Source organism: Schistocerca serialis, chromosome 6 (genome assembly GCF_023864345.2).
Source record: "Schistocerca serialis cubense isolate TAMUIC-IGC-003099 chromosome 6, iqSchSeri2.2, whole genome shotgun sequence".
Taxonomy (NCBI): Eukaryota; Metazoa; Arthropoda; class Insecta; order Orthoptera; family Acrididae; genus Schistocerca; species Schistocerca serialis.
Genome location: NC_064643.1, coordinates 61,013,695 through 61,157,873, shown reverse-complemented (window position 1 = coordinate 61,157,873; position 144,179 = coordinate 61,013,695). Strand labels below are relative to the sequence as shown.

General features: G+C 38.9%; 1 protein-coding gene across 3 annotated transcripts; it reads left to right on the top strand.

Moving 5' to 3' along the window:
* Positions 1-73,530: 73,530 nt before the first annotated feature.
* On the top strand, positions 73,531-143,118 carry LOC126484444 (heterogeneous nuclear ribonucleoprotein K). Of its 3 annotated transcripts, none has more exons than XM_050107963.1 (14): positions 73,531-73,663; positions 111,123-111,187; positions 116,408-116,502; positions 118,708-118,764; positions 119,957-120,000; positions 121,335-121,407; positions 123,408-123,524; positions 127,089-127,217; positions 127,311-127,558; positions 132,877-132,971; positions 133,230-133,336; positions 139,099-139,268; positions 142,055-142,120; positions 142,254-143,118. In XM_050107963.1, the coding sequence occupies exons 3-13, from the start codon at positions 116,410-116,412 to the stop codon at positions 142,086-142,088; spliced, it is 1,167 nt and encodes a 388-aa protein (XP_049963920.1). In that variant the 5' UTR covers positions 73,531-73,663; positions 111,123-111,187; positions 116,408-116,409; the 3' UTR covers positions 142,089-142,120; positions 142,254-143,118. The 3 variants fall into 3 exon arrangements, with proteins under 3 accessions (XP_049963920.1, XP_049963922.1, XP_049963921.1); XM_050107964.1 differs by lacking the exon at positions 73,531-73,663 and adding an exon at positions 110,769-110,822; XM_050107965.1 differs by lacking the exon at positions 111,123-111,187 and having other exon boundaries at positions 73,559-73,663.
* The last annotated feature ends 1,061 nt before the right edge of the window (positions 143,119-144,179 follow it).

Below are 144,179 nucleotides of genomic sequence, written 5' to 3'. Positions count from 1 at the left end.
TGGTATGCCATATAATATGTTCATCACAGCTAGGAGAAGATAGAGTTGTGGACATTATTAACTCAAAGTTTGCATTTTTTTTCCATTGATTTGTGTGCTCAAGATGTTGTACAGTGACTACCAGTTGCATAAATAATAAAGTATTAATAACTTATGAATGAAATATTTTTTTTAAATTTTCCAATTGAATATCTCCATTCATAGCTAATGTGGGTTACCATTATATTTCCCCATACCCTTCATTTTCCAAGTTATTTCTGAGAAACTATTCTGTTCTTGGAAATCTGTTTCTTCTTCTATTTCTGTTATTTTATAACCTGTTGCTTTAAGGTCATATAAATGTTGTATTACATGTTTCAGCAGCATATCTAACTCAGAAATTTTCCTCTTTTGCCTTATGTATAATACAGCAATCTATCTCCATGTTTCAGGCTGGCACTATGTCTTCACTGGTCATATTGATTTTTATTATTTGTTCAGACTGTATGGACACCTGTGTTCCATTCCCTTTACATTTTCGACAAAATGTTATTTTAACTGCACCTTTGACCAATTTGTCTCATGGCTTGTTGTCATTACACAAAATTGTCAAGGCTTCCTCTTTTGGAGCAACAAATAACAATGGACTCCGTGGAGTCCAAATTTGATCATTTAAGTTTTGCAAACTTCTTAACACAATCTTTTGGAATTACCCTTATTGGTTGCAACATCCTAGGTTCACACATTTCATGATCATATGTGGACACTAAAACATTTGCTTATAAATTTTGTGAATGCTATAAATGTCTTCACACAACAGCTGTTTGATACTCAGTTTTGCCTAACACTATGTGGACTCGTCAGTTAATAAAGAATCTTTCTCTGGTCATATGTACATGAATAAACCTTGACTTCCATCAAGGGTAATGCTCTATCAAATTAAACAGTTCATTTTCCTCTAGTGAGGCATTCAGTACATAATATGAGACCAGACATAAACACACAAACCTTCAATCATGCGTATAATATGAGGACTATTCAGAAAGTAGGGAACGTTTCCATCCGACACCTCTAGGCGTGCGCCAATCACATACATTTTGGTATGTGCATGCTTAGCAGCTCAGTCGGCAATCATCTGTGACAGCAGGAACGTCTCTGCGCGTCTGGTTTTTTTGATATTTGAATTTGAAATTTGTGCTGCAATCAAAAATCCCGCCAGTTGTGAGGTGCATTCTGTGATATGGTTTTTGTTGGCAAAAAAGCTAAAACCTATAGAAATTTATTGTGAACTGTGTGAAGTGTATGGAAACAACGTAATGAGTGCATGTTCCATCCGTAATGGTGCATTCGGTTTAAAAATGGTCGAGCCAACATTCATGATGAAGAGAATAGTGGACGCCCAAGCATTGTGACTGACGATCTTCTCACTAGAGTCGGTGAAACGATTCTTGAAAACCATCGCTTCAGAATAACGGAGCTTTTGCTTTCTTTTCCACACATTTCACGGACTTTGTTGTTTGAAATTGTCACTCAAAAGCTAGGCTACCACAAATTTTGTGCATGATGGGTGCCCAAAATGCTTACACAGCACCATAAAGAACAGTGAATGGGGGTAACACTGACATTTCTGGAGGCCTACCACAAACATGGTGATTCATTACTGGATCGGATCATAACCGGTGATGAGACTTGGATGAAACACGTCAATTGCGGGACAAAATTAGTGTCCATGGAGTGGAGACATACAAGGTCCCCCCCAGAAACCAAGAAAATGTTTGCAAACCTTGTCAGCAAGGAAGCTGATGGCGACAGTGTTTTGGGATTTTTGATTTTCTCCAACATGGAGCAACCATAAATTCTGCTCAGTAATCTCAAACTTTCCACAGCCTTAGAAGAGCAGTTCAAAACAAATGCCAAGGAAAGCTGGCTCCAAAATTTTGTTTTTGCATGACAATGCCAGACCTCACATGGCAAACTGCACTAAAGAACTCCTTAATTCATTCAAATGGGAGGTTTTCCCTCATCCACCCTACAGCCCCAGTCTTGCACCAAGCAACTTGCCCTTGTTTTCCAAGATGAAGAACTGGCTTGCAATGCAGTGCTTTGATGATGACACGGAACTCCAGGTGGGCGTGACTCACTGGCTGATGTCCCAGGTGGCAGAATTTTACGACGAAGGTCTTTCAAAGCTTGTCCAACACTATGATAAGTGCCTCAGTGTGTTTGGTGACTATGTGGAAAAGTAGTATGTCAGTCACTCTTTCAGATGTATATGATAAAATGTATATATAATAAAATGTATTTCTTGTACTTAGGTTTTTTAATGCCAAAATGTTACCTACTTTCTGAATAGCCCTCATAACTGGTATCCACTTTGTTCTGTGAGGGTGATTGAGACCTTCTTGTCTTTAATATTATCCTGAATTAAACACAAGTATTTAACTTTTTACACTTGATTAACTATGTGAGGTTCTAGTATTCCTTTTTGTTGACTTACTATGGCAGAAATTAATATTCATATTCCCTTTCTAACTCAGTGTGTATCAATATTAACTGTTCTGTAACAGTAGTGATCTCAGCTAAGGGCTATGTCTTCTCATTAGTGCCATTACCATATTCATTCATGTACATATGGAGCTTTTCCATGTTTTTAACAATCATTTCCTTGTTATGTGCAAGGCTAGCTACTGTACAGTTCAGACTTGTCAAAGTTGCTTTTACATCTTTTACTTGCTCTTCAGTCAACTTAAGCAACTGCCTCTGTTCATTTTCAGTTATATCAATCTTTGATTTGAAATAGAAATCATCCCAGACAATATTTTACCATGGAACTGGGTGTCACTGATCAGTTTCAAAATTCAAATGGCCGTATTTTCAAAAATACAAATATACGAAAGGCGGAAAAAACTGAGAATATCAGTTTCTGCTGTACAATTGAGACAATGTATTTGATTTTTTTAATGAATTATATGTCAAAGGAAAATTATAAATGTGACTGATTAATGTTAACCCGTAAGTGGAGTTACTTTGATACACCCATGTTTTATCACAGAAAACCTTTTTAAGCAACATTTTTCAAAAGTTTGAAAAACTGGTTGGATACCAAAGAAGTTATTACATTTTTAAGAGTTTGGGGGTGACAGTGATCAAGGCAAAAAAGTACTTTTTGAAAAAAATCAACTTTATTACTCTGTCTTACAAACTGCCCAAAATTCTAGTAAGGTTAAACAAAAATCGAAACATCAATCACAGTTTCCTTGAGATCTGATATATCAATTGTAAAAACATAAATAGGAATGAATATTGGTCCTAATCTTAAATCTGTATCTACTGAATATTAATTTTTTAAAAAAAGGGGGGGGGGGGGGGGGGAATTCACCCTCATCTACAGGTTTTGGTAAAAAAGATACAATATCATCATGATCTATTTCACCCTTGTGAATTCTTTTAAATTTTCTTTTATTTTCAGCTGACTTAAAACCTTCAAGTAAGGAATTGTTTCAGTAATTTGGCAAACATATTTGTCACGTCTCGAAAAGTATTTCACTGATAACAATCTGCTTAAAGCACGCCCTGTCTCTTTGTCTTCATATTCCACCGCATCTTTGTCAGGGTCATTTTTATTCAGTTGTATATCTTGAGATTTTCTCACTGTAGACACTTGCAGCTCCAACTTGAGATCAAACCAATTCAACAATGCTTTAGTTTCTATTACTTGGTGATCAGAATCTGCGGTGGTATTCTATTCATCTCTCTGATTTTTACTTTGCTGATTTTCAGATTGAGTTGTTTCTGCTCATGGTGCAATACCCTTTCTTGCAGATTGTTTTTGAAGTGCATCTATGAATTGATTCATTCAAGAAATATGTCAAAAATATCTTCGGTTTCCTGTTATTCAATATGTTCTCTCGGAAAGTGATTAAGAACTTTTTGTGTGTTACAAGGATGAATGCTTTGCACAAAATCTGCTCATGATTTTCTGTTGGAACCTGTAAGTTATGTCTCATAAGAAGAGTTTGGTTTTGGTTGAACTTGATCCATTTTATTGAGACCTTTTGTCAAAAAATTTGGAAATGTGTCCTTGGGAACAGTTGCCAATTTAGCATTTTTCATCTTCCAATTTTACAGCACTTGTCACCAGGCTATTTTCATGGGGCAGAAGAATGTCACATCCAGAGGTTGGCATAGATGCATTGAACGTGGCGTTAAACATACAAAATCAACATTATTTTCACCGCAAAGTTATATAACCACTCTATCTAAATGACAAGAAAGATTATCTCCAATTATAACTTTAAGTTGAGGCAGTCTTTTTGCATGAGGCAAAAAACTGATTACAAACCAATCTCTGAATGTTAATGCATCAATCCAACCACTGGCTGTGCAGTTAAACCATGCTACTGTTGACAAACAAGGCTGTTTGAACTGTAGTGGACTGCATGGAGCTCTCTCTTTCCAGGTGTCATAAAGGTGTAGACTTTTGTTACGGTATAGAATAGTAAAGGCACACCATCAGCAGATCCACAACTTGTTACAAGTGTGGCACTTCTAGAAAAATTCATTCCTTTTTCCAGGTATTTGACACCTCTGCAATATATCCCTATCATCTCCCCTGGATCATTGCTCAAAGCAGACTCATTGTATTGAAAATATTTGAGTGAGGCACATGTAAATTTTATCAAGGTTGTTGAAACATTCTTTGATACTTTCAGGAGATACTACAGCTCAAGCCTATTTGACGTTACTAGCAACCCATTTAGAATACTTGTTTTTGTGACACTTCAGTAGTGAGTATGCACAGCCTTGTCCAGGAAGGTCATTTTTAAATTTAGAAACTGTTCTGCCTTCTTTGTCTAAAAGAAGTTTAGCAAACTTCTGCAAAACCAAGACTGTAAGGGGATAGCCCCACTTAGAACTCTTTGACACAAGCTTTCAATATAGATTTCTCACCATTTTTGGAAAATATTGGCTGAGCTCTCGGTTTCTTTACAAATTTTCCCTGGTATTTATTGAAAACCGTACAGTACAGTATGTTAAATTTTTCAGAAGCTGAATGCAAGGGTATATGACCGTCTGCAATAGTTGTTAAATCTCACTCAAACACCTCTTCATCATAATTTCAATAGGTACAAGCACCTAAAGGCTTTTTCTAGGTTTTTGGCATAGCAATAAAAAAAAAAAAAAAAAAAGAAAGAAAGAAAAAAAAGGGGGGCATCATGTAAAGCAGTCATCATTGCAAATACATTGACAGTTAATGTTAAAAAGGGCGAAACCAGCAAAATTGCTAGGTCAAGGGTTGAGATTGATCAATGATTAAAGAAACCCTATGCCTATGATCAATACCACCCTGTAAAAAAGAAAAACGACCAATGAATGAAATTTTTAAGGTTATAATACAAAACAAGTCTTGTGAATAATTTTTTGTTTCGCATCACACGTTTCTTCAATCTCTTCCTCATCTGCAGAGCTAGATGGCATATAAACTTGTATTATTGTGGTAGGCGTGGGCTTGGTGTCTGTCTAGGCTACAATAATGTGTTCATTCTTCTTTCTCAAGCTAATTAAACACATAGCAACATAAAATATAATTTTTTCTTGCACCAATATTATGAAAAGCAAAGTTGCTACTTACCATATAGCAGTGACGCTGAGTTGCATAGAGCCACATCAAAAGTACTGTCACAAATAAAGCTTTTGGCCATTAAGGCCTTTGTCGACAATAGATGACAGACATGCCCTCAGGGACTCAACATTGATTTGCTGGATACGGCAACCCCGAGGTTCCTGAGCTGGAGATTGGTAAGCTCCGCCAGTCCTGTGTTACCATAAGCTTTGGGCATGCTTCAACGACCACCGTGAGGCATGGCGGTGGAACATTGTGTGTCTCAGGGAACGGAGGTCTTGGCTTGTCCGTCTAGATCGCAATGACAGAATAAACGTCTATAAGAATCCATCAATCTCAAGGTGTGCTGCACACTGATGGGATGCTTGGCTGTTGAGGTGGTACAGTCGTTAGTGGGCAACCACTGGGGAGTCTGCTGCACCTAGTTATATAAAGCTTACTTAGGCACACAGGGCTCTGTCTAGGTGGACTTCTAGTTCCCTAGCTGTTCATGGGACTGAGATGGATCCTTCGAAATCATCTCTTCTTCCTCCCAGGGGAAAGGGTGGGCTGCTGGTAGGTACCAACACCCAAACAAACAAGAGGGCTCATGTAGCCAGTCCTCCAGACTTGGGATTTACACAGACTCTTTCAGGTATGGGTAACAGAGCACATGCCAAATTTAAAAGAACGCAAAATCCCCATGACTGGCAAAGTTTTACAGGAGTTCAAAATATAGCACATACTTCAATGCAAGGTGCTCTGTCTCGGAATCTGGCAGAAAACCTAAAGAGATTCTGCTTATATATAAAGCACACCAGTGGCAAGACACAATCAATACCCTCACTGCGTGATAACAATGGTGAAGTCACTGATAACAGTCCCACTAAAGTAGAGTTATTAAACATGGTTTTCCGAAACACCTTCACCAAAGAAGATGAAGTAACTATTCCTGAATTCCAGTCAAGAACAACTGCCAAGATGAGAAACATAGAAGTAGATATCCGTGGTGTCGCAAAGCAGCTTAAATCACTTAATAAAGGAAAGGCTTCTGGTCCAGAATATATACCAGTCAGGTTCCGCTCAGAGTATGCTGATACAATAGCTCCATATTTAACAATTATATACAACCACTCGCTCATAGAAAGATCTGTACCTAAAGACTGGAAAATTGCTCAAGTCACACCAATACCCAAACAGGGCAATAGGAGAAATCCGCTGAATTAATAATGTCGATTTGCAGTAGGATTTTCGAACATATACCGTATTCGAAGATTATGAAGTACCTCGAAGAAAACGATTTATTGATGCAGTCAGCACGGATTCAGATAATATCGTTCTTGCAAAACACAACTAGCTCTTTATAGTCATGAAGTAATGAGTGCTATCAACAGGGGATGTCAAATTGATTCAATATTTTTAGATTTCCAGAAGGCTTACGACATCATTCCTCACAGGCGTCTTCTAACCAAACTGCGTGCCTATGGAATATCACCTCAGTTGTGCGACTGGATTCATGATTTCTTGTCAGAGAGGTTATGGTTCATAGTAATAGATGGAAAGTCATCAAGTAAAACAGAAGTAGTATCTGGCATTCCTCAAGGAAGTGTTATAGGCCCTCTGTTGCTCCTGAGCTATATTAATGATACAGGAGACAATCTTAGATTGTTCGCTGATGATGCTGTCATTTACCTTCTTGTAAAGTCATCAGATGACCAAAACGAATTGCAAAATGATTTAGATAAAATATCTGTATGGTGCGAAAAGTGGCAATTGACCATGAATAAAGAAAAGTGTGAAGTTATTCACATGAGTACTAAAAGAAACCCACTAAATTTCGATTACACGATAAGTCACACAAATCTGAAGGCTGTAAATTCAACTAAATACTTAGGGATTACAATTACAAATAACCTAAAGTGCAACGATCACATAGATAATGTTGTGGGTAGAGCAAACCAAAGACCGCAATTCATTGGCAGTACACTTCAAAGTTGCAACAGGTCTATTAGAGAGATTGCTTACACCATGCTTGTCTGCCCTATTCTGGAGTACTGCTGTGTGGTGTGGGATCCACATCAGGTAGGACTGACGGATGACATTGAAAAAGTAGAAAAAAGGGTGGCTCATTTTGTATTATCGCGAAATAGGGAAGATAGTGCCACAGACATGATAAGTGAATGGGAGTGGCAATCATTAAAACAAAGGTGTTTTTTCGTTGCGACAGTATCTTCTCATGAAATTTCAATCACCAGTTTATTCTCTAATTGCAAAAACATTCTGTTGGCACTCACTTACATAGGGAGAAATGATCATCATGATAAAATAAGAGAAATCGAGGCTCACACAGAAAAACTTAAGTGCTAGTTTTTCCCGTGTGCTGTTTGAGAATGGAATGGTAGAGAGACATCTTGAAGGAGGCTCATTGAACCCTCTGCCAGGCACTTTATTGTTAATAGCAGAGTAATCACGTAGATGTAGACATAGACATAGATGCATGCTGGTGGCCAGAATGTGTTTCATATAATTCATAAGGAGGGGAGCTTTGAGAAAGTTTCACCTTTTTACATTCAAATAGGATTATGGAGAATTGCTATAACTTTAAAAACTGTCAAGCGCTTGTGGAATGGGACCCTGTTGATCGAAATGTCCAATTCTCAACAGGTCAAGATCATCCAGAAACCTCAGTGCCTCGGGAAGTATGCAATTGGAAGTGAACTGCACAACACCTTAAACTATAGCAAAGGTGTTGTGACTTGCAGGGATCTGGTTAACATTCCCCGAGAAGAACTGAAAGCTGAGTAGTCCTAGGAAGGAATCATAGATGTCCAGAGCATTATGAAATGCGTGGATGGTGACCTTGTGAAATCAGACTCATTTATACTAACTTTCAGCAGCACAAAACTTCCTGAACACATTAAGGTTGGTTTCCTCCCTCTGGGTGTGGCCTTATTTCCCTAACTTGATGCGCTGTTTTACCTGACAGCGCTTTGGGCACACCACTTTGTGTTGTAAGGGGGCTGCAACTTGTGGCAAATATGGCAAGGCCACCCGTGATAGTGTTGGTTCTGCATCTCTTCCAAAGTGTGTCAACTGCTCTGATGATCACCCTGTCTGGAGTAGGGACTGCAGTGTCTTCCCTGAAGAAAGGAAGATATAGGAAATCAAAACAATTAGACTTATTTCATATGGAGAGGCCAAAAAGATCTATAAGGCCATGCAGCCCCCAGCATTTGCTACCTCCTTTGCATCTGGTCTTAAACAACCAGTTCCAAAGACCGATGCTGCTACCCTAACGGAGGTTGCTAGTGTCAGCACTAGCACCTGCATTTGCCCATGCACTTGTTCTTGTACCGATTTCCGTGGGTTTCGAATCTGCACCAGACGGCATGGAACTCGATTACCACTAGAGGTCTCTGCAGTCGCGCCGTAAGCCATGGCTGTGTGTGCTCCTGACCTGAGTCTTACGTGAGGGCACCACTGTGGAGCACATGATCCCAGTGGCCAATAGTGACACATCCTGTTGTGTATTTAGGCGGCTACCTCTCACTCAGCGAGTCAGTCTGGTATTCGTGTTGAGTCGGTTGACGTCTCGCTTACAGACATACTGTTTACGTTGCGTGTGCTTACTACCTGTTTACGGGTGCACGTTGTTTTGATTTTGTGAGGTTATCTCTTGTGACCCCGTTCTTAGTACTTTGTTGTTGATCTTGGTGTCTTGCTCGGTTGTCTATCATTGTGGTTGTCCTTCCATTCCCATTCATCAGTCTTGTTTGCTCGCTGCTGCTCCTGTTAGGTTCTGTGCATTTTTGTCAGCAGAAACCCCGCGAACATTCCTGTTGTGGTTACAACATTTTGGTGATGAGGTAGACGGTAGTCATTGTTAGCATGGAGGCTAAGCTGGTCTGTCTTCTGGAGCAACAGCAGCAGCTCATGTAGCAGCAGCAGCTCCAGTTAGACATCTTACAGCAAATCGATGTGGTTGCTAACGGACAAAGTCGATGCCAGGGACGCACTCCCACAACAGCTTCAGAGTCCTCTGATGTCCGATGCTTTCCCACGTTCGCCGTCATTCCCACTGTTTAATGGTGCTAAAGAAGACTGAGAAACATACTTACATCAGCTGAAACAACATTTCATGGCCTTTCAAGTCACAGATGACCCCCTTGCAGCGGTCGTTGTTTTTGTCTTGGGCCTCCCCAAACAGTCTTTCTTCTCTGCAAGTTGGCACCCTTGTCTGATCCTGTGGTTCTCTCTTTCCAAGAGATATGCCTTTTGCTGACAAACTATTATTCACAGCGCTACCATGTGGTCGCCTCTCGGCTGGAGTTCCATCAGTACCATAAACAGCCTGGTCAATCCTGTCGTTTCTGGGTCACAGACTTGCAGGGTCTCAGCCGTCAATGCGATTTTACATGCACCACTCAGCAGTGTAAGGCTTTGTATGCGGACTCCCTAATCCAGGATGTGGTGATTCTGCAGGATCTGATTCTGAGGTCCATACTGCAGCGTTGAAACTCAATAATCCCTCATTGGAAGAGATTCTCCACATTTCCCACTCATCTGAAATTGCTCAGGCGGCTAATGAGCGTCTCATGGTGTGGCCACAAGTGGCGGTGATCGATGTGTCTCTGCAGGTTCCGCCCTCGCGATGTAGACATGGCCCAGCCAACAGAGGACAGCACCGTTGGGACTCCTCTTTGTCCAACATCTCTATGGCATCAAAGCCTCCGTTCACCCCTCGTCACTGGTTGCATGGCCCACTTTCGTCTTGCCCACAGTGCTTTACCACACACTCTCGAGCTGCTTGCCCCCACCACTGGAAAGCGTGCACACTGTGTGAGGAGGGGGGCCACATCTGATCTGTTTGTCGTAGTCGTTCGACTTGCTCCCATCCTGCCCCTACCTCGCTTCAGGATACACTACATGCTCTGCAATCAGTCGTCCCGCTGGAGGACCCATCAGCATGGAAGCTCTTTCTCATGCTCTGTGTTTTTACTGAAGATGTCAGTTTTCAGGTCGACACTGGGGCCATCGTCTCCCTGTTTAGTATTGTGACATATACCCGCCTGGGCTCCCCTGTGTTGTCACATCCCTCTCGGCGTTTGGTCGCCTATGGCGATGGTTCCGTTCCCCTGCGTGGGCAGTTCGTCGTCCAGGCGACATACAAACTTGTTCCCCGGCTCCGTACCCTATTTGTCGTCGACTTCAAATATTTTTGGCCTGAATGCATTTCAACTGTTTGGTTTTTCAATTTCTGATGAAGTTAAGGTCATTTCCACAGCTGTTCCTTTTCAGGACTTGGACGATCTGTCCTTGACTTTTGCGTCATTGTTTGCAATGGATCTTGGGTGTGCTTCACGTTTTCAGCCACACATCACACTTCGGCCGGATACACAGCCTAGCTTTATCCGGGCCCAACCCATTCCAGTGGCCTTACGGCCAGCAGTCAAACAGGCAGTCAAGCAGGAACTTGATAGGCTCCAGGCTGCTGGCATCCTTGAGCCTGTGACATACAGTGCTTGGGTGACACCATTGGTGGTCATTCGGAAACCCAATGGGTCCCTTTGGCTGTGTGGGGACTTGGGCACTATTGTCAGTGCTCAGTCTTTAGTAGACACTTACCCATTCTCCGACAGGAAGACCTTCTCGCCAAGCTTGCAGGGGGAGAGTACTTCTCTAAGATCGATCTGGCTGAGGCTTACCACCAGTTACCCTTGGATGCCGATTCCCAGAACATCATGGTTATCAACACACCTTTCGGATTATACAAGTACAAGTGCCTTCCATTTGGTGTCCCTTCGGTGCCGGCAATTTTCCAACGGTTCCTGGAGCAGCTTACGCAGCCTATCCCACCCCGCGTGAATTGTCTGGATGACATCTTGGTCACTGGGTGTTCCCGCCAGGAACATTTGCACAACCTCAGTGCCTTATTTCATGCTCTGAAATCTGCAAGTTTATGCTGTCAGCTGGATGAGTGGTTCCCCCCCCCCACGACTGGAAGTGGATGTCAGTCGCCCTTCGGATCACAATGTCGTGGCCATTGAGGCTCTTTCTCGTCCCAAGGACTTATCTGAACTCCAGGTGTTTTTGGGCAAGGTTACTTATTACTTAAAGTTCTTACCCCAAGATGCCTCCAGTGCTCAACCCCTCAATCACTTGCATCGCAAACGGGTGACTTTTGATTGGACTCTTGCCTGTGACCAGGCTTTTCACTGTTTAAAGGTGATGCTGAAGTCCAGCCCTTGCCTTACTCCCTTCTCTCCAGACCGCCCCTTGGTTCGGGCGGCTGATGCGTTGGCATACAGCACTGGGGTAGTCCTCGCACATCGGAATAACGATGGATCCAAACAGCCCATTGCTTATGCATCTAAGATGTTAACCCTGCCACAATGGAACTACTCCCAGATTGAAAAGGAGGCCCTGGCAATAGTGTTCACCGTCCAAAAATTTCACATCTATCTCTTTGGGGAAAAGTTCACCTTCCTGACAGACCATAAACCCTTACTTACACTTTTTGGACCCCACTCTCACCTTCCAGGGAGGACGGCTCAATGTCTCCAGCACTGGGCGTTATTTTTACGGAATTACACTTACACCATCCGGTATAAGCACACCACCACCATGCTAACGTGGACGCTTTGTCACGTCTCCCAGCAGGCCCCGATCCTGTGTTTGACCAACAGGAGGTCCTCTGCTTTCACATTGATTCTGTCTTCAGAGATGCGCTGGATGGTCTGCCTCTTATGGCTGCTCACATTGCCACGGCTAGACACAGAGACCCTATCTTGCGGCAGGTTCTCTGCTACGTGGTCCATGATTGGCCCTCCTATATTACTCGTTGGTTGCAGACTGACTTCAGCCCCTGGTGCCACCTGCCCCACAGGCTCTTTGTGGTCAATGATGTCCTCCTGTTGGCCGCAGAGTTGGATCCCCATCAGGTGGTCATCCCTCTGGATTTTCAACATCAAATGCTCAGTATGTTACACCATGGGCATTGGGGTTTGTCCCGCATGAAAGTTTTGGCTCACCGGCATGTGTATTGTCCCAGCATTGATAGCAATGTTGACTGCCTGGTCAACAGGTGCACTGTGAGTGTGCATCATCAGGCAAGCCCCCCTCAGTCGTTAGCACCCTGGCCTGTGCCTCGCCCACCCTGGGATCGCATCCATCTCAATTTTGTGGGCCCATTTTTGGGGTCCATGTTGTTACTTATCGTTGATGCCTTCTCCAAGTACCCATATGTCGCCCATATGGCATCCACCACCACAGAGGCCACCTCATGGCCCTGGCCCAGGTTCTCACCATTGAGGGCCTGCCCCACACATTGGTCTCTGATAATGGCCCCCACCCAATTTACAGAATCCTTCTTCCATGACTTCAGTCAGGCCAGAGGTATTAAACATATCTGTAGCCCGCCTTTCCACCCTTCTTTCAATGGCACAGTGGAGAGGCTTGTCTGCACATTTAAACAAGAGTTGACAAAGGCAGTCGAAACATCTCCAACTGCATTGGCCCTAACCCTGTTCTTGAGCACATATCACACCACAGCAATTGCCGGGTGTAGTCCGGCGGAGCTCCTCCATGGGCGACAGCCATGGACCCTACTCCACTTGCTGATCCCATCACCCTCCCACCCCAGCTCACTGTCCTCTCAGTGTTACACACCCAGCACTGCCGTATGGACCTGCTTGTACGGAAGCAAGGTGGTTGGACTCCCACCACAGTCGTCGCGCCCCATGGGCAGCGTGTGACATCAGTACAGATGTCAAAAGGGTTGGAGCGCTGCCATCATAACCAGCTCCACCCACGTACCCCCGCAGGACTCCTGCCGCCGCCGCCGCCTCCTCCTACACTACCTCCTTCGGGCACAGACGTGGTCCTCAAGTCACTGCCACTGCCCCCCGGTTGCTGCCTCCCCTTGAGCCTAACGCTGGCACTCCACACCCCTAGGTGGATCAGAGGCTCCCTCCGACACCTTGGCCTCTGGGTCAGCCGTCATGGACACCTCGAATGTCCCTTCCTTTCCAACAGTGGCAGTTGACAAGCCTGGGTCTTCTCCCATCTGCCGACCACAGCGGCACCATCTGGGGCGTTTTCACCCCTATGTGCAAGTTTCAGCATGGAGGGATCTGGTACCATGCGCCACGGGTTTCAGATCCACGACAGACGGCATGGACATCGAAAACTACTAGAGGTTTCTACCCAGTCATGCCATAAGCTGTGGCTGCCCACACTCCTGGCCCGAGTCTAACGTGAGGGCACTACTGTGGAGCACGTGATCCCAGCGGCCAGTAGTGACATATCCTGTTGTATATCGGCTGCCTCTTACTCTGTGAGTCAGTCTGGTACTTGCGTTGAGTCGGTTGATATCTCGCTTACAGATACAGTGTTTACGTTGCATGTGCTTACTTCCCGAATATGAGTGGTCATTGTTTTGATTTTGTGAGGTTATCTCTTGTGACCCCATTCTTAGTACTTTGTTGTTGATCTTGGTGTCTTGCTCAGTTGTCTGTCATGGTGCTTTTCCTTCCATTCCTGTACCTCAATCTTGTTTGTTCATGGGCTGCTCCCATTCGGTTCTGCCGTGTTTTTGTTAGCAACTGTTCCTGTCGCGGTTACAACACTTGTGTTGTTGCAATTCCCTCAAAGTCCACTCCCAAAACATGGACAGATCTGTTGTTGCTGACACTCCAGAGCTCCCTGCTCCCTGTCTGGTCCACCGTCCAGTGCTGCCACTACCTCCGCCACGAGTTTGGCCCCAAAGCCTACCCAGGGCAAAAAATCAAAGGCCAAGCGTCCACCACCACTGGGGTCTGGACGTAATGGGGATGTCCTTCTCTCTGACATCTCTCTTGGCTCCTCAGTAGAACTAATGGAGCTTGATGTTGGACAGGGGCAATTATCTCACCCAAAGACTGAGCCCCTACCCATTATGTGCTCCCCGCCCCATTGCAAAGACAGGGTGAAAGTACAACTCTTGTGATTGATGGCTTCCGTATTACAGTGGAACATTAATGGGTTCAGGACACATGTTGAGGAACTGAAAATCCTAGGAGAGGAACGCCCTCTGTGCCTGTGTTTACGTGAAACATATTTTAAAGCCACTGACTCCCCCGTGCTACATAGCTATATCCTTTACCGGAAGGATGTCCTGACCGGGGACAGGGCCAAGGGGGATGTTGCGGTGTTTGTCAGTGGTGTGCATCATTCCTCTACTCTCCTCTAGCTACCAACCTGCAAGCAGTTGCTGTCGAAATTTATGTGTCAGAGGATTACTGTTTGCTCACTGTATATCCCTCCACAAGATGTGATTAATTCTGGGGCTCTTATAGCTCTTGTGGAACAACTCCCTCGACCTTTTCTTCTCCCGGGAGATTTCAATGCTCACCATGTTCTGTGGGGCTCAACCTCTCCTTGCCCTCGGGGTCGAGTTTGAGAGAGCCTCATGATGTCTCACGAGTTGTGCATCCTCCGACACGGTTGGTCAGCAGGGCTAACTGGACGCTGTTCAGCCAGCTAGCTGTGTTTGAACGTTGCAAAAGTGTCCAGGAATGGGTGGACCATATTACAAAAGTGATCCATGATGCCGCTGACTTATCCATCCCAAAGTCCTCAGGTCATCTTCAGAGGCGACCTGTGCCTTGGTAGATGGATGAGTGCTGTCTTGCCATTCAGAACAGTATGTGGCTCATCGACGATTTAAAAGCTGCCCTACAGCAGACAACCTTATAGCTTTTAGAGTCGTGAGAGCAAATGCCAGACATGTGATTAAGGAGAGCAAGAAAAGATTGTGTCAAGCGTTTCTGGACTTCATCAACTGTTCCACTTGTTCTACGAAAGTATGGGAAGCCATCAGGAGGATTTCTGGCAAGCACAGTTGTTCACCAATAAATAGCTGCAGTGCTGACACAAGGATGTCTCCAAATAGCACCTGGAGACATCGCTCAGACCCTGGCGGAGACCTTTGCACAAACTACTGCAAATGCCAGCCACGATCTGGCGTTTCTTCACTACAGTGAGACTGCCAAGACAAGTAAATTGGACTTTGGTTCCAATGATTCCGAAAGTTACAACTCTCCCTTCTCCATGTGGGAGCTGGAATCAGCCCTGTCTGAGACTCGTGACACGGCACCTGATCACGACAAGATCCGGTACTGCATTCTTAGACATTTGGCAGCAGCACCGACACAAATCCTCCTTGAATGTTTTAATGTTATATGGCAGATGGGTCACTTCCCCAACTCGTGAAGAGAGGCAGTTTTGATGCCTCTCCTCAAACCAAAAAAGGACTGTGTGTCTCCCAGTAGTTGTTGGAGTATCACCTTAACAAGCTGTGTAGAAAAGATTCTGGAGCAAATGGTTAACTGGCATCTGGTCTGGCTATTAGAGACCAGGCAACACCTTAGCTGCTCTGTGTTGATTCCGAAGATTTCGGTCCACTGCTGACAACCTGATTCTTCTCGAGGTGGCTGTTCAGCAGTCTTTCCTATGTAGACATCACTGCATTGAATTATTCTTTGATGTCAGTAAGGCATACGATACTATTTGGCGACACTGTATTCTCACTCAACTGCTCAATGGGGCTTTCGTGGCCATCTCCCCATCTTCATTCGGTTCTTCCTGTCTGAGCTATTTTATGACCCGAGTAGGTGACTTGCTGTCAGATCGTTTCGAGCAGGAGAATGATATCCCTCAGGGCAGTGTTTTAAGTATTACCCTCTTTTCCATAGCCATCAATAGTATCATGTCTACAGTATGGAGTCCAGTACATTGCTCCTTATTTGTAGACGATTTTGCTGTTTTCTGTTCCTCCTCCAGTGTTGCATCAGCAAGTCATCAGTTAGAGGAGTAGGCTGCAAAGACGGGTTTCCGTGTGTGTGTTCATTTTAATCGTTCTCATGGTATTTTTCATTTACCTGCCTTGCATATGAGGAACACTTTCCTAAGTTTTAGAGATGCAGTGTGGTTTCTGGTCCTTATTTTTGACTCCCGATTGTCGTGGTTGCCACACCTGCGAGGCCTGAAAGCCAGAACTCTGCGGGCACTGAATATCTTAAAGTGACTTAGTCACAGGTCTTGGGTGGCAGACAGGGTGCGTCTCCTCCAGTTTTATAGGGCTTTTGTGCATTCACAGCTGGACTATGGGTGCACAGCATGTGGATTGGTGAGGTCTTCCTATTTGGAGATCGTTGATGCTGTCCACCATTAGGGGCTTCGGCTGGCCATGGGTGCTTATCAGACCAGCCCATACCCAGCCTCTGTGCTGAGGCAGGGGAACCCACTTACCATCCGGCGGCAGCTCCTCCTGTTGCACCAAGCGTGTAAGTTTCTTGCAGCTCCAACTTCACCCGCCCACCATATTGCTACTCATCTGCCTCTGAACCGTCGTTTTTCGCACTGTCCCCAAGCCACGATGCCTTTGGGATCCGCATGCAATGTGTGCTGGTGTCTCTCAGTGTGGAGCTCATGCAGCCCCAAATCCAGGGTTTTAACTGGCTGCCACCCTGGTTACTGGAGAGATCCAGAGTGATTTTAGATTTGATGTGGCACAAAAGAGATTGCACACCTGCTTCCGTTTTTAATTCAACATTTTCTGCCATTTCGTCTGAGCACCATGACTATGTAGCAGTTTTTATGGTTGGGTCAATACAGGAAGATTCTGTTGGTTTCTCTGTTGTTTCTCCAGACTATGTCGTCAAGGTCCGACTGCCTCCAGCGTTTACTGCCTTTGATGCAGTATTATCTGCAATCTTGCGGGCACTGGAGCGGATGTGGCTCTCTTCTCGCCCTAAATTTCTTGTCTGTTCCAATTCACTCAGCACCCTTCACTCATTGCAACATTTGTATCCAGCAATTTAAATGGTCCAGACAATCCAGGATGCCCTCCTCCAACTACAATGACTGGGGAAGGTGGTGGCTTTCTGCTGGGTTCCAGGGCATGCCAGCATTGCTGGGAACAAAAGGGCAGATCTCTTCATCCACACGTATTTCAGTGTGCCTTGAGTGGCTGACAAAAGCTCCATTTAGTCAAGCTCACAATGTGTGTGTGGTCCACTTCCTTCCATCCATGTAGACAGGACAAGGTTCTCTCCTTGGATAGGTCACAGTCCTATGACACATGGCTTCTTGCTCCATAGAGAGTAAAACACTCGCACTTGTGAAGTGGAAGTGATACAAAAATAGTAAGGCCAGATAATAGTGAAAATAGTGGCTGGGTCATGACAAGAGTAAACGCTACAGTCTAGCAAAGTGAATACAGTAAGTGTGATGCGTGTGCGACGGAGGAATCAGAGGAAATCCATATAACTATGAATAGGCTTGTGAGAACCCCTGAACTACAATGCACAACAGAAGATATTGTGAATCCTGCAGTGTGGCCTTGCCTTCAATTTCACTGGCCAAAGACTTGGTCCAGGTGCGAGATGATGTATTGGTGTTCTTCGGGTTGAGCATTGGAGCTGAATCTGTTGTATCCAGTCTCTGGACTGGAGGGCATTTTTTTTTTTTTAATTCCTCTCGGAGTAGCACTTGCAACCTACGTCCTCAATTATTTGCTTGATGTATTCCAATCTCTGTCTTCCTCTACAGTTTTTGCCCTCTACAGCTCCCTCTAGTACCATGGAAGTCATTCCCTCATGTCTTAGCAGATGTCCTATCATCCTGTCCCTTCTCCTTGTCAGTGTTTTCCACATATTCCTTTCCTCTCCGATTCTCCGTAGAACCTCCTCGTTCCTTACCTTATCAGTCCACCTAATTTTCAACATTCGTCTATAGCACCACATCTCAAATGCTTCAATTCTCTTCTGCTCCAGTTTTCCCACAGTCCATGTTTCACTACCATACAATGCAGTACTCCAGACGTACATCCTCAGAAATTTCTTCTTCAAATTAAGGCCGGTATTTGATATTAGTAGACTTCTCTTGGCCAGAAATGCCTTTTTTGCCATAGCGAGTCTGCTTTTGATGTCGTCCTTGCTCCGTCCGTCATTGGTTATTTTACTGCCTAGGTAGCAGAATTCCTTAACTTCATTGACTTCGTGACCATCAGTCCTGATGTTAAGTTTCTCGCTGTTCTCATTTCTACTACTTCTCATTACCTTCGTCTTTCTCCGATTTACTCTCAAACCATACTGTGTACCCATTAGACTGTTCATTCCGTTCACCAGATCATTTAATTCTTCTTCACTTTCACTCAGGATAGCAATGTCATCAGCGAATCGTATCATTGATATCCTTTCACCTTGTATTTTAATTCCACTCCTGAACCTTTCTTTTATTTCCGTCATTGCTTCCTCAATGTACAGATTGAAGAGTAGGGGTGAAAGCCTACAGCCTTGTCTTACACCCTTCTTAATACGAGCACTTCGTTCTTGATCGTCCACTCTTATTATTCCCTCTTGGTTGTTGTACATATTGTATAAGACCCGTCTCTCCCTATAGCTTACCCCTACTTTTATCAGAATCTCGAACAGCTTGCACCATTTTATATTGTCGAACGCTTTTTCCAGGTCGACAAATCCTATGAAAGTGTCTTGATTTTTCTTTAGCCTTGCTTCCATTATTAGCCGTAACGTCAGAATTGCCTCTCTCGTCCCTTAACTTTTCCTAAAGCCAAACTGATCGTCACCTAGCGCATTCTCAATTTTCTTTTCCATTCTTCTGTATATTATTCTTGTAAGCAGCTTCGATGCATGAGCTGTTAAGCTGATTGTGCGATAATTCTCGCACTTGTCAGCTCTTGCTGTCTTCGAAATTGTGTGGATGATGCTTTTCCGAAAGTCAGATGGTATATCGCCAGACTCATATATTCTACACACCAACGTGAATAGTCGTTTTGTTGCCCCTTCCCCCAATGATTTTAGAAGTTCTAATGGAATGTTATCTATCCCCTCTGCCTTATTTGACCGTAAGTCCTCCAAAGCTCTTTTAAATTCCGATTCTAATACTGGATCCCCTATCTCCTCTAAATCGACTCCTGTTTCTTCTTCTATCACATCAGACAAATCTTCACCCTCATAGAGGCTTTCAATGTATTCTTTCCACCTATCTGCTCTCTCCTCTGCATTTAACAGTGGAATTCCCGTTGCACTCTTAATGTTACCACCATTGCTTTTAATGTCACCAAAGGTTTTGACTTTCCTGTATGCTGAGTCTGTCCTTCCGACAGTCATGTCTTTTTCGATGTCTTCACATTTTTCCTGCAGCCATTTCGTCTTTGCTTCCCTGCACTTCCTATTTATTTCATTCCTCAGCGACTTGTATCTCTATATTCCTGATTTTCCCGGAACATGTTTGTACTTCCTCCTTTCATCAGTCAACTGAAGTATTTCTTCTGTTACCCATGGTTTCTTTGCAGCTACCTTCTTTGTACCTAAGTTTTCCTTCCCAACTTCTGTGATTGCCCTTTTTAGAGATGTCCATTCCTCTTCAACTGTACTGCCTACTGTGCTATCCCTTGTTGCTGTATCTATAGTGTTAGAGAACTTCAAACGTATCTCGTCATTCCTTAGTACTTCTGTATCCCACTCCTTTGCGAATTGATTCTTCCTGACTAATGTCTTGAACTTCAGCCTACTCTTCATCACTACTATATTGTGATCTGAGTCTATATCTGCTCCTGGGTACGCCTTACAATCCAGTATCTGATTTCGGGATCTCTGTCTGACCATGATGTAATCTAATTGAAATCTTCCCGTATCTCCCGGCCTTTTCCAAGTATACCTCCTCCTCTTGTGATTCTTGAACAGGGTATTCGCTATTACTAGCTGAAACTTGTTACAGAACTCAATTAGTCTTTCTCCTCTTTCATTCCTTGTCCCAAGCCCATATTCTCCTGTAACCTTTTCTTCTACTCCTTCCCCTACAACTGCATTCCAGTCGCTCATGACTATTAGATTTTCATCCCCCTTTACACACTGCATTACCCTTTCAATATCCTCATACACTTTCTCTATCTGTTCATCTTCAGCTTGCGTCATCGGCATGCATACCTGAACTATCATTGTCGGTGTTGGTCTGCTGTCGATTCTGATTAGAACAACCCGGTCACTGAACTGTTCACAGTAACACACCCTCTGCCCTACCTTCCTATTCATAACAAATCCTACACCTGTTATACCATTTTCTGCTGCTGTTGATATTACCCAATATTCATCTGACCAGAAATCCTTGTCTTCCTTCCACTTCACTTCACTGACCCCTACTATATCTAGATTGAGCCTTTGCATTTCCCTTTTCAGATCTTCTAGTTTCCCTATCACGTTCAAGCTTCTGACATTCCATGCCCCGACGTCATCCTTTCATTGGTTATTCCATCTTTTTCTCATGGTAACCTCCCCCTTGGCAGCCCCCTCCCGGAGATCCGAATGGGGGACTATTCCGGAATCTTTTGCCAATGGAGAGATCATAATGACACTTCTTCAATTACAGGCCACATGTCCTGTGGATACACGTTAAGTGTCTTTAATGCAGTGGTTTCCATTGCCTTCTGAATCCTCATGTCGTTGATCATTGCTGATTCTTCCGCCTTTAGGGGCAATTTCCCACCCCTAGGACAAGAGAGTGCCCTGAACCTCTATCCGCTCCTCCGCCCTCTTTGACAAGGCCGTTGGCAGAATGAGGCTGACTTCTTATGCCGGAAGTCTTCGGCGGCCAATGCTGATTATTTATCAAAATTTAGGCAGTGGCAGTGGACTGAAGACGTTTTGATTATGAATCAAAGACGCTACCCCTAGACCACGGGTCATATACAACACCAACTTCAGAAGCCTGGAACGATATTACAGAGGCTGCGTGTGCAGTGCTGGTGCTCACGTAGCACTTGGGTCACTGCGACGGACTCATTAAACAATGAGCTGAGCTGATGCTGGCAATAAGTACAGCAAACAAAGAGATAGCATATGCCGAAAGGACACCTTCTCAGAATTGCCAATGAACCAAAAGCAAGTGAGAAAAACAATTTTTACAACAGGGTGGAAGGACAATTTAGGAAATTTAAAATTTTTCCCCTGTTCACACCATACAGCTTGACAAATGTTAGGATAATTAAATGTTAGCACAACATAGATCTGCAAGTATGTAATATAAGTATATGTGAATGTATTTATGTGTATGAATTTGCAATGGACAAAGAAATGAAGCTTTGTAGATATACTTGTAGTAGCATAAGGGTATTAAAACTCCATTCATGTGCACTAAGTGACCAAACTATGAGTCCCAATGTAAATAAGGCTCCCTAAATAAAGAGTCTTATTTCTGACAGTATACAGTGGGAGGCATTTGTGATGTACCTTTTGCATTTCTTGCTTTTATGTTTTCATTTTCTTTAAAGCCAAAGGGAAAAGGTGAAGCAGTAGCCCAGCATAGAGTCTGCACCTACCGTCATGTATTTTTGATTTTCAAATGATAAAAAAAATATCTTTTTCCTGTGCCTTGGTAAGGGGAAGGACTCGTTCTCTGATATTGAATGAGGGTAGGCAAATGTTATTTTAGAGCGTAATTGGTGATAGACATTTTGATTATGAGAATAAGTGAAAAGTCTGTATTTTTTATGTGTGTCAAGAAATAATACATTCATATTTTGTTTGTGAAAAATTGAGTTATTATTCCAAGTAGTATTGTAATAAGAAGAACTGAAGCCTACCGGTGTACTTCAGAGTTATAATGAAGATCCAATTACCATATCATGGACACGGTCAAGATATTGTAGGTGGATATGGCAATCAGACATAGAATTATTAATTGGTAAGCATAAATCTACAACAAGAGAAAGACTATTTTGTCCATGCAGAACTAATATGAAATCATTTACAGGCATAGCCCAGGTGACTGTGCTTGTCCAAGTGCTGAAAAATTAATCCCATTAATTCCATATATCTAAACATTTTTTTAATTATATTTTTTATTATATTATAATTTCCACGATGCATCCAAAAGGGTCATCAAGGGAGCACGAGAACATACAAGTGAATCAAGGAGAGGAAGAGAAAGAAATGCAAAATAAGATAAAATAGAAGGCATGTTCAATATGTGTGACATTGATATTGTTGGTCCCATCATGGTAACAGATGGGAAAAATATATACTAACATTACAGGAGGCCCTTAAAAAGTTCACTATAGCAGAACTGGTAGAAAAGCAGGATGCAGATACAGGAAAGAAAATAATTCTATGATTTGGGATATCCTTAGTAATACTTAATGACAATGGTAACAATTTTTTTGAGTGACACACTAAAGAAAGTGTGCAGTATGTGAAGGGCTGACAGGGCACAAACCTCCTGCTGTCATTCCCAGTCGAATGGGGGACTGGAAAGACCACACCGATCAATAACAGAATTCATGAGACATTATATCAATAGGGCTCAACCAAATTAGGATGAATGGTTTCCATTCATGGTATTTGTGTACAATACTACACACCACAGCACCAGAAATCGTACACCACATGAGCAATTTTTTGATAAGGCATGTAACATACCTAGTACAGAGCAAAGAGATCCTGCAGGTGTTACTTATAATTATGATGTCTATGTACTCAAATTAAAAGAGAAAATGATACATCTGCACCAGTGTGCCAAGGATTATAATAAACAGTTTAAGGAGAAAAACAAATAGTACTATGATAGACATCAGAATCCAAAAGATTTTAAAGGAAATGATCATGTTCCATTGTACAATGATAGAATTCGAAGGGGCAGAAGTTATAAGCTAGACATGCAGTGATGTGGCATATACACCATAGTACAGACAAAGGACCCAAATGTGGTCATTCATTTAAAGAGAAACGAATTTTTAATGCCAATACGCTAAAGGAGTTTTCCTGAAACATAACCTTCTTTTTTAATTTCATATGAGGAAACTAATGTGAGTGTTGTACCTGGTGAGCTGTATTGCCACAAATGGAAAAGTTCAAGATCTTAGCCAAGAGAAATTTCCTTCATGACTGGCCTTGTATAGGATGGTATTTGCAAAGTACAAATCTACAGTGTGAGCTGAAAAATTGTCAGATACATTAATCAGGGAGAACTAGAGTGAAAGACTGATGAGACAGATACTGACATGTTGTCTGTATGATACTGTAAACAGAAGTCAATAAGTTTGGGAATAAGAGATCAAGAGTGTACATCTGTAGAGAAAGCCTTAGAATGATGCGTCAAAAAGATCTGGTAATTGGAAGGTCTAATTGGACAACTAACAAGACATGAGACACGTAAGAGACGAGATGGGTGAACTTAGTACTGGGGGATGGGGTTACTTTGATTCATGGGGTGACTTTGATAAAAACTTTACAATTTTTTAGAAGTGTAGCTGTTATCTTTCTGAATGCAAATGTACAATTTTGCTTTTTGCATTGGCAGCACTGATAAGTCAGTCTTTGTCACTGCTGCACATATAAACTGATCAATATCAGTGATTTTCATAAAAAAAACTGTGAGTATTCCATTTTAATAACAAAACTAAAGCCATCTGTGATCTCTCTAAGGCTTTTGTCTGTGTAGATTACAAAATACTTGTCAACAAAGCAAGCCACTATGGCATCAGAAGGGCAATGGGGAACTGCTTACAATCTTACCTAAATATAGGAAGCAAAGGGTAGTTATTTATAAGAACTGTGTAGCAGGGAAGGAGGTGGAGTCTGACTGGGGCACTGTACTCCATGGAGTCCTCAGGGATCAGTCCTTGGTCCACTGCTGCTTCTGATTTACATAAATGATTTACCTTTATCATGCAAGACATGCAAGTTTACTATGTTTGCATCTGAAGCCAACAACTTACTTTCAGAACTGTTAACCTGTCAGAGTAAACTCACTAACAATAAACCTGAGCAAAACCAATTACATCCATTGCAGCTGCGATCACAAAGTCCTACAAGACCTTCCTATTTTACATGACAGGCAGCAAATACAAAGTACACTGCAACAAATTCTTAATCTCCTAAGAGACAGTAGGGTCAGGTGGGAACACCATATCCTCCAAACCATAAAACATTTGTCCTCCACTACTCTTGTCATTAGCACAATCTCACAAATTGGAGACATCAGTGTCACAAAATCTACTTTAGTTTGGGTACTTCCACTCCCATCATGTGCTATGGAATTACTTTGAGGCAGTTCATCTTCACCAAAGAAGAGCTTCCAGCAGCAGAAAAAGGTGGCCTAAATAATATGCAGAGTACACCTGAGAACCTCCTGCCATAATCTATTGAAGAAGCTCAGTATACTTACTACATCATCCCAATACATTTACTCAATTATGGGTTTCATTATCAACCATCCTGCCCAGTATGCAACCAATGAAATGTTCCATGATCGAAACACAGAGAGCAAGGCTGACCACTCTGAACTAAAAAATCAAACTCGGTTGCAGAAAGGTGTACAGTACTCCAGTGTTAAAATTCCTAATTCATTGCCAAAATCTATCAAGCATCTATGTAGCAACAAAACATTATTTAAAAATAAAGATACTGGGAATAGGCAAAATAATGTAACCGTGATAATAATGGGATGTTTGTGTTTGATGGTCAACAACGCAGGTAAGACACATGTCGCACTGGACTGTGCATGTAAAGTATGGACTAGGGTTCAGTGCAGATTGTTTATGATTAGTACACACTTCCTATTTGCATTCAGAGCCCAAGGTTGTTGTGCACTGAAATACATAACAGAATTCCAAAGAGGGCAGATTTTGGGGGCCCAATTAGCTGAAGCATCTGTAACTAAGACAACAACGTATTGAATGTTTCAAGAGCAACTGTTTCAACAGTCCTGACAGCCTACACAAAACATGGAAAGACATCATTGTATAAATGTAATAGTGGGTGCAAATCAAAACTAAATGATGGAGATCATCATACGTTTACACAAATTGTGTCAAAGCAACACAAATATGTGTTGGCTAAAGTGTGACTGCAGAGCTCAATAGCCATCTTCAAGACCCTGTATTTATTAACATTGTCTACCGAGAACTCCATAAAGGGAATATTCATAGACTAGTTGCTACACTGAAACCATTGGTGATGACAACCAATGCAAAGAAGTGTAAAATATGGTGTGAAGAGCATAAATCATGGATTGCTGATCAGTGGAAACACGTCAATGGTCCAAAAGTCAACATTTTCATTATTTCCAACATCAGGCTGGGTTTACGTCTGGAGAATACTAAAAGAAACCTACAATCCTGATTGCTTGATTCCAATGTTTAAGCATGGAGGTGGAAGTGTTATAGTCTGAGGAGCCATATCATGGTATTCTGCTGGTCCCATCATTACTCTCAAAGGCTGTGTCACAGCCAACAAGTATATGAAAATTTTAGGTGATCAGGTGCACCCCATATTCACATATTGCTCTCTGACAATGATACCATATTTCAGGATGATAATGCACCTATTCACACAGCCAGGATAGTACAATCATGGTACGAGGGGCATGCAACTGAACAGCAGCACTGTCCATGGACTTGAAAATTGTCGAACCCTTGTTGGTAGTATTGGAGTGCAGTACCCTGAGCAGATTTCCACCTCCCTCATCACTACAGCAGTAGAAGAGGTTCTGATCAAAGAGTAGCATAACATTCCACTGGAGACTATACAATCATTACATGCCAGCATTCCAAGAAGAATCACACGTGTATTACGGGCAATTGAGGATTCAACCCCTTATTAATAATCCAGTCCCAAGTAAGTACAGGTGTTCACATTATTTTGTCTATTCCTGTACATTTACTTGAAAAAGCCTTTTATTTATTAGATGAATTTTTCTACAGAAAACACACACATACACACACACAAAATTTATGCTTCTCTACTTGTTTGTCAGGTTTTAAACACTATGTTTTAATCCTTGTCTTTATCACTTTTCTTATTTTTTCTGTTGTAGTTTTATATTATTATAATGTATTAAGGAATATGCAAGTCTATTTTCATAGAATATAGCAGTTATTTTACAAAAACAGGCATAGGACATAACAGTTACTTTATAAAAACAGTTGCAGTTTGCAGGGAAAGCATAACTGTTTTGTAAAATAACTGTTATGTCTTATGCCTGTTTTTGTAAAGCAACTACTATATTCTATGAAAATACATTTGTATATTATTTAAGTCATTCCACATCCTAACATTTCATTTGCATTAAAGGATCTAAGGGATACATACACAAAATAAAAAATAAACTATTTCAGAGGCTGAAATAACTTTAAGGGTACCAGATTGAATATGAAACGTGCAAGAAAAAAAAAATCAAACAATGGAAAATCCAGGATGGAATGTAACAATACAATGAAAAGGAAAGTTGCTACTCACTATATAGCAGAGATGCTGAGTTGCAGATAGGCACAACAGAAAGACTGTCACAAATAAAGCTTTCGGCCATTAAGGCCTTTGTCAGTAACAGGCGACACACACACACACACACACACACACACACACACACACACACACACACACACACACACAAATGGAGTCTTAGGCAACTGAAACCACACTGTGAGCAGCAGCACCAGTGCATGAGGGGAGTGGTGACTGGGTTGGGGTAAGGAGGAGGCTGAGGCGGGGTTGGGGAGGGATAGTATGGTGGTAGTGGTGGCAGACAGTGAAGTGCTGCAGGTTAAATGGAGGGCAGGGGGAAGTGGAGAGGAGGGGCGAGTATTTTTGTAAAATTTTTCCAATGTAATTCAACATTATTTATGTAATTTTTTGCATGGATTTTTGCTCCTTCCATCTGCATCAATACAGAAAAGTTTCCTTATCCCCAGCCAGACCCCAGTCCCAGTCCCACAAACTGTTCCTATGTTGTTGCTTGGCTCATGGAATCACTCCTAATGGCCTTACCATCAAATTACTCACAATGACCTCAACCTATTCAGATTCTGACAATCCTTAGACCTTACCAACATAGTCCTGCAAAATCATGTCAACCAAACCCAAACCTCTTTACAGCCTAGCCACCCATGGTTGTCGCATCTGCAGTGATGAGCAGTCCCTCTCAAAACATACCGAGGGTTTAAGTAAAGCCTTCACAGTCCATAATTATCCTCCCAACCTTGTACAAAAACAAATCTCCTAGGCCTTACAACCTCTCGACATGCCCTGAAATGAGACATGTCCTGCCCACTATCCTTCCCACCTCTCACACAGTGGTATTCAACCATCTACCCCTGCTCCCACCCCTTACCTCATGGTTCATATCACTGTAATAGACCTAGATGCAAGACCTGTCCCATACATCTTCCCACCACCACCTACTCCAGTCCGGTCACTATCATCATCTATCTCATCAAACACAGGCCTACCTGTGAAACCAGCCATGCGATCTACAAGCTAAGCTGCAACCATTGTGCTGCATTCTATGTGGGCATGACAATGAACAAGCTGTCTGCCCACATGAATAGCCACTGACAAATGGTGGCCAAGAAACAAGTGGACCATCCAGTTGCTGAACAAGCTGCCAAACATGACCTCCTTCATTTCAATGACTGCTTCACAGCCTGTGCCATATGGATCCTTCCCACCAATACCAGCTTTTCTGAATTGCACAGCTGGGAACTTTCCCTGCAATACATACAATGTTCCCATAACCCTCCTGGCCTCAACCTTCATTAATCAATGTCCTCATCCATCCAGCCCCTGCTCTGTTCCCACAGCTACACGGCTGTCGTCCTGCCATCACACCCGGTCTTCTTACTTTTCTTGTTTTCCACTACTTTCCCCCTTCCTCCCCACCTCTCCCCTGCCCTCTGCCCTCCGTCTAACCTGCAGCACTTCATTGTCTGCCACTCCCACTATACTATCTCTCCACCCACCCACTCCAGCCTCCTCCTTACCCTCACCCAGTCGCAACTCCCACCGTGCATTGGTGATGCTGCTTGCAGTGTGGTTTCAGTTGCCTGAGACTGCAGTCGTGTGTAAGTTGCGTTCATGTGAAAGAGTGTGTGAGTGTTTCACCTCTGCTGTCACCGCTGAATCTCCCCCACACGCTAACATCGATGTGATGGTTGAGCAGGTGACTAGCACAATTGTTTCTGTGGCAGAAAACGCGATCACTCTCTCTTTACGGTGCCCAAGGCATAAGGCAGTCCTCTGGTGGTCGCCGGAAGTTGCTGAAGCAATTAAGGAACGTCGGCAAGCTCTACAGTGGCATAACCGGCACCCTTCCCTGGAGCACCTCATAGCCTTTAAATGGCTCCATGTCCGTATTCGCTACCATATCAAACAACGAAAGGAGGAGCGTTGGGAGAGATACATCTCCACCATTGGGTGCCACACGTCACCTTCCCAAGTCTGGGCAAAGATCAAACGTCTTTTCGGGTACCGGGCCCCAACAGCTGTCCCTGTTGTTACCATAAATGGCGAGTTATGTACCAACGCAAACGCGAATGCCGAGCACTTTGCTCGAGCCTCTGCATTGGAGAGTTACCCCACAGCCTTTCACATACTCAAACGGCAGCTGGAAGGGAATGTCCTCTCATTCACTACACACTACAGTGAATCCTATAACGCCCTATTTACAGAGTGGGAGCTCCTCAGTGCCATTGCACATTGCCCCGACACAGCTCCGGGGCCTGATCGCATCCACAGCCAGATGATCAAACACCTCTCGTCTGACTACAAGTGACATCTTCTCATCATCTTCAACCGGATCTGGTGCGATGGCATCTTTCCATCACAGTGGCGGGAGAGCACCATCATTCTGGTGCTCAAACCTGGTAAAAACCCGCTTGATGTTCATAGCTATTGCCCCATCAGCGTCACTAACATTCTTTCTAAGCTTCAGGAATGTATGGTATGTCAGCGGTTGGGTTTGGTCCTGAAGTCATGTGGCTTGCTAGCTCCATGTCAGGGCGGCTTCCGCCAGGCTCGCTCTACCACTGATAATCTTGAGTCCATAGAGTCTGCCATCTGAACAGCCTATTCCAGATGTCAACGCCTGATTGCCGTCTTTTTTGACTTACATAAAGCATGCAACATGACTTGGTGACATCATATCCTTGCCACATTGTATGAGTGGGACTCCGCGGACCACTCCTGATTTTTATCCAAAACTTTCTGCCGGTCTGTACTTTCCATGTCCAAGTTGGTGACTCCCACAGTTCCATCCATATCCAGGAGAATGGAGTCCTGCAGGGCTCTGTATTGGGTGTCTCTCTATTTTTAGTGGCCATTAACGATCTAGTAGCAGCTGTTGGGCCCTCTGTCTCACCTTCTCTGTAAGCAGACAACTTCTGCATTTCGTACTGCTGCTCCAGTACTGCTGGCTGCTGAGTGGCACCTCCAGGGAGCCATCCACAAGGCGCAGTCATGGGCTCTAGCCCACAGCTTCCAGTTTTCAGCCGCAAAGTCGTGTGTCATGCACTTCTGTCACCATCATACCATTCATCTGGAACCCTTCACTTTACCTTAATGATGATCCACTTACTGTAACGGAGACATATCAATTCCTAGGCCTGTTTTTTGATGCTCAATTGACTTGGCTCCCTCATCTTCGTCAGATTAAACAGAAGTGCTGGCAGCACCTCAATGCGCTCCGTTGCCTGAGCAACACCAATTGGGATGCAGATCGCTGTATGCAGCTGCAGCTCTACAGAGCCCTTGTCCAATCCCGAATTGACTATAGGAGTGTCGTGTATGGTTCAGCAGCCCTTCAGAATTGCATTTACTTGACCCTGTGCACCACTGAGGAGTTCTATTAGTGACAGGAGCTTTTAGGACGAGTCCGGTGACCAGCATACTGGTGGAGGCTGGTGTCCTCCACTGCATATCAGACGTGTGCAACTGCTCGCCAGTTATACAGCACACATTCATAGTTCCCCTGAGCATCCCAGTTACTGTCTCCTTTTCCCACCTGTGGCAGTCCATCTCCCGCATCGGCGGCCCAGATCAGGGCTAACGATTGCGGTTTGAGTGCAGCCCTAAGGACTCCGTTAACCCCGCCACTCTCCGCTGTCACTTCCTCTCAATTCTTGACATGTTCCAGGGCTCTGAAGTGGTTTACACTGACATCTCAATGGCCGAAGGTCATGTAGGCTTTGCATATGTTCATGGAGAACATATTGAGCAGCACTCCTTGCCAGTTGGCTGCAGTGTTTCGACTGCAGAGCTGGTGGCCATATCTCGTGCTCTTGAGTACATCCACTCATGCCCTGGCGAGTCATTTCTCTTGTGTACTGACTCATTGAGCAGCCTACAAGCTATCAACCAGTGCTACCCTCGCCACCCTCTGGTAGCGTCCATACAGGAGTCCATCTATGTCTTGGAACAGTTCCGCCATTCCGTGGTGTTTGTGTGGAACTCAGACACGTCGGAATCCCCGGCAACAGACTTGTCGACAGGCTGGCCAAACAGGTGACGTGGAAACCGCTTCTTGAGACAGGCATCTGAAGCTGACCTGCATTCTGTCTTACACGGCAGGGTTTTCCGGCTTTGGGAGACAGAATGGCGTAACAGCATGCACAACAAACTGTGTGTCATTAAGGAGACTATGAATGCGTGGAAGTCTTCCATGCAGGCCTCTCACAGGGAATCAGTTGTCCTCTGCTGGCTCTGCATTGGCCATATGTGGCTAACACATGGTTACCTACTCTGTTGCGAGGACCCACCTCAGTGTCACTGTGGCTCCAAATGACAGTCGTCCACCTCTTGCTGGACTGCCCACTTTTAGCTGCTCTATGGCACACTTTTAACTTTCCCAGCACCCTGCCTTCGGTATTGGATGACAATGCCTCCACAGCAGCTTTAGTTTTATGTTTTATCCCTGAGAGTAGGTTTTATACTTCTATGTAGGTTTTAGCGCATGTCCTTTGTCCTTCTGTGTCCTCCACCCTAGTGCTTTTGGGGTGGAGGTTTTAATGTGTTGCAGAGTGGCTGGCTTTCCCTTTTTATTCTCGTGGTTGGCCAACCACTGTAATCTGCTTTCATGTCTTACTCTCTTCTGTTTCTAGCATCTCTCTGTTGTTTTCTTGTCCTGTTTTGTTCCTTTTAGTGTCCGTTGCCTTCTCTTTGTTCCTGTGGCCTTTCCTTTCTTTCTGTTTTGTGTTATATGTTTCGTCCATTTTATTCTCACACTTGTGACATTGTTTTATTAGGAACAAGGAACTGATGACCTTGTAGTTTGGTCCCTTCTCCCACCTTTAAACCAACCAAGCAACCTTTTACTCATTCATCGTGTTGCACTTCGCACACATACATAAAATGGTTCTTCTTCAAGAATAAAATTTCACATAAAATTGGCAATAGAACACATTTTACATAAACATTGACAATAATAAAGTTGACAAATAAATGTACTATTCACATTCAAATTTCAAATATGGAATCTATGATGTGCACCATCTTACACACTAATATGTAAATCAGAAGGAATCTCGCAATTATTCTGAATATTTGCATTTTCTTTTCTTGTATTGCAGGACCAACCTCCTGCACATTTTTAACTTTACAACTACACATAGAAAATAGTACATTTCATTTTTTGTAGGCATAGGCATTGGCAATAATAAAGTTGACAAATAAATGTACAATTCACATTCACATTTCATATGTGAATTCCATGTTAGGTACCATCTGACACACTAATAAGTAAACAATTATTCTGAATATTTGCATTTTCTTTTCTTGTATTGCAGGACCAACCTCCTGCACGTTTTTAGCTTCACAACTACACATAGAAAATATGTCCCAGCACTACTCACTGCATGGAAAGAAGAGGATTTGATAGGATCTGCTTCAGAGATCATGCTAGTTCTAGGATTGCTACTTGTAGTGCATTGTTAGTGTACTTATTATATCCTTGGCATTTGATAAATCTTCCTACTATGTACAATATTTACAAGTGCGGCTAGTATGGGAAATGTTTTTCCCCTTGACAATCTTGACTTCATCACTCCTCGTAATATTTCACATTCATGTACACATATTTCAGGCTGTATATCTGCCTTACTGGTGCGACAACATACACATGTTTACCTTCATAATGTGTGACCAGTAATTTTACTGTCTTTTTGTCATGTATAATTCCACTCATTCCTGCTAAAGAAGAAGGTGCTTAAGCCAAATGTACTTCTTTTGCTTCTGCATGTGTCAAGAACTTGGTGTAGAAAATATTGTTTCCCTGCATTTTGTGTTCATCCCTTATACAAATGGTAGATTTTCATTTATATTCACGTTACAGTTGCTCAAGCTGTAACAGTTAGTGGCTAAGGAAATAGTTTTCATACTAAGTTGTTTTACATTCTGTTTTATGTGTAGAAAATTAATGTGCTTTGGTGTACGTTAAATATACTGTGTACCTTCGTTACTACTGACTTCACTGTTTCTTCTTTGAGATGTTTGTTTTCACAATTACTTACTGTACATGTATCATCATACTTCGCTTTCCACACTCGTACAGTCATTCATTCTGAGATTTAAAACTATATAATCTATTCTTTCCTATGTCACCTTCGTAGCCTATTCCTAGGTACCCCTGTAATATTCATCTTCATATTCATCACTGTATACCCATACAATTATTCATTAAAAATCTTCCACATAAATCTCCATTTATACCCATGTGTTACCTGAGGGGTTCTCACACTAGCACCACCGACCTATTTATTTCTTCCCACATATATAAATAAACTCGTATTACTCTAATACACTTTCATTCTCTTCCTTGTTTCTCTCCATGTATGACATGTCATGACAAATGTAGATTAATTAATTAACACCTCCAGTTGAATCTAAAAATCTGTCACACTCTCTCTATTTCCTTGTATTACCTGGCAGTGTAATTCATTTATTTTTCCATATTGCTTTTTAAACAAACCGTTCTTATCTCAGTTATTTTGTTTAAGTTCATATAATTACATTGTGTGTGTATTGGTTTGTTTTCTTATTTACTTAGCTTATCTCCCACATGTTGTACGATTCACATTCACAGTTTTATTTTGCTACTTATGGTTTTCCTATAGGTATCATGTAATTAATAGCAACTAACATAAGTGAGTTCAGTAATAGCAAATTTGTGGGTATGTATTCTCCCTGTACATCAAGCTCACTACTTCTAATGTTGTCTGTAAAGAAGTGTAGTTCTATAAGTGCAAAACTGCTCCTCTAACTAAATCTTGTATGATATATTATTTTATAGTTTATGCCTCAGTCACTCCGATTTTCCTGTGTGTATATTTCATTCTGTCTTACTCATCGTTACTTACTTGTGTGCTGTATGTAAGTTACTTAGTTCATAAGTCCTGTGCTAATTGCATTCTTTTAAGTGTACATGTTGTTACTTCTCTTTTAAACTTGTCTTAATCCTGTTGTATAGAGTCGGATAGGTCATTACATGTGTATATTCTCTTCTTCTTTGAATACTTATACTTATTTCTAACTACATACATTCAATATTCTATGTTAAGTTTACAAATTTAATGTATTCTATGCTCCTTATAGTTTACTTGTGCCGATTCGCTCCTTTTCTTAAAGCTACGTATGCTTAACCTAATGATATACTCTTAATATTAGTGCTCTTTCAGTGTAGTCTGCAACTTGGGAACAAATGTCTCTGTTTTGTTTGTGTAACTGATTTACTTCATAGGAATCAGCTGATAGGTACTCCATTTCGTATAATTCCTGTTTTGTCCAGTGGGCTGCGCGCCGAGGTTTGCGTAAATTCTAAAATGGTTTCCATCGCGGTGCACAGTGGGTCGTTGTGCATCTTTAAGGGGACACTGAACTCAACTCTGCATTTTGCATACTCTGCCCCTTAATATCAGCTGTTAGCCGCTTTGCATATAGTTGTTAATGTACTCTCCACCTTAAGCACGGCTGTGCGTCTCAGTACACTTCACTGCTCATAACTCTCGCTTAAAGTCATCACGCTGTGAATTCCTTCCTTTTCCATCACTCTTATTCAAGTTTTTGCACCTGATGTAGTATAACTACATCATCTAATGGTTTATATTCGTTCAATATTGTGTATAGTTGTTTCAGTTCTTATTGTATATTCCATGTTTCCTTAAGAAATATCAAAAGGTTTCCTTTGCTTCTATAGACATATAAGTATTAAGAAAGTACAGTATCAAAATACAAGGAAAATTTCGATTCACTAGATTGTATCTCATTCTTTGTATGTTAGATAGTAGAAGAAAATTGAACATTTCTTATTGGCTAAACAGGATAGTAGAACGGGGAGAGGGTACTGGAAATATGAGTATTGTACCCCTAGCTGGAGAGGAACTGAGCACCAGTCAGTTTACTTGTCAAAAGGTGACAAACCTCCTACCTTCCTGTGTTTTATTGATACAACAGATAAGGAAAGAACGAGACCTGAATTTTCATTTAATAAATTTCTCCAAATTTTTATGTGGATACATGCCTTTTATTTTACAATGTTTTATATTTACCATCAAGTAGACCCAGGATGTGGCTTGTCATCAATGATATATGGACCACCATATAACAATTGCCATTTTTTATTCAGTGCTTTTAACTTTAATGATTTTGGATGAGTTCTTAGTAGAACCTCCTATCCAGTCTGGAATTCTGGTACATTTTTCATTTCCTATCATAAATTCCTTTCCATAATTGAGCTTGCTCTTCCAGTGTTATTAGCACTTGTCATACTTTCTCATCTAAGGCTATGTTTTTGTGCTCTAATTTAGGTATCAGTTTTGTCTATTCACCTAGTTCCACCTTTTCAAACGTAAGTTCGGCCGGCATGTACCCTGTCGCTGTGTGTGATAGGTGATTTACTATATGCTGATAAGGACCCAGGTATTCTGTCCATTTCTTTTTATTCTGTGGTATATATGCCCAGATAAATCTATTAAATTCATGAAAGCATTATTTGACAGGACTTGCTTCTGGGTGGAACTTGGATACTAAAATATGATGTATGTTTTGTGATTTCAAAAATGATTTCCATTGGTCACCTATAAAATTTGTTGCATTATGTTAGTACTGCACAGGGTTTCCCAATGTGTGGTATGTAGTCTTCCAGAATCTGCCTTGTAATTGGTCCAGACCTAACTGTTTTGACTGCGTGTAGCTGGACATACTTACTGAAAGGATCATACAGGGCTACGATGTATTTGACCCCACCATGGGCTTGGGGATATGGTCCAGCAGTGTCAATAGATACAAGATCCCTTGGTTTCTTTGGTATTATTGGGTGTAGTATGTTAAGATGTCTTATTCTGATGCTTGACCTTTTGACAAACCGCACAGCATCTAGACTGATGACCTCGATGTTTGGTCTCTTCCTCCAAACAACCAACCAACCAACCGCACAGCATCTGATAACTTACTCTATACATCACCTCATCTTATGGAAATAACTACATGTAGAAATTTTGGCAGCACACTTTAGCACTCCATCGTGCCCCATGTGTGGTGCATGTGTTGAATTAAGTTGTCCACATATTCCTGCGGTATGCACACACACCACTTATCCATTCGTCGATCTCGTCTGTGAAAAAGGACGCCATTATTTATAATGTAATACTTCTGTAAATGTTCGTGAGTTCTAGACTGAAAAATTTTTTATTACCTTGCTCCATCTTGGGTCTTCTTCCTGCAAGTGTTGCATGTTTTTCCACATTTTGATATAATATGGTTTAAAAGTTCCATCATTTTTAAAAAGTACCTTGAAATCTGATGTTTGTTCTTCTGAGTCACGGAAATCAGTGAGGCTTGGGGTAACTGTGATAGTGCATGTGCCAAAACATTCTGTTCCCCTTTTATGTACACTATTTCAAAATCAAACTCTTGAATATACATATACCATCTTGCTATTCTCTTATGCAACAACTTACACATAAGAAGAAAGGACAAAGCTTGATGATCCCAGTAAACATTAGTATGTTTTCCCCAAAGGTAATACTGAAATTTGTGAATTGCCCAAACTACCGCTAACACTTCTAGCTCAGTTACAGATCTTTCACATTCCGTGAGTGTTCTACTAGCAAAACTGATTATATTGACTTCTTGTTTACCATTCTTTGTTATTATTTGAAACGGACATGCACCAAGCCCCTGATAACAAGCATCAGTGCTCCATATCTGCTGAAAATCATTTTCACATTCTTTTGTCCACAACGAAGTGTGGTTTTTATGCAGTAAGTTTAATAGTGAACTACTGTTCAACAGTTGTTGTGGCAGAATTTTCCTGAAAAATGAGGCCAGTCCCAGAAAACCTTTTAATTGTTTCTTTGTGTAGGGTGTTGGGAAATTGCATATTGTATCAGACATTTAAAGTTAACTGTGACATCGTATTCATCAAATTTTTGAAAAACCTTTCCCAAAATACTTACATATTCATTCCATGTTTAGGTCACAATTAATAGATCATCAGCGTAGAGTGTAACCTGGCTAAGCATTTCTGGTCCAAGTACTCTGTCTAATGCTTCAATAAATACACCAGCGCTCATATTTAATCCAAAAGGTAACACCCTATACTGGGAGCTCCTCCCGATATTTATGAAAGCTGTATACTTTCTACTCTCTTCATGTAATAAAATTTGCCTGTATGGAGTCTTCAAATCGAGGGATGTTAAGTACCTAACGCCTTGAAACTTTAATAGTTGCTCTTCTAAATTCTCTGGCCTTGTTATTATAGGAAAGATGATTTTGTTTATTTCTCTCGTGTCTAACACCAACTGCACTGTTCCATCAGTTTTACCAACTATGAGAATCGGACTGCAGTAAGGTGAAAGCGATGTTTCAATAACCCTCCATCTAATCATATGCTCTATTTCTTGTCTTACTGCCTCTTTCTTTGCCCAAGGAATGCCATATGACGTTCTACAATAGGTTTCATGCAGGTACACTTCCATTTTATACTCATATCCCTTAATAACACTGGGTTGTTTACAAAAAATGCTGATACTTAAAAGAGTAATTTTGTCAATTCACTTCACTGTTCATTGTTAAGACAAGTGGATTTACTTATTTTGCTGTCTACTGTTTGCTCATCGAGGATCTCTCAACCAGCATCATCAAGTTCCATTTCATTTGCCATTAAGATGTAGGGGAGATAAGTTTAACATTAATGTTAGGTGTCTGCCTAGTCTGATTTGTCATTGTAGTTCTTATTAAGTCTACTGTCAGTGTGTGTTCTCCTACATGAAATTGACATTCCCTGCTGCCGATGTCTATTTTTACCCCATATCTTGTGAATACATCCATACCAAGTATACAGTTCACTATAAGTTTGTCTACCAACAAGAAAGTACACTGTAAAATTACACTACATTTGCTAATGGGTATGTTGGCCTGTAATTTTATAACTTTAGATTTACTTCGCATTGCCATTACAATCTTACACTTCTCTACAGGTAGTGTGGGTACATTTACTTCCTGTGCTATCTCTTTAAACAAGCTGATTGACATTAGGCTTGTTGACATGCCAGTATCCAAAACAAGTGGTACATCTATGTTTCCCACCTTTACCTTTATTGTTGCTTGAATAATTTCACTTACCTTGCATGCCATTTCTTTCTCTTCAGTGAACAAATCTTCTTTCATTTCTCCTTCCTTATCATACCTTAAAAATAGATTACGGATGTGCTGTACATGTAAGTTTGTTTCAGTGTCTACTTCCTTTTTCCTATTTCTGTTTGTGTTAGTGTTTATGTCACTAAAATTATTACTGTGGCACACTGACAGTTTATTACCTTCTTCCTATAGTCGTGCTCAATTATTATTATTTTCTGGGGGCGGTAAAGGTATTGTTTCATTTTCTGCTGTCACTTCTACTACGTTCACCAAATGTTCGTGTGCTCACCAGTTCGTGTCCTGGTTGTTTTGGTTTGACTGTACAGGCTGCCGGTTCTCTCTCGGATCCCTGTGTTCCACATTCTGATCCCAATAATTTGCATTTCCTTGTTGCCTAGTGTCAAAATTTACTCTCGAATTCTCCTATCTTGGCCATTGCCTTACCTATGGGGCTGATGTTTATTTTCATACCTTCGGTCACCCTGTGACTGATAGGTAAACCAATTGTACTGAGCCACGCAGAGTGGCAGCACGGTTTGAGGCATCATGTCACAGACTGCGCGGCCCCTCCCACCGGAGGTTCGAGTCCTCCCTCAGGCATGGGTGTGTGTGTTGTTCTTAGCATACGTTAGTTTAAGCAGTGTGTAAGTCTAGGGACCAATGACCTAAGCAGTTTGGTCCCTTAGGAACTCTCACACATTTGAACATGTTGATTGTATGGATTTCCGTTGTGGTGCGGTGGTGCATAAGGATGCCATTCACTCATAGGCACACAACCATTATAGTTTCCAAAGCCATTGCCATTACCGTAGTTGTTCCTCCCATTTGGGTTGTGTTCATTGTTGTTGTTGTTGTTGTTGTTGTTGTCTTCAGTCCTGAGACTGTGTTGATGCAACTCTCCATGCTATTCTATCCTGTGCAAGCTTCTTCATCTCCCAGTACCTACTGCAATGTACATCCTTCTGAATCTGCTTAGTGTATTCATCTCTTGGTCTCCCTCTACAGTTTTTACCCTCCACGCTGCCCTCCAATGCTAAATTTGTGATCCCTTGACGCCTCAGAACATGTCCTACCAACCGGTCCCTTCTTCTTGTCAAGTTGTGCCACAAACGCCTCTTCTCCCCAATTCTATTCAATACATCCTCACCGAGCGAGGTGGCGCCGTGGTTAGACACTGGACTCGCATTCGGAAGGACGACGGTTCAATCCCGCGTCCGCCCATCCTGATTTAGGTTTTCCGTGATTTCCCTAAATCACTCCAGGCAAATGCCGGGATGGTTCCTCCGAAAGGGCACGGCCGACTTCCTTCCCCATCCTTCCCTAATCTGATGAGACCGATGACCACGCTGTCTGGTCTCCTTCCCCAAACCAACCAACCAACCAATACCTCCTCATTAGTTATGTGATCTACCCATCTAATCTTTAGCATTCTTCTGTAGCACCAAATTTTGAAAGCTTCTATTCTCTTCTTGTCCAAACTATTTACGTCCATGTTTCACTACCATACATGGCTACACTCCATACAAATACTTTCAGAAACGACTTCCTGACATTTAAATCTACACTCGATGTTCACAAATTTTTCTTCTTCAGAAATGCTTTCCTTGCCATTGTCAGTCTACATTTTATATCCTCTCTACTTTGACCATCGCAAAAGCTCAGTGAGCAAGAGCAGTGTAGTGAAGCGAAACTAGACAGTATCCAAAGCGAACTTGCCGAGATGTGGGACACTTGCAAAGAAATACCCGATCTTGTGGAAAGCTTAGCCGGCGAGATGCAAAAACTACAGATATCGCATGCTAGACTTGAAGACAATGTCCAGACTTTAACCAACCGCGTGGATAATGTGAAGATAGATGCACGGAAAAGTATTGATACATATTTGGAAGAGCAAGCTCAAAAAGTCGAAAAAGAATTTAATGAATGGCTAGAAGTAAAGATCGCGAGTGATCTGCGAAGATTGAAAGAGACGTAAAAACAGCTGTAGAACAAGCAACTGCGGCCGCGAGTGTAAATACTGACCCTAGCGCTGCCGCACTACACACCGAATTAACACAGATCAAATCCCGTGTGACAGCGGAGTTGCCAAACTGGCAACAGGAGGTCGCGTGGAGACAGTCTGTGTTGGAAAGCAATGTAAACAGTGGCGGACAGATGAATCCGACTCCGCACACGCATACTGATTACTATAATAACGCGGACGGTATGCAGGGTGCGAGTGTGCAACCGCAACCGAATGTGAATTATGAGCACGAACAACATGCGATACCGTGCAGCGCACATCACGAAGTGATGAATATCACAGAATGTAGCAATCAGATGTGCAAAAATGAGGACAATGTGATAAAACACAGGACATTCCAACCCTTCAATAGGGAAAAGTGAAATGTCTACCCTGTGGTATTCATTAAGAGCTTCAGGAATGTGTTTCGAAGGACATGGACGGAAAGACAAAGAATACAGTTCGTGGTATCCTTTATTCAAGGTGACACGGCACTGTGGGCCTCCGACGTGTCCGAAAAATGTCTAATGATGCAACAGTTTGAAGGTGCATTCTTGCAAAAATGCTGGTCCAATAGCGTCCAAGAAAGACTACGCAAGGAGTTGTACAGTCCAGAAATGTACAATCCTAAGGTGGGAACGTTACGCAAATATTTTGAAAAGTATATAAACAAAACCAGGTACTGGGATGAGCGTATGTCCGATCGTGACAATCAGATTATTGAAAATTAAGTTGCCCACTGAAATTAAAAGATATTTCGTCAATGTGCCGGAATATGATATAGAACAATTCATAGAAATAGTGGATTCTGTTGACCTATTGATCGAAGACATGAAAACCGAAAACAAGTGGAACAATGCAGGCTGTAATCAACAAAAAGCCGATTACAATGGCAGCCACAGTAACGGTAGTAACTTAGTGCCAAATGGTAACGGGAATAGGCAAGAGCACCGGCAACAGAGTCGAGGTACAAACAATGGCAATGGTCATAATGGCAACACATATAATCATCAAAATCGGAAGACACATCATGATGGACGCATGACTAATGGATATAATGGTAACGGCAATCCGCAATGGCGGAACAACCAAAACCAGTAGCGTGGTTGTAATGAACCGACACCACAATGGCAACAAAACACAGCTCCACAATGGAACGCCAACCCAGGTCCATCACACAACATGCCGGGTAGTTACAACCGACCACCGCAAAACCAGAACAATACACAATATCAAAAATAAATCGGCGAGGCCGGGCGGCCAACCTAACAGTAGCAACAACAACCAGAACCACAATGTGAGGTTAGTGGAAGTGACAGACAACTGTCAACCCACCAATGCTCATCCGTTAAACTAAAGACAGCCACAATACGCTCTCCGTTGTTGGCTGTAGGTTGGTGTAGTGAGGGCACATTCATGGATGACAGCCATAAACTTTGTATGCTGAGATACAATGAGAGAATAAAAATAGAAAACAAACTTGTAGACATACCGCAGAAATGTAACCGAACAGACAAAAGTGTTGTGCAGGCTATATTGCAAGCAGATATGTACGGAACACCAATACAGATAATAGTCGATACCGGTGCGTCAACCAATGTCATGAGTGCAAATTTTTGCAAGTACTTGAGTCAAAATAATTGAGTACCGGTATTGCCAGTGAAGAATTGTCATGTAACAGGTGCAATAGGTGCACAATCTCATATCATAAAGCACCAGGTGCAAGTCAAGTTTACGGTAGGAAATGAAGCAATGAAAAGCTCGTTCCTAGTAGTTAAGGGATTAGGTGTTGCTTGCATCCTGAGGATGGAACTTTTACGCTAGAGGGATGCAAAAATCAACCTCTTGTGCGGGGAAGTAAGCCTTATGAATGAGGGTAGACGTGTAATTTTGCCGTTGTTGAGGACACGGGAAGTGCACGGTAAATATTGCCGGGGCTTTCAGACTAGATTCGAAGGAATACAGGTAATGAATTTATATTCTGACTTAAGTACAAGACAAGCATATTATAAAGAGTTTATTACTGAAGACAGAGAGGAAAAAAGGAAACTGATAGCCATGAAAGTCAAGGAGTCAGAACATTTGACTGAAACACAACAAAACGAATTGACTCAGCTCTAACAGATTATGAGAATGTGTTTTCGGAACAACCCGGTATTATCGAGGGCTACACCTATAACATCGAAGTAATACCTCAAGACACTTTCTGTCACGCAAACTACACCATCCCATAGTCAAATAAGGAGGCAGTTACAAAGGAAATAAGAAAAATACCTACAAAGACTTCAAGAAGTTCGTTCAGTAGAGCAACTTTTACATATGTGAGTAGTAGGTTAAGTTTATAGTGTATTTTTTTCTGTGTGTAAATGTTCAGATTTTAGTGTAACATTTAAAGACAGTGAGGCACACAGGATTAGTGTTTTCAATTTTGTAGATGTTAAGGAATAACAGCATTTTTAAGCAATTGCATTTTGAAAGAAAAATGAACACACCAACCGGCGACGTCGTGAGCTAAACGTCGCAGTGTAGATCATCATCGACACCACAATCAATAACAATGATGTATTATTTGTTATAATGACCTCATTTCTTTGCATAGTGCAACGAAAAATTTTTCGTAACGTATGCACATCCTGTACTCCAATGACATCCCAGAAACAATTAAGTGAAAGTAACCAAAGCAGTTAGTCTGTCGCTCCACCGAGGTTTTCCCCAGGGTTTCCCTATGGCCGAGCCAAATGGGGAGCGAACAGGTGACACCCCTGGGACTTCAAGAATTGCAGACTAAGTCGTGATTGTATACCTTTGAACACTGCAGAAGCTACAACCCCAAAAAGAAGCAGCCAAAATGAATGTACCAATATGAAAGGTCATAATGTAACTGTCAAACTAAATGTATTCTATGTCCTTTTCTATATAATAGAGGGAAACATTCCACGTGGGAAAAATTATATATAAAAACAAAGATGAGGTGACTTACCGAACGAAAGCACTGGCAGCTCGATAGACACACAAACATACACACAAAATTCAAGCTTTCGCAACAAACTGTTGCCTCATCAGGAAAGAGGGAAGGAGAGGGAAAGACGGAAGGAAGTGGGTTTTAAGGGTGAGGGTAAGGAGTCATTCCAATCCCGGGAGCGGAAAGACTTACCTTAGGGGGAAAAATGGACAGGTATACACTCGCACACACACACACACATATCCATCCACACATACACAGACACAAGCAGACATATTTAAAGACAAAGAGTTTGGGTAGAGATGTCAGCCGAGGCAGAAGTGTAGAGGCAAAGAAGTTGTTGAAAGACAGGTGAGGTATGAGTGGCGGCAACTTGAAATTAGCGGAGATTGAGGCCTGGAGGATAACGAGAAGAGAGGATATACTGAAGGGCAAGTTCCCATCTCCGGAGTTCGGATAGGTTGGTGTTGGTGGGAAGTATCCAGATAACCCGGACGGTGTAACACTGTGCCAAGATGTGCTGGCTGTGCACCATGGCATGTTGGCATGTTTAGCCACAGGGTGATCCTCATGTCCTTTTCTGTTGTACATGACTATATTCGTAACCAATTGTATATGATATTGTTATGTAAATAGCTTCATCTGTATTACACTTTGTGTGCAACAATCCTTATTAAGCACAACGATTTAAACATACGATGTGACATATATAGACTGTGAAAGAAAAATCTGCGTGTGGACACTGTGGACATGAAATAGGAAATATTTACGTCAAAAAACACGAACATTTTTCATGACATAAACATTTTGGGGGGCAATGTAGCGTCCCCAGTAAAATAATACGAAAAGACTTAAAAAAAACTGTATTTATAAAGAAGAGACATTTAAAAATTGAATAATATATATTTTTAGCATGTACCCGTAAAATAATATTTTCTCTGTGTAAGTTTCAAGTGCAAAGAAATATAACAAAATGACCTAAAGAGACGAGAAGATACGCTCTTTTGTAAATTTTTTAGTCGTCTTAACTTCTTCTCTTGTCTTGATTGTGTGTAGACGGACATCTTGCGAGTGCTGCCAAATGTAAGTATATTTGTACTAATTAAGTAGATAATATATTGATTTAATATTATTGTTCACTTTTAATTTGTAAGAGGTGATCCCGATTTCATGTCCGCCTTCCTTGAATTAACCTGCATTCGAGTAATTTACAGTGCAACAATCGCAGCGGCCGATGCAGCCAACAACGCCATTACGTGGCGATATTGACTTATAAAAAATTAGTGGAAGCGAAAAAACTCGCCCTCTATTAACGTAATATTCATTTTTCTCCACGGTCGCCCGATGTTGCAGAAAATACGTAGTTTTAAGATTCTTATTTTCAGCACCTCAGCCCAGAGCCAGGACACTGACTACAATGCAATGGTTAATGGAGGTAAGAAGAAATACTCTCACGCATGTGTGGGTCGCAGTTGTCATTAATAACTAAAGATTTTTTGCTTTAAAGTAAACTGACTAGCCGAGGAAATTAATATGAAAAGTTTATTCAATTGTTCAACTTATATGCTCATGTTTTAAGATTCAGCGAGTCTAACATTCATTACCATAACAAATAATTTAAGATTAACATTGTTAAAAAGGAGAACTTCACAAAAGCATTTAATTGTAAATCAAAATTGAATGAAATATTGTGATTAAGGCCCACCACGTAAGTCGGCAACAACCAACGTAATAATAATGTATTAAATTACGATGGACGCGAGACCGAGTATTGCAATCTGTAAGTCATGTTTGCTTACGTTAAAACAATCCTATGTCTGTGCCCTGTATTTGAAGATGATTAATATAAAAAGGTATTTCTATAGATAATAAAAGAAATCGTTATTTCCATCAGATTATTAAACCAACCTTAAAGAAAAATAACGACACAAAAACGCCTATTTGCGATCTGATAGACAAATGACTACAGTTTGCGTATTGTTTCGATGTGATAAAATATATCTTGTCTAGCAGAGGCAGATAACCTCTCTGACAGCTTAAACTTTATATCGTCACTGTCAAAATTCAGTCTTATGCTTTTCCTTTCACTTTAGAGAAAAACGTTCCTAAATATTTCTCTTCAGAAGTATTTGTATTATTATTTCTGCATTTAAAATGCTCAGAGACATTGTCACAAGAATATAAGTAGTATTAACTAACTACACAATAATTTCGGACACCAGAGGACCTTTCATTTTAATTTAACGATGAACGTTAATTTATTGTCCTTGAGGAACATTACACAATATTTCAGTCTTTTGTCTTTCAACAATTTCAGTTGTTGTATAATCTTTTGCTGGAAAAGATTTTAAAAATTCCCCATTTTCAGTATTGAATAATAAATCAAAAATAAAGAAAAATAAATCACTAAGCTCCACCACCACTTTTCTCCCTGTATGAAATAATGGACAAGACTCAACATCTTTAGGCATTGGACATTTGCAGTTACTAACCCTTTTTAAAATATCTTTTTCCAGCAATGTAGAATAAGAACTTTTTTTGTATGTCCAGTAATTGTTCACTTTACTTACTGTCCAGTAGTAATGTCATCACTGTAAATGCTCACAGCTATTGAACTCGCAATTGCTTATTTCAGTATGAAATGGGAAGAACAACTATTACAATAGTGTAAATTCTTTAGGTGAAATGACCAGGATTTAATCATACAATCGTTTACACTCTCCACAGGGGTTAGTAGTCACAACCACCAACAAATATACCATACATATACCGACACCTATCATCAAAATAAATCAATATACGACAGAGGCTTTACTTACACTTTTCGTCACTTTCTCATCAATTGAAACGTTTGCGTATTTTACAATATAGAACTACTACCCCAAAGACAACGAAAGTTCAATCAAAATCACCTGCATCACTTTTCAACCCAAACAAAATTTATTCTTAAATTAACTTCAGATACTACACTGAACCTCTGTTCAACTTTCTAGGACAGCTCAGTAAACAACTTGGAAGCATCTAGCTTCAAAACTTCCCATTTCACATAAGAACAATCTCCGACCGAGAATTATTATCTTTTTTACAACAAACTTTATATGGTTGTTCACTCACGTTAAGTGAAAACAGACTTATCTTCTTCAGAATTAAATGAAAACGTGAGCCTTACATAAGTGATGACAAATTTCAAACTTTCCAATCAGGATAGAATCCAATATTATCTTGCTAATTTTCCTTTCTTTATGTATCGATGTAAATACATATGTCAGATCATAAATTCTCCTACTGCAAGATATAATATTAATTAAGCGTCAAATGCCGAACTAGTGTCCTAACCATGAACAAATGAAGAACTCGGTTTCTATTTAGGACCTACTTTGGACGTAACACTAAAATTCTTATTCTTTTACAGCATTGTTGTTTCAAATGATCAACTCTTCTTTGGCCTTCTGTATTCTTTTTTCTTTCGGCATCAGGTCGCTGTTGTACCACGATCGGCAGCCAAGCCCACCACTTTGCTGTGCACTCTATAACTTACAACAGAATTCCTTTTAACAAATAAAATTTATATATTTATTATCCAACCACTTTTCGTATTTTGAGGCTACGTACATCTTGTGCTGGTAAAATATGAGGGAATTTTTTACTCAGGAGCAGCACAAGATGTGGTATATTAAACCTCCAAATAATTTTCTCAAAGTGTGTGTTGAATTTCTCGATTTTAAACGAGTTACACTACTGAAAGGTGAAGTAGATATTAGTTGATATAATTTCATAGCGATATATCCAATTTAAGTAACCAATGTGACCCGTAAAAAATATTGCTACAAGTCAGGAGACAACTATGAACATTTTTAACTTTTAATGAAAAAATTCCGTCAGCTACTTTAGCATTTACAATAACATATGGTAAGTGAAATTTTACTTATGATGCACAACACAGCATACTTGCTGAAAATTGTTAATTATATAAATGTACAGAAAATTAGAAAAGTTATAGAAATGTAAACTTCATGCTCATATCCCTTTTTGAAATTTGTAAAAAAGATAGACTAAACAAAAACTGAAAATTTTACTATGTTGATTAAAAGGTGATCTCTAATTTTTGGCATGTTTTTTCCAGATATTGTTGTTATGCAGATTATGTTAGCATTTTGAATTTTCAAAATCGATAAATATTTCACTGAGAAATTAAGAAAAAATATCTTACCCCTTGACCTGCGCATTATGCAACCCAACTTAATTCAATGTATTGTAGGTAGTCTTCTTTTTCAATCAGAATAAGCAGTTATAACAATAACAAATTTTACAGACTCAGTCATATTGTTTCAATTATATGCAATGCATGTTTCATGTGCCAAACAGTAGACTTGATGTATACTATATGTATCAAACTGTACAATACATGCATTTATCATGTGTCAATCTCTACATCAGTTACAAAATCTGTCAACAGCTGCCACCGATATTTGTTTCATTTAAACCTCGATTCTAAATTTGAATAATTTTTTTCTAATGTTAATTTGAGTATTGTAATTATCATTTCATCTTATTTACACTTCATCTCTTCAAGTAAAATAGGAAAATCGGAAGAAAATAATTTATTTACATCTGAAACAAACTGCTGAAATGCCTTAGTTTGAATCAACTTTGTCTGTCGAATACCGACTATATATAAGATTTTCGAACGCTTCTGCATCAGCCAAACTTCACACAAACGTTGACCAAAGGGAGTGTGCATTACCTGAGGCCATTAAAACGCAAATGTGTGAAGAGAGTTAACCATTTGGCTATATATTCAATAATAGACCAAATAAATGAAGCAGTTATGTGATCCAGAACTTAGTCTTTGTGCAGCGCCGTTTACATAGGGTCAGAGGAGTCTGAAAAAACACAAGCTGTGTTAAGCACAATGTGGAGTTGCTTTGCAGTTTTTTATAGTGAACCAATTTTTTCTGACCATCACTTTTTATAGCACAATGCACTGAGCTAGTGAGCTTGTAAAAATTTAATATGAATTATTCCTTGTGAGAACGAATTATATTTTTTTATTTTGTGCACACTTTATAAAAAAAAGTGTTAAATTTATTTTCTTATGTTCACCTTTTCTGAAAAATAATATATTTTATAAAATGTGTACATGATAAGAAAAAATATTAATACTCTTTATTTTCTAAGTAATGTGTTACAAAATTGCTCTTTTTAAATGAAAATATGTAAGTTAAAACTAAAAAATGGATTACACTAGAATAGTTTAGTAGTTTTTGGCTAAGTTTTTATGAGTTAGTGAAGGAGTGAGAGAAACGAGCAAGTGAGAAATTGAGATAGAAACTACTGAACTGATGTACTGTGAAACGTTAATTTGTTTGTGGCTTTGGAGATTTAAAACTGCTCTTGACTCTCGTTAAAATCTTATCAAAATATAACATCATTATCATTATCATTGAGCAATGACTGTTCTTCACAGTAATACAATGTTTGATTACAAACATAACACCATGCTGGTAAAATAACCATATTCTTATAACCCATGTGGCCTATTGGAACCCTGACTAACACTGAAAACAAAAACAAAGTTGAGATAATTAGTTTCCAATGTTCCTTCAGTGTATTGTAGAAAACATAAAAATATGGAATGCAATAAGTGTATGGCAGTGACTTCAGATGCCAGATATCTCAATGTTACTTGTAATTTAATGTGAGCTGCTCATCACATCTCGCATACTTACATTAGAATGTAATACAGATCCAGAAACATGTCCCAGAAAGATTTCAAAATTGATTTTACTCGTTTCAAAACCATTTTTGAACGAAAAGTAATGCCTATAAGATAATATCTTATCAGAGTAGTTGGTGTTCCCATACGATTCCTATGAGATGCTCCTGTCCATACCCAACATTTGGGGGTCTGTTGTTTCTTGATCAGTGACACTATAAGCTCTTTGGCTAAAAGCTGTGCAACTCTCGTACAAATAACTTCATTTGTTGCAGTCTTGAAAGTCACCTATGCAGTGTTTCCAACTCCTACATGTAGAAATGCTAACATGCCTGTAAAAGTAGTGGTGTGGGGATGTACGTGTATGTGTATGTGCAGAGCTGAAGTCATGAATAGGCAGCGCCTACTCCTGCTTCTGGCTGCTTGAAGCGTGGCTATTTATTGGATGAGCAGCAGCAAGCAGCCAGACACAATCTGTAAAAAATTTTCTAAAGGGCCCAACCTGATAGATTCGTGAAAGAGCAGTCTGATTTGTAGTGAGGGGTTGTCTCCATATGATCCTTTTTTATGTTCCATGATTTTGCCTCTGCATTTACAGCTCTCAAGTCATATGGCTGGGACCTTTCAAGTGAATTAAAACACATTCACATAAACGCAAAAGACTACAATTCATAACATCACAGATAGTTTTCTGGTTTTACTTTATTTCTGTGTTATTAGCAATCAAGCATTGAGCTTCTAGCAGAACAATGAAGTTATTTTTGTTGGTTCACTAATGAAATTTGGCTTTTATTAATCTGTTCCTCAGAGGCAGTCATTCTATGATACTGGATAGCTTCAATTGTTCCTCACTTTCAAGTGCACATATGACAATATGACTCCATGACCATATGTCATTGTAAAGAACCAACATTGGATAATACAGTAGTGGTATTCCAAGATAATTAGCTTCCCAAAAAGCTTAATACCAGGTACTCCAGTGTGGATCTGGGCATACAAATGTCCACTTTAAGCCAAATTATGCATTGTAGTATGGTCCACAAAATTCTGATGCTTTTAGAGTATTCCTCTTTTACGACAATGTAAGAGTTCTTAATGCTACATAAGGTTTATCTATAAAGACAAATGAGATATATTAACTCACACAGACGCCAGTTGAATGTGCCAGTGGTATGTTAATCCTTATTATGCTACATTAATGTAATCTGAGAGTGTGGAAGAAAAATTAAATGCACTGCACCTTCCACTTTTTTAACACCACCACTTTTGTTATAATGCTTGTACTGTAGCTCTTCTGTTCTCGTCCACCATGGTCTATGGGCGTATCTTCTACATCTACATGGACACTCTGCAAATCACATTTAAGTGCCTGGCAGAGGGTTCATCGAACCACCTTTACAGTTCTCTATTATTCGAATCTCGTATAGCGAGCGGGAAGAATGAACACCTATATCTTTCCATAGGAGCTCTGATTTCCCTTATTTTGTAGTGTAGGCAGTCTCCTTAGTAGGTTTGTTACATTTTGTAAATGTCCTCCCAATAAAACGCAGACTTTGGTTAATCTTCCCCACAACATTTCCTGTGTGTTCCTTCCAATTTAAATTGTTCGTAATTGTAATACCTAGGTATTTAGTTGAAATTACGGCTTTTAGATTAGACTGATTTATCGTGTAACCGAAGTTTAATGCGTTCCTTTTAGCACTCATGTGGATGACCTCACACTTTTCGTTATTTAAGGTCAACTGCCACTTTTCGCACCATTCCGATATTTCTTCTAAATCGTTTTGCAGTTTGTTTTGATCTTCTGGTGACTTTATTAGTCGATAAACGACAGCGTCATCTGCAAACAACCGAAAATGGCTGCTCAGATTGTCTCCCAAATCGTTTATATAAATATGAATGTCAGAAATCAATTCTATTTTACTCGATGACTTTCCATCAATTACAAGGAACTATGACCTCTATGACAGGAATTCACAAAAAAATGGTTCAAATGGCTCTGAGCACTATGGGACTTAACAGCTGTGGTCATCAGTCCCCTAGAACTTAGGACTACTTAAACCCAACTAACCTAAGGACATCACACACATCCACGCCCAAGGCAGGATTCGAACCTGCGACCGTAGCAGTCGCACGGTTCCGAACTGCGCGCCTAGAACCGCGAGACCACCGCGGCCGGCAGGAAATCACAGACCCAGTCACATAACTAAAACAATATTCCATAAGCACACAATTTCACTACGAGCCGCTTGTGTGGTACAGTGTCAAAAACATTCTGGAAATCCAGAAATACGGAATCGATCTGAAATCCCTTGTCAATAGCACTCAGCACTTCATGTGAATAAAGAGCTAATTGTGTTTCAAAGGAATGATGTTTTCTAAACCCACGTTGACTGTGTGTCAATAGACCATTTTCTTCAAGGTAATTCGTTATGTTCGAACACAATAACGTTCTAAAATCCTGCTGCATATCGACGTTAACGATATGGGATTGTAATTAAGTGGATTACTCCTACTATCTTTGTTGAATGTTGGTGTGACCTGTGCAACTTTCCAGTCTTTGGGTACGGATCTTTCGTTGAGCGAACGGTTGTATATGACTGTAAAGTATGGAGCTAATGCTTCAGCATATTCCAAAAGGAACGTAATGGTATACAGTCTGGACCAGAAGACTTGCTTTTATTAAGTGATTTAAGTTGCTTCACTACTCCGAGGATATTTACTTCTACTTTACTCATGTTAGCAACTGTTCTCAATTCGAATTCTGGAATATTTACATCGGCTTCTTTTGTGAAGGCATTTCGGAAGGGTGTCTTTAGTAACTCTGCTTTGTGAGCACTGTCTTCGATGGTATCTCCATTGCTATCGTGCAGAGAAGGCATTGATTGTTTCTTGCCGCTAACATACTTCACATACAAACAGAATCGCTTTGGATTTTCTGCCAGGTTTCGAGACAAAGTTTCGTTGTGGAAACTATTATAAACATCTCGCATTGAAGTCTGCGCTAAATTTCGAGCTTCTTTAAGAGATCGCCAATCTTGGGAATTTTGCATCTGTTTACATTTGGCATGTTTGTCTTGTAGTCTCTGCAACAGTGTTCTAACCCGTTTTGTGTACCAAGGAGGATCAGATCCATCATTTGTTAATTTATTTGGTATAAATCTCTCAATTGATGCTGATACTATTTCTTTGAATTCAAGCCACATATGGTCTACACTTACATTATTAATTTTAAATGAGTAGAGATTGTCTCTTAGGAAGGCGTCAAGTGAATTTTTATCTGCTTTTTTGAATAGGTATATTTTTCGCTTATTTTCCGAGGATTTGGGGATTACAATATTCAATCTTGCTACGACAGCCCTGTGTTCACTAATCCCTGAATCGGTTTTGATACTTGTTATTAGCTCAGGATTATTTGTTACTAAGAGGTCAGGTGTGTTTTCACAACCGTTTACTATTTGTGTGGGCTCATGAACTAACTGCTCGAGATAATTTTCAGAGAATGAGTTTAGCACAATTTTGGATGATGTTTTATGCGTACCTCCGGAATTAAACATGTATTTTCGCCGACATATCGAGTGTAAATTAAAGTCACTACCAACTATTATCGTATGATTAGGGTACACGTTTGAAATCAAACTCAGTTTTCTTTGAACCTTTCAGCAACTGTATCATCTGAATTGGGAGGTCGGTAAAAGGATCTAATTATTATTTTATTCTGGTTGCCAACAATTACCTCTGCCCATACTAACTCACTGGAAGTATCTACTTCAATTTCGCGCCAAGTTAAACTACTTCTGACAGCAACAAACACGCCTCTGCCAACCATGTTTAGCTTATCCTTTCAGAACACCGTTAGGTTATTCGCAGAAATTTCGGCTGAGCTTATGCCGGATGGCTTTAGCCAGCTTTCAGTGTCTATAACGATTTGAGCATCAGTGCTTTCTATTAGCGCTTGGAGCTCTGGTACTTTCCCAACACAGCTACGACTGTTGTACCAATGGTTCCTGTATCTATGTTTTTCCTTTGTTCAGCTTGCACCCTTTGTGACTGAAGCCCTTCTTGTGTTTTCCCGAGACCCTCTAACCTAAAAACCGCCCAGTCCACACTACACAGCCCATGCTACCCATGTAGCCACTTCCTGCATGTAATGGACAACTGACCTACTCAGCGGAACCAGAAACCCAACCAACCATTGGCGCAAGTCAAGGAATCTGCAGCCTACAAGGTCACAGAACCGTCTGAGCCTCTGATCCAGACCCTCCACTCGGCTCTGTACCAGAGGTCTGCAATCGGTCCTGTCGACTATGCTGCAAAAGGTCAGCTCTGCTTTCCTCTTGCAAGCAAGACTGGCAGCCTTTACCACTTCTGTTAGCCGCTCGAAACCAGAGAGAATCTCTTCTGATCCAAAGTGACACACATTATTGGTACCGACGTGAGCAACCGCCTGCAGTTGGCTGCACCCTGTGCTCTTCATGGCATCCGGGAGTACTCTTTCCACATCTGTAATGACTCCATGCAATATGCACATGGAGTGAACATTGGATTTCTTACTCTTCTAGTCAACCAAGTCCCTAGGGGCCCCATAATGCGCCTAACGTTGGAGCTCCCAACTACCAATAATCCCACCCTCTGCGATTGCCTTTGGCAACAGGAAAGCCCAAAAATACAAACTATGTTACAAGAAGAATCAAGGAGCAAATTTTATCTGATTGGAATACACTGATAAGAGAGGGTACAACCAGCAGGTGCACAATACACAGCCGACTGGTTGCAATAACCAGTGAGGCAGTTGGCGAGGACAAAACGCAAACAGGCAACCAAGCAATCCACCAACTCCTGATTATCGTCAAGATAACCACAATAATGTTGCAAATAGTTGGCAAGACCATCGAAATTTCGAATCAAGAGCTGCACAATACACAAATTGGAGGAACCAAACCGACAACATACATTTAGCTGACATCACCTCAAATGAGAAGGTCAGTACCCTAGTTGGCCTGAAATTTAAACAGGTCTCGATAGGCCCACATTCAATGAACAATAAAGAGGGTGCGGGCATAAACGTAACTCAAAACTGTTTTATTATATATTGAAAGGGTACAGTACCGCCCGACATTGAAAATAGGTACAACATACTTCATTATTCTTGACAGTACGACATTTTTTTTCTAATAATAACTCAATTTCAATTAATACAGAAAAGCCGGATACCAGTGTGGGAAAGAATGACAATTTATTTATTTAATTGATCACATGTGCACTCCCACAAAATAAATCCCTACACCCAGTTTGGTGAGATCTGTGAAATGAATGAATGCATGGTCGGTGGTAACCGCAGATAGTGAATGTGAATATATGGTCATCTTTGAGACGATCTTTTGGCCACGTTTGGTGGAACCAAAGAGATGAAATTTACCGGAGCTTTGAGCGCCTGAAATGTGGCTGACCAATGGGTAGCATGGTCTTCCCCCACCTCGACAGAGGTGCGAGATGACCTGAAGAACGGCCATGTTTCAGGACTCTGCCGCTGGATCTTGTGTTGGTAAGACCTGTCTTAGGTGTGCTCCGTAAAGACAAAAGAGTGGAGACATGGTATGCATGTGAAATACTTAAGAGTAGTTTGGAATAATAATTTCTCAATTTCAGGAACTTTTGTGGGGAGAATTAAATGTCAGGCAGGTAATATTAAGGGGATCGTAGTAATCTTTGGAAGTGACCAACGGTCACAATGAAACCACATGTAGCAATAAGTTGAAATACTTCCGAGTGCTTAAGTTAAGCTGAATTACTAGCGTGTGTACTATAAGTTGGAAATATTTAAGAAATGGCGTGTGCAGGACTTGAAATTAGAGACGAGTACTTCCACGTGGTGAGTACTGTGTGAGTCTCAATCTGTGTATGAGACAAAGGATAAAGAGAAGTACTCGTCCATGGTATCAGTTGACGACCCACGTGTGTGATGAATATGTTCTTAATATTACTTTGCGTGCTATGTTTCCGTGTGATGCTTGATTCAAACTATAATACTCTGACAGTGAAGCAAGGTGACTCAGCCGTCTATCCAGCAATGCCACTTGGCTTGCATTGCACAGGAAGACGTGCATATACCCTCCAGAGTTCGTAGTAGGAAAGAAAAGTTATGAAGTGGGGCAGTGTCGTGTGAAACTGGGATGAATTTTAATTGAAGTGGGAAAGCGGAAAGTGATGTGATTATAACGCTGTGACTATTCCTTGTTTTGCATTGTATGTTGCCAATGTGATGTATTTCATGAAATTTAAGTATGTGTGGTTGGCATGGGAGAGTAACAAGATAGTTATGCATGTTCCTTTTTGTACCACTCGATCTGGACGGAAGTTTCGTGATGATGGGTGTGAGAGTCGAAGAGTGAGATATAGCAAAAGATCCACCATCCTATCCAGAAAGTGCACTGTAGCGTTAAATAATCATGAGACCATAAGATAGAGAATCACCAATGTAAAGCCACGCCCACTGGGCGGAATTTCTCATGTGTTATTGTTGCAAATTATAGAATTTGTGTGTTTGGGTTATAGAATTTATCGGAATAAATAAGATAGTGAAAAGAAAAAGATTGGTGGCCTTTTCCTTCGAATAGTATGTTGTCATGATACCCAGAATTTATAATGTGTGCGCCATTCATATTCAGTGCGGTGGCCACATGTTGTTCAAAGCCGTTGGGTAAGAAAGAAAATGTACTGCCAGTGCGTAGCGAACAGTCAGAGTTGTGTAAATTACTAACAGTCAGATGTGCGTTATCCGTTGCGTAATATTCATACAGGAGGATAATTTGTAACTTAATTGTGAGTACGAGAGTTAATGTTACTCGATAAATAAGAATGAATCCACTCGCTTGGCAGACCACTCATCTTGCAGGCCTAACTGCTTGATGCCACAGTATGAGCAAGGCATGGTGGGTGCCTCTCAATATGACCAGAGTTTAGATACCAAAGATCAATTGTGCCAGGAATACATCACTAACCACAGAACGGAAGGTGAGGAAACAGTAAAAGCAATAGTTAATGCCAAAATATTCGATTTAAATGTACCTGTGGTAGTAGACAGTGGCGCCACAAGTAACGTGATATCTCAGGGACTATTTGGTGAATTGCATAAGGGTGGCTGCATACCAACACTTCCAGTTCAAACTCCAAAATACACACAGCAGTAGGAAGCAAGTCTAAGGGAGTCAAACTGCATGCATTAATCCCTCTTAAAATTGGTAATTTTTCTTTACAGTGTGTTTCCCTACTGGTTGAGAAACTGATAGTAAATTGCATAACTGGTATAGACACTTTTAGAAAAGATGAGGCACAAATTGATATAGGAAAAGGGAAATATCATTTTACAATAAATGACCAACAATTCTCAGTAGATTTGGATAAAACAAACACCAATGAAAGTAAACAAGAGTGCACATCAAATATCCACATAGAATTATTTTATCCAGTTGTTCATAAATATACAAGTGGTTGAACAACTACTAAAAGAGGATATAGATCCTAACATCATATGCAACAAGGTAAATGAAGCTACGTATTTTACCAAAGACCAAGTAGAGAAACTTCATGTACTGATAGATCTGCATATGTTTTTGGGATATGCCCTAGTGTAATTGAAAAAGCAAAAAATAGGAGTGTATATATACAGAAGATGACACAGTTCATCTGAACCTGTATATCACAATTTTATTCTGAATATTAAGTAAAGATTTTCATATATTTTTTCATGTTTGTTAAATGAATAGAATGTATGGCTTAGTTATTTAAGATTCTGATTCATTGTCCAAGAGCCTCAAAAAGCTCTGAAAACATTACCACCGCCGAGCAGGAAGTTTATTTTAAGAATGTGTGCACTTTTTAAACACAGTGAAGTAATGTGCCTGAGACACAAAATAAATAATGTGGCGAAGAGAGGGTGACATTATGCATGGGCAGTGGGCTGGCTTACAAGACAACAGCCGATGTGCTTGCACATAGTGCAGTGTAGTCCAGTGCGTTACATACCCAGGAGACTAAAGCAGCTTAGCAAATGAATGCCAATCAAACTGTATACTAGGAACTTTACAATTTAAGTTGAATACTATAGAAATGAAGAGTCTGCACCACAAAGCTAAAACTAAAAGGAGAGTAATATTTACAGTGAATAAAATAAAAAACTAATCACAATAAAATATCTACACACGTTATTACTGTGTACAGTATACATACATATGCAAGAGACTATATACAAGCTACACTAAACACTATAGGAGGGTATCTGTGTACAATGAAAGAGGGAGAGGTGCAAAATGCGAACTTCTTACTCCATTTGTAGATTTGCTGCAGTGACAAACATGCATCACCGTACTGAACCTTCTTTCGTCGATGAATTGCAATAGGTTTCACACCTTCACTAGGCAGAAACCAAATAGCAGAATGCTGTTCTTCCCTGGTGCAAGTCGCAAGTGGGGCAGCCATCTTTATACTGATACTGTGACACTATGTGTGCATCTGCATGCTTACCAACTAACAGGATAATGGCGTGAATATATATATATATATATATATATATATATATATATATATATATATATATATATATATATATATACAATAGAGGGAAAATATATCAAAAACAAAGATGATGTGACTTACCAAACGAAAGTGCTGGCAGGTCGATTGACACACAAACAAACACAAACATACACACAAAATTCAAGCTTTCGCAACCAACGGTCGCTTCGTCAGGAAAGATGGAAGGAGAGGGAAAGACGGAAGGAAGTGGGTTTTAAGGGAGAGGGTAAGGAATCAGTAAATCCAACAAACTGTCCATTTGCATGAATGGACACAGACGGACAGTGTTTGTTGGTAATGAGGATCACCCTGTGGCTAAACATGCCTTGGTGCACGGCCAGCACATCTTGGCACAGTGTTACACCATCCGGGTTATCTGGATACTTCCCACTAACACCAACCTGTCAGAACTCCGGAGATGGGAACTTGCCCTTCAGTATATCCTCTCTTCTCGTTATCCACCAGGCCTCAATCTCCGCTAACTTCTAATTTCAATTTGCCGCCGCGCATACCTCACCTGTCTTTCAACAACATCTTTGTCTCTGTACTTCCGCCTCGACTGACATCTCTGGCCAAACTCTTTGCCTTTACAAATGTCTGCTTGTGTCTGTGTATGTGCGGATGGATATGTGTGTGTGTATGCGAGTGTATACCTGTCCTTTCCCTAAGGTAAGTCTTTCCGCTCCCAGGATTGGAATGACTCCTTACCCTCTCCCTTAAACCCCACATCCTTTCGTCTTTCTCTCTCCTTCCTTCTTTCCTGACGAAGCGACCGTCGGTTGTGAAATCTTGAATTTTGTGTGTATGTTTGTGTTTGTTTGTGTGTCTATCGACCTGCCAGCACTTTCGTTTGGTAAGTCACATCATCTTTATATATATATATATCTCTGTGTGTGTGTGTGTGTGTGTGTGTGTGTGTGTGTGTGTGTACACATGTATGTATGTATATATCTATAAGTAGCTAGTATGTATAAGTAACTAGTAAACCTAGTGTGTCAATGATTCTATAAATGTAAATCCTTATATGCCTAATTTAACACAATAATGAATACTAAAACTCATTTATATATATTCTATTATAAGACCAGGATTATGTTGAAAGACCGAATTTCAAAAAAGAACTGTGAAGTTATATGAACACTTAAAAGATGCAGCAAACTAGTCTACCTGTCTATCAAAGTGAAAAACAGGCGTGAGTGCTTATCAAAAGGAAAACATTTTGACCCTCAGTAGAGTCATGGAATGACAGACTTTTTACAAGAGAGGGGGTTCTGAATAAAGTCCTACTTGTAAACTAACCTTAACCTTGAATCAAATTTCGATGTAGTGCTGAACAAACGAGTTGGGTGTGTGAAATATGTGAACTACAACAGGGAACCACTGCCTTGGGCTACAAAAGATGAGCCTACTCGTTGCAACATCGATAATCCAAGTATCCGCACCCTACAACACACCACTTTGAAGCAATGTAATGAACATTTTCCCAGCAAACTTCGTGATAAAAAGTGAAATGGTATCACATGCTCTAGCAGCCCATATGTTGTTGCAGTTCCAATTAACTCACAGAGTACGCTCACACCAATACACCATGTCACCATGTGATATCCTGGTAGCAGGCAACGATTATACTCCAATAAGGTGAGCAAAAACTTTGACTTTCAAATGCACTAATTGTTAATTATTTGTAGACATCACTGTACATATTATAACGCTGACACATCCTGACCAAAGAAGAAATTAAACACTTGTCTACCAAAAAAGGCCTTTCGTACCCATACAGGCCGTAGATCATAACTTAAATTTTTAAAGATAGAAAACTGAAGCTTTTGGAGTGGACCTCAACTGTATACTGTCATCCAATGATAGTGGAATATGTCAGTATACAGTAGGGGGCAGTTGTGTAGGTAGGTATCTATAAAGCTTATCTTTGTAGACAAACGAGATCTATTAACTCGTACAGGGGTCAATTGAATGAACAAAAGGTAGATTAGTCTACGTTACACTACATTAATGTAATTGAAGAGGGTGGCATAAAAATTAAAAACACTAAACCTTCCACTTTTTAAACACCATATCTTGTTTTAATGCTTATAACATAGCTCTTCTCTTCTCATGTGTGGTGGTGTACTGATGTATCTTGTTCTATATGTGCCTAACAAATAAAAAGTGGATAGTTCATGGAAGAAAAGTATTTTATTTCTATAGCTTCATGTAGACCTGTTCCCATCACAAACCATTTGGTCAGATTCTCATATGCATGGGAATACTCTTCAACAAGACGATTGCAACACTGCTATCGGCATTGTTGTACTATGAGACAGAGGAGGTAATTATCATTAACAGATAAGAACTTTCAAAGTTCGTTAGTCTTAGTTAATATTACAGAAGATTGAAATTAGTACATATTGTCATGTCCTGCATAGTGCTTATGTAAGGGTCGTGTCATTGACTGTGATGTCACACCTCTCTGTCACGAAAGTAATTGTATTGTTTTACTACAAACATACGTAAAGGTTCACCTGAATATGATCAAGCAGGTAAATTTGGTCAGCAGTATTGAATAAAACATTGATTCAAATGTATTAATAGCTTTATAAAAATTTTACAGATCTGCCTTCCATGAAACACATTTTCGATCAGAGGACATGTTTTGACACTTGAGTGGTACCTCCTCTAAGATTGGCATTTTTTCTTAGTTTGTGTTGTTTATGCCTCAAATTTATAGAATTCTATTGTTTGGTGAATTATAGACTGGCAGTACACCATGTTTTATCATTGTAGTTCTGTACATGGCTTTGGATTTATTCCTAGAGTAGAATAAACAGCCAGTTCTACAATTCCTTTGGTTTCACACCAAACCTTATTAATGTTTTATGAAGTTTTAAACAATCATGCAATAACTTATTGCTTTAGCTCTGGCATGTGCCACCAACAGATTTTTTTATTTTTGCAAGGAATTTGTATTCCTTCTTATAAGGTTCTTGCAGTGCTCTGTGAATGTAATGTATCATCATCATCACCAGCCAGTTCTATCAGTTAATGATGTGGCCACTTTCAGTTGTCATGTAAAAAAGCATCCAGTAAGATCTTCCATTTTTTCTGATCCTGAGCTTCCCATTGCCAATTCAATCCCACTGTCTTACTTATATCTCTGTCCCATCTGTCTGGTGGTCTCCCTCTAGGTCTTTTTTAGTAAATTGTGCTATAGTCTAGGACTTGTTTAGACCATCTTTTGTTCGAGCAACATGACCAGCCTGCTGCCATTTCAGTGTATTCCCTCTTTCCATTCTGTCGGTGACCTTTGTTGCTCATCTTATATCAACTGCTCTCTTCCTGTCTTTGTTTGTGTAACCCAACTTTGATCTTTCCATTCCTCTTTGGCTTACTGTTAGCTTCCTAACAAGGAACTCATTTAATTTTCATGTTTTCTGCCATAAGTTACTACTGGCAATATACATTGGTCAAAAATAGATTTTTTCAGCTCAACCGACATCATATATTTCAAAATTGAAGAGTGCCTCCCATAAGCTTGCGGCCCAATGTAATTCGTTGTAATATTTCTGGTTTTAAATATCCTTTCATGTTTATCAGTTGACCCTGATAGATATATTCTGTGACTCTTTGGGGTTGTGTACTTCCAAATGATGTACTTCCCTCAGGTGTCCATTCATTTATCATTATCTTGGTTTTATCAATGTTCATTTTTGGTCCAACTGCAGAGCACACTAAAGCAAGTTCTTTAACAAATACTTGAAGATCATCTATGTCATTTGCAAATAGGACAATATCGTCTGCAAACCTCAAGTTGTTCAGCCTTTTTCTGAGAACTTGAATTCCCTTTTCTATGCAATTCAATTTAGACATGGCTTTTTCTAAGACTGCTGAAAATAGTTTGGGTCACCTTGTTTTACACGCTTTTCAATGGGAAATTCATCATTATCTTCGGCAACACTCACAAAGGCTGTGGATGTTTTGTAAATGTTATGTAGGATTTTGATATAGCCCTGTTCTACTCCTTGTTCTTTCAGAGCCACAAACATAGCTGTGTGACCGATCGAAACAATGGCCTTTTCAAATTCTATAAAAGCAAGACAAAAGGGTAGATGGTACTCATTTGTTCTACTAATTATTTCTCGTAGTGTGAAGATATGGTCAACTGTGCTAAATCCTGATTGGAAACCAGCTCGCTCAATAGGTTGAGCATGGTCGAGTGTAGTGCTCTATCTGGTAGTCAAGAACCTAGTGAAGACTTTGTACACTGTGGAGAGTAAGCTGACAAGGCAATAGTTCTTTATACCTTTGGTACTACCTTTCTTATGAATTAGAACTCTTTTTGCTTTAATCCTGTCTCTTGACAATGTTCCATGGTGCAGACAACCTGAAAATATCTTAGCTAAATGCCTTATGTATTCCTCATCCATCAGCTTTAGAACATCGACTGTGAGGTTATCACTACCCTGGAACAGTCCCTTTTTTCATATTGTCTATTGCATGTTTGGCTTCTGATGGGAGTGTTTCTCGTATGTTCCAACTTTGGCATTAAAGTCTCCAATTATGAATTTGTAAAAACAATCGTTGCCTTTCTCATAGGTTTCCTTCAGACATTTGTAGGAAGATTCTATCTCTTCATCTGAGTGAGTAGACATGGGTGCATATGCTTGAACTATTTGGATCTTATACCTGTTTGATATTTTTAGGACCAAGCGTGCAATTCTGTTTGAAATGCTTTCTAATACTGCTATCTTGTCGACAATGGTTTTGTTTACTAAAAATCCAACTCCGTTTAATTTTCCATTTTGTTCTCCACAGTATCATTAGAGATTCCCTGAATTCAAGGGAAGGCAATTTTCGCCTCTACGGCGCACTACACTTAAACCAACAATGTCCCAGTTCATTTTCTCTAGTTCCATTAATTTGTCATCTCCCACTAGCGTATGACAATTGTACGTACATATTTGAAGGCTTTGGTTCTCTTGTTTTGTAGACTTAGGGTTTTGTGACACTAAAGCAGCTCCCACCCAGATATCCGAACATGGGGCTATTTTAACTCTGGAAAATTTTTCCTTACTGCCACACATCATGACTCAAAGGTGAGAAGCATAATCGCCACGCTTGCTTCAGAACGAATTGGCGATATAACTTTCCAGGCCTCCACTAACATGGTGTACAGACACCTTTGGCAGGATGCTCCTCTGGAGTACAGACGCTGCTTATGCATGAGAAGTATTGGTTGGAAAATGAAAGACCCCCAACCCTCAAAACTTAGTACCATCAGGGTTGGATAAGAACAAGAGTTGCCTGAGGATGGCCAGATAGGAAGTATAGAAGTGAGGGGCCTGGCATAAGTAAGTGGAAATAATGCCAGGACTCAGCTTGGGACCCTGTGGTCGCCAGCCATGTACTCACTAGGTGTGAGTCCCCTGGGGGAAATGCCACATAATGCTACTGCAGAGTACAACTGAAAAATCTATGTTAAAGTACCATATAGCAAAATATAAGGGTGCTTTGAGCTGTAGAATCTGCTTTTGGAATGAATATTGTGCCAAGGCCTGCTTTCTTATGTTGTGTTCCTTATCTGGATAGGATATGGTAAAATAATTGTCTCAAGTTCAGCAGCTCTGTATGGCGCCCTTGAACAACATTCCTATGTGCTGCACATGGTCCCATGATGCCCCAGTCTGCATGAAATTCCAAACAGAAATGCGAATGAGCAGAGCAAACACCGACCACATGCTTCCTGTGTCATCATAGATGGGCATGTGAAGTATCGATATTTGTGTTTCGATTTATTATATTTGTTTTCGATACTAAGGGAAAATATCAATGGGCACATGCTAGTCGTTTCAGTAAATGTTGAGATTTTCTAACTACAAACACATATTGTCTGTCAGCAGATTTTCCCTCACTTTCGAGAACATCGGCATTCTGACTGTGATGTACAGCAGTTGCTCCAAGATGGTTGCTAACAGTTTAAGTGAACATTGAAATAATGACATTGCTTCAGGAAAGGCATGCTATTTTAAATGGACTATCGTGATCGTAATTTCGGTTCCAACTAATTATAAAGTTTTTCATTGATCTAGTCATTTTATAACTCACTTTACATTTCTCATATTTTTTACATTGTTTAATTGATTTTTTGTCATCTTGATGACAACTTTTTAGATATTTTCACTCATAAAATTCTGGACCCTGTTACACGTCTTATTTCATATTTGTACAATAAATGAATTTTCACTAGGAGCCCCTACTGGCCATCCCTTGTCCATGCCCCTTCTGGAACAGAATCAATAAATTCTTGTTTGGCAACAAAGATACCAGAACTGAAGTCCAAAGTAAGGAACTTGTGGATCGCATTTCAAGTAATCAGCTAGTTAAGTGAGTTAGTAATTGCTTCACACCACCACACACAAATCACAAAAATAGAAATTCTTCTATAGAAGGGAAGGACTGGTCAAGGAGAAATTTATTCTTTTTGTTTATTAAATTTACTTTACTGCCTGTCAGACATTTTGTATCACTGAGTGATGAAAATTTTTGGTTGGCGCATTGAGTCCCCTGTAAGTGGAGTAATGAATGTCATTTTTTCCTTCTGGTATTGTAAATATGTACATCATTGTTCCTTTTCACTGCAGTGAATTATTTATAACAATCTTAATGAGAAGAATAAATACTCTGTGAAGTAATAGTCATAATGCTAAACTACTTAAACAGATGCCTACAAGTTGATCATATGTAAACAGCACTTGTTATTCTTACAGAATGTCTTTTAGCAATGATGACTTTCTTTCTTTGAGAGAAGTTACCCAAAACACTATTCCATTTGACATTATTGATCGAATGTATGTAAATCATCTCACCTTCTTCATGTGTTTCTCTCCAAGATTTTCAGTGATTCTAAATGCAAATGTGATCAACCTACGTTGTTTTAGGAGTTCAGAAGCGTGTTTCTTTTTCAGTTTACATTCTCGCCAGTGTGTACTGCTCACAAAATTCGAAGTTTAGCTCTATTAACTATTTTTTCATTATGTGTTACACTTACAATTGTTGTACCTCTAGATGTGCAGAACAGAGTATATTGTGTCTTCCTGAAACTGAGAGTGAGACTATTCACAGAAAACCACTCAATAATGCCTTCAAGAACATTATTTGCCATTTATTCCTTGGTTCTATGTATGCTTGGATTGATTACAATAATACTGTCATTTGCTAAAGATGTAATTCTCCTTGTTCTGTATTAAATGGAAGGTCATTTATGTAGTTGAGGACTGACAGCGGAACTCCATAAATGATTTCTCCCCTGATTACATTTATTGAATTATTAGGTACAACATTCTGCGTTATTTTGGTTAAATTTGACATTATCCATTGGTTGCCTATACCATCAATTCCATTAAACCTCCGTTTATCTATGAGAATATTATTATTCACACTGTCAAATGCCTTAGATAGGACACAGAAAATACCGAACAGTCCGATTTAATTTAAGGCTGGTAAAATTTGGCGAGTGATTGTGTAAATGGCATTCTCAATTGAGCAACTCTTCTGAAATCCAAACAGTGATTTGCTGATGATGTTATTGTTGCACAAATGGGATACTATTCTAGACCACAACCTTTTCAAAAGTGTCAGTAGTGTCTGTAGTGAAAAAGGTCAGTAGTTCATTGACATCTCTCCTATCACCTTTTTGTGGAGTGTTTAACAATGGTATATTTCTGTATCTGTGCTACAGTGTCCATGATAGTATGCATCCTTATCACTTTGGTACTTATCAAAGCACATGCACGAGTACGATATATGAGATAGAATTGTCAGAGCATGTGCTTTGATAAGTGCTGAAGTGATAAGGAATACCACTCAATTCATGATAAGAAGATTCCAGCACTGCATTGATGCCAATGGTAATCACTTTGAACACCTTCTGTAAATGGATGTTCATGTCACCTTTTTGACCTTCAAAGACATCTTTGGACTCGTCTCCACAGCCACTGTCAGAAAATAGGCAGCAAACTATGGCATCCCATTAAAAAAAAAACAACAATGTTTAGCTGCATATCTCTGACGCGACCCCACCTAACAACAAAAAACCAACATCACATTATACGGCCCCCATTGTCCCATGCAACTTTTGTCCCACAAACTTTCCAGCTCCTGTTATACTTTCAGAGTTATTCTTGGTGGTAATAGCTAGTGACTCAACCTCTATATATATATATATATATATATATATATATATATATATATATATATATATATATATATATATATATATATATATCTGTGTGTGTGTCCATGAGTGTGGGTGGGTGGGTGGGAGGTGTTTGTACATATATATGTGTATATAATGTAAAAGATGCCAATAGGGTATATATGCTTAAATATAAATAATAAATAAATGATACTAATAAAAAATTTAATACAATGACACTATTGCCTGCAGCAAATATGTCTATACAAAAAAATCAAACTATTTACAAGGTTATGCATACAGCCTTTCTACACAGAAGTGCCAAAGAAACTGGTATAGACATACACACTCAAATACAGAGATATCATACAGGCAGAATACAGCACTGCAGTCTGCAATTCGCATATAAGACAAGTGTCTGGCGCAGTTGTTAGATCGGTTACTGCTGCTACAATGGCAGGTTGTCCACAGCTCGTGCTCTTGTGGCTAGCATTGCTGCCTTTGGATCACAGGTTCCTGGGTTCGATTCCTAGCCAGGTTGTGGATTTTTTCTGCCCAGGGACTGGGTGTTCGTGTTGTCCTCATCATTTCACCCTCACCATCATCATTTGTGACAGTGGCTCGACTAGACTGTGTAAAAAATTGGACTGTGAAAAAACTGGGAGTTTGTATGGGCACTAATGACCGAGCAGTTGAGTGCCCCACAAACCAAACAAATCATCACCCACAATGGCAGGTTATCAAGATTTAAGTGAGTTTGAATGTGGTGCTATAGTTAGCGCACGAGCAATGGGACACTGCATTTACGAGATAGCGATGAAGTGGGAATTTTCCCCATAACACCATTTCATGAGTGTATCGTGAATATCAGGAATCCAGTAAAACATCAAATCTTTGACATCGCTGCGGCGAGAAAAAGATCTTGCAAGAATGGGACCAACAATGACTGAAAAGAATCGTTCAGTGTGACAGAAGTGCAACCCTTCCGAAAACTACTGCAGATTTCAATGCTGGGCCATCAACAAGTGACAGTGCACAAACCATTCGTCTAAATATCAACTATATGGGCTTTTGGAACCGAAGGCCCCCTCGTGTGCCCTTGATGACTGCACAGCACAAAGCTTTACGCCTCACCTGAGTCTTTCAACAGCGAATTTGGACTGTTGGTGACTGGAAACATGTTGCCTGGTCGGCCGAGTCTCGTTTCAAATGGTAGCGAGTATCTGGACTTACACGTGTATGGAGACAACCTCATGAATCCATGGACCCTGCATGTCAGCAGGGCACTGTTGAAGCTGGTGGAGGCTCTGTAATGACATAGGGCGTCTGCAGTTTGATTGATATGGGACCCCTGATATATCTAGTTACGACTCTGACAGTGACACATAGGTAAGCATCCTGTCTGATCGCCTGCAACCGTTCATGTTCATTGTGCATTCCGACTGACTTGGGCAATTCCAGCAGGACAATGCGACACCACACACGTCCTGAATTGCTACAGAGTGGCTCCAGGAACACTCTTCTGCGTTTAAACACCAAACTGCCCAGACATGAACGTTATTGAGCATATCTCGGATGCGTTGCAACATACTGTTCAGAAGAGGTCTCCACCTCCTTGTACTATTACAGATTTATGGACAGCCCTGCAGGATTCATGGTGAAAGTTGGCCCCAGCACTACTTTAGACATTAGTTGAGTCCATGCCACGTCGTGTTGTGGCACTTCTGTGAGCTCGCGGGGCCCTATACAATATTAGGCAGGTGTACCAGTTTCTTAAGTAATGTTTAAAGAATCGGTTGTTTGTTCTGCATAAGCAAGACTCTTTCATTGTCAAAAATGTTTTGTAGTTAAAATTGTGTTATCAGTTTTTTTTTATACACAGGGTAGGCTTTTTCTTTGATCAGGTATAATGAACCCTCAATAATTTTTCGCTCTGTAGACCACCTGCAGAATTATCTGTGGTGTAAGATTTTCCAATGTGAGATTTCTGCCCTCTTGTGCGGAAGAAAACACAGATTTCGAATCAAGAAGAAATGCCAACACGAGTAACTTCAAAGTAGATATCCTCTATGTAGCAAGGGAGTTATACAACTTAAGAAAGGCAATGCTTCCAGACTGTATACTAGTCAGGTTCCTTTCAGACTGTGCTGATACAATAGCTCCATGTTTAGCAGTCATATACAATTGTTTGTTCTTAGAAAGATCCATACCCAAAGACTCGAAAGTTGCCCAAGTCGCAAAAATATCCAAGAATCGAAATAGGAGTTATTCATTGAGTTACATACCCACATCACTAACGTCAAATTACAGTAGGATTTTGGAGTGTATACTGTTGTGCCGGTCCTTTGTGAAAGAGAAACATTTATTTATGGTTGACATGAAAAGGAACTGTTATCCTGTGTACAAAGGAGTACTTAAAAATATTAATTATCTCTCTGGACGTACATGAAAAGCAGCATCGATATTTCACGATAATCCATGTTTTTTTAGTAAAGATACTTTAATAATGAAAACAATAGAAACAGATTTTCATAATCTTTTTGCTTTGGTTCTTCCTATGACAAGTATGTGGATGGAGACGTGTGTATGTCGTATTTCTGGCAGATGTATGTTGGTATTGATAACCAAACTACTTATTTCAGTTGAATTAGCATCGCTACATGTATGAAAAATTAACTGTTCGTTTTTTCAGACATTAATGGTGTGGTAGAGCCCGAGTTGTAATTAGTTTTGTTGGCTGCAATTTGCAAAACGGTAAATTATTTTTCAAATTGCCCCAATACTACGTGGCGTAAACTAAAAAGGAGAAGGGGTACAATTAATTTCTTGCACAAAACAGACTAAAGTCAAGTTAATTTCATTCGTTTTGCAAAAAGTGATGTCGATATGAAGACAGAGTCTTCTGGTCGCTGCTTCATGGCTGTCTTTTGTTCAACTGTCGAGATTTTCACAGTTAAGAAAGTGGTCACCTTTGAAATAACAATAACTGTACACGCAATACTTATTACTCCACGTGAACCTGCAAAACTATAAATTATTATTCATGTGAGAAGTCGTTCCATTACAACCCTGAGGTGTTTCTAAAAGGAAAAGACTAATGTTCTTCACACTGAGCTATTCCTAATTTATTTTAGGTTCACATAGGTACTCCAAAGTATTTTTTTTTTATTGAACAATTGAATACAGAAAGTCTTAACACTATCAAAAATAAAAACACTTGCCTGTGAAAAGAAGTTGTAGTGAATATGGTGTATGTATTCTCGCGTGATCTTATGATGCGTTATTAACACACACACACACACACATACGCACGAAAAACTCACTGCAATGTGCTCAAACATTATAAATCGCCTCATAGGAAACGATTTATTGACAAGCAGCCAACGGAATTCAGAAAATATCGTTTTTGTGAAATACAACTAGCTGTTTATTCTCTTGAAGTAGTGAGTGCTATCGACAGGGGACATCAAATTTATTCTATATTTTTAGATTTCCAGAAAGCTTTCGATACCATTCCTCATAAGCGACTTCTAATTAAATTGTGTGCCTCTGGAGGATCGTCTCAGATATGTGACTGGGTTCATGTCCTGTCAGAGAGGTCACTTAATAACTGATGGGAAGTCAGCGTGTAAAACAGAAACGATACCTGGCGTCTCCCAACGAATTGTTATAGGCCCTCTGTTGTTCCTGATCTACCTCAGTGATTTAGGAGACAATCTGAACAGCCCTCTCAGATTGTTTGAGATGATGCTGCCATTTACCGTATTGTTAAGTCTCAGATTATCAAACCGAATTGCAAAATGATTTAAACAAGATATCTATATGTTGCAAAAAGTGGTAATTGACTCTCGGCCACGAAAAGTGCTAGGTAATCCACATGAGCACTAAAACGACTCTGCTAAATTTCAGTTACACGCCAAATCACACAAATCCAAAGGCTATAAACTCAACTAAATACTTAGGGACTACAATTATGAATAACTAAATTAGAACGATCTAATACATAATGTTGTGGGGGAAAGAAACCAGAGACTGCGATTTATTGGCAGAACGCTTAGAAAATGTATCAGGTGTAGAGAGTGCTTAAATTACACTTTCCCACACTCTTCTGCACTACTGATGTGTGGTGTGAAATCCGCATCAGGTAGAAACTATGGAAGACATCGAAAAAGTTCAAAGAAGGGGAGCTTGTTTTGTATTATGGCGAAGGAAGTGAGAGTATGCCATGGTTATGATACATTAATTGGGGTGGCAGTCACTAAGACAAAGGCAGTTTTGGCTGTGATAGGACGTTCTCATGAAATTTGGATCATCAACTTCTTCCTCGGAATGTGAAAATATTTTGTTGGAGCCCACCTACATGGGGAGAAACGATCATTATAATAAAATACGATAAATCAGAGCTCTCACAGAAATAATGTGCCATGAAGATATTCGAAACTATAAAGACTACGAAAACACAAAAGCACTAAAACCTTTATTATGAGTTGTGATGAGCTGTAGTGGGTCTCATGTAGATTGTCTTGTGGCAATCTCACAAAGAAAAACAACGTATTGGAAATAGCAACATGGGGCATTTCACAGACTTAACAATCCTCCATCAAAACATGCAACCAATAAAAAATAAAATATAACTATTAGAAGTTGAGCTCCAATCTTTGAACTGCATTGTAGTTTGTATTACTGTGCACAGGTTTAGAGACACAGAAATCCAACATGTAGTATTATCATTGTATGAAAAGGCAAACTTTTACTGCAGAACTACTTCAACGAGTGGAGGCTCATGCAATTATATCAGGAAAGACATGACCTCAGTACGGTAAGTGAAGACAAACCACTTTGAAATATCAGCTATTGAATTAACAGGGCTTGATATCACCAGGAAATGTATCATTTTGTGTGTGTATAGATCTCCCAGTGGTAGTGTGGACACCTTTTTCAATAAATTAACAGAAGTTCTAGGTACAGTCTCAAGTATAATGGTCAACATTAACATCAACACTGATATCATAAATGAATCCTTCCCAAACATCCTTCAGAGTTTTGGCATGTCCATATTGGTCAATAGTGCAACAAGGGTTACTACAACGACTACATCAGTAATTGACCATGTTGCCATAAATATGGACAGGGAAAAATGTAGCTGTAAAAGATCTCAGACTATCTCTGACAAATAGCAACAGTAAAACAGGCATCGAATAATTCCCTTAAACTAGAAGCCTACAAACTACATCTATCAGAAATCAAAATAAAAGATTTTTCAAAAGAACTAGAAAAACAAAGCTGGGATGAAATGTATAAGGAAACCAATGTGAATATGAAATTCTCTAAATTCTCAACATAGTTTAAGTTGAACTTTGAAAAGGCATTTCCAAGCATATGCATGTCTGTATCGACATCTCACAGAAACAGATGGATAACAGCAGGTATTAAGAAGTCCTCCCAAACACTGAAACACCTCAGTTCCATAGAGAGATTCACAATGATCCAGAATTCTTAAATTTCTATCACAGATACATAACGATCTATAGGAAGTTGCTGATTGCTGCAAAAAGTCATTTAATGAGAAAATAATATATAATGCAGAAAATAAGAGCAAAATAACATACTGCTGAGGTAGGGGGGGGGGGGGGGGTAAGTTCATAAATGATCCACAACACTTAGCAAACTATATAAACGAGCATTTTTCAATTATTGCAGAGACGTTCCAGCAAAAATTCCCCAAAACAAATATAACCCTTGTAAATAACGTTGCACTAAATACAATGATGTTACTTCCAACCACAGAGAATGAAATCAATAAAACTGTTCAAAAAATAAAAAGTCAGTAGGCTTAGATGAAGTACTAATGTGTGTACTGAAACAATGCATAGGGATAACACAAGGCCTCTTAACTAATATAATAAATGAATCCTTCACATCAGGGACATTTCCAGAGCTGTTAAAAAACCCAAGAGTTGTACCTTTGCTTAAGAAAGGTAATGCAGAAGACATAGAAAATTACCGGCCCATTTCCCTGCAGTCAGCATTCTCAAAAATAATAGAAGCAATTATGAAAGACAGATTAATGAATTACCTAAATAAATACAATCTTTTAAGTGAATCACAGTTTGGTTTCTGAAGTGGCAACAATACAGAGTTAGCCATAGTAGAATTGACAAAAGTTGTACTGGATGCTCTTGATAAAGATGAGTCTGACACAGGTATATTTTTGGATCTTTCTAAGGTGTTTGATAACATCGACCACAAGATTCTATTAAATAAATTAGAAGCGTTAGGAATAAGAGGGGTAGCTAATGACTGGTTTCCATCACACCTAACAGACAGGGTACAAAGAGTAGAGATAACATACTTCAAATAGATCTAAACGTTTAGTAAAACACTTATCAAAATCAAAATACATTAATATAGGGGTTCCACAAGGAAGTGTATTAGGACCAATACTGTTCCTGATATACATCAATGACCTTCCCAGTAGTGTTACTCACGGTGAAACAATTCTCTTCACTGAAGACAAGTATTATAGCCACTGAAAAGACAACTCCTTGTCGAGAAAGCAAGTGAAACTTTCAAGGACGTTTACGATTGGTCAATAAGCAATAAGGTGACACTGAAGATAAAAAAAACTAATGCCATGAATTTCAGTTGGAAGAGGAAATTGATAATGTTAAATTAAATGTAGATGGCACCTCTATAGACCGTGTAACAAATGGAAAATTTCTAGGAATGAATATCGATTCTCAGTTAAAGTGATGAGAAAACACAATGGTACTTGCAAACAGAATGTCATCACCATGTTATGCCCTTTGAATCCTATCATCAGTGTGTAACATGCAGTGCCGTTTAGTTACATATTGCTCATATGTACACTTAATTCTTAGTTATGGCATTCTTTTTTGGGGGACAAATGCATACAATATGAACACAATTTTCTAGCTCCAGAAAAGAGCCATAAGAATAAAAACCAAAAATACTCTCGGGCTCATTGTAAAGATCTGTTGAAAACAATGGGAATTTTAACAGCTCCATGTTAATACATTTACCAGTCAGTTGTACACATAAAAAATATCATTGGTAATTACTGCACAAACAGCTCTGTCCATGACCATGCAACAAGAGATTGGTTCAACCTAGATTTACCAAGAAAAAATAAACCTGAAACTCAAAACAGCATTTTCTACAAGGAATAAAACTGTACTATAAATTACTAAAAGATATTAAAGAAATTGCAAAAAATACACTTACTTCAAAAAGCAGCTAAAAAGTACTGTTATGCAATACATTTTATACATTGAAGTATTGCTTAGATAAAACAGAGTAGGGGTTTGAGAAAAAATGTTATACAAATAAATAATAATAGTAATGATTATAAAACGTCCAACATTCCACATAACACTTTCACTTTATGTTTTTTCCTTCTTTTTTCCTTTCTAGAAATACTTACCTCCAAGCTATGCGTAGCATAATACTGACTCCTCTTCCTCTTTCTGAGCTCAACATCTCACTCATTGTGGACGGATGCTGACTTAGTTTTTCAGGATGGCAAGTGGGAAGCTGCGGTACAGAAAATGGCCCAGAGATCACCAGTGTGTGTGTGTGTGTGTGTGTGTGTGTGTAGTGAGTGAAGTGTTATGAAGGAATGTGTGTAAAGTGTATGCACTACATTGCTTAATAAGTTATCTGTCAAACAAGTGTTGTATACCAGTAGTAAATCTAATGGTTGTCTCTAACAAGAAGTCTGTAAATATATGTGTATACGAATTAGCTTCTTTTAAATTGATCTAAACTTGTAAACACTGTGGCATTAATAATTAATGTCCTTTTGACGCTACCTGTGATATTTACATAACTGGCTATGACTGGCCCTATAGCAGATTTTCGACGTTTAGAATTGATTATACGTATGTATTTAGCGATATACGTGAATAAACGATAAGAGTAATTTTATAGAATTAAAATATTTCATTGCCTTCAAAGATATGTTTATTACTTTTCCAGTGGACGCAAATCTGTGGATCTCGTATCGATAGTGTTGGATCTGCGTAGTTGAAGCACAAGGAAGCCGGGAACGAGAAACGGTTCCGTCTTCCGCCATCTTTCATTGAAGAGTTAGGTTGAGTGTTTACGCGCTGGTAGCTTGGTGTGGGAAATACGCGACTTACTGCACTTCTGAAGGTACGTAGTAGCTTGTATTATTTAGAATACATGCTTCTCAATTGTTTAGATTTGTATTCGTATTTGAAATTAAGTTATTTTCGTTTTTTGGATCCACTTATTCGTTGCACGCGCCTTATTTTCAGCCGCTAGTTTGTGTTATTGGAAGTAATGAATCTTTGATAATGAAAAGTAAGTTTCGTTCTACAAATATGTTTGTTCTAATCAAGTATTCTAGTTTTATGAGTTTTAGGGTACCAACTTCGTACGATTAATTGACCTTGGATAGTGAACGAGACGAACTCACGTGATTAGGCAAGTTGTATGCAGAGATGTTGGTCCGCTTGCTAATAATAGTAAAAATACTGTTGTAGACGAATTATTGATCGTAAACGAAATTGGGGTATAACGCTCTTGCGCTGACTTCGTGGGCCGAACTTTAAGTTGGCACTTCAGTTATACTGTAAAGCTGTAGGAACACGCTGGACAGTTTTAATTACTTAGTGGGAACAATTGAAAGGTGAAAATAGATTAGATATCGTTTTCGGCGTTTTTTCCAGCTATTTTCTATTCGCTTTTTCTTCGGAGACTTTAAAATTATTCTTCGTGATGTATTGTGTAAATGATCGGGTACGCGGGTGGAGGATAAATTATCTAATATAGCTTGAAATGCTAGTATGGTGTCGCTCCGAGGTTTCCGTTATTAGTTTCCTTCTTTGGAGAAGAATCTGCTTGTAAGCAGATTCTCATTTCTAGATAAGTTGTCAGACATGGTAATTGTGCAGCTTTAGTTTGATGTAATGTGTATGTGAAATACATATAAGGCATTGTGCAAGAGGTGATAAATTTCCAGCACTGTGTTCAAAGCAACGTGCACTACCTTGTTTGTTCTGAACTAATGTTCAGATTTCGGCTATTGTGAAAAAAGAGTATTTATGATAGTGTCATGAACTTTTACGATTGTTGTGCTTTAAGCGTTTTATAACTGTTATGGGCTTTTGTAACTAGCAAACTCTGAGATGCAACAGACGTTTTGAAAGGGAGTTCCTTTCACAAGCCTTGTGACAAAGATGGGTGATCGCTGTGGTATTTTCACGGAAAATAAGTAGGCTATGGCATTTGTATAGAGTTTAGGCTTTACAGGAAGGTAAAGTTCTGTTGGTGAAAGGCTGACTTTTATTATTGGCCTTGTTTACTTAAAACCTAAATTCAGTAGAACTATGCTGTCCTCAAGATTTCTGTGATGAAGTCTACAATAAGAGCTCATAAAAGATTATACTTCATGCTCCTTTGAATTATGTATTGTCAGGTGTAGCCTCCTGCAGTCTCCAGTTCCAGTGGACAAGAATGTGCAGTGGTAATAAATCAGGTTATTTTCTGTTGGGCTACTGTCACAGTAACAATACTTAGTAGAATTGAAATTAAGGTAAGTGGTTAATGTTGTTGGGCTTGTACATTGCAAAGCAATCTGGGCTCATAATGGGATGTAGCAGACTCTTCATAGGTTAGGATACGGAATGAAAGGGGGAAAGTATCCCCAAAATGATGTTACTAGCACCTGATATGTTGTAGCATGAGGTGACGTGCCATTATTGATTCCAGAGCAATAATTGTCTACATTGACCAGTTGTGCAATGTTAATAGCTGCAGTGACATTTTATTTTCATTTTTCTATGTAGGCAAGTCAGTGAATGTAAAAACAGAACTGGTTGTAGTGACATGTTGAACTGTACATTAGCCTGAGACGTAGGTTAGATGGAAGATGAGTTTGGGTGAGTTGAAGCCAACAAATGCGAAATTAAAGATATAAGCACTGGTTATAGTGAAAGACTCGTTTGTAGCTTAGCCTGTCCAAAACGATCCCAACTGATACCATTGGATCTTCGTTATTGTTGAAAGCTGATCAGTTGTATAGTATATTCCTCTTTATCTGACATCCTGATATAGATGGATCTTGTTTCTCATTGATTTCTACTATATAATAGTCTGTGACAGAGCATGCTTTACCTGCTCCACCCTCTGCAAACACATGGGAACTAAGCATGTATTGCATTGCTTGTGGTGGGAAGTAATTTGTTGATATGAGGTTCGTTTGAGCAGTTACCAGAAAACAGGCTGTACTGCGCACGCACAGCTACGATGATGTACGCGGCCTGTTCTTGGTGCTTGCTCTGCTAATCCACTTTTCGTGGAATTTCGTACGTGGTGGGGCATCATGTGACCATGTGCAGCCCTGAAGCACGTTGAGAGGATATGTTGTGCTTGGAGCAATTGTTTCATAATATCCCACCCAGATAAAGGATGCAAATAAGGAAGCAGTTCTTGTCATAATATCATTTCAAAACTAGACTCCACAGCTCAGAGTACCATAACATTTTGCTGTGGGGTGACAGAAGGCAGATTCGTAAATTTCTGCTACAGCTGTCAATATATTTGAAGCAAAGTATTTAGTTCAAAACTACTGACCAAATCTGCCTAGTCAGCTTCAAGTCAGTGTTACATATGTTTGTACATATGTAGCATTAAGAGACCTTAGTGTCATAAAAGGAACAGGACATTAGACTACTCCAGCAGCATCGGAATTTCATAAACCACACAAAAATGCTTCATTCCACTCAAGTTTTATGATTGTCCAGAAGCACTCTGAAGTACCTGATAGTCAGCTTCTCTATGTGGTTTTCATGATACCAATTTTCTTGGGGATCTAGTACTGTATTCTCATGTTTGGTTTGTTCTTATGGTATGTCATTTGTCCCAGAAAATGGAAATTTGCACTTGAAATGGAACGTAGTTGAAAGTAGCCAATAGTGCAGAATGAAACACTTAGTTTCAAGTAAGCAAATTTCTCTACAAATGACAGAACTGTCTTCATTAAGACATTAATGGTTGATTGCTAATAATGTGGATATAATATAAAATCAGAAAATTGAAACTACTAACTTATTTTGGTCTTTCATGATTGAGAATGTATATTAATTCACTTGATGGCTCCCAGCCACAGAAATCTGTTTAGTTTTCATTCGCTGTGGAGCTGTAAACAGACTAGCAATATCACGCAATATATGCATGTCACGTGGAGGACATCACCCCCCCCCCCCCCCCCCCCCCACACACACACACACACACACACACACACACACACACACACACACACACACACACCCCTTGCTATGCACATGCATGAATCTGGCAACTTGGGCATGGTAGAAAAGCTTTTCTGGGTAGCATCTGGCTACTTGCTGCTACTGCTCATACAGCAAACAGCCACACTTAAAGTAGCCAGAAGTGGGGGAAGGTACTGCTCACATGTGAATTCAGGTCTGGGCATGTGCATGAGTCTGCTGGCAACTGCTCAAATGAACCTATGCCTTTTGTTCAGGTATTTGCTTGTGGATCAGCTCATTTGGAACTAGTACACATTTTATTTCATTGTTCTCGCCATCTACTTTTGTCAGTGTCCATTGGTAAAATTGATATTGTGGTGTACATACACAATGAGCAAGTCTACAAACAGCTGGAGTGATACTGGTTAGTCCTTGAGTTGGGCATAAGGATTTCTGTATCTTCAGTGTAGTAGGTATTGATCACATAAGCAGTGTGGCTCAATTTTGTCATGAGCTCAGTGTAACTGGGCTGTTTTCATCAAACTTTTTTAGCTTTGGAGTGAACTAAAAGTTCTTAACTGCACAACATTGCTGTATCTGGATCCATATTTCATACTTTCAGGCGATGTTCTGGATTTGTTGGTCAGTGTCAGCCACGGTGCTTTCACTCTATGGCTCTTAGGTTAGCACCAAAGTTTGTATGGTCCATCAGATGGTTCAATGCAAGGGGGGTGCTGAATTGAGTGCTGAAAGTGATAACATTTTGTACTACCCGAATGATTCATTACCGCACTTCTCACAGCCTTAAGCACATTTTACATGATTGACATTGGCTGAGTTGACTACTAGTGCCTAATTGCCAGATATATTTCTGCAGTGCAGTTTGGCATCTGAATGGTGAAAGTGAGGTTGAGGTATTATCCTTTCTAGGGAAAAACTGAAATGTAGCAAGAAAATTGGGAACAAGTAATAAGAGCCTCAAGAAAAGATATACTTCATGCTTTCAGATATTTTGTACCCCTTACAGATTAGAACAATAGTTCAAAGAAAGAAAGATCTAGGAAACTTTCAGTGTGCTTTGAAAACAAAGCAAACAAAATAAGGCTAAGGCCACAAAGTATAAAATCCATTTTTGTAATAGAACTGAGCTCTATCAGAATAGATTATAACTCACAATTTTAGGTGCTGCCGTAGTTAGTGCAGTCTGCAGCATACACGTACATGCAGAACTCCACCTTGAGTGCAATCTACACACACACACACTCTCTCTCTCTCTCTCTCTCTCTCTCTCTCTCTCTCTCTCTCTCGCGTTGGTTGCTGATTTACATGCAGGAACAAGAGATTTTGAACAGGTCACTTCCACAAAGCAGGCTTTATGAAGGCTGCAAGGTGACAACTTGAGTTGAAGAAAACAAATATAGACTAGCTCATGTCCAGCTGGATTTGCTTAAGTTTGCAGATGGAGGGGAGTCACTGGTGATAATTTTTCGCATTACATTGACAATTCAGCTTACTTGCCACAAATTTGTTGCTGGTTTGGCAACTGCTGATTTTTGAATGCACTAATGTTTAGTTTACATTGTCAGAATTTGGGATATGGGCTTACTTTCTTGCTGTGAAGCATGTCTACCTGTTCATCACATTACCTATTTACAACCAGTTGCTGACACCAACTAGGTCCATCAGAATGTGCAGAGGACTGTGCATTGCACATAATACACATAAAAATGTTGCTTAGATTTGTCATAATACAAGTTTTCTGAATTTCTTGCTGTAGTTGTAGTTTAGACTATGCTGTAAATCAGTTACATTTCAGTGAAGTTCTTTGGTGTCGCTGACTTACAACTAAATTGTCTTCCTTTAGGACATATGTGGGTAATGTTACAAATAACTCATTGTACAAAGATTTTCTCGGGTCACTCTAACCTTTGTTAGTCTTCAGGGTGAAACCTGGAAATATCCATCTCCCTGTGTTTTTTATCTGAGACATGTGAAGTGTACTTAATGTTGTCTTTGTTCTAAGGACTGGTTTGAAGCAGCTCTGTATGCTGTTTACTGTTAGTCTTGACCTGTTTTCCAAATCACTGCCAATTATCTTGAACTGATGTTTGCTTTTAGTGACTTGTCACCTGAGCCATTTGTACAGATGCTTCTTTTTCTTTCAAGTTTTCTGTACATTTCTGGTATGCAGCAACTGTCTTTCCCATCAAAGTCCTACATGCTTCAGCATTGCAGTTCCCACTTCACTATTCATACAGTCACTTTCATATTTACATCTTTCCCTTTTGCCACTTTGATTTCCTTGTGAGAAACCTTGGTGTTTTGAGTGGATCATGCAGTTGGGCTCTGCCATTTCTTTTATAGTGGTAAGCAAAATTAATAAAAGCAAGTTAAATTTTTTTTTTACAGATTATTAACATTGTTTTATTCGCAACATGAGGCACTGGTGCTTATTTTCAGCCATGTCAACTGGTGACAACTGCCCCTCCAAATGAGACATAAGCCAGTTCTATGTTAGGTTGATGTGACAATATTAGTTGGTGGAGCTAATGAATATAGAGGTCAGCAGGGGCATAAAATCCCACCTGTTGGCTTTGACCTGTGATATAAGGGTGTTGTGGTGTGGAGTTTAGTTATGAGTGTGTTGTGATTGTAGATGTTGTCTTGTTGCGATTGGTAGTGTGTGTGTGTGTGTGTGTGCTGCATCTTTTTTTTTGGTAAGTAGTCGTTTTTTTGGGTTTGTTATCTGGTTTTGATGATTGGTGGGGTTTTCATGTATTTTGGGTCAGTGTTATTTACTGCTTCTGTTGGTGATTTGGTATTGGCGCTTGTGGTTGATTTATGTATCTTACAGGAAGGACTCAATTTCAATTTTTTTGGTATAGTCAGTTGTATTTGAGCTATAAAGGTCATGGGAAGTGACAGATTCCAATTGGTCATTGTGCGTACTGGTATCGTGAGCTGCTGTCGACCTGTATAGGTCAACAGAAGTGTCAGATTCCAATTTTTGTTGTTTTAGTTGTTGGTTTTGTGGTATTGACAGTTGCAATTCAGCTATTTAGGTGAAGGGAAGTGACTGAGTGCTGTCAATATTGTAAGTGTAGAAGAATTTGGGAATTTTGTGTGGTTTGGGGTTGTGTGTGTTTATATTCAGTTTGTCCCCACCCAAAAAACCCCAATTTCGCCGCTGGTGCCGTTAGTTTGATTATATTTTTGGAGGGAGATGTGTAGAGCATAAAGTATGTAAAGGTTATGGTAAGATTGATCTGTAGCATAGTGTGATTACTCTGTTATTAAATTTAAGGCTAAAGGGTAAATAAAGAAACCACATATTGCAAGAGATACGGCTTTTGTTCATATTAAATACATCACATTATCTGAATGTATGGGGTCATTACGTTTTCGCCAAAGACATTTGCATTGCTAGGGCTAATTAGATAACAATGTTTGTTCACTTGTGAGATTGTTAGGTCTGATGGTAGGTCTCCTTACACAGAAATGGATTATGTGCATGGTATTTCTTCTTGAATAGACTTGCTGAGTATAAATTTGTTTAGCATTGACGTGACTCACTGCCTGTACGTCTACTACATGCTGCAACTTGTTGTGTTAAACTTTTTAAGTTACATTTCATGTTGTGCTTGGTTTTTAATGTGAGAGTAATACATAACACATGTATAAATTAAAGTATGGCTTACCTAATTGGAGTGCCAGATTGCTTTTGTAGAAATGGGACCTGTTTCTTCCTCAGCCCAAGCCTGTGCCTAATCTCATTAACAATTTTGTGGTGGACAGTAGTATATTTACATATTGGAGTTCTTGTAATGTCACAATACGATGTAATTTCATAATAAAATTTGTCAGATTTATTTAACTGTTCTGCAAAATGTAAAGTGAAGGAGAAAGGAAAGCCTTGGAAATTTAGGGAAGTCCATGCGTATTGAAGAGAAGCAATTACGGGAACTAGTCTATCCAGGAAGACTTAGGTGACTTAATGAAACCTGCTTGACAGTAGGTAATGTTAATATTTTTTCCATAGTCAGTTAAATGTGTGCAGAAGTGGTAACATGCAGTGTAAGCTGTTAATAAATCCAGTATTCTGAATATAGTATTGAAAATATGTAAATACAAAGTGTACTGTTGTCAGTATGTGTTATAAATAGTAAACGAGAATTATTAATTCGTGAAATCAGAGCTGAAGTGGTAAATGCAGTTTTTTTGCAGCAAAGTGAAAAGTAATTAAATTTTGTTTTAGCTTGAATTTGAGGAAAATACTGTGTGCCTTTTGAAAAATAGTTAATAAGGACCATCAGTGGCAAAATCTGCATTTTTGTTAACTGTCAGAATGGTAAAACTTGTCATATTTGATAGTTTTTGTAAAAGCTTGAGAATAAATAGACTTAACAGATGTAAATACTTCAGGATTAAAGATCACTCGCCAAAAAGCAGACGTGTTGGGTGGTTGATAGATGAATATGCTTACATCCCCCCCCCCCCCCCCCCCCCCCCCCCCCCCCCACACACACACACACACACACACACACACACACACACACACACACACACACACCCACCCTTATACCTGCCATGTAGTCTGACCGCACTGCATTGGGTAGTTCTGTAGATTGTCAGTGGACAACTTCGAAAGTTAGCAAGTTTCCTTGCTTTGGATGAGTGTTAAAGTATAACCGAAAATATTTACATTCTACAAGAACTTTTCCACAACATTTTACTTCAAAGCTATTGTTAACCATGATACTGCTGATGTACTTCACATTGCAAGGTGTGTGGCAATGGTAGTAACTATACCTGGATTGATGACAGCGTAAGTCCCCCAACTGCCGAGATTCAGGTGTTCTTAAATTTTTTAATAGCAGATGCTTAGGTGGTTTATTTGAAAAGTGTCATTTCTTTCATCACACATGTACTCAGTCTGCTTTTAATTTCTTGATTATACTCCTAAAGCTGTTTCAGTGAGATGGTGTTCAGAAATTGAGGTACTGTGTAAAGTATAAAATTTTAATTAAATTGTTTTTATAAACTAAAGGTCCTGTGTAAGTCAGTTCAGAAAATATTATGACGACTTTGAATAGTGTCAGACATTGCTGCTGGAAATGTTTGACCATTGAAAGTACACACTGCACTACTGCGTAATGGAATACATTGAGGGTTGACTGAAAAGTAATGCTTCCATCTCCACAAAACAGTTACCAGCATTGGTATTCAGCAGTTACTGGCTTGTCCCGTAGCCTCTTCTCTACAGCTTCAGTTGGCAAAAGCCTTAATATTGAACAGTAGTGTTGTTACAGTGTAAAGTGTGGAACCCTGTGCAGACCATTGGTCAGTGCGATTTAAGCAGTGTGCAGTCATTGAATTTTTGACAGCAGGTGTCACCCCAAAGAAGATTCATCAGAGAATGAGGGCAGTTTGTGCTGATTGCGTTGAGTACTGCGTGTTTGGCAAGTAAGTTTAAAGATCTTGTGGCAGGACATCTGACCTGTGTGACATGATAATGTTGAGAGAACTATGAGGCTGTGGTTGCGGAAACCGTGTAGACTTCTTCTGTGACGGCTTCAGAAAACTTTTTCATCGTTTGCAGAAATGTATCCAGTTGGCTGGTGATTATGTGGGAAAGTGAATATTGGTAATTAAAGATCACATCCTAAGGATTATTTCTGCATTTGATTTATTAAAATATTCCCATCCAAACCCAATTGAAGAAGTTGGAGGCATTACTTTTCATTCAATCCTTGTACATGTCTATTCTGTTCAGATAAGTGTAATTGTTGTCAGACTTCTACACTTAGATTGCGGCTTGGGCAGAGTGGCATACTGTATGAATTGTTCAGCTAAACACTGTTATAGCCAATGGGTATATGTAGAATCTAGAGCATTAATTTTATTTTGGAATAGCAGTTTTTCAGATTTTGTTTATTGTGCTGCCCTGTTTACACCAGTTGCCCCATCTAAGATTTGTTAGATGTATTGTCTCTGGTATTTAAGTAGATGTTTGCCATTTAGTTTTTGCAATTTGTAACTGGATTAACCAAAACAAATATTGCTCTCAATATCTATTTCATGTGATGCCCAGTGTCAGTGGAAAACTTTGATTTGCTTCCCATGAGAAATTTTTAAAGTAGACATCAAATACATATAAAAGATACTGTATTTCTGTTCATATTCTGAAAGTGTCAACTTCATATGAGCTTGGGATTGCTATCTGAAGTAATCTTGTTTAAGATGGTATTGTAAAACACCTTCAAAAATTTATTTTAAATACTAGGTCTACTTCTCATCAGCTGTGTCAGTGATAGCTAAATGTGGACATCAAAAATGAAATAGCTTATACAGTTGAAGAAATATTTGCCTTGTTTTCTTGATAAAAATCTAAGCTGAATATGAGATAGTAGTTAAAATGTCACTAGTTATTACTGACAAGGGGAGGCCACGATGTTGGGATCATGGATTTACTTCAAGTTTGTACACCTTTAGAGCTGCTCCCTTTCTTGCTTCCCAACTTAGGCCACTGAAGCATCAGAATGTAAGTGGTAAGGTCCACTACTCTGGCAATTCTGGGAAAATAGGTAAAGAAGTTTTCTGTAACAAGCCATTGTGGTAGAGTAGTGCTGCACAAGGTGGTCATGAATGAGGCAGTGGTTTGAATCTTGCTGGCGTATATTTTTCATCTATATTTTTTCATCACTGGTGGCATTATTTAGTTTTACAGTTGGTAATGTAATGAAAAATAGCCATGTACATTCTCATGAAGTTTTAGTGAGTTTTATGTTATTTGGCTATTTACTATTTGTAACTAAATTTTCTATGGTGAGGGATGTGCATGGATATCCCAAGTCAGACCTATATAAATGATTATGCAAAATATTATTCACAATCAGTGATATAGTAAGTCAATGTTGGATCACAGGAGTAATGTACACTTACTTGTCAGATATGCTCTTGGTATTGCATGTTGCAAGATGGTATATCATGCAGGCAGGGAAAACATTAATTGAAATTTCACGCAAATACACTTGGACTTTCAATATATTACCTCTGATGTCATACAAAGTAAATAATGATCTGTGATGAAAAATAAGATTAATAATACTGTTAGAGTGGGAGTTAGAGCGTTGCCTCTTATGCATTCATCTTATGGAGCTCAAACACTAGCCACAATATCTTATATTGCTTTTAATGCCCTACTCAAGGTTTGATTCCAATGTTGTGGCCTCCCCTTGTGAGATGAGTCATACCGGTCCAGTCATGCTTCTAGCCAAGCAGTTTGTGGCACATCACTATTTCTGCGTATGATAGTGAATAGGAATAGGTTTTACATATAGCAGTTTGAGGGTTCAAGATTGCGTTTCTTCCATTGTAGCCTATTTGCAGTTTATTCCTCCTATGCTTGGGTGTCACGGTTTGATCGGTGTATGGACGTTGCAGACTTGCTGGGGCAGCCAGTTGCCTGACGGTTCAACCAACGCCATTGAATACTCCTGTGCCATGAGTTGTGACTGTAAAATGCCACTGAGCTTAAATATGAAAATCTTCATGATAGCACAAGTTGATAAAGTTCAGTTTTTATACTGAGCTGATGCTCTTGTCAGAAGTAGTAAATTTTACTTGATTTTGTATTAAATTTTTTGATCATAAAGTTAGTACAGTAGGACTGGAACAGATGCACAGCAACACTGTTGTGATGCATTCAGATACATGCTTTACAGTTTGTTGGTGTCCTTGTAATAACATACAAAAGGACGAATTGTGGTTGTGTTGACCCAGTGGTAATCCTGAACCTCATCCTGCACAACAAAGGTGTAATTCTCAGCAAAGCCACAAATAGCCAAGAACTTGCCTTCTTTAAGCTCATTTTTCATTCTGTGTTGGCCATAAAGGAATGTCATAAATTTTAATTTCTCAAAAAAAAGTTAATTTGTTGTAGAATTCTGTGGTGGTGTCTAGAGATCAATGATCATTAGACCCATTGTTCCCATGTTATCTGGTCAGTGTCATTAGTATCCAACAGGTCAGTGTCATTAGTATCCAACAATTGTTTGATATACTTAAGTTTTTTTGGTCCTGGACAGAACTGACATTCACCAGTGGCAAGATGGTATTGAAGGGTTAGACAACTTCTGCAATACAGTCTTTGTAGGTTTTTGAATATTGTAATTCATCAGCTGAGTAATGTTAGACCCAATCAGCATACGTTTCAATGCATACACACATGCACCTGCATGCCCACTACTGCTTCCAGCTAGAATTATTGGGACAGGTCAGCAAATCCTGTGTGAAGCCCTGGATAGTTCTTCAAAGTGTGCACGAATTTTGTTCAAAGTGCTTAATAGTAAATGTCGTTGGACTTGAATTTTCTCTCCATAAAATCTTAGATGCACAATTTTTTTGCTGGCCATTAAGTAGCTTATCTCATGACAAGTAGTTCTTTACAAAATAAAGGTCTCGTAAGAGACTTGACTGGATTTTTATTGGGAGAAGACAAAATACCCTTGGCCCTCACCAGAACGTTTACTTTTCTGTGTAATTAGTTGCATTAAATTCCTTTTGAAGCTTAACACTTTAAGGTAAAATGGTGGGACTTTGTTTACTTAGAGATGTGGACGTACAAAATTTCTTTCAGCTGACCAATCTAATTCTGAATGAGCATTTCACTCATTAGAAGGCAGCAACAATACTTTCCTTTGGATTGCTGAAGTTACTTCTATTAGCTTTTTATTAGGATACGTCAATTTGTGATTGACAGGCTGCAAAGAAGCATTCAAAGTTTCTAGTGCTGCAATAGCAGCAGTCTGTCATTTTTGACCTCATAATGCCATATCATAGTTTTCTATGCTAGATGTATCAGAAACTCCTACATATGAAATTCTTTCTGGCACTTTTGTCATACTGTGACTTCATGTTGCAAAGGTTTTATATCATCCATTGTGAAACATTGCCAGTTTTTCTAATGAGTATTGTGACCCTTTTCATTAAAAGGATTACAGCATAGAGTTGAAATTTTAAGCATTTTGTCATACTACTAGATTAGTTTCCATGTGTTTATCTATATGGCTCAAAAATGGCTCAAAAAGCCTTCAATACACAACAAAACATGTGTAACTCTGGAAAGTGGAAATGGAAATTTTCCTTGACCTATATAGCTGAAAAAAGCTGTCACTACAAAAACCACACACAATGCAGTTTGGAAGAGTGCCTCCTCTAACTCCCTTTTAATAGATTTATTCTGTGGTATAGTGCAGGCTCCAGTGTCATAATCTTAAAATTGAATACTTTTGTTAACAATTAAGTATTCACAACCTATCTTTTCCAACCATTATATGGTGAAAAAGCATGTGATGCAACAGTACTACCCTCGTCAATAAGACACTGAAGTTCTCTCAAGACCGCAAAATCCTGAAAGCACGATCGGCATACCCATTCCCTAAAATAGCCTCCACGTTCACAAACCAACCTGAGGATTACTGTACCCAAACTGCTTCTTACAGAACTGTGACTCATCAGTTTCAATAACAGCAGCTAGCCCACCCATCTTCCCCTATACTCAAAATACTCCAAATACGCAACAGAAAGAAAACCAGTGTAACACAGCTCTGACTTGTGTGCACTAAAACTGAGAGATCTTACAACAAAAGTAATTTGTAAGCAAATAAATCTGTCTTGGCCAAGATTTCTTGAACTAAGTACCACACCATATTGATCGCCAGATGTTGATGACACCATCATTTGTATGTCCCTAATCTGATGCTATAACTCTTGTCAACTTCACAAGCAAGGCACCCAACACACTATTAATCCAGAAAGGTGCAGAAACTTAATGGGCAACAACATATTGTTGCCCTAAGCAGTATTTAACAAAAAGCTGATGAGCCATATCCATCCCTAACAAGACCATAAAAATGTCAATATCATTCTGCATGGCAGCCCTAATGCAAAACCTTTAAAATACTGGAAAACCAACTCACAGAAAACAAAGTACACAGTACCAAATATGTAATACACCACTGACTACCCAACTCAAAACCTTGTTACCACAGTGATGACACTCAAATGAACCCACTACAACACATTACACAAACAACTCCACATGCCAACATTCACCACCAGGCTGTGCCACCTAATGCATTAATAGATCTACACAAACAAAAATATTGCACCACAGTGTTGTCACCCACTGAAATGTTGTTGTGGGGTGGGTCAAAGAATATGGATGGAATATGAAGTGTCCAATGATCAAACATCTGCACAGTACAGATGTCAAACATGTGCTGTCTTGTTTTGGAAAAAAACTTGTTCAATACACTTAACTGTACTTCGTAACAGCAAAACCCTACTTTTGCACTACCACTAGCTTTTTCTCTGGTTTGGTTTTCAGCAGTGTTAATTGTATAAGATCACAAATCAGTATGAATAGATTTGACACACCTTGTATGTGGGTTCACTGAATTCAATGGAGAAATGGCACAACACTTGTTTTTCCCAGAGGGTTGGCAACCTCAGTAGTTCCCGTATCTATAGTCTGATTTAAGCTAGTTGTTGTGACATTTAATCTCCAAAGTTGGGCACATTGTTGCATCTAGCACTGTCTGCAGACAGCTGCCACAGGGCAGTGATCTCTTCTGATAGTAAAATGCTTTAAAGCCTCTATCTTCCACAGAAATTGTGTAAAAAAAAAAATCTAAAATTCATGTTGATGTTGGCCTCTGTAGTGTTTTGCCATGTCAAAAATCTGTACATAATTTTAATTAGGAAATAGTGATGCTAATTAGTTTAAAACAAATTAAATTTTTTACATTTATAAACAGCTTCAAACTTTCGTCATCTTGAACTAGTTCTCTCACAGTAATACTTTCTTCGTCCATTACTAAAATATCTTGCTTGGCAACAAATCTTGATGCTTTCGTACTTCATTGTTCTGGAAGTGGCACTTTTATGCTGTTGTTTCAATATTTATCTCTTTAACAAGCATGAATTTTAAAGTATCACTCGTATAAAGTTGCGTAAAAATTCTGAAATGTACATGTAGTGTTGCTCTTGGTATTGTTGAGCATGTCAAATTTTCTTATTTTTAAAGGGCCAGTGATATGTTGATTGAAACAGGAGAAATTTTTGCATTCAGGAAAGTTTCCTTCTACTTGCATATCCCAAACTTACACTCATGAAATAAATTTCTCTACACATAATGAAACACATTTAGTTAGGCTTAACTTGCCGCACAGAGGCGATGGGGGTAGCTGAACAGTATTTTGTCACAGCAGGAAAGAGAAATTAATTGAAATAGTGAAAAACAAAGTAGGAAGCTTTTGTTAACAAAGTAGTGAGACAGTTCATTAAAGTACACTGTACACTGCATACTATGAGTGGGAAGATAACTGCTTAATTCAGTCGGACAGTGGAACTGACAGTGTTGCTCTTACTGACAATATGACACACTATTGTAACACACCTTCATTGTCCTGTATTTCCTGTATCATTCCTTTCACGAGATTTGCTACCTTTTGCATTCTTCTGGTGTCAATTCTGCCTCCTCCATAAGCTGTTCCACTTTAATCAACTTATTTTCTGCAGCGACGACATTTAATATGAGCACAAATCGGTTCTGTTGTCACAATGGTTAGGAAGTAATCTGAGCCCTTTGTGCCCCATTCTTGTCTCATTATATATATGTCAGCTTCCTCCTCCGGGAATTCTTTCCAAGTTTGAGTAGCCACCCTGTAATAAACCTGCCCATTCCAGTTTACTGTCACAGTATCTTAAATTTCTCTAGCCAGCAAACTCCTTTTTCCACACCCCACCCTCAGCTGTGCCTAGTTATGATAATTTAGAAGTTAACTTACTTTTAAGTAGGCTAGAGATAAGAGATACTGCAGACAGTGCAGTGGATGATACTTAGATTGTGCCATCCAAAGGGAGATTCTGTTTTCCAGTAACTGAGCAGACAGACAGAATCATCCTAAAGACAGAAAATGTTCCTACATCAGCAGAGCCACTGCTCGATCTCATGCTCCAGGTCTGCCTGTGCAGGTCAGAATCTTTAGACTTGGACAAAATATATATAGATCATGTAAGAGCACACGGACGAACATATTTTGATTACTCAGACTGGCAGTAAATGTTTCATACACATAAAACACCCAGAACACAGACAAAAAATTATCTTACAACATAATACAAAAAACAGTACGGGAGCCAGCGTGGAAATCCCTAAAATAGCACAACATGCTACCACAATAACAGGCAGCAATGACTGTAAGACTGCAATAGTAATTCTAAATAGAACTTACAATTAAGGTAACAGTTATACAATCAACACTTGGTTACCATAGAGATAACTAAAGGGAATGTCACATGGGTTATTGCATCCATGTATGCCCAATATAGCCATCAAATACAGCCGTATGCAGACTACATCAGAGATGTAGCAATGTATGCCAGAGGCAAAAAATTAGTGATAAGTGCTGACATTAATTCCAGATCGACCCTCTGGAACTGACAGAACAGGTGACAGAGGACGCATAATCACTGATCTAATACAAGAAACAAAACTACATGTAATGAATACGGGAGGACCTATACCAACATATGCAGGGTTCGGTGGTAGGAGCAGTAATATTGACTTCACACTAGCAAATAATGCAGCAATGGCGTATGTAACAAACTGGACTGTACACAACATAACCAGTAGTGATCATAATGTCATGACACACACACACACACACACACACACACACACACACACACACACACACACACACACAGAACACAATGACCAAATCACACACCAGACACTTGCTGTTGCACAAAGCAGACTGGAACAAATTATCGGAAATTATCCAACGACACGATCTAGAAAACAACGAAAATTATATCAAAGGGCGATAGCAAATAGGGACAGACGAATAAGACTTAAAGCATATAGGCATGCACAAGACTTACATAGACAGATCCTATACAACACGTGTAGACAACAATGGGAGCTATTTGTAACAACACAGAGCAAAATATATGGGGGAACCATACAAAATACTGACAGAAGATGAAAACCCCCACTAGTTCTGGGAACGCTAAGGCAGGATGATGGCACAATGACGAGGGGATGGAGGAATACAGCAGAGTTTCTGCTGTATAAACTGCTCCCTGACGACGTTATCGATACACACACACACACACACACACACACACACACACACATTGTGCAACACTAAGAGAACCTACACACACCATACAACACTGCAGCTGTCACCTGTCCTTTTGCGCAAGAAGAGGCTGTGCTAGCAATCTCAGATCTCAAAAACAAAAAAGCACCTGGACCAGATGGTATCCACTCGGAAACACCGAAAAAACTAGCACTGCAGATAACCCTGTTCCTAACGTTACTGAACGATGCCTTAAGGCTGGGCAGGGTACCTACAGTATGGAAAACCTCCAAAGCAGTCATTATTAAGAAATCAGCGGACAGGGATCCTTCAGATCCAAAGACTTACAGGCCAATATGCCTAATAAACACCCTAGCAAAGATTCAGTAGAAGCTACTGTGTAAGCGCATGCAAACACACGGAACTCTCAGGGGTATGAGCCAACACCAGTTCGGCTTCAAATCTGGCAGATCAATAGATGATGCCATCAGCCAGGCCCTGCACATAGTTAACAACACAAAACAGAAATACGCCATGGCAATGCCGGAGCAGTTGATAATCTTTGGTGGCCAGTACTGTTTCAGAGGCTAAGACATCTGGAGGTACTGCAATCACTGTTCAACAGTTTTCTAGACTACTGTAAGGACCGAGTAGTCGAATGGCAGATGGACAGCTGGAAAGTAATTAAAAGAATTACCAAAGGCTGTCCTCAAGGGTCGATCTGTGGCCCAATCTTCTGGGACATAACAATCGAACCCCTCCTACAGCTTCTGGATGGGGATGACAGGTCAGACAGAAATGTCGCCTACGCAGATGACCTATTAGTTGTAGTCACTGCAAACAGCCCAGTTAGAAGAGAAAGCTAGTGGATTACTACAAACAATTACTCAGTGGTGTCACAACAACAAACGGGATAGCTGAAAACAAAACAACATACACTTTACTGAAAGGATCACTCCAAAGGAATCCTTCAGTTAAAATTGGGGACACAAACATCTAACGAGCACGCATTATGCTCTATCTAGGGGTACACAGATGAAAAATTGAATTTCCACGAACACATAAGGCTAACAGACAAAGCAGAAAAAATACTCCACAAACTGGTGAGGCTAAATTCAAAACAGTACAGACTACCTCTACCAGTCATACGTACATACCACTGTGTGCTCTTCGAATAAATACTCAGCTTTGCAGCTAGCACGTGGGCTCATAGACTGAACGTGGTTGCCAACAAAGCATCAGTCAGATGAGGGCAGAGAAGTGTCCTACTTAGGTTATCTGGAGCCTTCGGTACCACCTCAGTGGATGCACTGTGTGTGGTGCTCGGAATATGCCCCATAGATATCACGATCAAATACAGAGCTGCAAGGTACTGGTTAAAGGTGGGGAGACCAGATAAGGTACACACAATAACCAGTGTGGCCATAGAGAAGATACGTAACCTTAAAAGTTGGCGTTTGGATACATGGCAAGGTGAGTGGGATGTAAGTGATAGGGGGTGTAGACTGCACGACTTCCTCCCTGACATAAGGGAGCGGTTGAGAATGAGACATATCGATTCCAGCTGCAGTATGGTACATTTCTTAACTGGGCACGGACCTTATCCCATGACTTAAACCGCGAGAGTCTGAGGCAGACACCTACATGCACATGCGGGGAAGGAGGTTCCCCAGAACAGTCTTTTTCTGCAGACAATACGCGAACAATAGACATACACTACACTTAAATTACATAGATATATATACACAGCAATAAGAGACGAAGAACAATGGGCACAATTAAACGCACTGACAAACAGTATTTCAAAAACAACACATGAAGAGTATATGCGGACACGACATTACAGACATGCCTACGTGCAGCATAACAGAAATCTCCAGAGGATGGACAGCGATACCCACAGTGACTTCAAAGAAAACACCAAATGCTGTACGTGGATGCGCACCTAAAGTAGTTAATACATAGGATTAGTAACAAATAGGATAAGCAACATTATTTCTCTATTAATAACCATTTGTGTGTGTGTGTGACTGGTGGTCAACGGCTCGAAGAAACCATTCAGAGGTATTCACCGTCAGTCACATCGGTGATGGTACTAACAAATCTCTCATCTATCCTATCTTCTTTCTATATTCTTAAAAAACAACAAAATTTTATTTATATTTCAACCTTAAATTATTGTTATTTTCAATAGTGTCATTCTTTGTAAATTTTGTAGATAAAAGGAAAGAAAACTGTAAAAAGATGAAAAATGAAAATTTAAGATGTACGACCTGTTTTAAACATCAGGTAACAGGTCTATAATTTGGCAATAAATAATAAAAATAAAAAAAATTGCCAGGCTGCAATATCTTGTTCTATTTATAACTTGCAGCCAGAAATGGATTAGTAGTGGATTCCTAACTTTATCACAACTTTTAAAAAGGACCATTTACTACCCTGAAATAGCCCTGCTGCTTCAAAGGGTAGCATGCATGTAGCTTTCTGAGTGTTGGATACTCCTTGGAATAATAGGCATATATCTGATGACAAATCTAATCTTCCTGAAGAGATGAGATTTGTGATCTTTTTCTCAAGATGCCTCTTATTGTTGGGCATCTCCAGTTTGGATGACTTGCTTAATTCTTCTTTTGTTAATTTGTCCGTGCAGATTTTCACTGATAGTTAACTGACTTGTAGATCAGTGTTCTCTCTCTCTCTCTCTCTCTCTCTCTCTCTCTCTCTCTCTCTCCCTCTCCCCCCCCCCCCTCTCTCTCTCTCTCTCTCTCTCTCTCTCTCTCTCTCTCTCTCTCTCTCTCTCTCTCTCTCTCTCTCTCTCCCCCCCCCCCCCCTCCTCCTCCTCCTCCTCCTCCTCCTCCTCATGAAACACATTCACACTGCTGATGACTTTTGCTTTTGGAGAAATTCCTGAGACTGTGCACCCTTGGTCTTTTTAGACTAATTTCGTCCACACAAGAATCTGAGGACGGGCTGGCTCAATGCTTTTGGCAGGGGAGTGCCAAAGTGGCAACACAATGCAGGCAGATCAGGTTCCTTTTGGTGTATTGGTGGTGGGAGCTGTGCAGCACACTACCTCTCCAGTAACAACTAGTTGAAACCAGACTATAATAGTTGTTACTGTGTTTTGATGATTGGATACTAAAGGTTTTTCCATGTTGTAAAGGTATAATATTGGTTGAAGCAGTTACAGATCACTCAAGTACCTCTATCTTTCGGTGATCTATTAATACTGGAGTGATGTATTGGGGATCTAAGAGTTGCTAGTGTCTATTGTAAACACTATGTAATGTAGTTTATTAGGTAGCTGGCTAGGAAAGCCAAATCAGGGGAAGGGTTTTCTTGAATATTCATCAAAGTTCTAACAATTATAATAGCATTATCTTGTTTTCTTGTGTACATTTTCAGGGTTGCACAGGTTCTGGGAATCGCGGAATTTCAAACCCACTGTAGAAATTTGAAAATACACTGGAAAATCTTTCTTCTCAGCAGATGAAATGGTTTGTTTACTGAGGCATTGTGCATCATCGTTGGCAGGGTGCAGCTGAGTACATGTTGTTTCCCAGCTCTCTCATTCCTACTGCTTCTCCCCTTCCTACCACTCCCCTCAGTCTGTAGTCAGTGCTGTCTTCACTTCTTTCCACTAGCCTAGCAGCTGCTGATGAGAGGCAGGGAGGCATGAGGAGTGGTTTGTTCGGCTCTGATTCTGAGACTGTAGACAGAGTGGTCGGAGACAGTGGTCGTGTGCATGTGCTGTATCTGAGTATGTGCAAATGTGTGTGCTCTTATTTTCTGACAAACTATGGCTGAAAATTTAGTTGTAAATGTGATTTTCTGTGTGCCTGTCTGCACCTCACCAGTCATCTTTACGGTGAGTTGCTGCTTACCCTTGTTATTGATTCTCAGAATATTTGAACAAGTTATCTGTTGCATAGATTGATCGCTGTGGTCTAATTTCATCAAAATGCTGTCTGTGGCTTGTGAATATAGTGGATTTCCATGACAGGCCAAACCGTAGGCCATTTCTGTGGGTATCTAATGAATTGGGTCTGCTGATCTGAAGCTATTTGGTTCCCAGTAATGTGTAGGCCCTGCCCATCAGATAGTCTCACTGGTTTCCTTGCAGGCTGGGTCCGTTTGTGTGTAGCCGATTTTTGTGGTTTATCCATGGACCCAGGGCTATGGTGCTCATCAGCAGGCCAGAGACCTTGGGTGATGGATTTCAGAAATTCTTCTCCACATTCTTTCAAGAGGCCTACTTTTTCCTGAGGTTATTTCTGAAATTAGTGAAGGTATTTTAGCTCTTGTCTTGTGATTCCAAGGAAGTGTTTGTTTTTGTCACCAAATGTTTTGTTTTATTGATATGAAATACCAGTGGTCGTAATGAAGCATACACATCATTTGGCTTGGTTTCTTCATCTGAAACATTTCATTATCAAAGATGTTCATGTTAGTACTTGAGATTTTTTCTCACTTCAAGAAATGCCATCTGCTTGCAAGTTTTAGATATTTCCTTATTTGCACTATTATTTCTTCTACCGCAGTTGCAAAGACATTGACAAGTTACATCTTATACTTGAGATCTCTAAATTTGTCAGGGAAAAGTGCTAAAACATATCTGCAAATAAGGGAAATATCAGAATTTCACTTGGGTCATTCCAAGTCAAAGGGAAAAGTGGTTCTCACTCATCCATCTCCAAATCTAATGAAATTTGGTGTGGATGTTCCCATATGTTCTTGGTGATTACATACCAAATTTCAGTTCAGTATCCTCAGTGATTGAATTCTTAGGGGCTTTCAAAAAGGGGCTGTCACCTTTGAATCACATCTCAAGGTGAAAATGTGCTAAGTTTGTTACGCTTTTTTTTAAAGTTCTAGCAAACATTTGGTCATTTGCTTTAATATACACAGACAACTTTTATGCTGAATCACACCACAGTGAAAAATACGGATTTAGTCATACCTAAATATAGATACAAGCATCTAAAGTGGCTAAAAAGTTTGTTACACTATTGAGAGCCATGGTTTTAACTATTGCTACTTTTTGTAGGAACAAATCGTACCAAAACTCAAGATGGGTATTCATATCTGTGATGTCTATATTGACCAGATTTAATTAAAATTGGAGACCTAGATGAACATATCTGCAAAGTTGGCCAAAATTTTCTACTTGCAAATTTTAGGGTAGTTTTGGGGGCAATATCTTAATCATTTTTTTCTTGCACACAGCTGGTAAGTGTGCTTTAAGCAATATTGTTTAATTTAAGTATCTTTCATTTTGACAAGTAATAATACATTTTAAAAGTTATAATTTTAACACTTCGATAAGATTGAAAAGTGAAACATTTTGCTCATTAAGTCTCATAATTTTTTGTTAGTCTACACCAGTTTCAAACATTAATTTAACACATGGTATAAAAACAAGTAATGTACAAAACGCAGCAAATTTTCAGAACAAAAATACTGAAGTCAGTTCCATTTTTGGTTAAAAACTCTAAAATTGTCGAGGAAAGATTATGGATATCTGTATTGTTTCCCTGGTGATGCAAATAGTGCTTCTAAAATCGTGAAGATGTTACTCACAAGGGAACCTCCCCATTGCACCCCCCTCAGATTTAGTTATAAGTTGGCACAGTGGATAGGCCTTGATAAACTGAACACAGATCAATTGAGAAAACAGGAAGAAGTTGTGTGGAACTGTGAAAAAATAAGCAAAATATACAAACTGAGTAGTTCATGGCAAGATAAGCAACATCAAGGACACTGGAAACGGAGGAGCGCCGTGGTCTCGTGGTAACGTGATCAGCTGCGGAACGAAAGGTCCTTGATTCAGATCTTCCATTGAGTGAAAAGTTTAATTTTTTATTTTCAGTTTATGTGACAAACTCTTATGTTTTCATCACTTTTTGGGAGTGATTATCACATTCACAAGAAAACCTAAATCGGGCAAGGTAGAAGAATCTTTTTACCCATTCGCCAAGTGTACAAGTTAGGTGGGTCGACAACATATTCCTGTCATGTGACGCACATGCCGTCACCAGTGTTGTATAGAATATATCAGATGTTTTTTGCTGTGGAGGAATCGGTTGACCTATGACCTTGCGATCAAATCTTGTTGGTTCCCATTGGAGAGGCACGTCCTTCCGTCTACTAATCGCACGGTTTTACGATGTGGTCGCAAAACACACACTAAACTTATTACAGTGAACAGAGACGTCAGTGAACAAACGGACAGATAATAACTATGCAAAAATAAAGAAAGTAAAATTTTCACTCGAGGAAGACTTGAACCAAGGACCTCTCCTTCTGCAACTGCTCACGCTACCATGAGACCACGGCGCTCCTTAGTTGACAGTGTCCATGATGTTGCCTGTGTTGCCCATGAACTACTCAGTTTGTATATTTTGTTTATTTTTTCACAGTTACACACAACTTCTTCCAGTTTTCTCAATTCATCTGTGTTCAGTTTATCAAGGCCTATCCACTGTGCCAACTTATAACTAAATCTGAGGGGGGTGCGATGGGGAGGTTCCCTTGTCAGGAATCCAGCAGGTGTCTGCAGCAGTTGGCCAGTGGCAGGAACAAGCAGAACTGCGTGGGTCCATAAAGCTGAGGACATCTTCTTAATGTGAAATGTCACAAGTTTCCAACCTACCAAAAATTGCCATACATACAAGAAACATACTGTCCTTGTTGTAAACTTGGAATCGAGACTGCTGGAATTTCATTTACTTCGAAGATGTTAACTGTGTGCTGCAGCATCATTGGAAACACTTACTCTGTGAATACTGTAGCATCATTGGAAACTGCTTACTCTGAGCTGATTACAATTGATTCTCTCTTGTTGCAGATATTGTATGTCCCATGGTAAACTGTTGTTTCTTGATTGGGATGGATTTTTAAATTTCTCTTGGTACATCTAGATTTACACTGCAATATTACCATCAAAAAATTTGAATAAATCATGGAGTCAATAATTGGTTATCTAAGGCCCTTTCCACTGTCAATTTTAAGTTTCCAGGCATAGCCAGATTTGCCTGCTAGTTCCCACAGTTTGTAGCCTCCTGATAGGCTTCCTTGGCAAGCACTGTTTTAAGAGAAGATATTCCTTTAAATTTAATCATGGCTTTGTCCACTGCCATACATTCATTTGGATTTAGTGCTTTCTAAAAGTTGTGCAATTTTTATTAGGAAAGGATGCAACTTATAAAGTTTATCATAGTTGGAGTGTCCTTGTGGCATTTTACTGTTGCATTCAAATGTAAGTTGGTGAGACCACTTGAAACACCTCCTTGACAGTGGTTGACTTGTGTAACTGTCATGTACATAAACACCTGAACTCCAGTTACCTCTGTAACTAGGAAGTGGTTTTATGTCCAAGATATTTATCTCTGAGAGTTTTTAAGTTTTCCAAGGATGCTGTTACATAAGAAACTACCAAAAGTCAAGATGACTGTTGAGCATACAAGTTTGCCTGAAACAAAATTAACTCCATCATATCACCTGAAAGCAGAACTCCAAATAACTGAGGTGGTAATGGTGTACTAAACTCCACAATAAAATCACACTGGGAAATAAATGCAGGGGCATCATCAGGGCATTGTTTTGCTCCAATTATGTTCAGTCTTAGATTGAACATCAGCAATCTCAGATGAGTCTGATGCATTTGGTTTGGTGTAATCACTGAAATGGAAGCTGGGCACTATCCTCAGAATCACTTGATGTATCAGAATCAAAGAGAACATTATCTGTAGCTGGGACCAGACAATAAGAACTGTCACTGCTGTCACCACTGTCTAGAGTATCAAATGATATCAGATGTATACTCTGCAGGGGCTTTCAAAATTTCAGACTTGGCTTTCTGTGGCCCCCTCGTTATTACTGAAAAGTGGAAGTTGATGTATGGTGGTACATATTTTGAACTGATGAATCTACAATTTTAATAATTTCTCATTAGTCTGACCAACACAAACTAATAAACAAATGTAGTTATAAATTACAGATGAAAATTTGTTGGAAACTTCCCTCAGCAGCTAACAAATAACAATGTTACATCAACGATGTCTTCAGTGTGTTCTTGAGTTCACCTGGTGTAGATATATGAAGTACTACTGCTGTTGCAAGAACCCAGTAACTACTGCCATCTGGTGCATACATCTAAGAACATGCCCTGCTAGTAGTTTATCTGCCACAAGGAACAGTTCTATGCATCCAGAATGGTGGTACAAATAATGTACCACTATACAACTTTGGTGCAACATAAATTGTACCACCAGACTTGCTAGAGTTAAAGCCTACCAAACTTGGCATATTTGCACCTTCATAAGTGATGTGGAGGTGAGTAGCCTCTTTCAAATCCCTTAAGAATTAACCACTGAAAATACTGGACTGAAATTTGGTATATACCCAAGACTGTACAGAACCTTCACACAAAGTTTCATAATATTGGAAGATGGTAGAGTGGACACTTTTTAATATTGGTCCCTTTGATGTGGAATGACCCTTGGGGAAATGTGGCAACTGTGATTGTGGTTTCCTTTAGTTTATTACTAATCCTCTTGTTCTTTACTGCCAGTTTCTGGCCCATATAAAATTTTGCAACAAATATTGCTTTGTTAAACTTTTGTACTACTGTGATCAGTGTACCATTTTGAAACAACTTTCTCTTTCCATGGTGTATAATAAATACAGCATTCACATTTTTTGAATAGTTTCAAAGAATAATGTTGGCAGTTGGAAATTTTGTATTCTTTATACTCCTAACCACTGGAAAGGTTGCATTTGGCAAACATGTTTTCAGTTTACAAATTTAGCATTTTCGAATGCAATAAATTTGAAAGTTACCCAGTTCATATCAGCAACTAAAATATTGCATAATGAGTTGTTGCGAAGACCAGTGGGAAAAACATTATAAAGAATGTTTAGAAGTATGTTAAGGGGATACGGAATCGGATTTTGGGTTAAAAAATCGAATTTTTTTTTATTGGCGTATTATATTCTGCCATGTTTCCTCTTTAAAATGACGTATCATACATAGCTCTACTACAATTATAACTATTTTATTTTTATATATTTGTGAGATCGGGTATTGCGCTTTAGTTATACACGTCTCTCGTGGCTGACCATGAACTTTTTGGCAGTACCTTTAAAGTGACATGAATTCAAATATCCCGGTTTCCAGCGACTATTTATACACTAGTTGCCCGAAAATGTTTCTCTCTGGTTTCCTCAAGTTACTCTTTGACTTTGTGGCGGGACTGTTTTGTAAACAGTGTGATATAAGAAAGTAGTTGTTGTTGAGTTATTTCGTATTTAGTGCTTCATTTTTCGCAGTGAAAATGCCTAGAGCTAAAGCAAAAGTATTTAAAAAGCGTGTGAACTGGCAAAAGAAAAGAAATAATGATTCATTAGCAAAGCAAAGCAGTTCATCATCATCACTGTTGGAAAATGTGAATCCACTTATTACTGATTTGCCGAACGAACTTACACCAAATGAAAACAGTGCTTCTCATAAAAAACTAAGAGATTTGGAAGAGAAATATAATTTACTTGATAGAGGGAATGAAGTTTTTGAACTCATTGATACGAATATATTGTGTGAAGCTCTTGAAAACAGTTTGTGCTGCAAAAAATGTTATGGAAACGTTTCTCTGAAAGTAGAATCCCATGTTGGCCTGGCTGCCCAGTTTAATTTAATATGCAGTGTTTGTAAATACAGCTGTAAGTTTCCAAGTTCGGTTTCAGTAACTGTAAATAATGGATACAAGAAAACTGAACTTTATAGTGTAAATATTAGGTTAGTTTATGGATTGCGAGCAATTGGTAAGGGCAAAGCAGCTGGTGATATGCTATGTGGTGTTCTAAATCTTCCAAGTGCACCTTCAAAGTTTGAAGCTTACAATTATGTACTAGGATCTGCAGTTGAAGATGTAGCACAGAAGTCAATGCAGGTTGCTGTGGAAGAAGCAGTGGAAGAAAATGACGGCAGTCGTGACCTCACAGTGGCGTTTGATGGCACGTGGCAGAAAAGGGGCCACACCTCCAACAATGGTGTTGTAACAGCAACTAGTGTTGATACTGGCAAGGTTATTGATGTTGCAATAATGTCTAAATACTGTAGGTGCACAGGCAGGCTGAAAAATGAACACAGTGATGACTGTATTGCTAATTATTATGGTAGTAGTGGTGGCATGGAGGTTGCTGGGGTGAAGAAAATTTTTCATCGCTCTTCACAGTAGTATAATGTTCGCTATGTCAAATATCTGGGAGATGGTGACTCTAAAGCATTCAAAGAAGTTTTGGAAAGCAAACCATATGGGAACAGTGTAAATATAAGCAAACTTGAATGTATAGGACATGTGCAGAAGAGAATGGGTGCCAGGCTGAGAAGGTTAAAATCAGTTATGAAAGGGAAAAAACTAGATGATGGGAAAACCTTGGATGGCAGAGGAAGATTGACTGATTCCATAATAGACCACATTCAGAACTGCTATGGCCTTGCAATCAGGCAAAATACTGGCAATCTTGAAGAAATGAGGAGAGCTATATGGGCTTTATATTTCCACACCGCATCCACGGATGAGCATCCACAACATGGTTTGTGCCCCAAAGGTGAAAACAGCTGGTGTAAATACAATAGGGGACTAACAACAGGAGAGAAATACATTCACCACCACAGTCTACCATCAGCCATCATGGCAGAAATAAAGCCCATTTTCAGAGATCTGGCTGACAGAAGTCTTCTGATGAAATGTCTTCACGGAAAAACGCAGAACCCCAACGAGTGCTTGAATAGTGTGATATGGCATCGTCTCCCAAAAACAGTGTTTGTCGGAATTAATACACTACATTTTGGTGTGTATGATGCTGTGGCAACCTTCAATCTTGGAAATATAACTAAATGCCAGGTCCTTCAAAAGTTGGGTATGTGTGTTGGTTCCCGTACGGTACGTGCTATGTTCTTTTTAGATCAGCACAGACTAAGGCATGCTGATAATATAATCAAGACATTAGTGAAAAAAGCAAGACAGGTGCAGAGGGGTGCCAAAAGAAGACTTGAAGATGATTATGAAGACTGTGAAGGGGGTATTAGCTACGGATAAGGAATGTTTTGATCTTCTTTCTCCGTTTCCCGTAAGTTTACTTTTTACTTCATCTAGGAACATTATCTCAGGTACTGGTCAACCTAGAAGTCTGAAATTTTTATGACGTAGTGACATAGGTCCCTATTACATACTGAAACAACGATTTTTTAATTACTTGATTTACAAAAGACTTAGGGGTGATAGTCTAGTAAAAAGCGATGGAAAAAATTTACTTAAAAATAAATGTACAATATCTCTGTAAGAAAATACTTTGACAATAAACTGTTGTTTCAGTATTGTTGTAACATATGAATGCACATACAGTAAAATTTTTACCTCTCTGTCTCCAGTAGTTTGTGAGAAAATGTTCCCTATAGTAGGCATATATTAACATTGCGGGGATAGGTGATACCGTATCCCCTTAAGGCATGTCCACAAGTAAAACTTTTGTAAGTGCTTGTTGAGCTGTTTATATTAGAACATAAACTTCAGCAGGTTTGCCTGCAAGTTGCTAGGACAAGTTAATGTCTGTAAGTTGCTGCAAGTACATGCAGAAGTGTTTCCACTAGATGAGCCATAAGCTAGGCTAGTGGATGTTAAGTGCTGTGCTAATAATGAGGGCAGCTGCCATTGTTTATTAGGAAAACAGATGAAAAAGTTGAGAAAAAAGAAATGTTTGGGTGAAGAAATAGTGATGTATTAATCAAAAAACATTCTTCAGTGAATTAAAATCTGAGGACCTCAGATTAAAAACTTTGAAGTTCTTAAATTTGTCCATTGTATAATAAAATATTAGCAACCAGGATACAAAAATTCTAAGCCCTATTGCCAAGGGATCAATTTGTAATTCTGCGACTTCTGCAAACAGTATTACTTTTATTGCAAATGTAATGCATTTGAAAATAGGATACAAAAATGCTGCAAGGTAGACCATAAAGAGGTGGCATTTAAATAGCTCCTTGATTTTTGCAAGCAGTCTCTATTGCAGATGTAATGCATGTAAGATCAAAAATTGGCTAAAATTTAGACACCTCTACTGTTCTGATGGAGCAGTCATCAGTTGAGTCTGTTGCACTTGCCTGACTGAGCAAGTATATTTTTACATGCTTAAAGTCATATCTTCTTTTCCACAGACATTTACACACAAATCATCTCAAAGTTTGAGCAAAACTTCTGGCAACTGGCAGTTTGGGTGAGAACTCGTGGCAAGTTTAAAGACAACATTTTCATTAACTTATAGAAGGTACTTAGCGTAGATGGAACTTGCAAAAGTTTGTTAGTTTACATGCTTTTTTAGACCATTCCTAGGATACATTCTTATTGCTCATTGAAAAGTCCTCCCCCCCCCCCCCCCCCCACACACAAAGCCAACTTTCCCATTTTACAAAAACTTGGGCCTCTGTCATTAGCCTTGAGTGTTTCTAGGCTTGTAGTATTTAAAATATCATGTTATGTTTCACTCAAATTTATTTCTTGTCCTTATAATTATGTCTTTGTCAACTGTCTTGCACACCAAAAGTTCTGATTACAGGTTCTGAAAACAAACTTGAGCCCCTGAAAAGTTGTTTCTCATTTGACTCAATATTGTGAGCAATGGCTGTCACAGTGAGTTTACCTCATTGTTGTACTGCATTGTATTTGTCTTCTTGAGGCTGAGGACTAGGACTGCCTTAGTCCTATTTTAGTTACTTTTTTAATATGCTAAAGCTATCAGTGCCTACCATGTAATCCTATCACCACTTTTTCTGAAATCTTATTTCTCTCAGCTTGTCATATTTTTGTGTAAAGTGTGCCTCACATGTTCTTTCCCCCTCATCCACTGCACTCATTCTTGTAATAAGGACTTGTTTCTTCTACAAAATGAAATATGTTTTATCATGTTAATGTACCTGAATAATTGATTTTCCCCTCTTGGTTTATTTATGTCTGGTTAATTGGTGTACTTGTTTTAGTTCTTAGTTTTTGTGTGGCTGGCACAATCATGTCTGTAGTTTCACATTCTTCCATTTCTGCAATTTTTGCATGTCCTGTGATAAATTCCTTCCTAGCTTTCTTGTATCATCTCAACTTCCTGTATTTTACTGGTGTTTCATTTTCATGTGCTCCTTACTAGCATTGTGATATTAAAGAAAATTCACTTCCATTATTTTCAGCATATGGACTAATGCTCAGTAGAATTTCATCTACATTCACATGATTACTCTACAGTTCACATTTGTTTGGTAGAGGTTTCATTGAATGGCCTTAAATCTATTTTTCTACCATTCCATTCTCGAACAGTATACAGAGAAAAATGGAACACTTGAATCTTTCAGTGTGAGTTCTGATTTACTGTATTTTATCATTTCTCCCTATGTAAGTGGCTGCAAACAAAATATTTTCAATTGGAGTGGGGGTGGTTTAAGTTGGTGTTAGATGTTTCATGAGAACCTACCAGAAAAGCCTTTTTTAATGGTCAACATTTCAATTTTGTGATAAACAAAACTATTGGCCCTCCTTGGAATGTTTTTGATGTCTTCTGTCAATCCTGACTGATCCCACATTGCATAGCAGTACTCCAGAGAAGGGTGGAAAAGTGTAGTGTATAAAGTTTCTTCAGTATTCTGGTTGCATTTTCTACATTCATAATTGCAATCCATCTGCATTTTGTTGAATGTACAGCTTTTTACAGATTGTTGGAAGTTGACACTTAATGGTTGCATGTTAATCCTGCTTGTAATATCTTCCCTTGTTAGGAAGATGCTTTCTTTGTAGATATGAGCTATTCCATTTAACATTCTTGTCCATACATAAACCACACACAAATTATTGCTTGCTTTCTGGAAGATGTCTGTAGTTTTGCACATAGGGTATTTTCTAACACCAATTCTGTGGGGTAAAGATTGATGTGCAGTCTCTGTTTGGGAGCAATGATTGTGCACGGGTTTTTTGGCACTATTTGCCTTTCTGAAGCTGCATCTTGTCACAGTTTCTCATTTTGTGAGTCAGTAATGCTGTTTCAACCATGTTGTAACATTAATCACCTGTGCTTTCATTTTGTTCTTTTGTTTTTGTTCATAAATCTTCATTTAATCAGCTGCTGAGAAACTCTTCAGCAGTTCTATCAGCAGCATGTTGACAGATCTTTAATTTCATTGCCAACACTCCCTTACAGGCCTTTAAACGGGTGTATTTCCATAATTGTCTTCTGTAATTTCTTTCATGACTGTCTTGTCTTTGTCATTCTCTTTCCCATCATTTTGTTGAGTCCAAGGATGCTTATGTTAAATTCCTGTAAAATTTCCACGTATCCTGTTCTGTTCGTTGTAGCATTCCACTTTTATGCCAGTAAATTATTTTTCATCATTTGATATATATATATATATATATATATATATATATATATATATATATATATCAAATGATGAAAAATAATATATATATATATATGTGGGGTAAAGATATATATATATATATATATATATATATATATATATATATATATATATATATATATATGGAAGCCAGATTGTAGAACTGTGCATGCTTCAGACATTTTCTGTGGACGAATTGGGAGGTGGTGGTTTTTATGAATCACAAATATTAGTTTTAAGATTCTCTTAGGTATCACAAATATTAGTTTTAAGGTTCTCTTAGGTCATTGATTATATCCATTTTCTGCCTTCAGGAGCAGTTAACTGCTGCTAAGATGAGTTCTTTCACCACAAGATAAACTGAACTGTTCATCAGTTATTTTATTCCTACCATAGCAGTCTGCCTACTTTCTGCTATGTGGAGGTTAGGAGTTCCTTGCTTTTGACATGTGGTCGGGTCACAGATTCTTGTGTTAATCTATGTGAAGCAATGTGACTAAGAGGTATTCAGATAAATGGAGGGGAGATGTAAAGAAATGTTACTGTTTGGAAAGTTATTGTATTATGAATGAAGAAGAGAGGCTCATCCATAATGTCAATATTAGCTTCTTACTTTATCATAGCTTGTGCTATTTGAATAGAATAATTATTATAGATTGTGTCAAGATTGCGTAACAGCTACATTCCCATCACTGGTTTGAAAAATGATTGCCATGGGAAGATGGCACCAGTTTACAAAATTGATAATGTGAATGTTTTATTAGTTGATCTTAACATAATGCTCTTACATGAAATAGGCTTTATGTATCATAGGGAACCACCTGGCATTTTTCTGAATTGACAGAGAAATTGAAAAAGTAAATTTGGTGGGTCTGATAGGAATTTCAATTGTGTTCCTTTCAGTTCAAGCAAAAGTACTATTTTGACTCAGATGGACCAATTAGGACTGACTAAACATGGTCATCCTCTGTGTAATGGGACATTCTTTACCAAAGAATTGTTCTTAGGATGCAACAAATATCTACTACTACAGCAGTAGAGTGAAGAATACTGGCGTTATATTTCGTTTAACCCCCCCCCCCCCCCCCCATACATATGGAAATAGTTTTGGGGTGCTAGAATTCAAACTTGGAAAATGAGTGAAGCATACAAAAGTCTTACCAATAAATTTTAAGACAATGGAGGAATAGATCATCATGACCATTTAGTGCGAAGTTCCTTTGCGTCGTTGGTAATGACGTCAAATAACACAGTTCGGAAAAATCATTTTTAGCAGAAAGTATGTTTTAACGAGGAGTGTGATAATGGCCGCTCTTGTGTTAAATTTTTTCGTCGGGGATTAAAAATTGAATTATATGGTTTTCGTGAGTGTTAAATGTCGGCCAAGAAATCGATAAAATTTAGGTGTAGGAGACGTTGCCAAGTGGTGCTGTCACGCTGTAGCTGCAAACAAAACCGTTGCTGTGGAGACAGTTGCTACGACAAAGCTCGGCCCTTCCTATTCTATTATTCAGCTTCGGAATGTCCCATTGCTTCAAGAGGCCACGTAATTCCAAAATTCTGCTTCATTACGCTCTTTGTCCTGTAACATTCTGTTAAGGACACTGAATTTTTATATCATGTCGCGTCATATTTCTTAGTTTAGCTATGATTGTTGTAGTAGCACAAGTTTGCTAAGTATTTCAAAAATAAGGCTAAAGTGAACACACACATAGGAAATATATAAAACGTGACAGCTAAGTCATAAACCGCAAACTTTCGTATTTAGGACAATGGAAGACTGGACGGACAGCTAAGAAAATAAGGTCCGCGGTGCTTTTGATAAACTAGATGTTGGTAATAAAGAATCCCCTATCTGAAATGAAGTTTACAGTTGGTGTGGACACTTGTCCTGTATGTCACATAGGCATTGGAAGATTTCTAATGCAGACGGAAATGGAAGTCGTAGTTCTGATAATTGAAGGTGTAGATATAGTGGGTGGTAGAGGACCGTGGAAATTCTTTGCTGCATGCTAAGACAGAGAAGACCATCTAATGAAAGATAGGTTATGTGAAACTAAATTTCCGCAATCAAGGCGTGTTCCACTGTATTTGATTAGTAGATGGGATTAGATAGGTATTAAAACAGTTATTCTGAAAAGTACCCGAGATGGAGCCTTGTGATGTGCGTGTGTTTTCCTCGCCACGAAGGCTCCTCTTTGGAAAGTGTACGAGATACGAAATTAATATCACCACCAACACCAGCAGCAGTTCAGAAAGACGTAATTACGTCCGTATTTGCAAAATAGTTTTGTCTTTGAACATAAAATACTATTTGCAGAGACGTTACAGAAAGTATTATCTTAAATCCCCAAAAAGAATACACACTCATTGGCTAATTACATCAGTGTTTAAGAACTGACCCATACCTCCATCGCTCTATTCTCTTTGAACCAACGCTATCGACTCGAACCACTTCATCGTGTTTTTTGTTCTCTCGGCCCTAGCTCGCACAGGCAACTAAATTCCATAAACATTATCTTTAAAGTAAACATAATTTTCAGTCCAAGACAAGCTACAGTAACAACGCCGCTACTGTGCGTGTGCAGTGTGTACGCTTGAAGTGGCTGATAGTGTCTGGTCTGAATAGTCTCGCTCGGTAGCGACAACTTTTCCAGCGCATCCAACCTACGTAACCAAAATTAGTAGACAGTGTACTCAGTGAGATACAGATTCGTAAACAAAAGCATAATGGCGGAGTTAGATTATAGAAATATGTCTAGTTAAATTGGAGTTTATGTTCAGTGAATGTCGGTCTAAAGTTATACACACATCGAAACAACCATGCCCGTCAACCTCCGCGCCGTGACTCTTCATAGAGGTTCATGGAACGAACAATAAATATTTTCTAAGGGCTTTTGAAACACGTCTGGGTATTTGTGTTACCAATCTTTGTGCAGCGTCTTTCAATATTGATTGCACTTTTGTAACTGTGGTATTTGTTCAAAGTTAATAAAGTAATTCATTATAATATAAGCAAACATGATCAAATAAGATAAACATGCTGGAATAAAAATTCCAAATACATATTAAACACTTCACTAAAATATTTTCATAATGGTCTCCCACGTGAATTTCTGAACATAGGTTTTTGACTCTTCGCTTTGGGTGTGGAAGGCAGATGTTCGAATAAGACCGTACGATCAATGAATTGTGGCGTAGAAGGCGTTCTTATTGATTGTGCGTGTAGTTAGGCAGTGTGTAGCGTTTTTCGAACTAACGGTTGTTTGCGTGCGTGACGGCTGAGTTTGCCCTGTTGCCATGGCGACAGACTGTTGTCGCTTCCTAGCGGGGCACGTCCAGAATATTCCTTCGCTCGAGTACTCACTAATTAATGATCCTCCTCCCTGTCAAAGGAAGTTGCCCAGTTATTAGACATTGGACGACTTTCCCAGAGCTGCCTGTGAGGCCATTACAAAGTCGATGTGCCACATAGTTTCTACAAAATGCCTTGCCAAATCCCGTAGTTTCGACAGGAATTCAATCCAAATGGTTGTGTATCCTTTGCAGTTCTCCATTTCTATAGCATTTTCTTCAGTTACAGAAAAGAAATGTGTGTTCATGATCGAAAACAAGACTAAGTAAATTACATTTCATGCACACATCAGTTATGCTAGAGAGATTGTTGCCTGAGTATGAGGTGGACTTTGATAGTTACTTAAAATGTAGCTGTACTTCAGGAAAGTGGGCGACTTAATTTTTACAAGGCTTTTGTTCATAGAATTTAGATTTGGTAGGTCCATTAATAAGCCATGGATATTTTGATATGAAACACATCCGAATTGACTTAAGTTCTTCTGCTGCTTATCATAGTTGGCAGTGGAACTTCAATTTTGAGTAGGCCTTTCTCCGAAATCTTCAAATTGCCTCCAGTATTTGATGCCGCCATTTGATTCGGAGAGCGTAGATTTGCTTGACTGGTATGGACACAGGATAAGGCGGAGACGAAGCCTGTTTGCTTGGCATGCCGGATCGATGTGGAGCACGGCTCGCGTGACACCCGACCCTGGCCACCGGCGCCACAGTGGCGGCCCAAGCGCATCAAAAAAGCCTAGCGGTTTGCCCACGTCTGCTAGACGAAAGCACTTTAGACTTTCCCAGGGCTACAAAAACCAGGTCGTAGTCTTAAGATTGTCGTATGTCGATACATAAAGGAACGATGAAATGCGCTTCATAGTTGTCGATGTATTTTTTTAAAATTGACTGTTTACTTCCCCATGTAGAAAGCTCTAATTCGGCCTTAGGCGATTGTAAAAGTTTCGAGCCGTTTGGAACATAGTATGGTAATATGCTCCAGGCAGTAAGTGTAACATTTACTCTTCGAGCATGCCCTTATCCTTATTGAAAGATAATACTGGAAACAATCTGGGAGCTTTATTATGAATTAAATTTTTCAGATTTTACAGGAAAAATCAAATGTAGTTAAGAATCAAATCTTCTGTTTCATAGTGGATATAAGCTAAAGCATTTTAATGGGAAGAACTTCATACATGTGCAGTCTGTTTGGTAATTTAAATTCTTTAAGCTATGTAAGGTGTGAAATGTCACACTGTGTGCTACTCATTCTCTTACAGTGTAAGTATCATGCTGTATAGAAATAGTCATCAAATAGATCCAAAGTTTCTTACAATTGTTCTGAGAGAAATCACGCTTCACTTTGTATGTAGAATCTGTTTTGTCACTTAAAGATGAAAGTGATAGTTTGCATTTATATCTGAGCTGTGGTAATAGTAAATAAATATTCCCCTAGATGTTCTGATGAATAAAAAACTCAATTCCATCAGTCCATCACCCATAATTGTCAAAACACGCTAAGGTAAAGAAATTATATACCGTTTGAACAAGAGTCAGTTTGCTGAACTTGTGAAAATGGCCCAGTGGTATTTACTTGTATGGTGAAGTATGAATTTGGCCTGAGCATTTATTAATGTTAATGAAAATAGAAATCTGTGGTGTAATACTAGCTTCTGGGGATGGGATACGCTGCTGTTTGCAGGAAATCGCTTCTGTATTTGAGAAACTATTTAGGCTTTCATGGCTGCTCAGTACTGTGTGTTCGGCGATTTTTCTGATGTGATGTGCCAGCACGAGTGGCTGGCATTATCATAACTCCACCCTCTGTGCCAGACGTCGGCTGAAGAGCCAGACACAGCACTCAACAGGCAATTTGCCATATGAGTCATTAAAAAATAATTTTGAATATTTTCCTGACGTGGTTGCTTTCAGCCTTAGCATGAGGTGCCCCATTGTTACGAACGCGTTAAATGTCGTTTGCAAAACAAGATCGGATTTCGGATTTTACAGCCACAAAGACATGTCTGGAGCCTATTTGGAGAAAAAGTACAGTATTAGCATAAAATCGAATGTGGTAGTATTAATAGGTTGAATATAGATAGACAGATTGCAGCACTCAACGTGCTAACATTACAGTAGTTACGCTTTTCTACAGAGCAATGCCATTCTTTGCTCTTTGAGGTAAAAACATTCGAATATTTTGAGAGTAAATATTTCTGCATAGTGTATAACGAGACTTCAACGATATGCAACAGTACTGAAATGTGCAGTCGCCCATTTACTACAGATATATGAACTTGGAAACAAGTTTGCCTGTTAACCAACCTAACCGAAGCTAAAGAAAATAGCTACAGACAAAGAAAATAGCTACGGACTTTGCAACTGAAGCGAAAAAACTTCAAGCATGCTGCTAGATACATGGGGCACAAGAGGTTCTCTCTCCCATCTGCGAATACATTTTACATTTCACTACAGTGCCCTCGCACAGATTTAGTGTGACGTATGTAGGGTTTCGCGTTTAGTGGCTTTGGTGATTCCAGAATGCAGAAGTTGGAAAGCTATTTAGAGTAACAAAACACATCTGAAGTGTTGACGCGTTCTGGCTGTCAGTTTGAAGCATGTGAGTTGCGAGTTAAAAGCTGGGGCCACGGTTCGCTGTCTCCAGTAAAGCGTAATCCTTTCGATTTTTTTGCGTACATTGCCCAAAATCTTTAACTTTTGTGAGAAAAGTTAAACGTCGAACGGATATGGTGCTTTTTGTATAATAGAATGGAACTGGAGTGAGAGTGAAATTTGGTGTCGAAGTTCTTATTTCTTGTTTGTGGTAACTATATGGGCCGTTCCAGACTTTGTTTGGAATCCCACCCCAACTCGTTACCATGGAAACTGTGGCGTATATAGAGCACAGCCCGCTAAACAATCAATCCTATGAGACGACGTTCCCCACCACTCCGCTCTGAAAGTGGTTGTACCTCGGCCTATCAGGAGCTGGAAAGTCGCCGGTTCGACCAATAAGAGTGCTGCGTGTTGCTGTGGAGGTGGATTGTGGCAGCACACTCGCCGGCAGAGCATTCTGCAGGTGGGAGTCGTTGTTTGAGGTGTGCGATGGATCAGGAACATATCCTACTGTAGTGTGCACTGATGACGATGATCCTCAGGTGAGTTTCTGGGACGCAGTCACAGGCGAAGATACCTTCGTCTTTGGCACTGAAGGAAAGCTGTAGTTATTTCATGAACTAAAATTCCAGTACAGTATTCTGGGAAGAAAAAAATGTGTTGACACAGACGCTTGATACGGATCGAATTGTGAATTGTTGGCTATTCCACTATGAGAATATCATGGTGATACCATTGCTGAGTTTTAGACCCTTCCTAATCTGCTAGTCATTAGATAAATGAGTTGACTTCTCAACGGAATGTTTAAAAGATCCATTTAATGCAAAGTTTCATTGTTGCAGATTCAGATCTTCGACCTTCGGCAAGACGATTCATTCCTGCTGTTACTTTACAACGGAGTAAGTTGGTAAGTTACGTTAGAGTGCATTCAAAGTTTGCTTGAATGTTCCCATCAGATCTCTGCACTCACAACTTTAATACTTCGAAACTAAAGACAAAGTAGTAAATGCAGTTTAGTTTCGGAAGCTTCATTTCTATTCATGAATGGATACTTTGCAGATTGCCCTCAGTCATTTTAACTGTTTTGTGCATTGTTTGCCAGGCTTCTGCTGCGCGTTAAAATTTCATTTGCACAGTCATTTAACCACGAAATTCTTTCCTATCTGGTCACAAATGCGAAAGAAGTTCCATACCATATAAATGCTTGGACATAAGTCTGTTCGCATATACGCCCTTGATTGTGAAGCTCATGCTCGAAGTTTTAGCCCTGTATATTTTAAAATAAAAACTAGAAAGCTGATTAAACCTGTTAAGTTTTACATAATTTGTAGTGGAATAATTTGTCAACTATGGCATGAGGAACAGTACTGTCCGCAACTTGCGCATTGTGAAACCTCTAAACTTAGTTGCTCACGCAACAGTCGAATTTATGTACGTAAATGTTGGAAGAGTACCTCAGTTTCTCTCCTCGTCGGTATCGACTGCGGTTAGGCCGCATACAGCGAGGGTCAGCGCGCGCAGTCTGCCAGTGCAGTGGCGGTAGTCTACTGAACGCTAATGGTCTGAGGATAAGAGTTATCGTTCAGACAGCACACATGAACCTTAATTTTGCTGTATGAGAATCCTGACGTTAAGTGCCTCATCATTCCGTTCCAACTAGATTGCAAGACACTGCAACTTAGATTATTAACCAAACATATTCAGGTATTTGATACTTGTACTGGCGTTAGTTTTCAGTGACTGGACACCGTTAAGCCGTCTCTTATTTGCGACTTCCCTGATGGACAAATACAGCTCTGCATTAATGTTAAAATTGTAAAGTTTTTAATGAAATATTTTCGCACAGCACAATTCTGGGCGAGGATGACGTTTCATCTGTTTTTTTTTTTTCCATGCGCAAATATGTGGTTACTGGAATAATGGATGTTTAATGCGGACGTCAGAAGCGTGTTAGACTTCAGGTTTGGCGTGTGAAGGTGAGGCTTTAAAAAGTCCAAAAAGCGAAGGTTTTCTTACATAGATACGATATACTAATCTGAAAGTAGATTTCGGGTTTGTTTGCTTTACTGTAGTTCTGTGAATCGACCCTTTACTTAGTTACTTAATCACAGCGGGTTTCCTTACTGAATTTTGCACCCATTCAATGCACCTTGGACAAAGAATTTCATATCACATATTTTAAGCTTACATATCTCTTATGCGGCATTGTTTACTGGTGGCGAGTTCTTGCTGCGAACTACCTGGGAACAGCGCCGTGTCACATAGTTTATGTAGAAGACGACCGTAACGGTGGACGTCAAAGCTTTCCGAGCGACCATAATTGTTTGCCTCGCCGGTAATTTCAGGCGTTTGATATTTAACTAGCGTCATATTGTAGTAATCAATTGATAACGAATGTAGTTGTCTACTTGATTTTACCAAGTGCCAGCGACCCGTAGGCAAGCATGCTTTTCATGGCTGGCGCATTTGCGTCTGCGCGTGGCGTAGACTGATCAATACTTCTGCGCCGTGCCGTCGCCTCTGCTGTTAGTATTGGCGGGAAATGAGTGGAGGGGGAGCTAAGGGGGCGGCACACCTGGCGCCGTCTCCTCTAGCTGGTTTGTCCGCTGACTCAGCCTTCGCCCTTGACAATCGGCCGCAGTCAAGACACTTATTGCGCTTAGGAAGGAATAATGCAAAGCACTTGCCAGTTCTCACTCCTTCATTATCGGCAAAAATAATGAACGCTAGCGAGTGAATCAGACTTGCTGGACGATTTTAAAATATTGTCTTAAAAAGGGCATAGTTTTTGAATACCATTAAAGAGAAAGTTCTTGTGCACGTACCTGCTGCACAATCACATCGCTTGTAAGAGTAATTTGCTGGCAACCTAATGCATTGTTAGCTTTTGTTTTGGCTGGAAGGTTGAACCTGAAGTAAAGTTTTTGCATATTACACAAGTGAAGTAGTGTTGTATGATGAGTTGACATTCTGATTAGGTATTTTTAACTTCGAAGATCCTGTTGTATTTAAAATTGTACCACTATCCAGCATCTATGTAAATCCTGCCATACTTAAAGGGAATTGTGTTTAAATGTTTTTGCTTCAGTGGACTTCAGTGTTAAAGATCAGAAATTTTAGTACCAAATTGAGTATTCTAAATTAAGATGAAATGTGTACCTCTGCTTAAGATACTTCGTGGATTGTGTGTTATGGATGGGTATTGTGTATTCGCTCTAGAATGTTTATTGGATGGAAGGTGAAAAACTTCAGTTATCTGAGAAAACAGTTTGTTGGATACAGGGACAGTTGTACAACATAATATAGTACCCACTTACAGGACATAAACAGTGGATCTCTGAGAGAATAAAAATAAATTCATAGCGAAAATGAAAATGTTAGTGCCATAACTGTTTTTCACATTGACTAGTTTTCAGTGATGCTGCCCAGGTTGATAGTAACCTTTGTTGCATTGTGGTTGCCAATAGCTGAGGCTGTAGGCAAGCCTTGTAGTTCCAGATATTAGAAACTTGAGTGTATTCAGTTCTGTGCATAGCTATTTAACACTGCAGGGTAATGGATACATAAAAAACAGGCACTGACCAACTTTGTACAAAATACTTCATACATTAGAGGGATCAGCAGTCATGTGTTCCCATGTTTCAAGACTTTTCATTGTGTTTGTTCAATAATGTTTCATTTGAAATGCTGTAGTAAAAATGGAGTTACTGCACATTTGTTAATGTACATGCTGCATTTATTTGGAACAGGAAATTTTTCACTGTGGCTCACCACAGCAGATTTTACATTTTTATGGTTTTGATCCAGAAATCATTCACCCAAGTCTGGCTGCTTCGTAGTTGATCTCATATACTAGGTACTTCACTGAAAATTGAAGGATCATTGAATCGTGCTGCTATCCTCAGTTCTATTGGATTTTGCCTACATTTTTAAGCTTTTTGCTGTTTTATATGAAGTGTCATGCCACAAGTCATACTTAACTTTATTGTTGAGGTTATAGGTGGTTTTCTGTGCAGCCCAGTTCAGTAGTTTACCAGTTGCAATATTAAGATAACATATGTAGATGTTGCCACATTCCTGGATGCCAGTCTGGGTGACTGTGCATTGATGTAAGATACACAGCTGCAAAGGATTCCTTCCATACAGAACACATCATGCATGCCCTGGTAGGTGTACACAACTAATAACGGTATTTTTAGAAGATGCTACCTGCCAAGTGATGCTGGGAACACATGAATGCTAACAAGAAATCAGATTTTGGTCCATTATTGCCAACAATGTCAATTTGACACACAGCTGTAAGAGATATTACTGAAAAATTTTGGGGTGTGGGTGTGTGTTGAATAGCACTGCAGTATTTATTGCCAGTAGGATTTAAGGTACTTCTGGTAGGTATATGGATGTGATGCTGATGGGTTTTGTATACACATGTGAAGGAAGTGTATAAGGATACTTAATAAGAAACACCAGTGTAACTGTTGTGCTAGGATACATATCATGTTGTGGAGATGAACTTTTGTGATGTTTACTGCATTGAAGCAAACAGAAGAAAAATCTTGAAACAGCTGCAAAGTTTCATACTTTCTACTTTCACGACATTTTCTTAAGTGGATACTCTGGGATCTTAAAAATGGTGTTGGTAAAGGCTGCTGATAGCAGATTGGAAACTTTATCGCGGTATTTATATTTCATGTTACTATAAACTTCACAACACACCTCTTAATAGCATTTAAGGCAGAAAAAACTAGTGGTTTAAGCAGATAGAGGTCGGAGGAAAGCCAACCAGTTTGTGCATGTGATGGCAGTAGTATGCATTGTGATTGATAAATGAGAATAATACTAACTGAAACATAATGAATTAACTGAGATATTGTGGGAAAAGTGAAATGTTGTAAATATAAGTGAGATAGGCGGAAGTTTCAAACAGGCCAGTGTAAAGAAGATAATTTTGTCTTTAAAGAGGAAATGTCCATGCAAGCTGCAAGAAGTCTTCATTGACTCAGTACAAGATGAACTGCCTGTTGGGAACTGGGCAGTACTTGTCAGAAAGCAGCATTAGGATATAGTCACTTGTTCTTTGTCATGTGCTGCTGTGTGTTAAGTTTGTGAAACTGCTTGAATTAGTATTTATTCGTAACTAGTTTTTACCATTACCTATAATTTTTCTGACATGTTAATTTTCATCTGAAACTCCATGTCTCTTGACCTAATGCTTTTAGCAGATTGAAAAAATGTTTTTGTAATGGTTGGAAATACCTGTCAGAGGATTGTCATTGATAATTACTTGTGATGCCTTTGTGAAATTCTTAAAAACACTTAAATGGTACCTCAAGAAAAGCTTACCGTACTATAGACATAAATACTTGGGACCATCAAAAAATGTTCCATGAACCTGAAAGGTTTTTTATGAAGCAAATGTTACAAACTACCTTGTGGCAAAACAAATAGGGGGATTACAATTGGCAGTGTGTAATATACTTGTGTACCAGATCACTGCAATAATTTCTGTTACTGAAGTAACTGTAGAAGCAGTAAAATTTTTCTTTCAGAGAGAAATTTTTTTGTAGCATTACTAGTGTGTTAAAGATGCAAAATGACTCCAGAACTTGTTTTATAGTGTGTATTACCCCTTATTGTCATATGTGAAGTATCCGTGAAATGTCAAGTTTTGAACCCATAACATTTCTTTTGGGATCTCCATGATTTTGGGAGAAACATTTCCTAGAATGTTTGTACAACTTAACCACATTTCAAATGCTTTCACTGTAAGAGCTTATCAAGTAGGTTCAGTGAAGTGCTTGACTTCACAAATTGCAATCTTGTCTCTTGTCCCTGTAATATACTTCCGTAACTTTCAGTGGTTGGAAAGCACCAAACAGTTTTAACGTATTGGTGTCTAGTGAATTATTGCCATGAAAATGTTTTGTATAGTAATGAATGAGATTCCTCATAGGAAAAAGTGACATTGAGATTACACCTCAGTATCCATTGATAATAATAGTACACATGAAAAAATGTTTCCCATTGTGGAACATTGTTACCATCAACATTTTTGCCTGTGATCTGTAGGAAGTTGATAGGGCTAATTAACTTAGTCTCTTAACATTACGCAAATCTTGTTATTCAGGCATGAAGCGCGAAGCAGACGGTGACATGGGTTCCCCACAAAAGAGGTCCCGTGGTGGGGACGATACAGAAGTGCGACTCCTGATCCCCAGCAAGGTAAGTGAGCATTGCCCTTCTTTGTGCCTTTAACTGTGCCACCATTCTTGTGAACTTGCCCCACCCCCATTCCTCAAATGATGGTCAATATTATATTTTCTGTTCTGAAATCTGAAGTTCGGATAGAATTTTAATCTAATTTTTGCATGTGAGAATTAATGTATATTGTTAAATTTGGAAGATATCTAGTCACCAGTGTTTTGTGTGATCATGCCCAATATAGTCAGATTTCACAAACTACAGTTTGCACCCCGTGGTAGTCAGTTGCCTGTTTGTTTAGACTGAGGGGAGAATTGAATATTTACCATAAGGCAACAATGTTGTCATGCTACAGCTGTCTACAGTAGTTTTGTGTAGTGAAGGTTTCTGGGCATTGTTGTGGGTAGTAGTATTGTGAAGTAATTGAACTGTAGACTGCATAAGTTATGCTATTTGCTGTGCTTTTTGACATGTGTGAAAATGAAAACTTTACACAGAGAAATAAGAGTGGATTCTGATCCCACAGACATTAATGTTAGGATGATACTTTATTTTAAATTTGTGGTATGTGATAAAACATTTAATTTTAGATGAACTACCAGTTTCAGATATGAGAATGGTGTTAAGATCTCAGAACAAGAATGCTTGATAGCTCAACAGTGTTGTTTCTCTCCCCAGGTGAACAGGAGAGCATTTATTAAACTTTAGGAATAGATAGCCACATACTGTCTTTATGTTAAAAAATTAAGTTGTTCATGTGACCAGTTCTGTATCTTGCATTTTGATAATTGAAAATGGGTGAAGACTAATTTGCTGCAGCTGTGTACAAATGATTATATTTTGATACTGTGCCCCTGTATTGCAGAGAAAAATGTACAGAAAAGCAATGAAGTTTGAAGCATTTCAGACAGTATGTATGTGGTGATAAATAGTTACTGATGTTGGCCCATGCTGTTGGCATATTTCAGATGTCGTTCACGAATTCCTGTCAGTGCTACCAAAAATGACTCTGCAGTTATCCTGTTTTTATTGTACATAATATGCAGATTTTGAAAAATGCCCATTGAAAATTTGTAGTCCGCAGCTCGTGGTTGTGCGGTAGCGTTCTCGCTTCCCACGCCCGGGTTCCCGGGTTCGATTCCCAGCGGGGTCAGGGATTTTCTCTGCCTCGTGATGACTGGGTGTTGTGTGCTGTCCTTCGGTTAGTTAGGTTTAAGTAGTTCTAAGTTCTAGGGGACTGATGACCATAGATGTTAAGTCCCGTAGTGCTCATAGCCATTTGAACCATTTTTTGAAAATTTGTAAATATTATTATAAGTGGTTTTAATTTTTACTGGCTTTTGCTTTGGTTGAGGATGGATGTCGAAAAATGTGTTTACAAGCTATGTTTACATAAAGATTACACTTTCTTCTAGAGAGATTAGTCCAGAAACTTTGCTTTTCAAGTACTCCAGGCTGCTGTATTTCCAGAGTACTAATTGGTTTTCCAAACTATAGTTATTGCAGCTAATATTCCATCAGATTAGGGGACTTCTGTCTGTAATTAAAGATTATTATTTGTCATTGTTAAGAAATTAGAGAACACACAGGGAATTTAATTTCTTTGTTACTGATTTTCACTGTTTCAGTGAACTTTGTAAGTAGATAGGATTGAGAGGAAAATACTTCCAAATTTGGATCAGTAGATAAAATATTAATCATTCTTGATTGTTCCAAAAATTTCTTCATTTGTGAGTTATTGTTCTCTAAACTTATGACATTTGTGATTTGAAAGTTAAGTTTTCATTCGTGCTTTTATTTTGCCACTTAATATTAAAATGGGGATTGAGATCTTCAAACCTCAGGTTGTGTAATCAGTGACAAAATTTTCTCCTTGCTGGATATGAAAAGGTGGATAGTAATTTTAGGTATGAACTAAAACTGCAGTGTTTCAGAACGGTGCAGATGTGACTTACTCTGATGCCTAAAGCACTTCAGCTGTTAACCTGAGTTTGGCCAAATTTTAATCGTCTGGAGTTTTCATTTGTGAATTGAAGTGTTAAATTCTAATTTCATCATACATTTTAATTTTATTTTTTGTGTTCTTCTTCATTGGGTTCTTTCATGGCAGTTTGCCTCACTGGAAAGCAGCATGCTACCAGTAAAATTTTTCGAACTGTTGTCAATATGAGAGTTATGTTTTTAGAATACTCAGGATAGTTGCATTAAAAAGTCATTATTTTACAGGCTGCGGGATCCATAATTGGAAAAGGTGGTCACAATATTACCAAGCTAAGAACTGAGGTATGTAGTTTGAATTCCTTTTGATTGTAAGCTTAAAACAATGTCATTGAAATTGGTTATTGTTGCCCAGATTTTATGTTTTCTATTCATCTTTAGTGTAAGAAGGTACATACTGGGGGGAGGGGGACACGAATATACTTCAATGGCGTTCTTGGTGTAGCATCAGTTCTTCACTGTAACTGTTTTTAAGTGTCAGAATGTTTGTGGCTGTACGATATTGTTGTATGAACAGTTTTGTGAGCATAGAAATTTGTTGCCCGATTCTTTGTGTCATGGCATAAAACTAACTAAAATAGACGTTATGCTTTTGAGAGAGACATAATCATTGCCAGTATGTGATACTAACTTAAAACTAATAGACTTCCCGCAGTTTACCTGATACAAGGTGACGTTAGTGTGATAGACCACAAGTGCCTTTGTTTTGCGTTTGTCCCAAATGTTACTGGCATTGCAGTATTATGGTATACTAGTTGCTCTATTATGGTATGTCAGTTGCTGGCTACCATAGGTATTACCATTAGTGAAATGTAAAGAACTTCATGAATGCACACTGTGGAGAGAACTTTCATTATTTCATAGAAAGTCATTACTTCTACTTTCCTAAATTTTGCAAGCAGAAGCATGAATTGCGGGAAGTTTTGCGTTAGTGTGCTGAAAAACATGAAAATTTTGTTGGAAACCTAAGATCTGGGTTACAATAAATTTAAAAGTATTTTCCAAATTTGTTGTTAAACTGATTTTCAGTAATATTGTGTGATTGTTCATTTCAGAGATTGAGGGTACAAAACAAATACACCTCAACCAAAACACTAACTTAAAAGCAACACAAGTACTTCCCACTTACACCCACAATTTTCAAACAAATTGTATTGTATTAAATAACACAATGTAATATAGGTACCCAAAATCATGTTTATTTTATGCACTCACTATTTGTTATGCACACATACTTTAACAATAATTTTATTTAACATGTTCTGCCCCTCGTTTACTCCTTCCATCGCCCTCTGAATGGTTCATCGTTGGCCCTTGATTGGTCCCATATCTGACCAATGGTACACGATGGCCCCGCCCTTGCCCACTCTGCTGCTCAACGCTGCCCCGTCGGATTGAATGCCCGCCCGCCCGCCCTGCCTGTGAATGGGAATAATGTCCCCGTCGAATGATGGGAATGGGCTCCTCCAAAACGCAGTACAAAGCCTCAATTACAGTCCCTGATTGCCCTGGGCCAGAACGGTAAATCCATCACATATTTATATTAGGTTCAGTTTTGTTAGATAATCTAATGTGGCTTGTCCTTTAGGCATTGTCTTGAATATTTATTGCTCAGTTTGGGGTGTGAACCTGTATACTTAACTGCTGTTAAAAGATTTTTGTGTATTTTAAGGGGAAGTTCAAAGAGATTCTCCCCTCTGAGATATAACTGCAAAGTAATTTCTATATCTGCATTCATATCTCACTTTGAATTTTATAAATAATCAGGATACAGGCCATATTTAAATTAAACTAGTAAAATAATGTTTAACATAATTTTGATGGTCTCAGTGTTTTTCCATGTAGTAAAAATGTTGTCATGTTTGAAATTTCTGAATTGTTACAGTACCACCAGTACCATAATTCCTTCATTACAGTATATGGTACTTTATTTTTTTCAACTAGGATTTGTAATTTGGGACAATGCTGGGACCGCCCAATTCATGTGTGTATTATGAAGTCAGTCCACATTGGTCTCTAAAAGACTTTTGCAATTACTGATTGGGGTTACCTATTAATGTGACTGACAGCTGTTTTCTTTCATAGTCAAAATTTGTTACATTGTATTATTAAATGCATAATGTTGAAATCCAATTTGAAGTTGAATAATCACGTAGTATTAGACACGTTAATTTTTAAGTCTGGAAGGCCATTATGGAATTGTGTAGTTGTCCTTTAACACAGTCGTAAGTTTCATTAGGGTAACAGCTGTTGACATAGAATTTGCAGAAAGTCATTTTGAATGGTTGACATGCTTTTTTGTGGGATTGCAATTAACCTAATCTTGATAGGTTTTGGAAACCTCAGGGCAAAATAAATTAAAAAATTTTATTTGGTTTATATATTGATACACCTGTTGCACAATACAGCATCAGTGTACACACTAGTCTTAAGCCTTATGTTGGTACTGCTTATAACTTTGTTAGTGTGCATTACTTGGAAATTCTTGTCTGATATAAGATAAAATTTCTGTATGCCTTTCATAAAAATAGTTCACACCTCTGAAGAGACTTGCAGTTCATAATTTTTGTAAAACAAAATGTTTGAGGTTAGCTTGTCATTACAAACTGAAACAGAATAAATCTAACATTATCAAATAACAGATATTATCATTTATGATGAACATTGCATTGTGTGAAAGGACTTTATAATGTCTATTAATGGTTACTTAGTTTTCTGTTTTAGGAATCCTGTTGGTTAATTAAGTTGCCACAACTTTTTGCTGATTAGCAGGCTCAGGATTTATAGGTTTTGTAATTCATTGTAATTATTTATCCTTTGTGACATTTTTCCTTATAATTTGCCCATTTTTACAGCATTTTGACAGTTTACTCAGATTTGGACACAGTACTAAATGTGGTTAATGAAGTTATCCCAAATATTGATGATGTAAGTATCGCTTTGATAGAAGTCAAGTAATATTTTTAACATAGTAATAACATTTTGTGTAACCAGTGTTTGAACAAGTAAAATTTTATCACTTGGTTCTGTACAAATGTAATTTTCTATTTTATTTCGTTCTATAACTTAGTTCTGGAACTTAAAAGGTATTGTTCACTTAGAATTTGTGTATCAAGAACATTAATTCATTACTTTCAGAATTATTTGAAGAAAAATAGCTGTTGATTGGTAAAGAGCCTTATGTTGCAATTATGTTGCCTAGCTAGTATGTGGATTGTTAGAAATGATTTTTTGCAAAAATAACAACCCCGACTAATATGTACATTGATAATGGAAGCCCAAAGCAAGTGTTGTTAGCTTTTGCAAAGTCAATTTGGTGGACCCTTGCAGCCAGGTCACGAAATCGTGCCAATATATCAATTATAATTGGCTTTTCATCATTATATAGGGTATCTGTGAAATTTCCGGGCAAATTTTGGCTCTTCATTGCAACTTACCCTGCTTGATAGGTGTAGAACTTGAAATTATGATACTAATATAGAATATTAGTGAAAGACTCAGTGGTTTCCATTTTTAAGGTTTTCTATTTTTACACAATAAAAATAAAATTTTTCGTGACAGATTTTTGTTTGTTGAATGTTGTGTCTTAACAGTAAAAACTAAAGAACTAGTTTCCCAAACTACCAGTTTGTGAAATGACAACATACAGTTGACCAAACAAAAGATTCAAAATAAATTGCAATGACTTAGAGTGCCTGAGCTGAAGCCCTCTTTCTTAATCCAAGCAGAACATTAATGTAAGTTGAATGGCTAAATTGATTGGGATTGATTTTATATGGGGTATGGAGAGACCTCTCCAGCTGCAGGATTTGTGAGGATAGTAGCTTCAATGATGATGATTTACTTACCCCCTTAAGAGGGGTAGCACAACAAAATTTTGTGCAATTGATTGGCAGTACTCTACTCATAAGGTATAAACATTTTATTAATATAGTTTTTGGTTTAAACTGGTAGTGTGAGAAAATGCTGTATTTTGAAAATGGGTAGCTCTTCCTTCCTCAGTCAATTTAAGTGTTTAAAAAAATATATATATAGCCAGTGTCACTTTGAATGTGTACTAGAGTATTGTGAAAAAATTATAAGTAAATTGGTCAACAACTTCTAGAGACCCTTGCCGATATTTCTGCTTTATATATTAGTATCAGTTTTTCATTTGTTAGCAGTATGTTTAGGCAAGGAAGGAAAACAGTTTACAGTGCAGAGACATAGCAATGTTGTTGGCAAATTTTCTGAAGTAAAGACAATACCTTTTTGTGGAGGATCAAGATTTAGTGTAGTATTAGATTTGTCACCTGAATTTAAAGCCACGATTCTTGCAAGTGCCCTTACTGTTATCATGAAAAACATTGTCATTAGTACTTTTTGTTAATAAGTTAAGGCTGTAAACTTATGTGAATTACATACACATTGCTGAAAACAGTATGAATGCTTGGGAAATAAGGCACCACCATTGAGTTATCAACGTGTTTTAAGTATTCTTACTGTCAGACATGTAATTTCACTTAATTTTTCAAACTGCACACAAAAGGAACTGTTCTCTGCTTTCGTGTAAAAGTGGCTAATATGTAAATGTCATGTCAGATGGTATCTTGCAATATTGTAGTGTGCTGTAAAATGTGAGTGGGAATCCAAACAGAACATAGTGGTGCAGTACAAACATAACTTTAATTTAAAACAAGTGAGGTAATGCTATTTGACCAAACAGTATTAGGTTTGTCATAGTTTACCTCAGTTACGGTGAATGCTGGGTGATTTCTTTTTCTTTCTCCATTCTTAAGCTTCCTGAGCTTGTGCTCTGTGTATTATTGGTGTTAGCTCAATAAAATGAGCAGTGAGCTGTGGTAATTTACATTGTACTACCTTTAGATAATACATTTATTTTTTTGTAATTTGCTTCTTATAACAGTTGTGCCTTTCCCATTGCATAGGCATCATCCCGTCAGGGATCACGCAATGATGATGTTGACTTGCGCTTGTTAGTTCATCAGAGCCAAGCAGGTTGCATAATTGGCAAGTCTGGATTCAAGATAAAGGAACTCCGGGAGGTAAGAACATTGAAGCTGCCTTGTGTACATTGGTTCATGAGTACTTCATTTGCTTGTATTGTTCTGTAACTGGTTTTATTGCAGTTTTTCATTAGCTTATCTAGAAATGTTTGTTTAAATTTGTTGAGGATTTAGTGTCTTCAACACAGTCAATAAGCTGGCAAGACTTACCTGAACTTACACTTCAGGTAGTGAAATTCATAGTATTGTGTATAAAAATGCTTAATATAGAAAATACTAATTACAGCTTTTGATGTTCTGTTTCTCTTTTTCTGGGAGGGCTGAGCAGCAGAGGGAAGGTTGGGAAGGAAGGCCGCATCATAAAACTTCTGTAAAGACCCTCACATGTAATGGGGATGAGAGGGGGCAAAACTGAAAGACAATAGGTCTAGTGTACTGGAATGGGGAAACCTTGTGCTGAAAGTAGCTATTTGCTACTTCATCATATGGCAGTACTACAGCAGAAACTGTAAATATTGGCCCAGTTACTGTGCTAATAATGATGCTGGTCTGACATACATCTCGTGGCTCAACTAAAGTAGTCTAGAAGCATAAAACTTTTGCATGCTTGCCATGTTGCTGTTACAGATATTTGTTTGGTCTGTATGTGATACAGTAGTATTCATTTCTATTTATCAATCCTGTCATTTTAAACTGTCTGAAAAACTATCAGATCAGTAGATAACACCTACATTAGAATATACTAAATAAACGGAAAAATTCTGACTATGAATTTCTCTTATGGTTCTGTTCTTGCAAATAAAACAAACTAGAGCTCCAAAATATATTTCATTCTTGAATGTTGCGGTCTTCTGTACAAGTACAGGGTCCTTCTACAGGTCTCTGCAAAATTATATCAGGTATACAGCTGACCCTGTTTACCAGTCTTAGCTTAGGTTTCTGCAAAATTTCTATGCACTCCTACTCCATTACAAAATTAACCATCCCATGATGTCTTTAGGTTGTCTGCTATCAAGCCATCCCTTATGTCATTGAAGTTCATCAGGAAAGCATTTTATATCCTCTTCAGTTATGTATAATTTTGTTGTCCAAAAGGAAAACTTGTTGCAGCTTTTTGTGTTTAATTTGTTGATTCAATTTCCTTCACATCACACCAGATTTTCAGACTAAATTACATTACCCTTGTTTATCTTAGGTGATAGTAGCTGAGTATTTATTCCAAGTTTCTATTAGTCCATCTCCTCTTCTGCCCTCAGTCTGTTAATCTCCTCTCTCCCCTCCCCTCTCCTCCTGATGTTATCATGCTCATCCCATTAAGAGGCTGGTTGTTCTTACTACTGCAGTATTTCTTCCTAGATCAACCTGCAGGTCACACAGTGTGGTGTCGAATGTAAAGACCTGCACCAAGGTGGCCGGACGTGCCCCGTAAGAGGCCTCCCGGCCAATGATGCCAAATGCTCATCTCATTTCATTGCTAATGTGTACCACATTTTGTTGAAACTGTTCCAGGGGTATAGGATGAGCCTTTTACCCATGACTTTGCCTGCATACACATGTCAAATTAATTTCACATACATTAGTCACATGTATGTGTACACATTTCAGCTGTACATAGTGAATTTTGCTGAACAGTGTGCTGTACAATGATATAATTTTGCAAGTACATCCAGTGGTATGTGGCTACTGTCTGTGGAATGTGTTCAGAATAGTTACCAACGGTGAAGCAATAAATTAAAATCTCATGCTTTATGCATAAACAGTGAAAAGTAGTAAGTGATCAGCTTTGAAACCTTTTGTTATTGGGTGGGGATTGGCAATAAGATGATTTTGTCAAAGTTTGAAATTGTGAAAAATTTGTTAGTGTAACTTAGTGCTATTTCACAAATAATGGACGACTAAAATATGGATATTGGTGCATCATGGGCTACAATGCTTTTTCACCTCCACCATTTTGATAGGTAGGTGGTTCTTACCACCCCTCCTCCCAATAGTCATTCTTTCCAGATAGTGATGTGTACAAAGTGTGGTTGGAAATTGGTCTAGTGGTTTAGGGGATTATGTGGAAAATATAAACACCCATTTATATGATGTGTATAGATTAACCTTGTGCCTTTACAGAAACCTGTTCTGTTGAACCCATGTCACCTTCAAATCTTAAAAAGTTCTTATTTTTTCTCTGAACATCATTCCCTTCCAAAATTCCACCTTGGTTTCCTTTGCTATTTGTTCAGTGAACTGATACAACCTCTGGGATAGACTAAAAACTTGTCGTGCCCTGCTAAACCATGGCTTCCCTTTCATGTCCGTCGTCCTATAGCTGCAGACTGGTTTCTGTAAGTGTTGTAAGTAACCTTTTTCTCTAAATCTTATGCCAGCTGCTTTCAGAATTCGAAGTAGTGTGTTCCAGTCAATACTAGCAACAGATCTCTCTACAATTAAAGATGCTGTAAATGTAGATTTGCCTTTAATGGATCTTCTATGTACATCTTACAAGAAACTGACACATGTAAACGCTTTTCTGGAAGTGCCTCCATGTATCTGTGAGTAGGGTGTTTTTTACTACCCAGAAGTGCTGATTATTTTCTTGAAACGTGCAACACCCTGTTAAAAATCTGTAGCTCTTCTATGTCTGACAAGAATAGAAACATAAATGCTAGCAGAAAGTCGCTTCAGGATGCAAGTAGGTAATTAAATTGAAAAGATGCCTTTGCACTACTTATTCCTAATGTCATACCTGACAAATGACAACTTTGTTCAGCAGGCACTTCCATTGGTGCTTGATTTGATTGCCACTTGTTTTCTGTAATAATTTATTAATTTCTACAGAAACTCTTGGTGTTTCACATAACAGCTGTATTGCTGAGCAAATTGTAAGGTTACTAGCAGTATATGGGTTGTTGTGAACATCACCCCTTCCTCCAAAAATCTGAAAGCATAAAATTTGAAATTTTTTGTAATGACAGTTAACTGCCAATATTGTTTACTTATAGAAATCAAATAAGATCTGTGGCTGGCATGCTCAGACTGTGGCAGCTTGATATCCATTTAGTATGGAGACCACTGGGTGCTTGAGGAAGTCAGAAGATACATTAGTTTGCACTGTCCCTGTGTTTGATCAGAGATGAGAGGGAATATTGAAATGGAAGGGCTAAAAGGAGATAATCTAACAGTAAAGAATAATGGAGCTTGAAATATTGGGGAAAGGGAATTTACCTTTGGCACTAGTATGAATGTTAATGTTTGAGCCATTCTCAGCAATTGTGAATTATCTACTGTTAATGATCAGTGTTGATGTGGATAAATGTACCTGATGTGGATAAATCTACCTCCACAAAAGAATTAATGCTAATCATAATTGGGCAGGAACATTTTGACTTTTTAGTGATGTTAAAAATAGTGTGTATTATGACTTGTGCAGTAGTTAAAGATTATGGCTTCATTTCCAACCATATGTTAATGAAGTTCATTCAGGTAATCAGTATAAAAAGTTCTGGCTCTAAACACATCAGTTTCAGATTTTCCTTTTTGTTGATACTTATTTCCTGTAAAGAAATTGTAGTATAGTTTTGTTTGATAACTGAGTCTTTTTTTTTTTTTCTTCAGAAAACTGGTGCAAGGATCAAGATTTTCTCAAACTGCTGCCCTCAAAGTACTGACAGAGTATGCCAGATATCAGGAAGACCAAGCACATGCATAGATTCAATTCGTGAAATAATGGAACTATTGAAATCTGTAAGTTTTGTAAATTATCCAATATAAATGTGTGAATAGTGTACATACATTTAGTTAAGGATTATGTGTATTAATTGTGAATATCAATTACAGTCTCCAATAAAAGGGTTGAACAATCCATACGATCCACATAATTATGATGACTACTACGCCCAAGAATATGGTGGTTTTGGTGACCAAGAAACAAAGGGCGGTCGTGGCATGCCGGGTGGTATGCGTGGAGGCATTGGTGGACCACCCCCAATTGGCGGCCGTGGAAGATTTCCATTAGGTGGTGGAGGTGGTGGTGGTAGCATGGGTCCTGGACCACGTGTTGGTCCACGCGGAGGAATGGGATTATCGTAAGTTATTTAGTTCCTCGAGTTCACTCTTGAGTGGTAAAATGTTTTTTCTGGTGTGGGATTTGCACAGTCAGGCATTAACAGTTCAGGAGGATTCCTGTAAAACATGTAAGATACTACCTGAAGTATGATAAAAATTACTGTCATACACACCTGCTGTGGTTCTGGTATGTGTTTATAGTGATTTTATCATCACTTTTGTTGCACATATTACCCATATAGAACCTGTTGGTGATCCAATGTTCACACATTGATTCATAACGGTTTTAGACTTGCTCAGCTGTTGCATGAGCTTGGGATGTGAGGGAGCTGATTGGTGCTACTGTGTGAGGTGGGGAGATGATAGAATTCATTGCTTTGAAATTTGCACACAGTACAGATCAGCTACTGTGGTAGAAATACACAGAAGTAATAAGTTTTGTAAAAGTGTTTTATAAACATTCACGTTCAGTTCAGTAAAATGTCCAAAATTACTTAAGCCTGCTGTAACACTTATATATCAGCTGTTGGATCTTCGTAGTTGGGGGCAGTCAGAGTAATGACTTCCACTTATATGTATCGATCAGATCTATGGAACTAGAGTGCTTGACAGTGACACTGACATAATATTATGAAGGAAGAAGTTAAAGCTAGCAGTTGGTTTTGCCATTCGGTAACCCACGATCTTGTGTCGATTAGTCTGTAGTCTGTAAATGTAACCTTTAGTAGTTAAATTAAACGAAGGTTTTTGTAACACACATTAGAAATCCTGAAGATAGTAAGCTTTAGGGAAATATGTGGATTACTAGATATATAAAAGGGAGGAGGGAGATAAGAATTAATCAGGTTACATGAAGACAAATTGACTGCTTCAGTGCTGATTGGGAACTTCTTGATTGAAATGTTTGCTTGTGCAGAAATTTTTATCAGGTTTTTTCTTGAAATGCCCTTTTCCTTCAAACTTCCAGCAAATGATACAGGGTGTATACGGGGACAAGGAAAAAAAATACCCGGATATCCCGTTTAAAAAATATGCTTTTTCCCGGGTGAAAATACACTTTTTCTGTGCTAAGTGACAGTAGGTTTTTCATAGATTTTCCCTCGGAACTGTAAAACTTATCAATCCTTTGAATGGTTAACGTTTTATACAATCGTGTAGAACTTCCTGGAAAAAAAAAGAAAAGATGGGGCAAAGAAGTTTTGGAGAGACTTTTAATAAAAAAAAAGAAGTTTTGGAAAGACCTTTGATTTGCAGCAACATATACGCTGCATATTTTCGTATTACGAAAGTATAAATTCAAATTGCACCAAACACAGCGCGTTAGTTTCCAGAGCGTTGAAACAGAGGTTGCGATGTCCTTTTGTAAGCGAGTCATACCTCAAGCCACGAGATCTCGTCAGCCGATGACAGCAGCTATTCAGAGCATAGGACACGTGTTATAGTCAGCCAATAGCAAGATCACTGGTTACATAGCGCGAACACGCAAGAGGAAAAGTTAACGGTTTACATTTATGTACACAGTACCGTATATCTGCAAGAGATGCTAAGCTTTCACATATAATATTAGTCTCTAAGATTTACACGCTACAACAGAAGCTAAGCTTTCACATGTAATGCTGATCGTTTTTGCGCGCGTTATACTTTAAAAGAAACATAACACAAATGTGCCAGTAAATTTAAAATTGACATAAATGTCTCGGCTCGAAACTCTTGCAAGTGGCTGGTCCTCAAACAGTTCAGTTTCGAACGCTCTGTGATTTAGATATCCATTCCACTTTCTCACACGTAACGTAATTCGTCTTGCGTAAAAATAAATTTACTTTGAAAGTAATGCTTTTCTAACCATCGTTCTCAATACTATCCGGAGACTGTTAGAAATAGGTTTGATTTATCAGTTGCCAGAGAGCGCCAGAAAACAGGCATTATTGTGTGTGTGCAACTGCAGTGGTGTAGGAAGCCCGTATGTTCATGTGTATAAAGCACTAAGAGAGCTTACATTACACCATGAAAGAAACAGGGCATCAGAGGATACTCCAAAGAGCATCGGAATTTCGTAAACCGTACTAAAATGCATAATTCGGCTTGAAGTGCATGAAGTAGGTCTCATCTGATATTAAGCTTTTCAGTGTGGTTTTTGGGATGTAAATTTTCTTGGAGTGCCAATACTCTACAATCTCATTTTTGGTTCTTTATTATGGCAAATGTCATATGGCAGAAGATAACGTGCACTTGAAATTCAGCGACCAGTTGGAACTAGTCAATACTGTAGAATGAAATACTTAGTTTCAAATAAAAGATTGCCTCGGTGGAAAGATTAATAAAGCCAAATTTCTTTAGCGAACTTGCAATAATAACTACACTGTTCTGCAAGGCGATTAATGCTTGACTGCTACTAACGTGGAAATAAAATAAAATCAGAAAACTGAAATTAATAATACATTTTTGCCCTCCATAATTTTGTGAATGTATTTTAATTCACTTGATAGCTCCCGGCCACAGAAATCCGTTTTGTTTTCATTTGACGTGGGAGCTGTACACGAAGAGAAGCAGCGAAATCGCTTAACACAAACACGGGTCACGTGGAGGTTAACCCCCTCCCCACTACAATTCAGACAACTCTGTGCAAGCGTGAATCTGGCAGCTAGGGCACGCGAGAAAAATTTTACTTGTTTGCATCTGGCTGCTTGCTGCTACAAGCGATACAGCTAACAGCCAAACTTCAAGTAGCGGGACAAGGTACTGCTTACACGCAAGTCAAATGCGCATGTGCAACAGACTGCTGGCAATTGGTCAAATGAACCTAATGTGAACAGTTGTGAAGTCATGCTCATAGCAAGCAGTTTATTGTTATGAAGAATTACAGTCTGCACCCTACGGCCTTTGACATCTTTTTGCTATTTGCAGACGCTTTTGTGCGTGCACGGTTTTTTGTTGTTGTAAATTGCACATTTCCTTTGCCACTAAAGTTTTATTTTTCCCTTGTTTATATTTTATTGCTGCAGTATCATTCTCCAATAGCAGGATACAATAACATTCTTTGCTAGAGAATCAACTCTGCAGTCAAAATTACAAAAATTTAACTGAAAGCCAAAACAATGAAAAATTCCCTGGTTTTTCCCGGTTTTCTCCCGGATGAAAAAATTCCCGGGTTGTTCCCGGATTTCCTGGTTGTCCCGGGTCGTATACACCTGGTGATAGTTCTGTTGAAAAGCAGCAGCATTTTCCTATTAGTGAATGGAATGCCTCTGATAAAGGTTTCTCAGCCTTACTTATCTGTTCTCATCCAATTCTATGATTACAAAATCTGCTGAATTTTAATATCGACCTTTCTATGCTTAGTCATAGCTGTGGCAGCCATGCTTGATGCCACAGATCGAACTGACAACTCTTAGTGTAGAAGTAGAAACTAAAGTAATTGAATGTTAGGGGAAGAATTTTGATGCAGCTGTTAAGCATGACTGATTTTGTTTTCCCATCACTACAGTGCAGTGTTTACACACTATTTAGTGGTGTATGTTTGTGGACATAAAATAGAATTTTAACTACCAGAGGGGAGAGGAGCTGTCTGAGAAAAAAGTCCTACCTCCCTCTTGCAGGGCAGCAGCATACATAAGTGTTCCGCAAAAGTAGAACTGCCACATTGTAACAGGGATTGCTGATCTCCTCTGATGGTGAGGGCTGTAATTGAAATGCTTTATGGACGATGATTGATAGCTTCATTCATTTCAAAATAGTGAAGAAAACTAACACTACACATGTGTTCAGGACAGACTACTGTGAAATTGCTTTAAGTTGGCAGAGTATTGTTAATAAAGGTAGTTCAGGCCTGACTTATTGTGGTACTAGTTCAAAACTTCTGCCACCTAATTTGCTATGTCGCTTGTGTGTTATTTCAACTTTGAACTCTAGCTAACAATTGTTTTCTGAACTTTAGCTATCAAAGAAATGTGCGTCCTTCATTATAAAATAGGTCCGACAGCTCTGAATACTGTTTTGTATTAGGTAGCATGCATCTTAGACTTGTTAAAGTGCCCACAATTAACATAGCACCAGATATTGCCATTACATTGTTGCACTTTTGTTTTGCAAACTGGTTCTCAAGCACATTTGTCCAAATTGGGCTTCACCAGCTGTACAGTACTGGTGAGTGGAAATTGTTCAGATTTTTTATACTTATATGTGCATCTGTTTCACATTTATTGCAAAATGTGAATTTTATTGTCTCTACTGATCACATTGCTATCCTCACTAAAAGTGGAAAATTATGGAGCATATTGAATGAAGGCTAAGTAATACTCTATGAACTGAGAATTAAATGAATAAAAATGAGTTGCAAAAATGAGATTAGCAATAAGCTTAACATCAAAACTCCAGATGGCCACAAGTAGACACAGTTAAGGAATTTAGATACCTTAAGAGCGAATTGACACATGAAGCATGGGGATAATAAGACCAGCACAGCCTGGGCGCATTATTAGCCTAGAGAAGTCTGCTAGCATCAAACACAAGTTTTAATTTGAGGAAGAGTTGTCTGAGAATGTTCAGTTTGTAGCAGAGCATTGTGTGGTACTGAATCTTTTTCTCTGAGAAAACTGGAAACGAAGACAGTCGAAGTGTTACAGATGTGGTGCTATAGAAGGATGTTGAAAATCAGGTGAACCAGTACAGAAAGTTGCTTTCTGCTGAATTGACAAAAAAGGAATATATGGAAAACATTGTCAAGGAGGGATGGGATAATAGGATGTGTATTTAGGCATCAGGGAATAATCCGCATCGTACTAGAGGAAGCAGCAGGTGGTAAAAACTGTCTGGAAAGACAAGATCGGAATACATCCTGCAAATAGGACATAAGGTGCAAGTGCTGCTGTGAGATGGCTTGGTATAAGAGGAAAATTCATGGTGAGCCACAAAAACCACTGCTTTTTGCCAATAGGCCACATGGCACACTCGGCAATAGTGGACAGCAAACATCTGGCATAGTCAGACAAGTTGCTGTTTCGCTTCTCTAACTCTAAAATTAGGCAAGCTGTAGAGTGAGCTGACAGACCAATGATGTTACATCTGCAGTGTGTGGACAGTATTGTTCAGCCTACAGACAAGCATTTTAGAGGGTATTTTCGTACTATATATTACCTGATTTCATGTTTTGTAAGCAAATGGTGTTTGAGTATTGATAAAGTTCGAAAAAGGTAAGATGGCTTCAATTTAGTAGTGGCATCAGCACCAAGCTAATACAAAAATGAAAGTTTCTAGAAAATGGTCCTAGAACCACAATGTGACAGAACAATCACTCATCCTCGAAGTGTAGATTTTTGCTTACTTTGTATCTTTCTTGCAGTGGCCCACCAGGAGGTATGGGAGGACCACCACCTCGAGGTGGTGTTGGCGCATTTGGTGGTGGCCCTGGTCGCCCTGGCTTTGGAGGCGCTAGAGGTAAGATGAAAGATTCACTAAAATCTATATTAGGCTTAAAATCCATGGTAGTCATTATTCTATGGAGCCTTTTTTCTAACAGAATTAGCTGTTAGTTTCAAGTTAGTCACAGCATTATGTAAGAATTACATGCTTGATGTAAGTGTAAACATTTATCTAAAGTTGACACTAGTTTACGCAGTGAAATTTTAGTGCCACATAGATAATTATGTATCTATATGTCATGAATATGTCATTAATGCTTTGATGTAATCTTAGGTGCAGCAAATGGAATGATGAACAGTAATGCTCTTGGGCTTGGTGGAGGTGGAAATCTCATGGCTGGAGGAGCTAAAAGCTCAACTCAAGTGACCATTCCAAAAGAAGTGAGTGTTGGAACATATGAGATTTAGGTTTGAAAATATTTAGTGTAAAAATCTGTAATCAGAAACTATTTCATGGCACTGCAAAGAGAAAAAATGTTTGTTATTCATGGATATAGTTACTGGTGACACATAGTGTAAATTACTGGTATGGTTAGGCTGCATGCCTGTATTCTGCTACAACTTGAGACATTTGAATTAGGACATGCTGAATCTTCTTGCTGCAGTATGTGCGACAGTGAGAATGCCAGCTGAGTGTCGTCTTGGCAAAGTGCTCAGTTGGATCTGCTGGCTGCTACGAAATACTTATCTGATTTCAAGAAAATTATTTGGTGAAGAAATTTCGTACAGCTTGATATCTTCACTCAATGAACAATGGGATTTATGTGTTTGGCATAGTCAATGTTCTCCACGAATCCAATGAATGCCAGCATGAAATTTCTGAAAGATCGCAGAGTTGTTGCTTATAGTTGGTTTTAGATTGTAAATACCTGTGTATGAAGTATAGCCAAAATATAAAAAAATTGTTTGTTATGAACAAAATACCTCTCAATTATCCACATTTTGGATCATAATGACGGACCTGTCATGCATGGTGTGCTCATATCCTCCCCTTTGCGTCATGTATCGTGGTTGTAAAATTGATACGGATTTCATAAATGGTGGTTGTGGTTGTTGTTGTGGTTGTTGTTGTTGTTGTTGTTGTTGAGGTCTTCAGTCCTGAGACTGGTTTGATGCAGCTCTCCATGCTACCCTATCCTGTGCAAGCTTAATCATCTCCCAGTACTTACTGCAACCTACATCCTTCTGAATCTGCTTAGTGTATTCATCTCTTGGTCTCCCTCTACAATTTTTACCCTCCACGCTGCCCTCCAATGCTAAATTTGTGATCCCTTGATGCCTCAGACCATGTCCTACCAACCGGTCCCTTCTTCTTGTCAAGTTGTGCCATAAACTCCTCTTCTCCCCAATTCTATTCAATACCTCCTCATTAGTTATGTGATCTACCCATCTAATCTTCCGCATTCTTCTGTAGCACCACATTTCGTAAGCTTCTATTCTCTTCTTGTCCAAGCTATTTATCGTCCATGTTACTCTTTTTCTCAAATGACAGCACACAATGGAAATATAATTAAAGCTCAATGTTTTGTGCAAGGTTTGAGCAGAGCAAATTGTAAATTACATAATTAGTATTTGTCCGAATTTTCATAGTCAAACTGAGAAATGAGTAAATGGGGTGTCCGTGACTGTCAGTTCTAGCTCTGGAAAAAACCCAACTTTAAGATAATTTGGCTAATTTATGAAACTTCTGTGATTTGAGGGAAAATTAAAAAATTAAAATATTTCACGAATAGCTACTGCTTCATATCTTCCAGGCCTAGCTATTTTGTGTACAAAAGTACATTAATGTACTCAACATCTCCACTATATGGTGAGTGGCAAAATTCCTTCTCACAATATTGGTACATTGATGTGACATTTAAGTGCCAAAAAGGCTTCCTTCAAATAGATTACTAAATTTAGGACATTCCAAGAACAGAAGGTGCTAGGACAGGGCTTCACAACATAGTGCTCGCGGAGCAAGCTGTGAGCAGCAAGGTGTGAGCACGGAACAGCGCGAGCACTCTACCCCCACTAGCGGACCAGAGCAGAGAGTGGGGAGTCACGTGGGGCACACAACAGCTGCCACCAATCAATGTAAATCCGTGGCCACCTGCAGGGATATCACTCACGAATTATTACTGCGACAAATGAAACAAATAAAGGAGAATGTACACGTGCCACATAATTTTATTAGCTTAGTGTATGCCTCTACATTCGTATTAATTTGTGAACTGTTACACAATAAAAGGTGTGGGATTCTCGGTTATCTCGTACTTTTTGCCCTTTACAATTGCGTCTATGTTCGGAGTAATTATTCTTGTGCATTGTAGGCGCAGCGTGCAGTTAAATTTCGATCAGACAATGCATTTCTCAGGTGCGTCTTGTTACATTTCATTGCAGAGAACAGTTGTTCACAAACATACGTGGAACTGAACATTGATATTATTGTAGCCGCCATTTTCTGCAAACGAGGAAATCTTTCCTGAGGGAAGTGTCTGTAGAATTCGAAAATGTTTTTCTTGTTCTGAAATTTCTCTCTGTTTTCCCTTGTCACGCTGCAGGTCAATAATTTCTAGTTGCAGCTCAGGACGAATCTCTTCAATATTCGCTGAATATGGAGAGAACAGATCAATATCACTGTCTAGTGCTGTCAGATCTTCAAAGCGTTGATCATATTCTTACTTAAGGGCAACTAAACTATGTGAATAACGTTCAGTCTTTGTGAACATCTTGCATGGATGATAATTTAGGAAAATGAGCTAGATTTCCTCTTTCCAGCTGACTCACCCAAAGTGTCAATTTCATTTTAAAAGCTCTTATTCGATCTATGAAATGAGTAATTGGCAGGTCTTTACCTTGTAGTGGAATGTTCAAAGCATTCAGATGGCTAGTTAAATCTGCTAAGAACGCGAGATCACATTTCCATGAAGGCTCTTTCAATTCAGGAACACATGTTATTTCCATGAACATATTTATATCATCTAATAGGCAAAAAAATTGATTTAATAATTCGCCACGACTAAGCCAGCTGACCTCGCTGTAATAAGGCAGGCTACTACCATACTGGCTTTCTACATTCTCAAGAAAGCTTTTAAATTGCTGTGTTGTAGCCCATGCTTCCTTATATAATTGGTTGTACGAACAACACTCGTCACATTTTTTAGAGTGATACTCTGCACATAAGTTTTCCTGGTGGATCACACAGTGAATGCCCCTTATTTCATTCGGCATGGTCAGTTTTTGCATTTTCTCCTTCAACAGCGCAACGAAACCTGATTACCCCCCCCCCCCCCCCTGTCATTGCTGGTGCACAGTCTGTAGACACTTGAACTAAAGAATTCCACGACACTACTATATTTTCAACACTTTCTTCAACGCTACTTAAAATATCGCCTCCGGTTGTAGTGTTCTTCATGGCTACAACATTGAAGAGCTCCTCCCTCACCTGAAGATCTCTACTAACACCTCTAATATATATGGCAAGTGCGCTGTTCCAGTGATACCAACACTTCCGTCCAGAGCTAGAGAATACGCCATAAAATCTTTAGATATTTGCAAGCTGGCTCTGGACGTCGTCTGCCATGTACTGTATGTGACGCATAATGGTCATGTTTGATAATGGCACAATCCGAAACTGTTCACCTTGAGATGGACACAAATGTTCTGCTGCAACTACCAAACATTCTTTTATTAAATCGCCATCAGTGAAGGGGCACAGGGATTTTGCTAAAGGCAAAGCAATTTTGTAACTCGCTCTTGAGAGCTGCCTCAGTTCATTTTCCTTCGTCATCCAGATCTTCTTCGGATAGCTTCCTTCTAAGTTTAATAACTTCCTGTGCACGATCTGGTCCATCACATTTTCCCCTTACGTAGTATTTCACGTGGTACGACTTATAATGTTGCTGCAAATTAAATTTCCTAAAAGAATTCAGCGTTTTGTGACATACTAAACATTTTGCAACACCACCTTTTTCTGTAAACAGATAAAATTCCTCCCAATGGGGGTTGAACTGCGAAAGCATTGTTGGGTTTACACAATGGCGACTTGACATGATTCTTAACCAGCGAAGTGACTGTTAGAGCTGATCGTAATACTTTAAACGTTACACAGTCGGCGCAAATGTAATAGGCACGCTGCGGCCCTGTTCAAACGTGCGCGCGCATTTCCCCTCTGTCCCTACTCACTGTGTATTTGAAGCATTTGTCTGGTGGTGTTAACGATATAAATTATAAAATTCTCCATGAAGATCCTTCCCTTTGTACATGTCATGCAAATTGCTTCTTTTAGAGTGAGCCATTTTATAGAAGCAGCTGGTTGACTTCAGTAGCAATCTTAAAGCAGAAGTTTGTCCCTCACACGCAGGATACCAACACATACTGTCTGGTGTTGCTGCTTATAGCTGGAGTGTTGCAGGCTGTTGGTATCTTTTTTTCTCTTGTGCAGGATGTGGCTGTAACTGTAACTAATTGGCCAGTTAAATGTTTTGGAAGTATGGTGACTGGGTGACTGAAGTTTTTGGTTAAGCCTGTGGTGGGGAAACTAAGTACCACAAGAGGTGCTTTCCTTGCAATTGTACAAGGAGTCAGTTTGTAAAATATTCTTCTAAATAAATTCCATTACTGTGTGTGTTGTATTCACAAATATAAAGCCAGAAATATGAAAGTGGTATAAAGTATAATGAAATTTGTGGAAATTGACTATGAAAGGGGTGTACTCACAATACTTCAATGGAACTAGGACAACACAAAATTGACTTCGTAGTTAGATAATGGTAATTGAGCAACAGCTGATTTTTAGGTTTACCAAATCAGCTATATTAGACAGTTAAGGGTTGTCAGTCAATATGAAGGTAGAATTTTTCACTTCTATGATGTTTGAAGTGCCATTTAACTCCACATTGCAAACTACTTAGTCCTTGAGCACTTAGAAAAATTTGATTGTTTTGAGGTGGAGCAACACACAGCCAGCTTTGACATAGTGTATATTTTTCAGAAGTGAATCCATTGAAATATACAGATGAAATAATGTAAGAATGTATTGCAAAACACTGCTCATTGTTATTTATGTAATAGTTGTTTAAAAGGCCCTTGAAATCAAGTTGGAATTGACTGCAGTAAATGAGAGCAAAGGTGTGGTAGCTTAAGAACATTAATGGCAAGAAATTGATAGGAAGCCACCATTAGGCTGTTGTTTCACACTTTGTTGCCAGTCTCACTGTATGGAGATGAGTGGTATTAACTTTTTCTTGATTAATCCTTATCATGTACTTTGCTCAATAGTGTTGTGGGTAGGTTTAACAAGGTTGTAATTAGAGCAACTTCAAACTATAAGTAGTGATAACAGCCACCAAACCTTTTTCATTTTGAGTAGAAGCTTTTATCAGAATGTGTCCTCAGTTGTACACACAACCTGGATGATTGCTTCAATAATTTGGGAATAGAAATCATACATTCGTTCACTTTTTTCCAAGTGTCTTGATGCAGAAACAAGCAGGTGTTGCATTGGTCTCCAGAGTCATCACTGTTGATTAGGAGCATTATTCAAAGCAGAGATATGTATGCTTCAACTGATAATAGAAGGCAGAGCTAAGAGAGCAGAGGTATGTGTGAACTGTGCTGAACTTTCTTGATGCTCCAATTTCCTGAAACTTTATATTTCAGACCTTTTAGGTATAGTTCACTCTGCAGCTTGTGGTAGGAAAGCAGAAATTATGCACTTCAGCAACAGACTTTCAAAGAAGTGAGTTTATTTCATATATTGGGGGAGGCTTTTCATTCACATATGCACAAAAAGTAAATATTGTGCTAATTTTATTGGTTATATGTTATGTAAGGTTTGTGTGTTAATGTTAACTTTGTACATAAAGTGTTTAAAAAATTACTGACTGCTCTGTTTCAAACAGAAGACAATTTAAGCTGGATGTTTCATTGCTTCTCAAACATCACAACAGTGTACATGTATGGCAGCAAATCAGCTGCATCTTAGTTCAATAGAAAAGAAGAAAAGTTTTGTGTAAATCTTTAAAAACTGGGAAGCTAGATTGTGTGCTTCAATGGTGTGTGAACCTATTTGGAAAAGCTTTTACTCGTGGTTACTTACAATGTTTAAAGCAACTTAGAATGCAGCATTGTTCTCACTATGTGCACATTCTTCTTTGCAGTTGGCAGGTGCAATTATAGGGAAAGGTGGTGCCAGAATTCGTAAGATACGATCTGACTCGGGAGCTGGAATAACCATTGATGAGCCACTTGCAGGATCAAATGACAGAATTATCACTATAACTGGTACACCTAACCAAATACAGATGGCTCAGTATCTTCTGCAACAGAGGTTAGTTACTTGCTTTGTTTCATTAATCAGCATGTCTAAAATATTTTGTGTGTTTTGTAATTTGCATGGGGAATGCATGCAATGGGTCTCTCATTTTGTGGTCATGTTTGTTACTTGGGAATGATTAATAAAAATTACATGTTTAATGGTTTCTTAAGTTAAACATAACTTACCTGCTGTCTTAAATCAAGCATAAGAAATGTTTCAGTATCATTCAAATATGTGAAAACAGTTAAGTTACCCTTTTAGTTTAAGTATGTATGTGTTTATAAGACTGGACAGAATACTAAAAACCACACAGCCACTGCAGTTACTGTCATTTGAGTCCCCATGCACAAATTTTCAAGATATTGAGTAGGGTTTCAAAACTTAAGGAGTTTGGTATACAACACAGACCTTATTTTGTACCTTTTATCTGGGCAATAACCATTTTGTGTGTAACAGTGAATAGAGGTGAGTCAGCTGTGACCTGTTAGTGATCCCTTAGATATTCACATGGCCATACAAGACAGTTTCCATAATTTTCATTCTCTAAAAGTTCTGGAGTTTACTTCCCAATGGTGGCTATTTGGAAGTGTTACTGTTCAAAATCTTTTAAAATGGTTGTTACTGTGCAGTTAATGTAGATGTGTTTTTAATGTAATGATAAAGTACATGTAGGCTTTGGAGGAAACTATGACCCAAAAATTTACTTACAGTAATTACCAACATAACTCTCATGAATGGTCTAAGGTAATAAATCTATAGTCCACATATGGCATTGGGAGAATTGCTGCATATTATCACTGTCTGTTCTTAAGCAATTTTACTTAGACTTGCTTATGGTGCTGTTTTAGGGCTCTTGGTTGGTAAAGGAACAATTAAACAACATTTTGTGCTGCATTCTGTACTCAGCTTGGAGTGAGTTTGCAATCTGCAGCCCAGCTTGTCACCAGCTTACTGAGCATAAAGCTTGTGTTCTGTGAATCAGCTCATCAGCAGTGTTTGGTCAATTACCTTGTGTTTGAAATGAATTTTACTTTCATGATGCTTAACTTCAATATTGTAGTTTGTGACAAGTACTAATGTACACAATTGGAACTGCTGGGTTTATTTTTGGGTGTATGTATTTTTTATGTGGAATCAGACATCTGTGACAGTGCGATTTATCTTAATTAGAACCTATTTCTGATGCATTGAAGTGTCAGTTTAAACATTTCACTAGCCAGTGCTGCACTCATGGTAACAGTATTTAAAGGACTAAGAATTCAGTTTTTTTTGTATAAGAAATTGTAAAAGTTTGTTTTTGTCAGTAAGTGTAAAGTTGTAAGTGCATTTAAAATATTAAATACAGTTCAATGATTTTCTGATGTTTGTGTTTACTTGGTCTGTAACTATGCTTGCTCATTAAATATATTTACTAACAACCTTAATACACAGCTTCTAAAATTATTTCATTATTAATAGCCTGGGAGTTGAGTTTCAAATCTCATTTGACCCTGTATATAGTAAAATATTGAATCTCTCTGAAAGTTGTAGAACTAATTATCACCTAACATTTTGCCTGTAATGCTTTCCTCTATTAGTGTGGGAGAATAATTCAAAGTTTGGGTGAATGTCTTCTGGGAATATTGCTTTTGTGTGGCATCTACATTTGGAAGAGGAGTGATTATCAATGCAACCAACTAACACTGGCTATTGTTGTGTGGAAGACTAGTGATTTTGTTGTTCTTTACATGAGTAACAAGGAATCACTAATCATCCTACAAAAGTAGCTGCATGCTTCAGTTAAGTCAACGGAGGACGCACTTGTAACGCACTTGAAGGTGACTTAGCTAATTTACATTTTTTGTGTATTACTTGTCTGGTTCTAGGAATATTAAGTGGCATCGTCCTTAAGTGTCCATGGATGCAATCATAGTTTCTACTTTTGAGATTTTAAAAGGTGATAATGTTCTAAAAGCACACGCGTGTGTACACACACACACACACACACACACACACACACACACACACACACACTCACTCACTTTGTTTAGGCATTTGGTTAACTCTTCACTTACCCTTGATTTTGACACCATTATTGCAGTATAGCCTCTTCTAATATTTTAATTGTGCTAAAAAGTGTAGATGTAATGCATTGCTGCTGAGGCTATAAACTACTTTCATACAGAGTTAAATGTTGGAAGGTTTTAAAGTACTTCATTTAATCAGGCATGGTGTTACAAGTGTGTTCGAGCAAACATCTCTGAAAAATACCTTGTCAAGTAGTATCAAAAGATTATGTGTCTGAAATTAATGGTGGTAAATTCATGGACACTTGCATGCCAGTTCTGTGTGATACTTGTATTACAATTTTTTAGCTATTAAATACAGTAAATTGTTTCAGCATGTTAGTGAAAATTGAGGGTACTGGTGGAAAATTTATTCTAGAATAAGTTCATGAAGAGACTTTCCTTGGTGGAGTAATTTTGTGGTCTTATAATAGCTATGTATTTGTGGAGGGGAAACTCTTTCATAGAATAATTAGGACAAAAATAATGCGGATTTTGAACCGTTTGTTCTGGCTATTTATCAATTTTTAACATTATTTGCTTGGAAGGTGACATTTAAGTTGTTAGCATTGACAGCGGTGACCATTCCAGGTAAATAATGCTGCTACTGGCAATATATAACTAGCATTTTGTCTACTGATGCTATAAATCTACTTATAACAGCATGCATAATTTAAAAGATTGATTTTGAACTCATTATTTACAAGGCTGTACAAAATACACACAAATGAAACTAAACAAAACTTTTTTTAGCTGCCAGACTGGGCCAGGATCAGGAAATTACTAAATGACGAATATTATCTACTACTAAATGAAAAGGTGAGTTTACTCAAATATGAATTTAATATGTGCAATGGTGCTTGATCATCTGCATAAATGCTGATGTAAAGTAGGATAGTAATTTTAGCTAATTCAACTCACAAATTTTGTGTAATGGAATCTTCTGTTGCAGTGTCCAAATTTCTGAATATTTTTGAAGAAGTTACTGGCTGATGGTTAACTGTGATGCTTTCGTCAGGTCAACAAGTCATCTGTGATGATTCAATAAAGGAGTGTATTGGACTGTGTTGGTTCTTTGTTACTTTGAAGATAGTTATTTTAGTGTAGCTTTTAGTTCAAATGCAGTTTTTTAAAATGTGGTATGAAGATTTTAGTTAGTAATATGTGAGCTGATGATGCAGAAGAGAACAAGAGTGGTACCTCGACTTTTGTACCTGCATACAGTTTACATTACATCACTCTTAAGATATGTGACAGAAGTAATTGTAGTTTCAACTGAATTTATCATAGCACATCTGATCCCACAAAAAGAAATCAGTAATGGAGGATTCCAAAGTGCATATTTGTCTGTTACCCATCTTTAGAAATTGTAGTGTCCACATCATTGCAAACATAAATTAGTGTTATTTACATAGTGCATAAGATACAAATGTAATTGCATTTGCAAGTCATAAGTTGACAGTGACTATTATACATCTTCATGTGTGAAATTTGATCGTACTAAACAATGTTGCCAGTAGAATTCAGTTTCAGGGATTATATATAAATATATATATATCAGTACAAATCACTGTTTAACTATAAAAACCATACAGCATTCATAAGTCCCATTTATCAGTAACGTGTGTATTAACTATTAGATTTTTGTAATGTAATGATTCCATTGAACCAAATGTATTTAGTTTGTAGGCTTTTTTATGTATGACCCTTTAAGCTGACACTGGAAACTGAAAAACGCACAATTGTACGTGTAATTGGGGCTGAGAAATAAAAGTGACTTAAACTGTTGCAATACAATAAATTGGATTTAAAATTAATGGTTTTCATATACATGACGTGATTTCAGTGAAAGCAAGTATAAAATATGTAGGCAATTTGTTCTTTAGCTTTATAAGAATGTAGATGTGAATTTACAAAGCTTATTTCAGAATTTGCACTGAAGAAATGTTTTAGTTCAGTTATGATCACTTCTTACAAGTTGTCATTCATATTTTACAAGCCAATAAACAATCACACACACATCATACTTCTAGAATTACATGGAATATTTTTAAATTGTCACAAATTTTTATTTTTACTATGGACGTGTGTGTGTGTGTGTGTGTGTGTGTGTGTGTGTGTGTGTGTGTGTGTGTGTGTGTGTGTGTGTGTGTAGAATTGCATCTTGAGAGATTCTCACAAAATTGTCCAAATTTTTTGCATAAAAGATTTGATTAGTGCCCAGGCAAATGTTCCCAAAACAGTACGATGCAGCCCTCAAAAATTGAAAAATTATTAGTTAGATTTCAGAGTAGATCTGTACAAAAAAATTCTAGTTAATATTTATCAATAGCTAACTGTGCATTGTGGGTTTGTATCATGTAATTAGTAATCCATACGAATTCCACATTAACAAATTAAAATGCTGAGAAATATTGAAGCAGTTTTTAAATAAAAATATTAACTTATGTTATTAATTACTAGACACTGAAAGTAAATTGATAGAGGCATGCAAAATGCGTTACTGAACAGAGAAAACCATACTTCAATAACAATTTTGAGATTGAAGTACTTAATTTTCTATTTGACACTTCACATTTTTTGCAGTAAATTGTAAGCTGTTGACACTTGCAATTTGATATCAAGAGTAATTAATTTTTCTTAAAATCTCAATTTATTAAGACTGACAAAGGCAACACTTCCATTGATTTCTGTACAACTGGAGAGTCGCTGCAAGAATTGCTTTGGGTAATTTAGAAAATATTCCTTAGATTTTGCAGTGATTGGTATTTATATAATTGGGAATGCTTCATACTGTAGACATCAAAGTGTTACTGCAGAACACAGTTCACACAAAAACCCAGGCTGAAAATCTGGAACCTTTTAAATTCACCTGAAC

Coding starts and splice junctions, on each gene's coding strand:
- LOC126484444 (XM_050107963.1), top strand. CDS start 116,410: ATGAAGCGCGAAGCAGACGGTGACATGGGTTCCCCACAAAAGAGGTCC. Junction 116,503..118,707: donor GACTCCTGATCCCCAGCAAG/GTAAGTGAGCAT, acceptor ATTATTTTACAG/GCTGCGGGATCCATAATTGG. Junction 118,765..119,956: donor TTACCAAGCTAAGAACTGAG/GTATGTAGTTTG, acceptor TCCAAAACGCAG/TACAAAGCCTCAATTACAGT.